At 42.2% G+C, this 144,179-nt stretch overlaps 1 protein-coding gene and 1 pseudogene across 3 annotated transcripts; both read right to left on the bottom strand.

The window, feature by feature from the left end:
• Positions 1–26,108: 26,108 nt before the first annotated feature.
• LOC148022065 (Pyridoxal-5'-phosphate-dependent enzyme family protein) lies at positions 26,109–112,457 on the bottom strand. 3 transcript variants are annotated; one of them, XM_087696692.1, is made up of 7 exons: positions 112,129–112,451; positions 111,877–111,951; positions 87,180–87,323; positions 57,843–58,002; positions 57,523–57,761; positions 57,171–57,430; positions 26,113–26,619 (listed from the first exon to the last, which is right to left on the bottom strand). In XM_087696692.1, the coding sequence occupies exons 1-7, from the start codon at positions 112,324–112,326 to the stop codon at positions 26,397–26,399; spliced, it is 1,299 nt and encodes a 432-aa protein (XP_087552818.1). In that variant the 5' UTR covers positions 112,327–112,451; the 3' UTR covers positions 26,113–26,396. The 3 variants fall into 3 exon arrangements, with proteins under 3 accessions (XP_087552820.1, XP_087552818.1, XP_087552819.1); XM_087696693.1 differs by having other exon boundaries at positions 26,117–26,619; positions 57,195–57,430; positions 112,129–112,430; XM_087696694.1 differs by lacking the exon at positions 111,877–111,951 and having other exon boundaries at positions 26,109–26,619; positions 112,129–112,457.
• On the bottom strand, positions 98,519–103,982 carry LOC148022066 (uncharacterized; annotated as a pseudogene).
• Positions 112,458–144,179: the final 31,722 nt, after the last annotated feature.

Here is a 144,179-nt window from a genome sequence, read left to right as displayed (position 1 = left end):
CCTCCATGGCTCGACTTCTTACATCATGAACCCAAGGAAGGTTTTCGTGGACGACCTCCAACACGTATGAACGCTGCAAGCTGGTACGAGCTGAAAATGGTAAACCCCGAATCACATCCAAATGGAATGCGATGGTTCTCAGTTTTCTACGAGTTGCCATATTGGACCCACTTACAGGTCAACCACTTGTTGGATTCCATGCATATTTTCAAGAATGTGGGCAGCTTGCTATGGGACCACATCACAGGAAAGAGAGACACTATAGGGTCACGAATGGATTTGAAGGAGGTAGGTAAGATGGAGGCGCTTTGGCCGCAGTCGAGTGCTGAAGGGGGAGTGCAGCTTCCTCGCGCTCCTTGGGCTTTGTCCACCAAAGAAGAGCGCATTGTGAAGCAAGTAATCAAGTCTATCCGCACTCCGACGGGTATGATGCGTTCTCTCAGGTCCGCATTTTCTAAAGATGACCAATTGTCGGGGCTAAAATCCCATGATTGGCATAAGATATGTCAAGTTTGTGAGCAGAATGGATTGTAATTAGCGTGGGCATTTTGCAATTTGAAAAGTGGCCATTATTCATAATGCTTTCTCATTTGTGGCAGTTTGTCCTACCGATCGCGATCGCAGGATGCCTTACTCGAGAAATTCGCGGGGCCATTTACAAGTTGTCGACTTTGGTGCAGTGGATCTCATAGAAAGAGATTAAGACGTTCTCTATTGAATCCGCAAGGTGGGGAGCAATGGAGACGGTCAGTCTCTTTGAGAAATACATGCCCACTAGCATGCTCACGATACAAGTTCACCTTCTTGTGCATCTTGTGGATGAAGTGGAGATTGCTGGACCTATCCATACGCGATGGATGTTCATCTTGGAGCGCTTCATGAAAACCCTGAAAGGCTTTGTGCGACAACGAGCTCGTCCAGAAGGTAACATGGCGGAAGGTTGGTTGGTGTCAGAGGCGTTAGTGCATATCTCACAATGGCTACCAACGGTGGAACCAGACAATGAAATGCTATGGACGCTGAAGGACGATGATAGACTGACTGGAGATGTGGTGGTTGGAAATGGGGTAGGAAAGAGGTGGAGGAGAAGGGAATGGAAGAGAGGTGGAGATGGAGGGGAGGAGGAGACACACAGAGCGGGAGGGAAGGGAGAGAGGGAGGGAGATGGTTGGGGGACGGGGAGAGAGAAAGGAGGGTAGGGGGGAGATAGGGGAGGGTGCCCAAGGGGGGAGGATGGGCAGGGACAAGGGGGGTGGGTAGGGGAATAGGGGTGGGCAGGGACAAGGGGGGTGGGGGGTACCCAAGAAAAGGGTAAGGGGGGAGGGGAAATGGGCACGTACCCCCGTCCCGCGCACATGCGCGGGGCGGGGTAAAAAAAATTTGACGTGACGGAATCGAAATGGCACCGGGATGACGATACGGGTCATGCGAACACGACCAGGACACGTGGAGACTCGTAAAATCCAAAAAAGAATGAATGCCTCAATGGAAGAGAAGGTGAATCGCTTTTGTATGTTGCACCATGCCTCCATGGAGACGTGGCTCGCCAAGTACCAGATTGCAAGGCAAGATCAAGAGGAAGCGCGAGCTGAATTCCGATGTTGTACGCGTCATCGATCGATTTGATATCCCGAAGGCATGGAGGAGATGCCGCGGTTTATGTCAACATGATGGTTGCATGGAGCCTTGACCACAGCATCCAGCAGAGAGACAGAGGTCTCAATGGAGGAGTGGGAGTTCTCGAGGGGATGTAGTCCAAAGGTGATGAGGGGTTTAGAATATGTCATATCTAAATTTTATATGTAACATCTAATTTGAGTGTTTCAATGTACAGTACAAAATATATAGTGCAACGTGGTCGCGCGGACGGCATTTTCGCGTGGAGCATATTAACAAAATGCGCTCCACAATGGACTGTAGTGTCATGGCAAGGTTTGAGTAAGAGAGCCCGCGACGAGCAACGGATCCGAACACGGTTGTGGATGAGATGGAGTATTTTGGGAACTTGCAAAGTATTATTACGGTGGATTACCGTAGCTTCTCCATGATACTATTCGATGTGCAGTGGTTCAAAGTGGTACTTGGAGAAGCTGGAGCAATAGTTCGACGAGGTCCATCTGTATTTCTCGAAATAGATTCCGAAAAAAAATGGACGGATTTGCGCGACACCTTTGTGTTGCCGGCCCATTGTGAACAGGTGCATAGAGTCATTTGCTTGCTAATTGTAATACGACATGGTTTATGTCACAATGGTTTGAACTCACTTTGTACGTGTTTGTGAACATGTAATCTTCTATCCAATCCCCCGACAACCTCGATGGTGGTATGTTATACCTTCAACTCCTCGAAGTGCGAGAGTATATGATCAAAGCGATGTTCCGGGCATAGATAAAGATAATATCCAAATAGAGGGGTCGATATTACAAGGGGTGGAGGCCACCACAAGCTTGGAGCCCGCATCGGCTAACAATGATGGAAATACAGTAGTCCAAGAATTTTTTGAGAACGAGGCAGACTCGTTCTTTTGTGGTGATATGTCTATCGACCTTCTAGTGTATGCAGAGTTGTGTCAAGAGATTAACATGGGACCATAGAATACTTCATTCTTGGAGAATTGTATTACTCAATTCGTTGTTTAGATCTTCCATAAAGGTACATAAGATATGCATTTTAAGAGGGATTTTTCAAAAATGATTTATATTACTGTGCTTTGTATAGTTCAAATTGATTATTCTAACACAATTTTTTATCTGTGCAGGTGACATTTTCAGGATGAGTCGAGGGATGAGCGATGAGGAGTTTCAGGACATGATGGCACGCATGTCTCCAGACCAGCTCGCGAGATTCAGAGAGATGGCAGACCAGGAGCTGTCTCGTTCTTCGTCAGGGTACTCTGCTAGATCTGCTTTAGTGCGATCAAATGCTTCAGCTTCAAGCAGACGATCTCAACGCTCACGACTTGGGCCAGAGGGAGGGACTGCATCGGGATCAGGGGGTACTGCTGTGGAGATACGGATGTGGTGTCTCCGTCTCGTCGTTCAACTAGAGCTGTGTCACCTCCAGGATTTATCACACCTGTGGGGACGTCTACTCCAGTTACTCCGGCTTTTGCGCAGCCGTCAACAGGTGGCACCCCTTTTGGTGGCACCCCTTTTGGTGGCACCCCCTTTGGTGGCACACCTTTGAGTGCCACTCCGAGAGAGGTTACCCCCGTCGGTACACCGGATGTAGAGGGGTCTCCTGGATATGCCCAGGAGCGTGGACAGAGATGGGAGAGGACCCATCTTAGGCAGACTCCTAGGGGTTATGGATACCTGGTTGATAGTAGGTTAGGAGCCATCATCATGAATTATGAGGGGAGGAGGGTGATGGCTCGCATGAGAGAGTTGTGCCAACAAGTTTTTCGGCACAACGTCCTGGATCATTGGAAGAACATACCGGAGGGAAGCAAGGACTACATAGTAGCATCTTTGCACGAGGAGTTTCCGGTGCCAACCGCAGTAGATAGATTCTCTACGGGCTAGATGATGGATTGCATGCATGCATACATGTCACATAGACGATCCGATGCACGCAAGGAAATCAAGAGTGGGGCTGCAAAGCCCGAGTGGTTAGATGCAGATGACTGGCGCCGACTAAGGGAGGAGGCTACAGATTCGCCAGGACGTTGGAGTCAGCAGCGAGAGGCGGCGAGGGTACGACTCGAGGCCGGAGTGGTCCATCATCTTGGGAGTGGTGGCCATAGGACATATTTGGAGGACTTTGTAAGTTTCTCTTTTGTTTTGCTTGTTTGTTTTTTTGAAATATTCTTTGTACTGACAATCATGTTTCTAACAGTTAGCATTTTGTTTTCTTTGCAGCACTCCATTACAAATCGCGATCCGCAAGGCCTTGAGACTCGATATATGCAGAGAGGTACGGTCTCAATGCATTGATCGACCGATTGTATAGACGCAACAGCCTTGTAAGTCACTCATATTTCTTGTCCGTAGTTACATGAGATATTTGAATGCATTATTATATGGTGGATTGATATGTTGTTTCTTTTTCTGCAGAATCCGTTCGATGCTCCTTTGTGGCGGGACGAGCTTTCGGGGGACGAGGATTTATAGCTCGCCCTTGGATCCTTGGAGCTCACACACCTTTAGTTTTTAGTCGCCTGCTCTATGTAGACATTTTCTATGTATTAGTGATATCCTTTCATGATTGTACCAATCGCATTTTATGCGATCATGTATTTATTTCATGTATCAGTTTTATGATTTCAGTATACATTCTTTTTGTTTGCAAGCGCTTTGTATGCAGTAGTGCAGAAACTATTTTGTATGGCTCTCATACAGCACACAGTGCTATCTGCCCTGCCACAATTTTTTTTCCCTGTTACCATCGCTATTTGCGTCGCAAATTTACTGCTCGCGTTGCTATTGGCCTCGCTATGTGCGTCGCAAATTTATTGGTTGCGTCACTATTTGTGTCGCTATATGCATCGCAAATGCGATGCATATAGCGACGTTTCTATGGCGTCGTCAATAACGACGCTTTTTGTGACGACGGGGGCAAATTTTGTTGTTTGTATTTTCGTCGCTTTAAATGTCAGTATAAGGTCTATATCTTGTAGTGTTTAAGTCTAACATTCCCCGTTTTCTTAGCAAAATTAAAAAGTCCACTTATAGAGCCCATAAGGCTATGCTCACCTTTATGAGATAAATAGCTCGCTTAATAACATAAGATAATATGAAAAGTACAAATAGAATATATTTGTTCTAGAAGGTTATGGAGAAACCAAAACTCATTATTAGTAATCTAGTAGGCATTAGTTTCAATTTTTGGAAAATTCTAATAGATATTTATAGAGAGATCCTATGTGTTCTTGAATTACTGTATGTAAAGCATACAGTAGTTTAGCTATGAGAGATGCTAATAAGGTAAAGAGGCAACTATATTGCATTAGTAGTCCATCTAAATTTTTTCTTATGGATTTTGGGCATACTCGTAATGTATGGAAGTTCTATTAATGTAGGATTACGAAGATTAAACTCTTTGAAGGTGGGGACCAAAGAAATAAATATGTCTTCTTCACTAATGCTAGTTTTCTCAAATTTTCTTCTATTCATCCATTTGCAAAACATCCATAATAATCAACTTAATAAATACAAATTAGGATATTGTGCTATTTTATCTAGTCCTGAAATGAATACATGTTTAGTGACAAAGTTTAATGAATCTAGCAAATTTTTAACTAAAACCATGGTTTTTTATTTTGAACATGTCTAGGACATGTTTTGTTAGAAATGAAAAGGACAATATATTTCAAGGTGGTTTGCTGCTCTACATGAAAAGTGGTATTACTAATTTGACATAAAATTTTCCAATCATAATAGGGTTTAAATGAGTAATCTAGATGTGATTAAGGCCACTTCTAAAACTAGGTAGACACATGCAGTCACATTTATTTAAATTGTATTCTTGACCGAAAAAGAATGTTGTGTTCTATCGCGGGGACAACTTAGGTATATTACATGTTTGTGGTTTAGGTGTATTAAAGGTCATGACCCAACATGATTCAACCCTTAAATAGAGCTCATCAGTATAGTATACTCTCTTAGCATAGGAAACAATACCTTTATTTGTCACACAAATGTGATTATACGATTGTCTCTCTATATAGTGAGTACATTCCTCTCTTGAACAATTTTCATAAGTAAACATGACACATATATTGTGAAGTAGATGGTCTCAAATATTTTTATTAAATTTCAAATAATGTTCCTATGCTTGCTTAAAGTAATCTAGCCACATTGAATGTACATTTTTGGACAGTGCATTGGATGAAAAGCACTTACATGCATATGAAGAAAATAAGGTTTGACAATGAGTCTCTCGTAGCCTATGATGTTCTCTCAATGAATAATATGTTGCAAAAGATAAGACATGCAACAAATACTTGGTCAAAGCTCATAGAATGGAATGGCTTCACATTACAATTTTGTACAAGTATAGACATACCAGTAACAAATATAATTACATGACCATGCCATCCAAGTAGCATGTCAAAGAGTTGGCACAAGTCTCTTCATTGTTACAAAATTATGGGAAAAAGTTTCATTCTCCTTATACATTTAGGAAGGACATGTACTTTTATGTATTGTTATTGTCTACTCAATATTGCAAAATTTTAGGGAGAATGGTCTTACAATCTAGATTCTAATCTTTGATTGAAATCACATTTTTAAAGTTTGTGCTCATGTTTGGTAGAGTATAGCATGTAATCATGACACTAAATCAACTTGCCATGCTACATATATATGTGTTATAGGAAACCATTACAATAAGTAAAGTATAATTTCTAACTATATTAATTCAATCTAGGCTTAGCCACGATTTGGCTAGCCTACATAAATGATGACTAATTATGTAAGAAGCTAGGAAGACATATTATTTGAGAGAATTTATTAATAATATCTTATCACATTGACACATGTATAAAAGATGTGAGACACATAATTTTCAATGCTTTTGAAAATTATACAATTACTATATCTCATCTCACCTTCTTCATAGCTTTCATGGCTTCTCTAACTTCTCTTCTATCTTTCTGGTATTTCTCTCTCCTCATCACTCATTGTGTCTCTTCTTCACTCCTTTCTCTTATCTCTCTTAGTCTTCTTATGGACAAGTGGTATTAGAGCATTGATCTTTGATCCATTTGGTTACAATTTTTCTGTAGATTTCCTTCTCAGACTAGTTACATTCCAATTTCTCAAGGTGTCAGCCTTGAAGTGAACACATGTGCAGAGATGGAGGAGCTTTCCAACCTAGTCAGAGCTAAATGGAGTACATGGAGATGAAATTAGAGGCATCATGGAAAAAATGGCAGTTCGTGGACAAGATATAGGCTATTCTTGAGGTAAAATTGTTAAAGAAAGGGGAAATAAAGTTAGTCAAGGGTAGAAGTGTAGGTACTTTTTCAAAAAAAACTTTCTCTTTCCTCTTCTTTTCAAGATTTTGTGGAAGTTTTCATGGTGACTACAAAAAAAACCTTCCTCCTATTGACTATATCTCTTCAAGAAACCTACGGGCGGCAACTAATCAATGAGTTGTGAGTAGCTTACCAACACTTGAGCCAAGATTGATTAAGCTTAATCATCAGCCAAGCTAGTGCACCTCAATGCATTTTGTGTTGATTTTTGTAGGTCAAGTCTCCATTCATAATAGGCATCATCCACTTTTATGGTGATCATTGGTTAAGTTGAGCATCTTGGACAAGCAAGGCCATATCTCCTTCAATCTTTTGAGCTCTTTTTTCCACCTTCTCAAACCCTAGCTATGGTAGGAACATGGTAGTAGCTTTCATGGTGAAGAATCTTGAAGAATATGACGGGATTACTCATCTTCTTGTTCCTAAGGCTTGCTTATTATCCATGGACTATCAATGGTGTCAAGATTGAGCCCTTTCTTCTTCCCTACAAGCTTTGTTATTCTTCCATTGTTCATAAACAACAAGGTATTGTTGAATTTCTTTTAAAGCCTTCAAGAATCATCAAGAAAGCTTGCATACATAGAAATATCTCCTTCAATCTTTTGAGCTCTTTTTTCCACCTTCTCAAACCCTACCTATGGTATAAACAAGGTGCTAGCTTTCACGGTGAAGAATCTTGAAGAATATGATGGTATTACTCATCTTCTTGCTCCCAAGGCTTGCTTATTAACCACTGACTATCAATGGTGTCAAGATTGGGCCCTTTCTTCTTCCCTCTACAAGCTTTCTTCTTCTTTCATTGTTCATAGACAACAAGGTATTGTTGAATTTCTTTTAAAGCCTTTGAGAATCATCAATAAAGCTTGCATAGATAGACAAATGACATTTTTCAAGAAAGCATTGAGGTGAATACAATAAAGATTGAAAACATGGAATATATTTCAACCTATCAAGCATAATAGAGTTCTATTTTGGGAATTTTCGTCAAAGAGCTTAAATTTCTTGTATTCGAGCATTCAAGGAAGTTCACAGAATTTAATCTTCAAAAGCCCAATGTTCTTTAACCAATGGATGGGCTGATTTCACACGGATTATGGAGCGTGGAGCTTATGGATTGAATTGGGATATTTTCTTCTACTAATGACTAAAGCTTGATTCTAATAGAATCTTTCATCTTTTTCAAGCTTATAAGAGGTATTTCATTCAATTTTAATCTTTGAAATATATTTTAATCTACTTGCTCAAGATTATCCAGATTGTTGATGAGAGATATTGGTTATTTGATCATTTGAATGAATCTTAGATCAGAGATTAAATACCTCTTTAGGCAAATTAGACCTTCAAAGCTGAAGTTCAGCATTGATTCTATTCCCATCCGATCACGGTTTCATTTTTACATGCTTGTATGCATAACTTGGATTTGATTTTTTTAATTCTCTTGCACCCAAGAAGTAAATTATAAAGGTTAAGTATTGTAATCAATAAGCCACTGATTTATAGGTGGTAAGACCCTTCATATCATTGAAGGTTGAAAGAACCATTTCAACAATGTAAATCATCCTTTTTGAACCTTATCATTGAAGGCTTTATTTTGAATAAAGAATTCTAAATTCTGATATCGTGGTGAAAAGTTATAGCCATTTTCGTGATAGGAGGTCTACTTGGACTACACTATGATAGTGAATAAAAATGGCTAGAAACAAGGGAAAGAATAAAACTAATGATGATGTCCAATAATAAATCAAGGAAGCACATGAAGCAATACTTGAGCCACATCATGATGAAGAAGAATCTCAAAAATATGGTGCATATGATACTCTAAATGCTACACTTTATAACCATGAAACTAGACATTCCATCTAGCATATGGAGTTACTTACTAAGGACTCCTTGGAAAATTTTACCTCTTTCACTAAAGAATCTTTGAAAAATCTTAGTTCTCATATTTCCATGCTTGTGGTAGCACAAATGGAAAATAAAGAGAATAGAATCAAGCAATCATATCAACGCTTGAATAATAATTCTCAACTTGGTATCATTGGGAAGAAGGGTGTAACACATTTGGGGAGAAAACTTATAGGGGTGATGAGCCAATTTTGTGCATTCATATGTCCAATCCTCCTCCAAGAGATACAAATTAACCACATATTCCTCTAGGCACATTTCAAACCAACTATCATATGAGTGCTTCTAATCTATCAGCTCCCATTGTTAGCTATATGGACATCCATCCCCAAGCATCAAATGGGTAAGGTAGCAAGGCTTTGTAGAGAGGGAGCTCTGTGATAAAATTGTGATGACAAAATATAGTATCCATTCATGATCACCAATTGACCTGGAGGAGTGGATCTCAAAGTTAGAGTCTTACTTTGATGTTTTTCCTAAGTCTAACAACCGAAAGATTTAATTTCCTATTCTTCACCATGAGGGCTTTGCTCATACATGGTGGAGTTACATAAAGATGAAAACTTGGTTGGTTGATAGTCAGAAATATTTCAAAGCAAAGATGGCTTAAGTATTCATCTCTCCCATTGAGAAAGAGAAATTGGCCAGGAGATGGTATTAGTTGGACCAAAGAAGCCTGTCTAGAGTATACCAATTAGTTCTTGAATCTTACCATGGATGTAGAGAGTGTGACTCTCAGAGAGCGATGAAGTAAATTTGCATAAGTACATTTATGGATTGGAGCCTCATTTGTTAGCTGATGTTATGGCCCATAAATCCACTACACTATTCTAGGCTATTGATTCAGCTGGGAGGTATGCATTAAGTGTCACCTTGCGAGGGCTTGGTAGGTTCTTGGGTACCAAGATAGGACCTGAGGCCAATGCCCTGTTCTCCTTGGGTCACTATGCTCAGCTCTCTCCTTTTTACATGCTCGAGTATGGAAAAAAGGACAACATGCTAAAAGACAATATTTCTTGATCAGGCTATAGGAGTCCTTGCCTAGAAGGAGCTCCTAGTTGAGTTTTCCTCAATTAGGTAGAACCACCACTTAGGATGACCTCATTGATATTTCTTTTCAACTTGGCCGTGTTGGAGTAGTCAGTTAGTGGAATCTCTCTCTCTCTCTCCTGCTCCCTCCACCATAGCTCTTGCTCCTACTCGTGCTTCCACTTCAAGGCTCACCTCCCTTTAGATTTATTACCAACTAGTTTACACTATTAGTTGTAGTTGTAAGTAGTAGAAACCATGCTTATCTTCATAGTCATCTTCCATCTCGGTGGCCGCACTTGGTCAGCCAAGGAGTGGGGCAACGATTCCTAAGCAAGAGGATAAGGGGACGCAAGTCCAGAATCCTGGCATGGAAGGTGGACCTCTAAGGCCTGTTGACAAAAAAAACAAGTATCCAATTCCTAAACTGGATGATTTGCTTAGTGAGCTCAAGGGGGCTAATCTCTCAACCAAGATTGGCTTGAGATCAGGATATCATTCAATCTACATGTGAGGGTTATGAGGTTAAAATAGCCTTTAGGACCAATCGTGGGTTATACCATTTTTTGGTGATACCATTTGGATTTACCAATACCCTAGCTACCCTCTAGAGTCTAATGAACAAGATTTTTTCCTCTTTAAGTTTATTTTTGTGTCCTTCAATGACATACTAATTTACATCAAGACATTGGAGAACCATTTTTCCCATATGAGGAAGGTTTTGATGTGTTGAGGCACCATAAACTCTTTGCTAAGGAGAAAAAGTGTTCATTCATGTAGACAGAGGTAGATTACTTAGGCTACATTCTTTGTGGGAAGAGATATGAGTTGCTCCTAGAAAGATGCAATGTGTCAAAGATTGGCCAACACCTACCACTACTACTTCTCTTTGAGGATTTCTTTGTCTATAGTCCTTCTACTATAGGTTTATAAAGCATTATGCGACTATAGTGGCTCCTTTGACTGACAGGTTTTAAAAATGAATCTTTCTTTTGGAATTCTCTTGAAGATAGTAGCTTAACCAGTTAAATGAAGTTTTTACTTCTACCCTTATTTTGGTATGCCCAGATTTCTCTAGAGAGTTTACCATAAAGTATGATGCTAGTGGTCATGGCATAGAGGCTATATTATTATAGGAGCATGGAGTCATTGCCTTTGAGAGTCGTAAGCTCACAAATAAAGAGATAGTTATGAATGTCTATGACCATGAGATATTGGCTATTCTTCATGTGATAAAGAAGTGGCACGGTTATTTGTATAGTAGTCGATTTAGAGTTTAAAGTAATCATAAGGTCCCAAAGTACTTCCATATGTAGTCAAATCTCACTCCTAAGTAGCATAGGTGGGTGGATACCCTACAAAATTATGATATGGACATCACTCATACACAAGGAAGGATAATATAGTAGCTGATTCTCTTTGAAGGATGTGGGCATGTAAGGTTTCTGCTATGCGTAAGCTACATAGTGATTGGATTAAAGAGCTAGAGGGGATGCCTATCTTTTGAATTATGAGCTCAGCCGTATTTTTTAGAAATTATAGCAAGCCTTAATGGAGGAAAACTCACATTTTTAGCCTAGCTTAATGGTAGTATTGTCATTCTCTCTACTTCTCTCTTTAGGTTGAAAATTATAAAGAAGTTACATTCTTTGTCTACAATTGGACATTTTAGAGTATTTAAGATCTACGATAGAAGATGTGAAGGATCATATCATGAAGTGAATGCCATGCCAACAAAATAAGGATATCACTCTCATAAGCCAAGTGGTTTATCATAGCCATTACTTGACCCTGAGGGAAAATGGTATATATGTGGTGGTGGATAGACTCACCAAGGCAACCCATTTTATTCCCACAAAGACACATTTTAGTGCCTCATAAGTCATGGAGCATGTCTTTATACTACATGGATTACCATATGTGATTATGCATGACAAGGATACAAAGTTCACGAGTAGCCTTTGGTAGGTGGTATTCAGCTCCATGGATACTAAGTTGGCTCCTTCTATACCCTATCATCTACAAACTAATGACCAAACATAAAGGATAAATAAGTAGTTAGAGACTTCTCTTCACCATTTCTATCATAATGTGTAGCATGCATGGGATTCTTAGTCGCATTTGCCTGGGTTTGCTTATAACAACTCTACCCATGCTAGTATTGGGGTTTCACCCTTTGAGGCAATGTATGGTTAAAAAGTGCACTTATCCATAGTCATTTTCTATGAGAAGATAAATACTTGTAGGAAAGAGAAATTGGAAAGAATATTGACCCTTTTTCATCAGTAGTGTAAGTTGAATCTTAAGAAATCCCAAGACCAAATGAAGATATATGTTGATGAGAAGAGGTGCCCCTTGGAGCTCCAGGAAGGTGAGTTATTTTTTCCAAAAGTACCCAAGGATCATTGCTCTACATTGAAAGATGCTTCTAGTAACAAACTTGCTCACAATTTTTATGGACCCTATAGGATCTTGAAGCATATTGGAGACTTGACATATAGATCGGAACTACCCTCTTACACTAGGATTCATAATGACTTTTATTTTAGTCAGCTCAAACCATTTTATAGCACCCAAGTGTATAGAGTTGGTGAGCTACCTCCTATTGATGAAGAAGGTCTTCTTTAGTACATCCCTAAGGAGGTCATAAGCTAGCATGAGAAAAAGCTTCTCTCCCAATCTACCATTTAGTACTTGATTAAATGGAGAGCTTGGCCACTAGAGAAATCTTCTTGGAGGTTTGATTCTATTTTGTATGAGTTTCCATACTTACAGGATGCAATAGTGGCTAAAGCATAGCTGTAGATGAGCCAGTTATGGTACAAGCAGGGCTTGGGCAGTAGACTATCTTAGAACAATTTTTATTGTGCCTAATATTTGGAAAATTTCTACTAACATAGGGTCAAAGTACTCTTCAATATCTATGTTTCAACATATGGCACACTGCATTTGGATTATTCTATCAAGAGTTATGATAGTTTCCTTTTTGCAAGGCCTGGGCAATAGTCTATTTTAGAACAATTTTTATTGTGCCTGATTTTCAAAAAAAATCCACTTACATAGGGTCAAAGTACTATTCAATAGCTATGTTTCAACATATGGCACAAACCATTTTGATTATTCTATAAAGAGTTATGATATTCTCAATTTTTTTGCAAGGCCTATTCTTCCAGCAACCTGTCTATTCACTACATGACTTTTTCTTGAAGATCTAAAGGCTCAAAATCTCTCCTGAAGACATCCAAATTGTGTATATGGTAGAGCTTTATCTTTATTTCTTCATTTCCATCAAGAGATTTCAATTTCTTCATTTATTTTCTATCATTTGGATAGTTGAAATCATAGTAGTACTCTGTTCTATTCATCCTTTTCAACCATTGTAATTTTGTTTTTGTGGGCAAAAGCCTTCAGGAAGGGATGGATTATAAGAAGCTAGGAAGACATATTATTTGAGAGAGTTTATTAATAATATATTGTCATACTAATACATGTATAAAAGTTGTGAGAAATAAAATTTTCAACACTTTTGTAAATAATACAATTATTGTCTCTCATCTCACCTTCTTGTTCATAGCTTTCATGGCTTATCTCACTTCTCTTCTCTATTGATTTGGAAATTATGAAGTCTAATTAAGCATGAGTTGCACTTGGGACACTTGAACTACAATTCAATGGATTGATTAAGAAGAGAAAAGGTCTAGTTCGTCTACACAAGAATTTGGGGAAAAGAACTATGAACACGACATATCTTGTAAGAGAAACCATTACAACAAGCACATGAGCAAAGAAATTGTGAGTGCTTCAAACAAAAATGATGAAGCAACATAAGAATCACACTTGCAGAATAGTGACAAGGAAACAATGAGCCACATCACAATAGATATAGACAAAGGAAAGACTAGCACTCCGCTAAACATTGTCAAAGAGAAACAAACGAAATTGAGAATTGGTAGGAGACAAGGCTAGGGAGCAACTAAACCCAAGCAATAGATTTCAATAGCTTAACAAAATTACAAAAAAACAAACAAGGGAAACCCATACTCCAATGAAAGAAAAATAAAGACCATAGCACTGTAATGGACCAAGCTAGCCATCAAGGGCAACTAGCCCATACAGAAACACCTACACATTGCATTTAGGTTGCACTCAATCTGAATAGAATGCAACACCATTAGAAGACCAACACGAAGATGAATTAGATCAATAGCCCTAACCTTGAATGCACTAGGACCAACATTACACAAGTGATCCATGATTCCAATATGCAAACTATATCTGACAATGTAGCTAAAAGTACAAACATTTGCACTTAAAAAGTTGGGTTTTGGACTTAAACCCGAAAGATGATAAACTAACACCTCCTGCCTATCTTAAGGTTAAACTTACTACAAAAAGAGAGCATGTTATCGACACTCTTATGGACGAGGAAGTGGACTTCTATATTCTAACGTATGAAGCATGGACTAGAATAGGCCAACTAGAGCTTACACAACCAATGCAATCCTTAATCCCTATGGGAAAAACCATATTCTCTCCTAAGAGATAATGTAGAATCCTACTAAAATCTTGCCCATCGTATTCCATTTAATTTCAAACCATGAGTACGTGGGAAAATTAGTATTTCTTAGTAGAGCTTTCGAGTGAGTAACAAAATGCAAGGTGATTATGTAATGCAAAGGATACCTCTAATGCTTATAAGTATGAGGATAATTACAACCTTCAACAATGATAATTTTGTTGGTCCTCAAAATAAATGCAAGTAGCAAATCCTTGAATTAAAAGAGATACTAATCAATGATAGAATTAGGGAAACGCTTGAGGAGTTGCTTTGAGGGCACACCACGAAGAGAGACAATATGTCATTAACACAACCATTCTTCAAACAAAAGATTTGAGGAACCATGCCAAGGATAAAAGATGGACTTAGAAAACTTGTAGAAATTCGCAAAAAATACCCTAAACTCATAGACAAAGATGTCGGTAGAGAGTTAGCATGTTGCGATGGGTCTCAAGGTAATATGCAACAAATTGTTGGTTGTGGTTGTCCAAACCACCTACAAGGCTGCCTCCGTGTGTCACGCTACACACAAGTGCCTCCTCAATGAAAGAAAAAAAATTAAACATAAAATACAACATAAAAAGGAATATTCAAGGGATGCAACATTGACCAAAAGATTTTCGAGAGGGCAAGCCATATATAATTAGATAGGATAAAGCCCTAGAGCCAACAACTAAGAAATAACAAATGCCGATATCCATAGTTAATATACCTAATGAAGAAGAGATAGTTGAAAGACTTGGATCTTCACAACAAAAGGCAATTGAATTATTGCATCCTAACAATATTCCTCAACATGACCTAGGGAAGCACCATGAGGAGACAAAAGCAAAGGAGAAACACATGAGCAGCCTAGTGACATAATTGCCTAACCATTTGTAGGCATAGAATTCCCTAAGTTTGCATTTTCATTATCTAAGAGAAAGAAAAGGAAGCAAAGAAAATAGCAACAATAGCAAATAATTGTGTAGAAACCACAATAACAGAGCCGAAGGAGAAGAGTGAGAAGTCGATAGCCTTAACGCACAATTAATCCATATATATCTCCATTCCTAATTCTCTCAAAAGTACACTTCAAGAAAAAACCCTCTTTATTTCTCGAATTCCAAACTTATCCTCCTTGTGCCACATAGTCTTGGGAGCCTTCTGGTTGGTTTGCGATCCCCAAGGAAAATCTCTAAATAATATATAAAATAGCTAGTATCTAGAGAAAAATGAAAACAAGCTCCACCATCTCTATTCCATTGATAATGGTCCAATGTAATGGAAGCATTAGGATCAAGGAAGATTTTATACATAAAAGAAATATCCAAGTAAATTTTTGTACATAAGACCAAGCAATCACTCACCCTTAAAGTGGGGAATACACAATTATTAACAAGTTACTAGGTCAAGCAACCAATGAACAACAATATTGTATTGAGATGTCAAGCTCTACATGAGCTGGTATCCACTATGCATCTTGGTGATGCGGTGGATATCACTCAGTATTATGTTAGGTGATTGACACAAGGATATGCCAATGATTCTACAATTGGACTACCCACCTAATCCACCCTTGGTTACGGCACATTTATTGTGCCACCTCTTCTTTTGCATAACTCGAGAGGAAGAAAAAATGGTTGCCATGAAACTTTGATATGAAAGATGGCAAAGCAAGAAAGTAAGAGAGAGATATAGAAAGACCGTATGTGGGATCTCTAATAGTCATAATGTGTAACTGATCTTCACTTACTCAATAGTCACTAAAATAATAAATAATGAAGTGACAATGATGAGTGCCCACACCCTACAATGTGTAGGTGTGTGAATACAATGTACAATGTAAATGTGGGTGGTTAAACATAGGTGCCTTTACCCCCAACATGAACCTTGGAAAAATGAAGGCTCTTTCTTTCCACACATCAGCTCAGATTTACAAGAGATCATCTTTCACTTTGGATGGGCATCCAAGATGTGGAAAGCTCATATGCTTACTTAGGAGTCACTTTTATTGCCACATCAAGATATTTTTCCATAGCATAGGTAGCATGGGACCCCAACTCACCAAAGGATATGTATCATTAGTGCTTTTAGAGAGACAACACCACCAGACATACCTACAGGAGCTAAATACCAAGTAGTGACTATTTGATATTGTGGTCATTCTAATTCTTATGTACTTAATAGCAATCTAGGCCCTAGGCCTGCTGGCCACATCAATTAGATGGAGAAGCCCAAATTATTTCGTTGTCACAGATAATATGCAACAAACCCTCGATGCCACATGAGATTCTTAGAGAAGGATTGGTTGCACCACTCATGGAGCTAGAGGCTCTCTTCCAAATCATGACTTTCATACAAAGAGTGCAAAGCATGACACCTAATAGATTACCATGGAGAGCATTGACAAATGGCCCCCCTTGAGGGGTGTAAGAGCTCACAATACTTCCAAATGGAGCAACTACTTGCCAAATATAATATCAACATGATGATCCTCCCCCCTTCCAATGACCCCAACTCACCTTTTGTCCAACTCCCATAGACAAAGAGGAGCATGATCATCAAGGAAAGACCTATGTTATTGACACACATATAAGACTTTGGTGGCACCCTCAACCTCTCTTCCCACAAAGATGCAATCATATATACATCTTTTCATGGGCCTCACCAAGGATAGATTCATTATCAAACCCTTGTACATCGATTATTACATGCAACGAGCTATGCAGTTGCAATAGGCTAACTGAGAGTTTCATCACACAAGTTGGTTGACATAGGTAGAGCTTCACAAGTTCCCAGTAGGAGAGGATATGCAAACTATGTCGTGAGGTAGAGATGGAGGAGCATTTCTTATGCTAATGTAGTGATGCATAGTCTGAAACATAAGAGAGATATCACATATTCTAAGAGGGTCTTCATGGTATTAGGAAAATGAAGAGTGAAAAATCTTATCTAATGTGTAACGAGTGTGTGCCTCATCATCATGTAGGCAAGCCATCAGTGTGAACAATTATGTCCATTTGGGGACATGATACTATATGTGTGATGTACAACAATACCATGCAATTCTTACTTCATCTAGTAAGGATGGGGGGATGTAAGATGTGATAGTATGAGGGATCCTGGAACAGGCTCATGAGTATCTCTTGGGTACAATAGCTAGCATAGTGGGCCAAGTACATCTCATGATGTGGTGGTCAAATATGGGTGACCTTTCTCTAGTGTGAGTAGAGCTGTGTCTAGGGCTAAAGGTATCGGGCCATTGTGCAACTCTCATCTCTTATTTTCTCTACAGCAACACCCCTCAATCTCATGGTCCACGTTTCTATATGTCCCGGAATAGGTGCTACCTCCTAATAAAACTCTATTAAGGCTGTCTGTCACATACTCTCTTGCTGCTAATAGGGATGTTGTGTGAGTGTGTGTGCGTGTGTGTTAACAAGAGAGTTTGCCTCTTATCTTTGCTATCACCATCAAAGATGCAATTGAGTAAAGTTAATGCAAATGACTCATTAAATTAATAACTCTTAGAAGACCAAGATAGAGTAAATTGAAAAAGTGCAAGTCGTTAAATTAATCAGTCATGGTAGAGCAATCATAGAAGCATGGTGCAAGTGGAGAGGTACAATGAGGTATGACTAGTGGTTTTAAGAAATTTGTAATGTGCACGACTTACATAGGTATGTCTACATGACATCATTTTCTTAAAGGTTTTTGTTGCAGTAGCTATAGGACTTAATTTTCATAAGGATTCTTCTATAATAAAGTGCAAGACTTACATGTGCACTTTATCTAATGTGCAAAACTTATGTTACATAGATTTATATAAAATTTGATTGTATGGTGGCAATTAAGGGTTTTTCTCAACTAAAAACATGTAAGGATGGCACCTTGCACATTATTTATTTACCCTATTTCTATAAATGTTTAATATTGATGATTCTACATGTTTAATTACAAGGTCCACCATTATACAGTGGCATCATTTTAGGCTAAGTATTATTCTTAAGGAACAAATGATCTCTTGCTAGTGACATTATTAGTGGCTTAACTTTGTTATAATGCAAACAAACAATCTATCTTATATATTTATGCAACAGATAACTCTTATGTGCAATGCATATGGACATGGTCGAAATTGGAGAGTTTACTATTTACAACTTATGAATGAGTCCATGTTGAAGTAGCATTGTCTAAAACAGCATAGTGCATACCTCACTTATAATTCATGAAAATGATTGTAACTAATGTTGTTATTTTGTTTTGCTTGTATTCCAGAACTATAAAGGCATAGCTTTTGAAGAGTGAAATGAGAATAGTAACTATTAGGGTAAAACACCCTAGAAGTCTAGTTTCAAAGACTTTCAATATCATATCATATACCATGAAGGATGTGACAACATCTATCACATTATTTTATCTTCATAGCACATATCGCATCATGTTTTAATGCATTTTTTAATGTCTTTTGATGATATTCACTTGAAGTTGCAACATTGCAAAGCCTCCCAATTATGGATTTCAAACCTTTGACATCCCATAACTCATACAATGTAGACCAATTGGGCTACCAACATATTATATCACATTGTTTTGTCATGATGTTATGTGAATGTGTTTGAATATCTTCTTAGGTGCTTGGTCAATTTCGAAGGACTTTAACTAAAAATGTAACATCATATTTTGTGAAAGTTATTAGCATTCAACTTTTTTTGTGACTATTTACCATGAAAACATGCTATAAAAGGGAGTTTTCATATTCTATTCATAGATGATTGTTTGAAACTTTGCCTTTGTGAAGGATCCAAAAGAATCCTATATAGTGGTTAGACCTATTCAATTAAAAAATATATATATCTTCCCACTATTTTTTGAAGTACTACCACTATATGTAATGAATTTAGATGCATAAAGAAAACAATCCCTAGTTTTTCTCATATTTTAACACAAGGAGCGAGATGCATTAGATCACATCACTTCCTCTTTTTTTTGTCTTTATTGGTGACTTAATCTTTATATCATCAATTTTATCATGGCAATTCTTCAACTATGATTATCCTAAACAATGCTTGCAATGAAATGACCTTCTCTTTGTTTCTAATCCCCATTAGCTAGTTTGTTTTGCATTGCCTTTTCACATGTACTTTTTCACACATTATTTGTTGCCCAGTCTCTAACTTTAGGACATTCACCAACTATTTGCATATCACATGAGCTCAAAATTAGGTTTTTCAATTGACAAACATTACCAAAATATTTATAGAACAAATTACTTTTGGAATTTTGAAAAAAAGTTATCAACTCGTGAAGAAAAAGGGTGTGCTATCTAAAATTTATGCATAGTAAACCTCTCTCTCTCTCTCTCTCTCTCTCTCTCTCTCTCTCTCTCTCTCTCTCTCTCTCTCTCTCTCTCTCTCTCTCTCTCTCTCTCTCTCTCTTTATCCGACATAGCTCTTCCTTTGCTCTTGCTTTCGCTTGTGTGCTTCCACTTAGGCTCTATCTTTCAACTGGCATCAAAGTAGGCATTTAAGGAGCTTCTTCATTTTTTTCTTGAGCCTGAATTCAAAGCTTCAGCTCAAGGTTTCATGGCAACCATGGCTTCTTCTCCCTAAGGTGTGCATTGAGTTCTTTCATCTTCGAGCTTGCTCCCGGCTTGTTAAAAAGCTTCTCAGGGCTAAGTTGAGCTTTGTTGAGTGCTTGTTGAGCTAAGAAGCAACCATAACTTTTGGCCATAACTTGACAACACTTTCATATTTTGGCCATAACTTTTACATATGCTATCAAATTCAAATGTTGTATAGCTAAAAATAAAGAGCACAATGACAAGTATAGATTTAGGCACTCACATGAGCTCTTAGTTCTCTGTTTGATATAGAACAAAATAGTTCTGGTTTGGACAGTAAGCATTTAATTATTTTATGTTCTACTTATGCTTATGGGGAATATTTACAATGCTTAGATGATGCATCGATGCTCCAATATAGATTTTGGGCTAGTTAGAGATTGATTAGCTTAGTCATTGAACTGTTAATTGCTATAATAATAGTTTGGACAACAAGCATACAACAATGAGCTTCATACTTTGAATGTCTATTGTGCCTATATGGTATTTCGGGTATGCTACATGTCTACAATGATTTCTAGCATTGATATATGAGCTTGATATAGTTATGACATGCTTTGGCTCGTAGATTTGAGCTACATTTGATGTACTCGGGATTTGGTCAGTTTCTTTGAGCTTCTATGCTTACTCACATATAGGTATTAAAGCTTCATTTGACACTTATGCTCCCAAATATATTTGTAATGCACTTGGGCTTCCTAAATGCCTTGATGTATATGTCTTAGCTTTGATTTCTCACTACATTCCAAATTTGCTTCCATTGGGAGACACTTGTACTTGGCAGAGCTCGGTTCTTTGAGACGATGGGTCTCTTGGTTCATGTATATGCTCTCTTGTATGCTATTAGATATACCCTCGACTTGTGGGCTGATTTGATTTCGCATGATTTGGACATCGACACTTATCTTTGTCAATAATTTGCTAGTGATGTATACATACATATTGGTTATGTACTGAGTGCCATTGCTCTTTGCTCAATCAGCTAATGTACATTCTGATCTCTACAATTGCTCTTGAGATTGTCTAATTCATGATGTATATGCTTATGGGATGTATGGTCTACTAACACTTTGAGTTTGTGACAATCTTTGGTGCCAATGGTCTATCCTCAGCCATTGCTAGTTGCATTCTTTGTATCTAGGTTGCCCAAATATTCTTGGCAGTGAGAGCTTGATTTCTTAGCTATTTGCCCACAAATGGATTGATATATACTGCTATCTTTATTTCAGCATTGTTGTAATTATAATTTTGAGTTTTTTTTTGGAGAGTAGACACTTTGCTTTGGCATTCTATTGATTACAATTTGTGGAAAAATATACCCTCTTTTGTTCCCGCCCTTTTGCTCCCTCTTTTGGATCTGACTTGGGGGATGTTTGGCTAAATTTGTAGCAACTCGTATTCTTGTCATTTGCACACACTTGCAATCATTATGGAAAATTCATTAGTTGATAGTGCTATTTTCAATATTGAAAAGCTTGATGGCAATAACTTCCAATATTGGAAGTTGCAAATATGGGGAGTCTTGGTGCAAAAAAGGAAAGCCAAACCATTGAAGTTAGAGAGCATAAAATCTAGGTTTTATGATGAAGAGGATTGGGAAAAACTTGATGAGCTATACAAATCTACTATCATCCTATCATTATGAAAGCATGTGTATTTTAATGTCATTGACACTAAGGGTAGTGCTTATGCATCATAGAAAAAGATTTGTGATCCTTATGACAAGCAAAGTCCCATGTCTCACTTGTACTGATTAAAGAAGCTTGTGGAGCTTCACATGAAGGAGGGTATAACTATGTGTACTCATTTGAATGAGTTTCATTCCATTTTTAGTCAATTGTATTGCAAGGCATTTAGCTTGAAGATAATATCAAGGATTTGTTTTTGCTTGTTACACTACTTGAGTCATGGGACACCTTTCGTACTGCTATGAGTGCTCATCCCCCTAAGGGTGATCTTAAATGTATTGATATATAGAGTGCTTCATTGATTGATGCAATTTGCACTTCTCATGCATTGACTATTAGAGATATAAATGGTGGTAATGGCAATAATAACTGTGGTAGAGATTAACAGACTGGGGGCAAGTCTCAATCTCGTAGGCAATCTCACGGTAAGTCCTATGGACATAAGTCCTCTTTGACATGTCATTATTGTAAGAAAGAGGGTCATATTAGGCATATTGACATAAAATGCAGCAGGATAGGTGCAATGAGAAAGGTAAAGAAAAGTGTAAGATAATGCAAAGTTTGATGATCATAGCATTGTCCCTAGTAAGTCCAATGTGAAGATTGAAAAGATAAATGTAGTATAGACTAAGTCTAATGATGACTATATCTTAGTTTCTTTGTCTCTTGATGTTACTCAATTGACCACTACTTTATCTACTTATTCTTAGTGTCAGTTGCTTGATTCGAGGGCTTCTTTTCATGTTATCCTACATCGAGATTGGTTTCATATCTATTGCAATATTATAGGTTTTGTAAGACTGGAAAATGATACTACATTGGATACCATTTGCATTAAGGATGTTAGATTGTAGTTTGCTTCAGAAAACTCTTTTATTTTGCATAATGTACATCATGTACTGACTTTGACCAAAAGCCTACTCTCTGTTGGATAGTTAGATGATGTAGGTTATCATGTCTCTTTTGGTGATTCTGCATAGAAGATTACCTATGGTTGCCTTGTTTTTTCTCAAGGTGCCAAGGTTGGGGGCCTCTATCCTTTGTTTATATCTAGGTCTGTTGACAATGTATTGGTTGTGACCGACTTACCACATGTATCTTTATGGCATCGTTGCGTTGGGCACGTCTTTGAAAGGAATGAAATTCTAAACTCATTTGCAGTATCTTCCGCCTCTTGATTACTTGCATTTTGATTCATGTGATCATTGTCTTTATGGTAGGTAAACTCATAACTCACATAAGAAGTTTGGATCCATAGCCATGATGTTGTTTTTCTTGAAGAGAGAGGATGCATAAGTATCTTGAGTAGGTAGTTGAGGTATGAAAGGCGGTCTTTTAGGAGGAGCCTCCTATTACTCTACAGCCCTAGTGAGACAGCCTGTTACAGTTGTTAATAATGTAGTGGCCCATGATATGCTCGTTGTGCAAGAGCTTGATGTTAGACAAAGAGGGCATACTATATAAGCCCCACAGCCAGCTTCCAAGCACTCTCTAGAACTTCTTTCACATCCCCCTTATCACTATGAGCCCTCTATGTTTTATGTCATGATGATAGACTTTGCTGAGTCACTTACCTATGAGGAGGCACCTAGGGAGTGCTACCATAAGTTCGATGCTTTAGTAGCACTATTGAAGTAAAAAAACGTTGCCCACTCTCACCCACTTTGGTTTGGACTCTACATAAATGAGGTCCGAAATTATATTAATAGAGAGGCAAAGACAAAGGAGCATTACATCTATTTGTGTACAATATATTGTGATATTTGATGTAGATACCACTATCTATTTTGAGAGGGTTTTTTATAGTTGTAGTTTAAGAATCAAAGGTGTTTGAGATTCTTTTCCTTTAGAGCTTCAAAGGTGCAGAGCTACTATTCTAAGGGATAGGAGTCCCCCACCCCCCCCCACCCCCAAAACTAGGTACATTTAAACAGAGGGTTGTTATTAACCTTTCATACCACACAATTGAGCATGAGATTGATAACAAATATCAATAGACAGCCAATAGGGTTGCGGAGCTTTGCATTCACGTAGTATCTCCTTAGATAGAGCACGATACTTGGTCAAGTGAGATGCCCCCATCCACCTACAAGACAAGACCTAGACATCCTTATTATAAATTGATTACAGCTATCATTGAGCACCACAAGAGAAAGATGCCAAGATGCCTTAGCAATAGAGAGCTACATTTCCACCTAAGGGAGATACTTGAGTAAGCAAAAGAGCATTTTCTATCCTTCTTTTTATTCTCTTTTTTACCTAGTAGTATTATTTACATATTTTTATTTTGTGAGTCCAATAGGCACGCCTGCGTCGTGCAAACGCTATCACAAAGCCGAACTGTGAAGCCTCTAGTTTCGTTAGACTATGCTACTTATTTCCACTCCCTTTGGTTGATTGCTTTATGGAGACCAACATTACACTGACCTAGGATAGGCACCAAGCACCCTATTTAGGGGCCCATGTAACTCAAGACTTGAGAAAGGATCACCCCAACCCTCACTCCCTAAAACACCCCATCCCAACAAGTTCTTGCAAAGGAGTGCTATGCCCATCTTGGACGTTGGCTTGTAGACACCTACATATTCTATCGCCTAATGTCTAATCTCATAGAGATGTCTTTTATCGTATGTATTGATGCAATCTCATAGACCGCATTGGCCTTTTAGAGGCATCAATATACTCTTTCTTTCTTTTGCATGATAGACCACATTGGCCTTTTAGAGGCATTAATATACTCTTTCTTTATATCTCTTCCTATATAACAAGCAATAGTAGCAACAAACAAGTTCCCTCCATCTTTCTAATCAATAATCAACATTACAATCATCGTGTGTAATTAAGTACCAAAGTTCTAAGCTAGCTTAAGTTGTGGGCTTCCCAAGTGTTGTTCACCCACAATGCAAGGGGCTTTACTAGGGTGTGCCTCTTAAGTGTTTCACTAATTTGTTTTCTCGCAAATTTTCAATTGCTAATTCACCTTAGCAACCACATCTACCAAATTTATTTTCTTTGGCATTAAAAAAACTTTACAACTTTAATATTTGTGACATATCTCACCCACACAAATTTAATTATGAGGGATCCCAATCAAACCCAACCTTTGACCAAAGCAACTAAGGGGTTATGCCTTTCTTGCCACCCAAGCAAATAGGAATTACATCTCTCTTTTTGAAATGAATTTCCATAAACCCAAGAAAGTGGACATGAGTGAACCTAAAACCCCCACGTTTGATTTTTGTATGCTCATATTAGAGTCTGTGCATCATCTTTCACAAATATTAATAACATTGTCTCTTGTAGTATGCCTACTTACATATATGGTTATTTAACATTACTTTAGTAATGCACATATATACACATTGTCTTATTGATCGATACCTTTAAATCACAAATTGTAGACATGTATCCACACACTTATGCATGCAAATGTATATACATTACTTGTGCGTAGGTGTATCAAATACATTTCTATCCTAACCATTTAAGAGCTTTTGTGTTTTATGATAATTTTCAATCTACTTATTATACTTGACATTCAATTTTCTAGGGTCACATGATTCCTTTTTTGTTTCAGTTAGTGTTTGAACCTAGCCTCTACTACTTTTCATTGCTATAATATCATGCTATGCAATAGCAACTTTAGTCATTTCAACTAAAAACATGGACAAGGCACTAATATTTGATTGTTTAAAGCCTTTTGGCTTTTCTACAAATCTGAATCATGCCTTTCTAGCTTGTTTTTGGACATTTTCCAAAAAAACGTCCATAATTGATTTAGGAAATGGACATGTAAACCATACAAAAATATTATTCATGAAAATAGAATTCATAACTAATTGATGCAATCCATAAAGATGGAATCTATCAAAGATACAATAGAGATTCATGATTGGCTGGCTTTGTGAATAGCTATATAAACTTGTATATGCTATAGTATAACTAAACTATCTAGAATTTCATGTGCCATCAATCCTTTAAAGCAATTCTACATCTTTGAAGAATGTGGAATGGAATTCTATTTGGATGGGTGTTAAAAGCATACTTCAAAGCATTTCTATATCTTAACTTGGCCAACCATTGTGATAACATCACCTTGTTGAAATAACAAATGGTGATCTAATGAGTATCCAAGTATGCATGTACGTATTGCAATTATGATTCCACAAAAACGTGTGCATGGATGTATATGCATGTAACTCAATTCTAACTGAGTATTATAATTTTAAATGCCACAACTTCACCTTAGCAGTAACTTCTATCTGCCAAATATAGAAACATTTCCTAGAGTTGAAAGATTTGAAATCCATGCTTGATATTGAGAAATATTGCTTTTGAAATCCCTTGGGAGGTCAAACAAGCACATTAAGTAGAGCTTCAATTGTGATAGTACTAGTACTAGTTTTTAATAATCATAGCTGTTCAAATTCAGCCGTATATAAGTTAATACTTTTAACTTTTTCATACAATTATTCAGGAAGACAATTTTGATTATTGAGCCAATCAAAAGACTTTATCAATTTGAGAACCCAATGATTGCATGTTTACTGATTGAGGGGGAGGGGGATCTTTCCAGGAACATACCCCAAAGAAAGGCTAACAATAAACCTTGGAGACATTTGGCTCAGTGTGCTACTTTTTGTATAGAAATTCCAGGTCATGAGCACTTGGTGTGAGGTTTAGCCTAGCTAAATAATCACAATTATAAAACTTGCTCAAGTGTCGTAATCCACTATCACAAAGAATTGTCACAATTGTGTGCCCCGGTCCGAGGAGCTGAGCAACACGAACTGCACCAACACAGTTCATGGCAGAAGAACTTCCAAGGAACAGGCCCTCATTCTTGACTAAATATCTGAAAGCATACATAAAAGTAATGTGCCTATCAGACACCTAATGAGAATTGATAAGTGGGGTTTTAGTTTAAACAATTTTCAAAATCGAGTTTAACCTTATATTCAAATCATATTTCACTGTCAACATAACCATGCATATATAACAGGAAAATCAGAACAATTTGTTTCGAGCATGCTTTGAATGTTCCCTACAGTTTACATGAGAGCCAATCAGCTACAAAACTCAATGTGCTCATTTGCAGTAAAAGACTAAATAGCAAGTGCACTTTAGAACTAAAATTGCACTTCACATAAGAGCTAATCAGCTAGAAACCTGATGTGATCATAAACAGTGAAGATTTAGCAGCAATTGGAATATTTCATAAACCAATAGCATGGAATAGTCTCGTGACATTCATGTTAAGAGAAGTTTTCAAATGCCCACAAACACACTGGCAGAAGGGAAAATTAAATCACGCTAGGACAAGTTTTCAATAGCAGGAGAGGGGAACTCCAAATCATGCTTCTTGTTTCCTGAATAGGAATCTTTCATTAGTTGAAGTGAATACTGTAGAATGTACACAAGAGCCTCAAATTACACATTGTAATCAACTGGGAGTCATGATTTATTACTCACTCGTTCTTATCTCACCATTGCTCTCTCTTCCCACCTCTCGCTACAGCCTCACTTAAATTCACAGTCTTTGCCCTTTCTTGTTAGTAGTTACCTTCTTCCTCAGCTCCTTTTCTTATTGAGTATGTCTCACAAGGCTGTTCAATTCCAAGTATCAGTCGCTGGTCTGCCTATCTCTTACATGTGTCTTCTTCCCAGCTCACATATTCCATCAGTGTCCTCTTATATGTGTCTTTTTCACAGCTCTTGTATTGCATTTTCGTCCCTCTGGTATATTAAGGCAATCAGACAATTGCTATACCTTGTCACTCCAATGCTCTTTACAAGGTAACCCTTGATGGCATAGTAGCAAGGAACATGCAGGACATACTTAATATTTTAGATATATGAGAGCCACGAGCTCTTGCACAGATAGAAGTTTCTTTCTTGTTTATTTATTTATCCATGGCAAGACATACCATGAATTGCTCGCTATCATCATTTTGGTCTCATAGCTCATTTTGACCTTCAGTAGACATCATATGACTCAACACACACATGCACGCACGCACGCATGCGCGCGCGCACACACACACACACTCTCTCTCTCTCTCTCTCTCTCTCTCTCTCTCTCTCTCTCTCTCATGAGGATAATTGAATTCAGTAGAAAATATTTACATCAGACCATCAGGTCAGCAAAGAAAAAGCACAAATACAACTGAAAGTCTACCACGGTCCACAACTCTAACACAGAAATGTCACTCAGAAAGGACAGCTGGTGTAGAGCGAACAATATCTAGCTAGGGAGCAGCAATATCAAGAAGAACCAGATCAGCTAACACCATGGAGGAGATCTGCCATAACACTAAACCACGAACACGGGCCACATGACCATGGATGCCGGATACTGAATCAAAAATGAAGGCATTCTGAGTACACCAAATATGCCACAAGGCTGTCCATCTAAGGAAATGGAAAAAGCAAGAATAATCCAAGTGCAAAAAGGATGTAGAAGTCATCTTTCCCATAATCCACGAATGAACTGATATCCAGTGCTCAGTTGCCGCGGACCACACACGGGAAACAAAACTCCCAATTTGTCTAGCAACAGGGCAAGAGACAAAGAGATGAAGCATTGTTTCATCACATGTAGTGCAAAATACACAACCAACAGAGATATTGCAGGCACATAGCACATCGCCAGTTGGAAGACCCCCAATAAGCAGCCTCCACATAAATACTTCACCTTGATATGGAACCTTAGACTTCCAGCGTTGGATGAATCTTTCCTACCACTTCTTTTTGCTATCCCGAATATGCCATAATTTATTAGCCTTTCTCGTGACCCATCTCTTGGCCTCCACCATTTGATGATAAATCTGGTTAGTTGACATTTTCTCAATACACCAAAAAGGCTAAAGACGGGCCTGTCCAGGAATGACACCATCAAGGACTGTCTACAACCCCAAACGAGCCATCCGATTAAACTTGTCTCTGTGCAAATCTTAATCAGACCAATCCAACAACCTGGAAGTAGCTAGCACTTCACCTTGGATCGAATTCTCCTCCTTAACAAAATTAGGAGGGTGCCAAACTGCAAAACATATCATCGCCGGCCAAGATGCGATCTAATGAGAAAGGAGACAAGACTAGGAGGTCTTGTGGAATTAAGCACATGCCACCAAGAAGCATGAATAACCGTACTGCCATGAGAGATTCAAGTCTTTTCTATTAAAAAAAATTGCAATATCTAACCAGGGATGACTCTATACATAGTGCTTGCAAAAGAGCTAGCCTCAAGGGTGCCATATGCAAGTTAACATCCAACAAAGTTGCTCCCCCCATCCTTTTAGAAGTAGTAATATACTGCCATGAAATCCACACCTGGCCCAAGCAATTCCCTTTCTTTTTCCACAACATGAATCAGATAGGCTGAACCAATTCCAAAAGAGATTTCTTAGTCCAAGGAAGCAGTGGCACGAAAAACGAAATCATGTTTATCATAATGCATTGAGAAACCTTAGGTCTCACATGAAGAGGCCAACCTTGAGATTTCCAGTACATGAACCAATCATGAATACAGAATGACATCCAATCCAGCAATGCATGGGGAACTACATCTACGCCAATAGGATAATCCAAGTGTCTGGTTATATTTCCCTTACATATCACAATTCCATGCCAGCCCAAGGCTTGCAAATCATTCTTCGTGCAAGAAAGTAGTATAGATTTCTGAGTGTTAATATGAAGTCCTAATACCATAGCAAAAATATTCCATGCAACCATTGCTCAATTGACATTCGAGCGATCAGCCTTAAGAAACATAAAGGAATCATCTGCCAAAGATTGACCCAAAAGTTGGGCCCCACTAGGAAGAGACAAACCAACAATCTCACCTTCTTCGGCCAACTTGTCCAACAATGAAAGCATCGGGTGAGTGACTAAAGCAAACAGCAAAGGGCTGAGGGGGCAGCCTTGCCGAAGAGACCGCGATAAAGCAATTTCATCTGTGACCCCTCAATTAAGTGCGATGCGGGCCACAACACCCTGACTAATGGTATCCACGAGAGAAATCATACAAGACCCAAATCCCATGGTGGTCATTAGCTACCGCAAAAAAGACCAGCTAACATGATCAAATGCCTTTTAAATATCAAGCTGAAGCATAACAATCTGCTGGGTTGAAGCTTTAGCATAGTCAATCCCTAGTTGAACATTCAAAATGTTGTGCATTAAATTCCGGCCCTTAATGAAACCGTATTGGCATGGATGAACCAAATGCAGAAATACTTTCTACAATTTGTTGGCGATGGTTTTAGAAAAGATTTTATATAAAGAACCTATAACAAAAATGGATCTCCATTGTTTCAAGGAGGTTGGAGAGGGAACCTTAGGCAATAACCGAATGACGGAAATCTTCCAATCTAAAGGCATCTCACCAAAATTCCACACTTGCTGACATAGAGGAGTCAATGGGTCCTTGAGTTGCTCCACATGGGCCGAAAACAACTCATTAGAAAGCCCATCCACAACAAGGGCTTTTCCTTCAAGGCAAATGAGACTGCACCTCTTCCACTTCCTCCTCCAAAATATCGATCTCCATCAAATCAATCCATTCTGGCTTAACCTGATTACCAACCAAATTGCAAATGTATTGGTGAGCAGAGTGAACCGCATCTAAAAGAATCTCCTGTGGGCCCAACAATGATTTATAGAAGTCAACACACATTTGAATAATAGGAGCAAGGTCAGTCACCATAACACCTTGCTCATCCATCAAACGCACAATATTTTCTCGTACATATTTCTGGTGTAATCGAGCAACAAATTGATAGGATCATAGTTATTGTCATGTAAAGCTTCCGCTCTAGCCAGCACTTTGTATTTAGCATATTCTTCTTCCTGTAAAGATTAAACTCTGCCCTTCAACCATTCAATGCATGTGAGCAAGTCATCAATGGAGTCCCCCAATTGACACAAAGACAACAAGTGGGCCAACAATGATTGCGCATGTTGCAATTCAGCACGTAAAGAGTAAGCATGTTGAATACCATACTATCGGGATAATGATCGGGCATTATCCCTCAAACCAGCCCATGCTTCCATCCCTTCAGAGAGGACTCTAGAGCTAAAAGAAGCAATCAGTGTGCTGAGAATACATTCCAAAAACCGATTTGCAGCAGAAAGGATTGATTGAAACGAAGAGGCAAACGGGCAAGGACAGTCTTAAAGGCATGGACTTAAGCGATAGATACACATGCATTAAAGTCACCCAAAACAAAGCCTCAAACTTCAGCATGTACGACATATATCTCAGCTCAAGAAGAGCTTGATTAGCACAGGGCAGCTAGATGACGATGGATTTCATACCGCCTTTGGTGATGGGAAATGGAAGATCTGTAAGGGATCTAGAGTGATTGCCAAAGGTTGAAAAAGTGATACCTTGTATCCTCTCCATATATCTAGTGTGTGTGACCATGTTGTTGCCGTGACCGAGCAATCAAGTGTTTCTTTGTGGCACAGCCGGTTGGGACACACGAGTCAAATTGGAATGAAAGTGCTTTCTCGTTTGGGCTACTTGCCTTGTCTTCATTATGCTAATTTTGAGCATTGTGATCATTGTGTTTATGGTAAACATGCACAGACGTCTCATAAGAGATCTCTTTCGCTGAACTCTTCTCCTCTAGCGTTAGTACATTCCAATGTATGTCAGATGCCAAGGTTATCTTTAGGGGGGAAGAAATACTTTGTCACCTTGGTTGATGATGCTACACAGAAGCTATGGATTTACCCTATTTGTAGCAAGGACAAAGTGCTTGACAAGTTTCAAAAATTCTTGGCATTGGTTGAAAATCAGAATGATAAGACACTTAAGTGTCTTCGCTCTAACAATGGTGGATAATATGTGTCCAAGGCCTTTCAGGCATTTTGTGATAGCAAAGGGACAAAGAGGAAGTTCACTGCCCCTCATAATCCACCCCAAAATGAAGTTGCAAAGCGTATGAATCGGACCATATAGGATAAAATCCGTACTATGCTATCTCATGCTACATTACCCCATGGTTTTTGGGCAAAGGCTGTTATCACAGCCGTACACTTGATTAATCGGTCACCAAACATGTCTTTGGGAGAGGGAGTTCCCCAAGAAGTGTGGTGGAGCAAGCTACTTTCGTATGCACACTTGAAAGTGTTTGGCTGCGAACCATTTGTGCACATACGTAAGGAAAAACGCAGCAAACTTGAGCCAAAGTCATGTAAATGTATTTTCCTAGGATATGGTGATGAAGGTGAAATGGGATATAGATTACGAAATCCCAAGAAAAGAAAACAGAGAGCTCTTCAGGCTCTGACTCCAACTCTAAGAAGCCTAAATGCCCATATTGTGGAAAGGGGACACATCCAAAGGAGAAATGTTGGAAGAAGTACCCTCACCTTCATCTAGGAGCAAAGGATGGAGCTAAAACATCCCAACCTTCTACCTCTACTCCAGCGGTTACACGAGTTAGTATTCCTTCATATTGTTGACTTAGAGGAGCCTGCTTCAGTGATTGCCCCATCTTCTGAGAGGCCTTGGCTGGTTGTGATAGTGGGGCTTCTAGTCATATGACTCCACAAGGTGATTTGTTGCAAGATCTATGCCCTTCTGAGGGTTTGGTCACTAATAGTGACATTATTCCAGTGCCTATTTGTGGTGTTGGCACTTTGCCTTTATTTCTCGACTGCGTGTCAAGCTCCCTTTCACATACTCTTTATGTTTCGAACTTGGGCTTTCCACTCCTCTCAGTTTATGGCCTTATAAGGCTTGGTAACCAGGTTGTCTTCACCAAGCACGCCGTTTGTAGTGATCATTCTTCTACTTGGGCTGTTATCGCGATAGGTTGGCAAGAGAGCGGCCTTTACATGCTCCATTCTCCTTCTCTATGCAAGGTCCTCCGAGGCAATTGTCTATTGTTACACCCGTTTTCGCTTGTGCACCCTCTTTTCGACAGGTTTCTTTCCATCCCCCACCATCTCCTCCGGTGGTTCCTTCATATCCCCCATCCCTTTCAAAAGAGAACGATCTCGGTAATGCAACTCTTGATTTTCTGACCCCTATTGTTTTAAAGGGGGTTTCCCACGATCGCGAGGAGCTTCTTCATTGGCAATCTTCATCAACGGAGTTCATCAACGTTGGCATTTCCCTTGCCACCCCAGGATCCGTTTCTCCCTTGGCCTTCCGCCACATCCAGGATCTGAGAGGGGGTGTTAACAATCATGTTTGCCATGCCTTCTCATCTCCTACTTGTGAGCCTCAGTCTAAGTTAAATGAGGACTTTAGGAGCTCTGACCTGTCTATCACTTATTTTAACGGAGGAGATAGATCATTCTAGAACACTCACTTTATTGCATTTTAGTGCATTTTCTTCTCCAGTCGAGATTTGATGAGCATTTCCCAAGGTAGATTCTACATTCTTTAGCCTACCTTACCTGCCGGAAATTGTCCACCCTTTCCAGGATTTTTCTAAGCATTTTTGACATTTTTACCAGCATTAAATGCTGATCGGACATTTTTTGGCCCCAAATTTTAAGTCGGCCAGTTTTTGGGATTTTGGGCTATTTATAGCCATTTTCCACCTGACAGTTAGTCAAATTATCATCTTTCCTCTCCTTCCTTGGCAAGTGCACACTCTGACTCCGTCATCTTTCTCCATCTTAAATGCTGTCATCATCATCAACCACATTTGGTGGCTCATTAACGCTTGGACTATGTGCAAGGACTAATCAGTCCTTCTATATTCAGTATTTGTTCCTTGTTCAGTGTAAGTTTCTTTTCTTCTTCTCTTGCAGATTGTCTCTCTCTTCCTCTGTCTTCGAGTTCCTTTTTCTGCTATACACTCTCACAAAACCATTTAGCATCTGAGTACATTGGATAAGCATCAAACTGCCATATTTAACATGCCCCATGCAAGCATGCCATAACTCTGCCTATAACATAGCAGAAGTAATAGTAGATTGAGCAGTTGGCAGGTACCACACTATCCGATCACTGCCCGGTTCTCTTGGCACTTGATCCCCCAACATCCGCCCTAGATACACGATCCTGTCAGATCCCTGACTCGATCTATAGGAGGGAGGAGGTATCGAGACAGATAGAGCAGATCTGGACCAAAGAGTGGGTGAGGAGGGACAGGATAGCAGAGGAGGTCGCAGAGGTCCTAGCCGAGTTAAGTAGAATTTGCCAAGAGGCAGCCCTACAGGCCAGGCAGCAATGCTGGGAGGAGGAGAAAGCACTCCAACGGGACTTGGCAGCTACGCAGAGATTGTTGCAGGAGGCACCAGGGGACCCCATCCTCCACTCACAGGAGGTGTGCGCGCATGCAACCATTGCTGGCCTAGAGGACAGGCGCTTGGAGTTCTCTTTCTGCAATTCAGTAGCCTTTTGGGCACGGAAGGGAGACACGATGTGCAAGGAATTCTTCCAGGTGCACCAGCCCCGCACCGTGGGAGAGCAGATACGCAGCCTTAGGGATCAGTATGGGAGGACCCGTTCTAGCCCTGATAAGGTGATGGAGATTGCCACCGACTACTACACACGACTCTTCCAGCAGGAGACAGCTTCAATTAGAGGAAAGAGATGCAGACAACAAGTATGGGATCACATCCCGTCCCTCGTCACAGAGGAGATAGGACACGCCCTCCTAGTCCCCTTCACAGAGAAGGAACTAGAGGAGGCGTTTCATACACAGCATGGGCAAAAATGCCCAGGGGAGGATGGCCTCTCTAAGGCCTTCTTCACTACATACTGGGAGGTGGTGAAGAATCCCCTACTGAGGACTTTCTAGGAGATATTCTCCTCAGGACAGATGCCACGGAGGCTATCGGCAGGCCTTATCAATCTCCTCCCAAAAGGGGGAGACCAGTTGGAGCTATCCCAGTGGAGACTGATCACCTTATTGTCAGTGGCCGATAAGGCTCTGGCAAAGATGATTGGTAGACGATTACGCCGTGTGCATTCATGACACACAGACAGGCTTTGTCCAGGATAGGAGCATCCTAGACAATGTATTTACATTCTTTGAGGCGACAGAGTGGGCTCAGCACAGTGGGCAAAGACTGGCAATACTACTATTGGACTTCGAGAAATCCTACGACAAGGTGGACTGGGATTTCCTAGAGGATACCATGGTGAAGTTAGAATTTCCCCACGCTTGGATTCGCGGGGTCTCCGGCCTGTACAAATCAGCCACCAGCAGGGTTCTCATAGGCGGAAGGCGAGGGGAGGATGTCCGAATGGAGAGATCGGTTCGACAAGGCTGCCCCCTGGCCCCATACCTGTTCCTATTTGTCGCAGAGGCGATATCCCACTTCCTAAGGTCACGTCTGAGTGGACTACGCGGCCTGCGACTTCCAATGAGAGAGGAGACTGAGTTGTTAGACTCAGAATACGCAGATGACACAGGACTCTACATAGAGGAGGATGAGGTGATGCTGGAAAGAATGAGGTTAGCTCTTGAGGTGTTCTGTGTTGCAGCGCGTGCGAAAATCAACTGGCGAAAGTCGGTTGGCTTCCTCACAGACCCGGAATCCAGCACAGTTGGGAAGTCCACTTGGGATTTAGATGGGTGAGCAGAGGGCAGACCGTCCGATACCTAGGGTTCCAGGTGGGACTTGATATCACTCCTGCCCAGCAATTTCTTCCGGTTCTACAGTCTATTAGGAGGAAACTGACCTATTGGAGCACGGCTCACCTGTCACTAGCTGGTCAAGCCCTGGTGGTTAACCAGGTCCTCCTAGCGACGGCCTGGTACATCGCCTCATGTTGGTGTTTCTCCTCATCATGCGCAGGGCAGCTTCGCCGCCTGGTGCGGAACTTCCTTTGGTCAAGGTCTGATGGCTCCAGAGACTCCAGGGCCAAGGTGGCGTGGGCGACCATCATACGACATCGATTAGAGGGAGGACTTGGGATTATAGACCCAGAATTTCAGAGTAGGGCCCTCTTAGGCAAGTTAGTTGTCCGCGGTCTCACACCAAGTAGGCAAACCTGGAAGGTCTTACTGAAGGAGGGCCTTCAGGATTGTAAACCGAGGCTTGGCGAGGAATGGAGGCCGTCCCTGAGATGGATCTTCACTTCAGCCCAGATTACCCCGCCCAGATCACCTTTCCTGTGGAGCCTACTCCGCGTGTGGCAGGGCCTCCGTAAGGCCCTAATCCAGAGCCCCCCGGGTTGCCAGGAGGAAATAGACCATCAGCCGGTGATCTGGAACCTCCAGGTCAAAGACAAGGAAGGGGCACAGTTAGGTGAGCGCCCCCACATCCAGTGGGCTGGGTGGGAGACCGGGTGGAAGGCCGGCCCGGCTCGCTGCATCAGGACATGGCGGGAGGTGTACAAGATGGCAGACAAGGAGGTGCTACAGCGAGTATCAGGGTGCTTGAGAGGACTGGAGTTGAGGAGAAGAGAGATAGAAGCAGCAATACCTCCGGAGTGGCTTGCTCCCCTGATACGAGAACCGATAGAGACCGGGGAGGTATGGGCAGCCAGGTTCTCTCCAGCAAGCATCCCTCTTCAGGTGGCAAGTAGAGTGGGCCGCGCTCCCCAAGGGACCTTCTTTACCGTTCAGGAGGGGGGACGTCTGGCCCTTGATAGAGGGCAACAGGATGAGGGGATTGCCACACTTTCATGGAGGAGGATTCGGATGGTGGGTCTTCAAGGGAAGACCTAGCGACTGGACCCCTATGTCTTCTGGATGGAGCTCAAGGAGTGGCGCCTTTGGATCTGGGAGGGTAGACCACTTGATGAGCTGGAATGGGACCCAAGAGAGTGGCTATGGCTGGCCTCTGCAGTTGCAAAAAAGCCACCCAGGCTCCTAGAATACACTGCCAGGATTGGCAGACATGTATTGATGCAAGAGGATATGGATTGGGCGCCGTCACACAGCAGACACTGGGCGGAGCACAACATCACGGAGCCCTTCCGACGAACCTTCTAGCGCCGCCTGTGGGATAGCTGGAGGCCGAGGAGGGTGTCGTATTTTTTATGGCTGGTGGCACATGGAGGTTTGGCGGTGGGAAGCTGGCTTGCCTAGATGCAGAAGGAAGGAGGGTGTAAGCGCTGCACACAGCAGCCTCTAGAAACCCCAAAGCATTGCCTTTGGTCTTGTGAGGAGACACAGCTTGTATGGAGAGGAGCATGCCGTATCCTTCGACGTATAGCCCCCAGCCTTGGGTGTATTTCATGGGGAGGTTTCTGTTGGCAATCAATTAGCCAGGGCCGTTACCTTTTGTATGAGGCTGGGATGCAGGACACGATTTTCATGATCGAGGCAGGGTCATGTGCAATGGTTGGTCTGGAGGCTTTACCCATCTGCCAGGTACTAGAGCCCACAGCAGACCGCTCAGAGATATGGGAGATCATAGGGAGTCTTACTAGATGGCATATTTGAAAGGCGCGATGCCAGGTGGCTTTCGGCGGAGAGAGGCTTTCAGCACTTGCGACCATGGCAGAGCTATGGACCTCCATCATTCACTCCCTCCGCGGCCGATGCGAGCATGTGCAGGGTGACTCCAGGGCTCGTGAGGAGCTCCGTGGTCACTTCATGCGTACCTGGGGCGGCCAGGGCCTATTCTTTGTGCTGCAGGCAGGCAGTCCCGTTTGGCGATATACCCCTCCCCCATGGCTTCTTGCCCCCATCCCCCCTAGAGCGCCCTGAGAGGCTTGTATACATGATATAGTGGTGACTTTGCATCAATTCCAGTTTATTCTGTTGAGCTTGAGCACTTCGTTGTAATCAGCTTTTTGAGTAATATAATCAGCCACATTTTCTTGGAAAAAAAAAAAGATGCCAAATATACTGACTAATCAATCGAATGAGCATCTAACTCATAGAGTCCATGACATAATGTACCAGTAAGTACCAATGTCAATAATTTTTTATCCCTAACCATGCATTTGTCATCATGAAATATGGCCTACATACCACACTTTGCTAATGAAGAAATAGACAACAAATTCTCTTTTATCCCTCATACATATAATGCATCCTGTAAACAGAGAGTAGAGCCATCAATGGCTTTCAAGACAATCTCCCCAACACCTCTAACAAGGTAAGAAGCATTCTTCGCACATTACACAGATTTGCCAACAAGAGCTGCAATAACAAATGAAAACTAATCCTTGCGGAAATGTAATGTACTTAGAAGGACCACTATCAAATAACCAAGTGCTAGCATCTTCAGTAGAGCTAAATGTTGTATTAGCCCAACAAAAATCATAACTACAAGTGTAAAAACAATAGTCACGATGAACAACAAAAGATGCAGACTCTGTAGCAGTAGAAGGTGTATCAGAAACAGACATCTCTAACTCCTCCTTGGCAATGCAATTCTTACATTCTGTGATGTAGTGACCTAGCTTCTTACAATAATGGCACTTGCCCTTCTTGGCTTGCATGCCCCTCTACTTCTTGTTGCTATGTAAAGTAGTTGGATTTCCAGAACTCTGCGAAGCATTTCTAGACCGGCTGCCCTTGCCCTTCTATCTCGCCATAAAAGCCAATTTAGAGGCTATAATATCCACTCCCCTATTCCTTCTTGTTTACTCTTCTTCTAGGAACAAACTAACCAACTGAAAAAAGGTAAGTGGCTGTAGAGAAATTCTCATGGTGACATTCAAGGCCATGTGAAAGGCCAAATAAGAGGGTTGCAAGGAATTCAAAGTAGTAGAGATCGTTTGTGCATCAGAATAATACTCATCTACATTCATTAATTTCTCACACGAATCCTGAATTTTGTTAAGATGATATTGCATGGCATCACCTTCATCCATCTTCACATTCTCAACCTCCTTTTTCAAGAATGTAACGTGTCCACTTATATCTTCAGAACACGTCTTAGCAGTCCATCGGAAAGGATGTCTAGAAAGCTCCGCCCGGCACTCCCATGGAATGTTACAGGGTTTGCGATCTAGGGCTTTCCGCGTCTGCCACGTAGCGGAAGTATTCCGGCCGTTCCCACTTAGGATCGACCTGAATTAGGGTTTTTCCTTATTGGTCATTTCCTAACGGCAACTAGCGTCGGACCCAAGAGAACTACTTTATGCAAAAACGCCGAGTTCGAAGCGGATTCACGCTGCACTTGGCTGAAGGAGAATGGGAAACGAGAGGGATACAAAGCTCAACCTCTCTGCCATAAGGCATAGTCCCATTCCGTTCCCCTAAAACGACGTAAATCGGGATAATCATAACTCTAGGTCAATGCTTTTGTTGTTCGTGTTCTTTGACGATCTTCCTGCGGTCCATCGTGATTTTGAGAAAAGTTCCCCGCCCAACCGGGACCACCCATCCGTAGGACGGACCTATAGCTCATCCTCCGTACTTTCCTCGGGTTGTTTTAGTTATTTAATTACCTAACACATTATTGTAACAATCAGCTTCTTTAATTAACCCTTTGGACACTAGTTCTTTCACATAATCATATCACTTGACATAAAAAAACAATATCAGACAAGTTCCTTATTAACAGGTTATCATATTTATCTTTGAAATACAAAAAGTCCAGCCCGTAGGCTTATCCACAATCCGCCCGAAGGCTATCCAGCAATCCACAGGGATCACTAATCCAAGTTTCCGCCCGTAGACTAGTATATGGGCCTCGAGATCCAATCCCGAGTCACGTTAGCCTCTTGTGCAAGGCCCGGAAGGCGAGGGATTTACGGCCAGAGCCCCCTCTAGCACCCAAGTGTCCTTCTGCTCCAAGTAGCGCTCAACGGAGAGACCTCTCGCGGCGAGTTCGGTCCACTTTCTCGGGGCGGTTAACAACCCCCTTGGTTAGAGTCAGGCAGGCAGTCAGGGGTAACTGAAGCTACCTCTCCCTTCAGACCTTCAACCTGAAGTATAGATATCCATTTATATTTTAATTCATTGATCAAAACAAAGCCAAACAGTGCTCTTAAATCTATAACAAGCACAAACATTTTCATTGGTCGTTTTTGTTAGCAAACTGCTAAGAAATAAATCCTTCCTTTCGAATGCGTCCAGCACTCGATCCGGGATGACTTGCGACTTGGCAAGATCCCCTATACCCTGGGTTAGGGCGTACCTTATTAACTCGACTTGGTCAAACCTTAAGTTCATAGGTTATTTCAGTTTATCGGCTGGTCTATTGCTTCCCAGCAATCTTCTTTACTCAAGAAAGATACTAAATTAGGATGATTATTTATCCTCTTGCAAGATAACTTGCGTAAGGACATGCCAACCTCATTGCGAGAATTTGGTCATTCCCTTGTGATCCAATTACAAGATCATATAACTCCGCACTTGCTGCGTAAGTGCCGCATCGACTATGAGACTTATTCTACTCATTGAACGGAGTCACGAAACAATCTATTCCTGGTCACATTAGCCTGACATCGTTAGTCCTAGGATTCCAAATTCCATCTTATAAGATTCTTAGGGACAAACCCTAGCTCACTTTCCAATTACGTTTCATTGTCCCTACATTCGGTGAATGCGGGCAAGTATTTAAGGTATAGGAGTTTCAGTTTTAGCCATACATACGATTAGGTCACGTATTAATTCCTAGTGAATTTCTTGGAATTTAACTCATTCTAAACGAGTATTCCGCGGTTTAGGTATTTTAGGTTTATGCCAATTTGTTTAACTCTAGAAGATAATTACGTTATCATTTCCACATGACTCGTTGTCGATGCGTAAATTGATTTTTTCAACCCTAACTTATCAGTTTAAGATCAGGTATAGGTTAGGTTAATTCCAACTAATCTTCCTATAACTTGCGAACAAAATTCATGCTCAACAAGCAACCTTTTTCTTGATAATTTATGCAGTTGACAAACGATAATTTCCTAGAGTTATGCATCGTAAGAACCATTTCATGCCTTGCACTTTCCATGATGATTCCTTGCGAAGAGGATATGGGTCAATAGTGCGATATGCAGTTTATACTTCCAGGTTTAAACGAAGTATACTATTTTAATGGACATTAATCTAATTTTTAATTCATTTCAATGCATAAAGCTATTTGCTAGAAATGCATTTATGCTCCCTTTATTTTGCTTGTTTTATTGAAAATATTAATGACTAAGTTCCTCCATCGTGAGCATTTAGGACAAAAATATATCCTATTTCCAACAATTAACCTTGCATGATTGAATTACCAAACAAAAATTAGGAAGGAAAACCTGGGCTTAGGGTGAGATGTCCACGTGGATGCTGGGAGACGACCCTCCTGCGGCTACGCCTTGGGCTTTCTTAGCAGGCATTGCGAGAGTAGTCTTTCCGTCGTAAATGCTGCTTTCCAAATTTCCTTCTTAAGTTCCACCGTCCTTTACAAGTTTCTTTTGCTTCCCTTCTTGGAGACTCTTTGAAGGGATGGGTGTGTGGAGAAGGGAAGAACCACGGAAAGGGGTCTAAAATCCGGAAAGGGGGTATTGTGAAAACCCTCCGTGAGTAGGGATCATTTTAACACAGGAAAAAGGGCCTAATGGGGACCCTTAGGGGGGGATTGAAAAAAAAAAGACTATAAGATAAAAGCTTTTTAAGGGGGTGGGAAAAGGGCCTAAGGGGGGGTTCAAGGGGGAAATTTGAGGAGGGGAAAGAAAAAGGGCTAAGGGGGGTTTTAAAGGGGGGGGGGGGGAAATTTGAGGAGGGGAAAGAAAAAGGGCTAAGGGGGGTTTTAAAGGGGGGGGGGGGGAGGAGAGGAGGCGGGGGGAGGAGTAAAACCTTTAAGATCAACTTTTAATGGGGGGAAAAGGGGGCTTTATAAAGCCCTAAGGAGGGAAATTTTAAGGGGGGGGAAAAAAAGTGTCTTTAAAGGCTAGAGGACAGGGGCTCAAGGCCTTTAGGAAACAAAAGTTGGAGGGAGAGGGTAGTCCAAAGGCCCACAGGAAGGAGGCCTAAGGTAGCACAACCTTGGAAGTTCCCAAGGCTTGCTGGAAAGCCGTGTGTGTGTGTGTGTGTGTGTGTGTGTAGGGGGGGGGGGGGGGGGGGGGGGTGTAAGAGCTATAGCCGACGGGCTTCGTGGCCAGCTGGCGGCTATGGTCGAATGGGGAACGCGGCGGCAGACGGCGTACTCCTGATCGCAGGGAAAGAGAGAGACGGCGCTCTGCCTAGCAGCAGCCGCTCAAATTAACAGCTCCTTCTTCCTCAAGCTTTATGGCATCATAGAGCTTCACTCTCTACGCAGAGCCTCCTTTTTTTTTCTGGGCTACCATAGCCACCAGCAGCATGGTTTATATAGGGGGAAGGGATAGGATCCTCCCTCCCCCACGCGTCGACGGGCATGCCTCCTTGCCTAGGCAAGCTCCAGCAAGGAGCTTGCCTTTCTTGCTATTCCCCTCCTCCTCTAGCTCGACAGTCGGCTAGAGGAGAGGGGAAAAATTTTTGCCTTCATTTAATTAAAAAAATTTATCCCTATGTCCTATAGAAGTAGTTCACGCGTGAAAGAAAGAAAATAAATTAGAACGTTACATTCTCTCCCCCTTGGAGGAATCGAGATGTCCTCATCTCGAGATAAACTAGGGATATTGATGGTTGAGAGTGCCTGCATCTATCCAAGTAGCATCCTCTTCGGGATAATCTTTCCACTGGACGAGGCATTCTCTCAAGGTTCTGGATCTCAATTGTCTCTCCCTAACATCTAGGATCCTGTCAGGTCTTAGTTCAAGGACTCCTTGACTAGGCATTACAACTTGTTGGTCGTCAAGTACATGGTTAGGATTAGGTACATACTTCTTTAACAGGCTGATATGGAATACATTTTGAACCTTTAGGTTCTCAGGGAGTTGCAGTTTATAAGCATTAGGTCCTAGGCATTTGAGGATCTTGTAAGGTCCACAATACCTGGGACTTAGCTTCTTGCAATCTCCTAAGGATAGGGAACTCTTCTTAGGGCGTACGCGAATGAAGACCATGTCTCCTTCTTTGAAGATTCTATCTTGACGCTTCAAATCCACGTATGCCTTCTGTCTATCCTTGGCCGCTTGGATGTCCTGTCTTATTGACTTTATTTGGTCATCCAACTCTTCCAACATCTGCCTTGAAGCTTCAACCCTTAAGGTTGGATCTGAGAAGTTTAGGGGACTTCGACAGTCATGACCATACAATGCTTGGAAAGGGGTCATCTGAATGCTTTGTTGGTAAGAAGCATTGTAGGCAAATTCAACCAAAGGTAAGTATTGAATCCACCTCTTCGGCTCACAACAGCAGTATGCCCTAAGCATATCCTCGATGACTTGATTTACTCGCTCTGTTTGGCCATCCGTTTGGGGATGGTAAGCGGTGCTAAAGGAGAGTTGAGTCCCAATGGCTTCAAAGATAGCTCTCCAGAAGTGTAATGTGAAGAGAGAATCACGATCACTAATGATTCTTCTGGGTAACCCATGTATCTTGAATATCTCCTTGATAAACAGTCTTGCAATGTTTGAGGCTTTATAGTTTGTCTTTACTGGAATAAGGTGTGCAACCTTAGTAAGCATGTCAACCACAACCATGATGGAGTTGTATCCTCCCTGGACTTGGGGTAGGCCTACAACAAAATCCATACTGATGAATTCCCATTTCATTTGGGGAATGTCAAGCGGTTGCAGCTTCCCTAGCATCTTGACATGTTCGGCTTTGATACGTTGACAAGACAAACACTCGGTGACATATTTGAGAACGTCACCTTTAAGCCTCTCCCAATGGTAGCTCTTCCTAAGTGCATTAAGAGTCTTGGCATAGCCAGGATGTCCTGAGAAAGGGGAATCATGAGCTTCCCACAATATCTTCCGCTTAAGTGTCTGACTTGCCGGTATACACAGCCTCGCTCTATAATAGACAAGTCCGCTATGGACAGAGAATTCATGATATTTAGCATGCAGCTTTTAATCCTGATCTTTGATAGAGATTTCCCTTAGCATCTTTTGATAGGCTGGATCATGGCATGCATCCTCTCTAGCTAACTCAAGTATTGGATTGTTTGGCATAGATACTTTTGTGGCTAGAGATCTAGCTGTTGATGGATTCTGCAAGATTAGGGAATTAAGGAATGCCTTGCGACTAAGTGCATCGGCAACTATATTTTCTTTCCCTCGTCGGTACTTGATTTCAAAGTCATACTCCTCCAGTACTTCTATCCACCGACGTTGCCTCATGTTGAGCTCGTTCTGGGTAAAGATCCACTTGAGACTCTTATGGTCAATTACTAGAGTAAACTTGTTACCCAACAGGTAGTGTCTCCAAAGCTTTAGAGCGTGGATGACAGCTAGCAATTCCAGATCGTGTGTAGCATAATTCTTCTCGTGACTCTTCAATTTCCTTGAAGAGTATGCTACAGGATGACCTTCCTGCATGAGTACACATCCCAAGGCAAGTATGCTATCATCAGTTACTACCTCGAACTCTTTATTGAGGTCTGGAAGTTTTAGAATAGGTACTGATACCAAACTTTGCTTCAATCTGTCGAAGCTATTTTGTTCGGGAGTTGACAATGCAATGGCTGTTTGCTTCTTTAGTAAGTCCGTCAGAGGTGCTGCAATCAAAGCATAGTTTTTTATGAAGACCCTATACCATCCTGTCAATCCAAGAAAGCTGTGTATTTCTTTGACAGATGTTGGTATTGGTCATTCTAGCACATCTCTGACCTTGGTTGGGTTCACTGAGATTCCATCTGCTGATACTATGAATCCCAGATATTCAATCTGACACTTGGAGAATGCACACTTCTTCATCTTAGCATATAGCTTATGCGCCCTCATTGTCTCAAGGACAATCCGAAGTTAGGATTCATGATCTTCTCCATGTTTAGAATAGACTAAAGTGTCGTCGAAGAAGACGAGCACGAAGTCATCAAGATATGGCCTAAAGATATCATGCATTAATCTGTTGAAGGTGGCAGGTGCATTCGTAAGTCCGAATGACATAACTAGGAACTCAAAGTGCCCATATCTTGTATTAAAGGCCGTCTTGGGGATATCTTCTTCCTTGATCCTTATCTGATAGTAACCCGACCTGAGATCAATCTTGGAGAAGATCTTTGCACCCTGAAGACGATCAAGAAGCTCATCTATTCTAGGAATAGGGTACTTGTTCTTGACCGTTGATTGATTCAACCCTCGGTAATCAATACATAGTCGAAGTGTTCCATCTTTCTTTTTCTGGAATAGTACTGGAGCTCCCCATGGTGAACTGCTAGGCCGGATGTAGCCCTAACCTAGTAGTTGCTTGAGTTGTTCCTTCAGCTCAATTGCTTCTGGTATGGACATTCTATAAGGTCTCTTTGCAATTGGCGCAGCTCCTGGCACTAGCTTAATCTCATGATCCACTTCTCTTTGAGGCGGGAGTTCAGTCAGCTCTTCAGGAAATACATCCGCGTATTCCTTTAGCCAATAAGGTCCTTCACTAGACTCCTGCTTCTGATCTAACTTGTTGAGCTTGATCAAGTAGACAGGTAATCCTTTCCTGACTCCTTTCATGATCCGAGATGCTTTGGCTAATTGGATTTTTGGCACTCCAGCCTCACCTTGAGTTGTGACTAATTCCATTTCAGAGTTTCGAAAGGAAACTTGACCCTTTCCACAATGAATGTGGGCGTCATTAGGCTTAAGCCAATCCATTCCAAGTAGGCACTCATGGATACCTAAATTCATGACTCTAAATTTGACCGAAGTCTTCTTTTCTCCCAGAAAGAATTCCACCTTAGCACCTTGCCTAGTACAAGTAACCTCTATTAGGTATTTCACTCACGCCTCACTTACGCCTACGCTCATATGGGAGTGTCGGTGATCAGTAGGACACTGGGGCACTTTTTACTCTCGGTAGGAGAGGTTTTTTTCCCCAGACTTATGGTCTTATTATCGTATGTACTTATGTGCTTATGTTACACACATTTGGGCACTTAGTGTGTGTCGCGTGTGAACACCCCCTACAACCCTAAGGTTTAAGGGTTGTACTTTGTACTTTCTGGTTACACTCATTCAGTCTGTTCTCTTGGGTGTCGTGCTTCAACTCTGTCTCTCACTCTCACACTGTCTACTGAATCTAAGCTGCACCTCGATCCTTCCATCTCACAACCTCACGACCATTTATCAATTCCACAAGCAAGGTAGGTGCTTCTACTGTGGCTATTCCTAATCTTTTTGCACATGCTGGTGAGATAAAGGAATGTGTACTGCCACAATCAATCAAGGTCTTGAAACTTTTACCTTGATAGTCCGACAGTGTCTGAATCACTGAGAATTGGCGATTCGGGTCTTTCTTGTGTAGAGCGGCATGGACTGTCGCCCTTTCGAACTCTGCTTCCATAGTCGGATCTTCTTCTTCTTCTTCTTCTTCTTACAATTGTCTATTGGCAACGCAGGCGGTTCTTCCTCTACCTCGGGTAGCGGCTCCTTGACCACGGCCCGTTCCTTGGAAAGGTGCTTGGCGATGTCCTCCTCCAAGTTTCGGACATTGCCTTTTAAAATGACCGGGCTCGTTGCAGTGGAAACAACGGAGGTTTCAGCCATTGCTTCGAGTAGGAACAAAGTTGTTGACGTTATTAGTCCTTGCTTTCTTTCTTTGTCCCTAATTATGACCTTGAACTCTCTTCATCTGAGGTCTGAATGCTCCTCTGTTCGGTTTATTATAAGGCCAAGTTTTGTTACCCCTTGGTCTAGACTGCACCTCCTGAATTATAGGCGCAGCTCGAATGAGTGCGTCCTGAAGATCTGATGGACGCATAGATTCGAGACGGGTATTTACTAGTGGATTTAAACCAGCACAAAATTTGGACACATGCTGTGTCATGTCCATCTGTGGCGCATACTTAAGAGTAAACCAGCACAAAATTTGGACACCTACTGTGTCATGTCCATCTGCAACGCATACTTAAGAAGTGAGACAAATTTGGAATAGTATGCGTCAAGAGTGAGTCCCAGTTGTTTTAGCTCGTAGAACTCATTCATTATCTGCATGCGATATGCAAGTGGTAAGTATCTTCCCTGCACAGCTTTCTTCAGCTTCTCCCAGGTAACGGATACTTCCGCGATCCCTTGATCCCTGCACCATTCCTTCCACCAAAGCCTGGCTTCGCCGGTGAGCTTTAGCTTGGCGAGCATAGCCTGATTGGCGGGTGCCTACTTGGACGGACCTGCCTCTCCCGTCAAACTCGGGTGGCTTAATCTGCTTGAGAAGAAACTTCTTCTCCTGGATTACAACAGTACTTGATGTAGGAGGCGAACTAGAAACCTGTACCTGGGGTTGTGCCTGGATAAAGGTTTCCTAACGTTATTATACGATAATCGTTATTGATTTATATTACATCTTCAATTCTGCTATCACCCAAGCAATCTAACCACTTAAATTTTTATCAATTCTCATGCACAATCAGACATTGATAAAAAGAAGTCTTGTTTGTATTTATATGGACATAGCCCTTTCGGAATACAACATTTCTTGTGATGATAAGCCAACTTTTACATTTAATTTGGAGAGAACAATGTTGTATTACATTTACCTACAGGAACTGTATAATAGTATGGTTTCGAGTCATGGATCTTCAGGAATCGGTAAGTCATTGGAAGTTCAGGGTATCCTTTCCTTTGGAACCCATTCTTCTCATGGCGCCCCAACACTTTAATCTTGTCGGCGGGGATCACACGGGTTACTTCCTCACACATATGAGTTCATCTCAACCCTTCGACCTCGGATATGTAAAGTTCAGTTTACGTGAGCTTCCACAAAAAGGAAAAGCTTCACGACTTTCAAGTCTTCCAACCACTTGATCCTTTTTAGGTTGGTTTGTAGGTAAGCAAACCGGTGGGCGGCTATATAGTAGATTCCTGAGGCACCCGTCCATCTTCGTTCCATATACAAAGGTGATGGATTATAGATTTGCTATAGGATGTTCATCATCTCAACCCTTTGTCGATAATGCGGAGAATGCATTGAAGTCATAAACATGACACGGAATACCAAGAACTTGTTCCACGCTTCGTAATTCTCCAAGACAGCATTGGAAGTAAGGAGATGTTTGGACAGCAACATTTGCTTTACTTTATCTTATTAAGATTTCATTTTAAAAAAAATTCCGTTGTTGATTGGCTCTGATATCAACCGTAATGTGTCCACTTGTATCTTCAGGACACGTCTTAGCAGTCCATCGGAAAGGATGTCTAGAAAGCTCCGCCCGGCACTCCCATGGAATGTTACGGAATTTGCGATCTAGGGCTTTCCACGTCTGCCACGTAGCGGAAGTATTCCGGCCGTTCCCACTTAGGATCGACCTGAATTAGGGTTTTTCCTTATTGGTCATTTCCTAACGGCAACTAGCGTCGGACCCAAGCGAACTACTTTACGCAGAAACGCCAGGTCCGAAGCGGATTCACGCTACACTTGGTTCAAGGAGAATGGGAAACGAGAGGGATGCAAAGCTCAACCTCTCTGCCATAAGGCATAGTTCCATTCCGTTCCCCTAAAACGGCGTAAATCGGGATCAATCATAACTCTAGGTCAACGCTTTTGTTGTTCGTGTTCTTTTACGGTCTTCCTGCGGTCCATCGTGATTATGAGAAAAATTCCCAGTCAACCGGGACCACCCATCCGTAGGACGGACCTATGGCCCATCCTCCGCACTTTCCTCGGGTTGTTTTAGTTATTTAATTACCTAACACATTAGTTGGACATGTAACAATCAGCTTCTTTAATTAACCCGTTAGGCATTGGTTCTTTCACGTAATCATATCACTTGACATAGAAAAACAATATCAGACAAGTTCCTTATTAACAGGTTATCATATTTATCTTTGAAATACAAAAAGTCCAGCACATAGGCTTATCCACAATCTGCCCGAAGGCTATCCAGCAATCCACAGGGATCACTAATCCAAGTTTCCGCTCGTAGACTAGTATCCAATCTCAAGTCACGTTAGCCTCTTGTGCAGGGCCAAGAAGGCGAGGGATTTACGAGCAGAGCCCCCTCTGGCACCCAAGTGTCCTCCTGCTCTAAGTAGCGCTCAACGGAGAGACCTCTCGCGGCGGGTTCGGTCCACTTTCCCGGCACGGTTAACAACCCCCTTGGTTAGGGTCAAGCAAGCAGTCGGGGGTAACTGAAGCTACTTCTCCCTTCAGACCTTCAACTTGAAGTATAGATATCCATTTATCTTTTAATTCATTGATCAAAACAAAGGCAAACAGTACTCTTAAATCTATAACAAGCACAAACATTTTCATTGGTCGTTTTTGTTGGCAAACTGCTAAGAAATAAATCCTTCCTTTCGAATGCGTCCAGCACTCGATCTGGGATGACTTGCGACTTGGCAAGATCCCCTATATCCCGGGTTAGGGCGTACCTTATTAACTCGACTTGGTCAAACCTTAAGTTCATAGGTTATTTCAGTTTATCGGCTGGTCTATTGCTTCCCAGCAATCTTCTTTACTCAAGAAAGATACTAAATTAGGATGATTATTTATCCTCTTGCAAGATAACTTGCGTAAGGACCTGCCAACCTCATTGCGAGAATTCGGCCATTCCCTTGTGATCCAATCACAAGATCATATAACTCCGCACTTGCTGCGCAAGTGTCGCATCGACTATGAGACTTATTCTACTCATTAAACGGAGTCACGAAACAATCTGTTCCTGGTCACATTAGCCTGACGTCGTTAGTCCTAGGGTTCCAAGTTCCATCCTTGTAAGATTCTTAGGGACAAACCCTAGCTCACTTTCCAATTACGTTTCATTGTCCCTACATTCGGTGAATGTGGACATGTATTTAAGGTATAGGAGTTTCAAATTTAGCCATACGTACGATTAGGCCACGTATTAATTCCTAGTGAATTTCTCGGAATTTAACTCAGTTACATTCTAATTTTATTTTCTTCCTTTCACACGTGAACTACTTCTATAGGACATAGGGATACTTTTTTTTATTAAATGAAGGCAAAAAATTTTCCCCTCTCCTCCAGCTGACTATCGAGTTGGAGGAAGAGGGGAATAGCAAGAGAGACAAGCTCCTTGCTGGAGCTTGCCTAGGCAAGGAGGCATGCCCATCGACGTGTGAGGGAGGGAGGATCCTATCCCCTCCCCCTGTATAAACCATGCTGCTGGTGGCTATGGTAGCCCGGAAAAAAAAAGGAGGCTCTGCGCAGAGAGTGAAGCTCTATGATGCTATAAATCTTGAGGAAGGAGGAGCCGTTAATTTGAGCGGTTGCTACCAGGCAGAGCGCCGCCTCTCTCTCTCCCTGCGATCAGGAGTACGCCGTCTGCTGCCGCATTCCCCATTCGACCATAGCCGCCAGCTGGCCACAAAGATCGTTTACCCCCTCCCCCCCATGTGGCTTTCCAGCAAGCCTTGGAAACTTCCAAGGTTGTGCTACCTTAGGCCCCCTTCCTGTGGGCCTTTGGACTACCCCCTCCCTCCAACTTTTGTTTCCTAAAGGCCTTGAGCCCCTGTCCTATAGCCTTTAAGGACACTTTTTTTCCCCCCCCTTAAAATTCCCCTCCTTAGGGCTTTATAAAGCCCCCTTTTCCCCCCATTAAAAGTTTAACTTAAAGGTCTTACTCCCCGAACCCCCGTGTCTTAAAACCCCCCTTATCCCTTTTTCTTTCCCCTCCTCGAATTTCCCCCTTGAACCCCCCTTTAGGCCCTTTTCCCACCCCCTTAAAAAGCTTTTATCTTATAGCCTTTTTTTTTCAATCCCCCCCTAAGGGTCCCCATTAGGCCCTTTTTCCCGTGTTAAAATGAGCCCTACTCGCGGAGGTTTTTCACAATACCCCCTTTCCGAATTTTAGACCCCTTTCCGTGGTTCTTCCCTCCTCCACACACCCATCCCTTCAAAGAGTCTCCACGAAGGGAAGCAAAAGAAACTTGTAAAGGACGGTGGAACTTAAGAAGCAAATTCGCAAAGCAACATCTACGACGGAAAGGCTACTCTCGCAATGCCTCCTAAGAAAGCCCAAGGCGTAGCCGCAGGAGGGTCGTCTCCCAGCATCCACGTGGACATCTCACCCCAAGCCCAGGTTTTCCTTCCTAATTTTTATTTGGTATTGTTGTAATTCAATCATGCAAGGTTAATTGTTGGAAATAGCATATATTTTTGTCCTAAATACTCACGACGGAGGAACTTAGTCATTAATACTTTCAATAAAACAAGCAAAATAAAGGGAGCATAAATACATTTCTAGCAAATAGCTTTATACATTGAAATGAATTAAAAATTAGATTAATGTCCATTAAAATAGTATACTTCGTTTAAACCTGGAAGTATAAACTGCATATCGCACTATTGACCCATATCCTCTTCGCAAGGAATCATCATGGAAAGTGCAAGGCATGAAATGATTCTTACGATGTTATCGTTTGTTAACTGCATAAATTATCAAGAAAAAGATTACTTGTTTAGCATAAATTTTTTTCGCAAGTTATAGGAAGATTAGTTGGAATTAACCTAACCTGTGCCTGACCTTAAATCGATAAGTTAGGGTTGAAAAAATCAATTTACGCAGAGACAACGAGTCATGTGGAAATGATAACGTAATTATCTTCTAGAGCTAAACAAATCGGCATAAACCTAAAACACCTAAACCGCGGAATACTCGTTTAGAATGAGTTAAATTCCAAGAAATTCACTAGGAATTAATACGTGACTTAATCGTACGTATGGCTAAAACTGAAACTCCTATACCTTAAATACTTGCCCACATTCACCGAATGTAGGGACAATGAAACGTAATTGGAAAGTGAGCTAGGGTTTGTCCCTAAGAATCTTACAAGGATGGAACTTGGAACCCTAGGACTAACGACGTCAGGCTAATGTGACCAGGAACAGATTGTTTCGTGACTCCGTTCAATGAGTAGAATAAGTCTCATAGTCGATGAGACACTTGCGCAGCAAGTGTGGAGTAATATGATCTTGTGATTGGATCACAAGAGAATGGCCAAATTCTCGCAATGAGATTGGCACGTCCTTACGCAAGTTATCTTGCAAGAGGATAAATAATCATCCTAATTTAGTATCTTTCTTGAGTAAAGAAGATTGCTGGGAAGCAATAGACCAGCCGATAAACTGAAATAACCTATGAACTTAAGGTTTGACCAAGTCGGGTTAATAAGGTACGCCCTAACCTGGGATATAGGGAATCTATCCAAGTCGCAAGTCATCCCGGATCGAGTGTTGGACGCATTCGAAAGGAAGGATTTATTCCTTAGCAGTTTGCCAACAAAAACGACCAATGAAAATATTTGTGCTTGTTACAGATGTAAGAGCACTGTTTGGCTTTGTTTTAATCAATGAATTAAAAGATAAATGGATATCTATACTTCAAGTTGAAGGCCTGAAGAAAGAGGCAGCTTCAGTTACCCCCGACTGCCTGCCTGACCCTAACCAAGGGGGTTGTTAACCGCGCAAGGAAAGTGGACCAAACCCGCCGCGAGAGGTCTCTCCGTTGAGTGCTACTTGAAGCAGGAGAACGCTTGGGTGCCAGAGGGGACTCTGGCCGTAAATCCCTCACCTTTCGGACCCTGCACAAGAGGCTAACGTGACTTGGGATTGGATCTCAAGGCCCGCATACTAGTCTATGGGCGGAAACTTGGATTAGTGATCCCTGTGGATTGTTGGATGGCCTTCGGACGGATTGTGGATAAGCCTACGGGCTCGACTTTTTGTATTTGAAAGATAAATATGATAACCTGTTAATAAGGAACTTGTCTGATATTGTTTTTCTATGTCAAGTGATATGATTACGTGAAAGAACCAGTGCCTAACGGGTTAATTAAAGAAGCCGATTGTTACATGTCCAACTAATGTGTTAGGTAATTAAATAACTAAAACAACCCGAGGAAAATGCGGAGGATGGGCCATAGATCCGTCCTACGGATGGGTGGTCCCGGTTGGCTGGGAACTTTTCTCAGAATCACGATGGACGCAAGAAGACCGTCAAAGAACACGAACAACAAAAGCGTTGACCTAGAGTTATGCAGAGGATGGGCCATAGATCCGTCCTACGGATGGGTGGTCCCAGTTGGCCGGGAACTTTTCTCAAAATCACGATGGGCGCAAGAAGACCGTCAAAGAACACGAACAACAAAAGCGTTGACCTAGAGTTATGATTGATCCCGATTTATGCCGTTTTAGAGGAACGGAATGGGACTATGCCTTATGGCAGAGAGGTTGAGCTTTGCATCCCTCTCGTTTCCCATTCTCCTTGAACCAAGTGCAGCATGAATCCGCTTCGGACCCAGCGTTTCTGCGTAAAGTAGTTCACTTGGATCCGACGCTAGTTGCCGTTAGGAAATGACCAATAAGGAAAAACCCTAATTCAGGTAGATCCTAAGTGGGAACGGCCGGAATACTTCCGCTACGTGGCAAACGCGGAAAGCCCTAGATCGCAAACCCCGTAACATTCCATGGAAGTGCCGGGCGGAGCTTTCTAGACATACTTTCCGATGGACTGCTAAGACGTGTCCTAAAGATACAAGTGGACACGTTAGAAAGAAAGAGATACGTATCTCATTTTCTCCAACAGGCATTTGCTCTAGTGTGAGCCATGCTTCTCGTGAAGAAGCAACAGACCGTATATACGGAATTATGAACCGTTAAACTACCAATGCTATCAATGACAATGTTTGGGCATTCCCATGTGTCCCAAGCATTCTGTACAGTTGATCTTTGGAAAAGTGGCTGAGCTGTCCTTTGACCACATCCTCCTTGGGGAGGGGTTGCAGAAGCTACAACTCCACGATGGACTTTTTCACCACTAACATACTCCAAAGATTTTTTGCAATCAGCACATTCTTCATCATGAAGGACCAAAGAGAATAGTTATTGCCGTTCAATCTATCCTCTTTGTATACATAGGTGAATACATCACTTTGTCCTTGATTAGCCATCATAAATTTCACTGTTTGAAAAAAAACACGAGCAAGAACCAAAGCTCGAACAAACTGGAAATCTGCAAATTTCCAGAAATTACAGCATACACCAAGCTGTAATTAGCAAAATTGTGTCACACTTGATCACAACTGTCCAATGTACATGCTGCCCAATGCACAAATAGTGCTCAGCAGCACAACAAATGCAAAAGCCCCAAAATTTGGCTGTCCAAAATACACAATTTCAGTCTATTTCAGAGTGAGTCTTCAGTACATGTGCCAATGTCTACTAGACATCCAAAAGCCCCACTTTTCTGACCAGAATCCCAAGAAATTTCTGCAATGTGTGTCCAAAAACACTTCTAGGAGCAGAAATGCACTCCTCAGGCAAAAGCCCCTCTCTGTAGTTCAGATTTCTGAATAAAACATAATTAAATGTCTTTTTTACCTTCAATACTAGTGGCCTAGGTTGGCAGGAGGATGCTGACAGCCTAGTGGAGTGGGAGGATGCTGGTGGCGCAGCCGTCAAGTGGTGGAGGAAGGGGCAGGCAGCGCTGTAGGAGCAAGGGGCAGGCAGCGCTACAGGTGCATGTGCTATTGGAGGTAGCGCAGGGCGGTACTGGCTGCACTGGCGACCTAAGGACCAAGAGGCGGCGTTCTAAACAATGCCTTGGTGGCGCTACAAGACCAAATGGTAGCAGCTGCACGGGTGGCACAGCAGTAGAACTAGAGTAGGGAGCAACAATGCTAGCAAACGTGGCAAGCTTGCAAGGTGGTGACTAGAGTCAAGGGCAACCGAACTACTGGACACGTGTGTAACTGATGAGCTTGGGGCTGACAGAGCATAAGCTCTGCTACCAAATGTGAGATTAGAGATGGAAGCTCTCAGCTGAAAGTACACAATAGACAGTAGAGAGAGTGAAAGTGAAGACACAGCTCGACACACGATGCAATTCCCAAGTTTGTGAGTGAAAGTACAAAGTACAACCCTTACACCTTAGGGTTGTTAAGATGCATTCACACCCAAAAGGTGTAAAGTATGGTAAGAGACCAAACTGTGTTACATAAACACACAAATAGAGAATAATGTGATTGCAGGAAAAAACCTCTCTTACGGAGAGTAAAAGGTGCCCCACTATCCTACTACGGATCACCAACATTGCTCTCTAAGCATAGACGTGAGTCAAACCCAATACTTTGCTGGTCATTTGTCTTTATGTGAATGATCTTTTGCTCACAAGGACACATGCGGATCAGATTTCAACATTCAATAAAATTTTGCAAAACAAACTTTTGAAATGTCAAATTTGGGGACTTTGCATCACTATTTGGGCATTCAATTAATTCATGATACTAGAGGTATTGGATTGTCACTGTCCAGATATATGGGTAAACTCCTAGGGAGATTTGGCTTCCATGATTGCAAGCTAGTTAGCACACAGATGGAGACTAGACTTAAGCTGTCTTTGCATGATAACAATGACCTGTTTGACATTCATACATATGCTCCAGCAGTTGGATGCCTCATTTATTTATACAACACAAGGCCAGATATTCAGTTTGCAATTTCAGCCCTGAGCAAATATATCCACAGCCCACGGTCACATTGGCAAGCTATAAAGCGTATTTTTCATTACTTGCAGGGCACCACGGTTCTTGGATTACTTTTTTTTCTTTTTTTTTTGGGGGGGGTGGGGGGTGTCATGCTTACAATGATTCCGATTAGGCTAGTGAGTTTGATTCACGTCACTCTATAAGTGGAAATTGTTTCTTTCTTGTCTCATCTTGCACTTCTTGGCTTAGCAAGAAACAATCCATTGTTGCCACATCGTCTTATGAAGTTGAATACAATGTATCTTTCACTACTATAGTTGAATGTGTATGGCTGAGACATTTGTTGGCTGATCTTGATGTATCTATCATGGAGCCTACTCCTTTGTTTACTAACAATCAGAGTGCCATTGCAGCAGCACGGAACCCAGTGTTTCATGCACATACGAAACACATAGAGATACATTATCACTTTGTCAAAGAGAGGCTATATGCAGGGGATATTAGCCTTGTCTACTGTCCTACCAACAACAATTTGGCAAACATCTTCACCAAAGCTCTTCCTCGCGACAAATTTGAAGCATTTCACAATATTTTAAATTTGATCTCCTTTGGTGGGTAATCCTTGTATGCTAATCACTTTTCACTCCAAGGGGGTTTGTTTGGTTTGTGACTCGCGCCTACGCTCATATAGGAGTGTCAGTGATCTTCAATAGGACATTGGGACACTTTTTGCTCTCCATAAGAGAGGCTTTCCCCCCAATTACATTATTCTCCATTTGTATGTTAAGTTACACAATTCAGTCACTTACTACACTTTCAAGTGTGAACGCACCTTAAGGCACTTACACAACCCTAAGGTCTAAGGGTTGTACTTTGGACTTGTCTTACACACTTGTGAATGAATCCTATCTTGAGCTATGTCTACACTTTCACTCTCTTTCTACGGTTCACACTGTGTACTGAGCTTGGAGCTGCCATCTCCATCATCAACAATGATGGCTGAATTGAAGAACCAGGTGCTGCATACAATCGAAAAACTAATCTTGCTGCAGGTAAGTTTGATAAAAGTGTGATGGAAAACACCCCAAGAGAGCTTTGAAAGCCTCAACCAGCTGATGCAAGATTTCCAGCACTGGTGCTAAGACAGTTGTTTCTGCACATTTGGATTTACTGAATTTATGCACCAGGGATGGCAATCCACGGTGGTACTACCATACTTACATGGAATAAGGGCTAGGAACAAGACAGAGACCAAGGGGAATGGCTAAGGTTAGGGAATGGGAATGAAGGGAATGTGATAAATGCATATATGCATACATACACACACCTATATATGTATGTATGGGTGTATATGTGTGTCTGTGCATGTGTAATATATACATATATACCTGTGTGTGCACGCACGCATGCTTTGGTTTTTTCTGGTTGGGGGGCTGAGGTGGTGGTGTGTTGGTTGGGATGGTACATGGGGTGTTGGTTGTTGGGGTTGGAAATGCATTCCATGAATTTTCACCCATTTCTAGGGGCTGGAACAGCCATTCCCTGTTTCATTAAGTAATACACACCCCTGCCTTGGCTTCTTTCACTCATTACCCCACAACCACCTTCCGAGACCTTAAGGCTTACACTCATGGTGTGGACACTGGCTATGCTGTTGAACCTTGTATTTCTTTGATGTTCTCTAAGTTATATAATTAGCAACATTTTATTTTTCCAAAAACGAAATTATTGTGTCTGAAGCTATGAGTAGCAAATATGTGCTTTAGGGACATAATTTGTCGAGTATTATGTGTCCTAAATCACACAGATTCTAGTGACATCAGTATTCTTGATCAACACCCGTTGCGTTCCCCATTATTCTCTTCTAAGCCTGCCAACATGTGGGTACCAAATAAATTTGTTTGGAGAAAAACAAGAAAAGCACATCCATGTGTAAAGTAAATGCATTCTGACTAGTTATGATGATGGATCTTTTAAGGGTATCAACAGCATATATAGATGGAACATTGAAGCAGCCTGAAAATGGACTTATGTCTGGCACCCGATTTTCAGTATGAAACATTTCTTTACAGAACAAATCTAACCTCTTCACCATGGTTACAAAATACCTTGCCATCTCCACAGCCTCCCTATCAGTGCCTTGGAAAGCTCCATCAATTCGAGACAGCTTGAAGTTTTGGGTCAATCGGTTGATTCCAATGCCTTCAGTGATGGTATCAAAGGGATTCTTTAGCCTTTTCCCCTCTGCCTCTTCCGGAGTATACAAAACACCCCTTGTTACACGGTAGAATAATGAAGATCCAGGTGGGTCAATCAAGAAGCATTTGATGTCTTGATCTTTCTCCTGTTCCCACAAAGTTCAGTCCTACTTTCAGATACCTGTGCAGAGGGAAACGCACATGGACATGATGGATAAAAGATGTTCAAAATTTTGACCTTCAAGAAACATGAGACACCTGCAATGGTGCCACCTGTGCCGGCAGCGCTAACAAACGCATGCAGCTTGCCACCTGTCTGAGACCATATCTCAGGGCCAGTTCCTTCATAGTGAGCTCTGAAGTTTGCAAGGTTTTCGAACTGGTCAGCAAAAAATCCCCCTTCATACTCTTCTTGTTCTCCACCAATAGAAGGTTTCAATTGTTTTGCATTATGGTCTGTCCCATCCACCTTTTTTTCTAGTCAAATGCACCAAGATTAACTTGAGAATAATTGTACAAGACCAAACTCTAAGATTTTATTTTTTTTCCTTTGATTACCATTTCTATCAGAAGCATTCTGCTGCAATATTCTTTCTTGATATGAGGCTTGGACTGCTTCTGCTTTGCGCCTAGCAATGTTCACAAAATGATCTTTGTGGGATATTGAGACAGGCCGAACCCTCTCTACAACTGCACCAAGTGCCTCCAAGATTTGGGCCTGTCCATTAAGGAGTCGTATAGATTATAAGTGTAACATTTTGACAATATCACAGGGGTTAGTTTTGATGATATACTGAAATTAACAGAAAGTTCAAACCTCAGGTAACCAGTTTTCACTTAAGGTTGAACATTTATGCATTTCAAACCACGATCAAATCATATCATGCACTCAAAGGGACTTGTAAATGTATGCGCTCTCTTACTATCCTAAAATATCCACTATATAAGATAAAATAAAATTAGGTGAGGCCTTCAAAAAAATGGTTTGGAAGATTATGACCTGGATCCCAGTGTACTCGGTGCTAGGGGACAGGATCCCTTAGCCCTGAAAATCTTTATGGCTGTGTTAACGGTCACACACTGTGATCCTGTGCTAGCTACTTGTGCATCTCCCGTGAGAGTTTGTAAAGCTGGTGCTTGAAGTGGAACTCTGAAAGAGTTTGTGGCAGTCCAGTGCTTTCTGCCTAATGCATCAATTCTGCCCTGCTTGGAGAATGCCATGATCCAACTCAAAGGGAATGAAACCCCCTCAAACCACAGGCTCAAAGTGCAGGCTCAAAGCGCGCAGCGTAACATAACAGCAGAATGTGGAAAACACAGAGAGAGAAGAGAAGAACGACGATAGCAGAAGACCAGAGTGCTAGAGAGCAAGCAACATGAAATTGCAAAATGCTGAGTGTATGGCTAAGATTTCTCTTTGATATGAGGGATAATTCTTCTGCATGGATGAGAAGACTCCAGAGGCCAGAGTGCTAGAGAGTGCTAGAGAGCAAGCAACATGAAATTGCAAAATGCTGAGTGTATGGCTAAGATTTCTCTTTGATATGAGGGATAATTCTTCTGCATGGATGAGAAGACTCCAGAGGCATACCGACAAATCTGCAAGTTTTGGATTTGGGTTGGTGGAGTTGATGGAGAAGTATTTTCACATAGGATAGCACCCCAGCCTAGGTCAGAAGCATCTATCCAAAAGGCAAGTGTGGGGGAGGTAGCTTTTGTACAATGGATTTGATTTGCTGAATAGTAGTTGTGTGCAGATCTTTCCAAATAAAGTGATTTTTCTTAATAGAGGATAAAGATCTTGGGTGTATAAAGCTAGGTTAGGGGTAGAGGAATTTATCCAATTAAGGCATCCTAAGAGTTGTTGTAACATTTTTACACTGGGGTGTTGGTTTGTAAAACTTAAAATATTTTTGAATACATGATCCTGGAGTTCGACCATACCATGATGGATATTAAGACCTAAGAACTCAACCTTTGTTACAAACATAATAGACTTAGTAGGGGAAAGTACCATGCCACCTTGTTCTACTGCAAGCATGAACTGAGTGACATGATCTAAGTGTTCTTTAATGGTTTTGAAAAATACTAAAATATCATCTATATACACCAAACAAAATGGAAATTTTACAAGGACTTCATTAGTCCAACCCTGGAAATAAGTTGGAGCAGTTTTGATACCAAAGGGAAGAACTGTCCATTGGTAGTGGCCGTGTAGCACACAAAAAGCAGTTCAATAGGTTTAATTGGTGGTTGCCAAAAACTAGACTTGAGATCAAACTTGCTAAACACCTTCGCCTTTTTAATCCATTTGATCAAGAGGTCCTTGAGTGGTATGGGATGACCATGTCCAATCAGATACTTGTTTAAAGGCTTGTAGTTGATTACGAGCCTCTTTTTACCTCTTTTTTGTTCAGAATGTTTATTCACATAAAATGCTTGGTACGCCCATTGTGAAGTAATTAGTTCAATCAATTTCTTTTGGAGGAGGTCTGCAATTTCAGCTTTGCAGAGAGCAAGATCGTCCTCTTTCATCCCTTTATGATAACTTTTGATAACTTTTAAAGGAATAGCATATCAAACTTTTTATACGTACTACGTATCTACCTGCAATATAAACAATGATCACAAGACTCAAAGCACTTATAATCAAGGGATGGAAGATACTACAAACCGATAACAATTTTTATTCCTTTCAAAAACATGTTCCCGAGGTGGCGATGCCAAAGAGATATATATGGAACTGCATCCGCTACCAAAACATAGTCAATTGATCCAAATATAAGTAAGGGGTAGAGAGTATTGAACTTAGCACCACGTGCAATGACAAGATTCCCACGGATAATCTTCCATGACAAATCACCAAAAGAAACAACATGGCCTGCATCATCCAAAGTGCCAGCAAAGATAAAGCTCTTCGTGAGAGCCGATACATGACGCACATCATGAAGAGTGAACGCACTACCTGAACTGAATTGCAGCTAGACATCACTAATACCAACGATCTCTAATGCCAATTCATTACCAAAATAGACAAATCCAACCATACTACAATAGGAGTGAAACCACTCTCTATGAGGGGTCACATGATCCCTAAATCTATTAGCCAACACTGAGTAGATCCTAACAAAGCATTAGTCAGCTGTGAAGTATCAAGAGAATAAGCTGCAAGTATGAAATCATCATCGTAATCACTCTCTACACAACATTAATCTCTTCAATCTTAATGTTGAACTTACTAGGGATAATGCTACGATCATCATTTTTGTCTTGTACTTTACCCTTGCCTTTTCCTTGCTACCACCTCTACCATTATTGTCTCATAACTGTCAAAGCATGAGAGGTGCAGGAAGCATCAACATTTTTTCTATTAACCTCTTCATTCAAGAGTGCACCCTCTACATCTTGCAACTTAGAAGCAATGTCTGATCAGCCCACTAAGCATCAACTATGTACATAAAGTATGACGAGAGCATGTACATATCACCAAGTCCCATGGTCTCACTATAAGACCCGCAAGCTCAATTGTATAACCAAAATGCTCAAAGTAACATCAAAGTGTCAATTGGGCTCAATACATAAAGCCCAATAGCTCCCACTGTGACAAAATTCGTTATGCTAGATGAGGAAACAAGGCTCAAAGCATCAAGTGGAAGGCATCCATAGATCCAAGATCCAAGTAACATATATCCGGAAGCATCCAACCCAAGTAACTTGTAAAGCTCTTACTGTAGCATCCAATGACCATACATAACAGTGAATGATAACCAATGTCAAGAGTCAAAGCTCCAATCTCACCTCAAGACCATGTAAAGAGCATAACCAAGCATGTAAGATCAATGGTATACCCCAGTGTAGCATCTAAAGTGTTCAAGAAGCATCCAATGACAACAAGCATACAAGATCCCTAATAAAATAGTATTAAGCCCTCTGTATTCCAGCAAGTAAAACCTTTGTGAAAACTGTGCAAATGGAGACTCAAACTAGGGCCAAAATCATCTCACATCAATAGCATAGCATCCCCAAACGCGATAGTATCATATAGGCATGAATAGGCATCATATGACCATCACCAATCAGTATGAAGCATGAAGACAGGGGGCTGCCCTGTTGCTCACAGCCTGTGGACTGCTATTCGCAATCAATGATGTTGGAAGTATGAGCTCAACCTCAATGCCAAGTATCAATACTCGAGTGTTGGCGAGGCCTCCAATGTAGAGTCAAGCTTCCAATGAAGGAGGAGATACTAAAGAAGGTGTGTCCTGCCCCAGCCTGAAAACAGGCGCAAATTGGCGTGATGTTGCTACTGTGACTGAGGGCCCACGTGCGGCTGCTTGATGAGTGGGGAGGATAGAGGGGACACTAGGAGTACCCAAGGAAGCCTTCAAGTAAGCTCAATCAAGCTTGGAGCAAGCCAAGACTTCAAGGTGAAGCATAGGTGATAGCTACTCCTGTAAATGACCTGCTGAGCTGAAAATGAGCTTTGAATGTCAAGCAATGGCTGCCAATGGTGAAACCCTGTTGTAGCTAACTCGAATGAAAGTTGAAGCAATGCCGGATTAGGCTCGAGTTCTCGAGAAAGATGGCTCTGATACCAGTTGAAGGGAGTGAGCCTTGAAGTGGAAGTACGAAGTGGAAGCAAGAGCGAAGAGAGAGAGACACACATAAGATGTGGTAATTCCAACAATAACAATGTGACCGGCCTTCCCTTTATTCAAATGTCACTGAAAGAATAAAGAATAAAGTGATAGTGATGGGCGGCCGCCACCTATAGTGTACATGCGTGCAGGTAACTAATACACGATGTGGATACTATCTGTGTAACTAATACATGGGCAGCTAGGCACACGCACCTTTATCCCCAACACTCTGCAGTTAGAAACTCCATGAACCAAACATCTCGATTGGTATAGACCTCCCAAAAACCAAGATCATAAAGCTTGCATCCACCGAACTCCAAGCTATAACCTGCACACGTCTTTTGGAAGTTGGCTCAAACTTATCCCTCTATTTCTTTGGGATGTGAACATAAGCATCACATGCGACGCCTTGAAACACAAGACATCTAGCTTTGGACCAAAATGTACCTCAAAATGTAGCATAACAACCATGGCCAATGTAGATGACCGATTAAGCATATGGACAATGGTGGGCACTGCTTCAGCCCACAAACACCAAGGTGTCTCGCGCCGATACTCCATCATAGTTCATGCCATCTCAATCACATCACGATTCTTCTGCTCCAATATGCCCTTTTCCTAAGGTGTGTTCGTGTTGGCAAACCCCTCGTGAATGCCATGATCTACACAAAACCTGACTAGCTTATTAAAAACAAACTCCCATCCTTTGTCGAAATGCAAGGTCTTGAGTTTCCTGCCAGACTTGTTCTCCTCAAAAATCACCCAACCCTTAAAGTGTGAGAATGCTTCTGACTTCAGCTCCAAGAAATATGCCCAAGTCATCCTACTAAAATCATCAACATTTAGCATAAAAGGGCCTCCATCCACATTAGTCCACATAAGTCTGTCGAAACAAGCTCTAAGGGCTACTTAGCCCTACGCAAAGCCTTGCTAGAAATCGCATCTCTATGTTGCTTGCCACAAATGCAAGACACACATGGCCGATGGCTTACCCCAATCTCTAGCAATCCACACATAAGCTGCCTTTTGGAGGTACTCATAATTGAGATGGCCAAACTGAGGATGCTATAGCTTATGAAGTCTACATATTGTAGACTCCATTCCCCTCATGACCTACACAAAGAACTTGCAAGAGAGTACAAATCTTGCTCACTGAAAGAAGAAGATATCCAAACCCGACACATAGAGAACTTATGATGTGTGGATACCACTCTACCCGTCCGGAATCAACTACATATCACCTTTGCCTTTGATAGGGACCAAAGAGCTATCATCTATGAGAATTTATCCATGAACCACATGCATAGGGGCAATACCCTATGTAGGAGTCATGTGGCAAGAAGCCCCACCACCCACAATCTACACAAGACTGAGGGGCTAACATTGCTACATCAAAGGCCATTCGAGAAGCATTCTCAATCACCTCTAAATGGAGGAAGGTGGCAAATGAAGGAGTAGCCACCACACCTTAGTCCATAGTTTTCTTCTTCTTGGTATCCTTATTGTCCTTGTCGGGAAAATCCTTCTTCCAATGCCCTATTTTTCCACAAATGTGATAAGACAACTCTTTGGCTTTATCTTGCTTGATATTCTCATGCTTCTTCTTCTTCTTCTTTCCCTTCTGTTGGAAAGACTATCTTGTCAATGTCTCTGAATTTGAAGTGTTCTAGCATTTGAGACCTTTCTCTTAGTCCAAGACCATTAGAACCAACTCCTCCCATTTAAGGGTATTTGTCCACCCTGAAGCAATCAAGGCGGAATAGTATGCACTAAATCACAGCCATAACTGCGAAAGAAGAGTTATCACTATGTCCTCCAAGGTAATCATGTTTATCAGTCTGTGCTTTGACATACAATTGGTTTCATGTTTTTTGCATTTAGAGCATTTCTTCACATGGTATCAGAGCTAGCTACTCTCTCACAAACCTTGGCCTTTGATCATAAAGCTCATTCATGAAAGCAAGAATAACATAAGGGTCAAATGACTTCAAGCACATTCACAACACCGCTTCAATCTTCACAACCAAACATGACCAGAAACAATCAAGAGTGGGCCTCCAAGCTTGCCCAATCTAACATAGGAGCAAAATCATCGAACTACCATGGAGTCCACAAACCATATTAAATTTCTACTGTTGAGTATGATCTCATCCTTGTGCATAGGGCTTAACAGGAGTTTGAAGGTAAGCCTGAGTTTTCTCCTTTAGATTCAGTGCACAGAACTAATGATCTTGCAAGACCTTGGGAATCTCCACTACGAACTAGCCATCCACAAAAAGTGGAACCTAACTCCAATTACACATCACTTCCACAATACTACTTTTCTCGAAGGTCAAAACAAACCTTGTTATTTCAAATTCTATGACAACTGATTTTATATTTTCTGTTGGATCGAGAGATGCTCATCAAGAAGAGACTCTTCAAAATAAGCTTTGGTTTGTGAGTAATGAGGAAGACATGTATTTTTTCATGAACTCAAAATTAGGTAAAAAGCTCAAAGAAGAACTTGTAAGTATTCTTACCCTTCCTTTTCCTTCAAATGATTTTATTTCTCATGGTTAATATGGACTCATTGGACATCAGTAGCCTATTTCTACCTATCCATCTTTACCCCCTCCTACTTCTTATCCACCACCACCATCTTATCCTCTATCTTATTCCATCTATTCATCTTCCTAGACGCCTCATGGTTTTGGTTTCTTATTTGCTAAGTATGCATTTAATGACAAGACTCATTTCAACAAGTCAAACTACACCACTTGGTCAAATTTGATGAGGCATATCTTAGACTTCTAGAACCTATGGGATTTAGTGCAAGGGTTGAAACCCTAACCTAATCTTGACCTTGTTCTATACAAGAACATCTACTCATGAAAGGTTCATAATGCCTTCCCTATTGTCGAGCTTATGCAAGACTTGTTGCCTAAGTTTCACTCTCAACTTCAGCATTTCGACTTAGCATCCAAGTGTTGGGCACACTTGACTGACCACTATGCGACTCGAGATAGCACCCCTCGCATCAATTTGGATCATGAGGTCCAAAATTTCAAAATCACAGACAAGGATGTCTTGAAAGTCAAGTTGGCTGAGTATCGGCGTCTGCTCGCCGAGTTCTCGACCACTGGGGCTCCTACGTCCTCTAACAATTAAGTTATTATGTTCCTTAACAAGTTGCCAAGAAAATATTTCCATTTTGTACAGTAGGTGATTTCACAGCCTGAGATGCCCACATTTTATGAGTTTGAGTGTCAATTGTTGCGTTACACATGGTTGTTTGATCAATTTCATAACACGTTGCCATTGAAAAAGGCAATTGTTGCCAAAGGCCCTATAGCTGTAGGCAACAGCAAGAGAAGGGTTGTTTCAACCAGGCATTAGTTTACTGGAAGCAAGCAATTTTAGGATTTGCTAATTCTATGGGAAGTGCCTAACATTTTAGTTATTTGGTTTGTAGTGTGAACACAACTACATTAATAAGTTGTGTCACCACTTCTAGAGTTAGTTCTAGAGTTAAATTAACTCTAGTTGAGTTAGGGATAGGTCTAACTTACTTAAGACCTATTGTACTTTCATTCTATCATCCTTGAACTTGCATCTTTTGAGTGTGGAATTGCTGCCTACTCCTACTCATTGTCTTGTGTTCACTCTTATCTCTCTCTCTTCCTCCATTTCCAACATTTGGTATCAAAGTAGCTTCTACACGTAGATTCTAAACAGCCACCGTTAGCTGGTGTCACTCCACCAAGGTCCTATTGCAGCTAGCCAACATTCAGCCCGAGGAAGAGAGGTTGCTGTTTTGGAGGAGGTACTGCCACTGTTTTCAGCTTGCATGCAGTCCCATATACAATCTTGTATGCAATTATGCACACATAGCCTCTCTCAGTCATGTTCGTAATATTCTCAGCCTTGCCCACCATTTTCTTAGCCTAGTTCACTATTTTCTCAACCCCGCCCACCATTTTTTGCACATCTGAGAAAAAACGCAAAAACCCTAATTTTCCAAATTTGGGGATTTTCCAAAATTTCTGCAACTTCTCATCTGTCTTGCTCATCTCATGCCCAATATCAAAGAAATTTTCAATTTCTCACACCCCATGCTGAGAAATGTGGGGATTTTCGGCCGACTTTCCCAATTTCTAAAATTTCTCAAAATTTCTTCGACGAAAGTTGGGGCTTTTGCCCGATTTGAGTTCTCGTGCATCTCCATCAAAAATACCAACATTACGTAATTTCTTTGACATTGGTGCAAGAAATTTGGGGCTTTTCAGTTTTCTGTCTCCAACACACATCATGAGGTAGATCCCAGCTACTCATCACTGTTGGCATGTGTCTCAAGGCAACATTTTTGCAAAATTTTGGACTATTAAGTTGAAAATTTTTCAATTTCAATGAAATTAAAGGAAGAAATTTGGGGTTTTTGCCCTGCTCGCATCGTAACATAGGAAATCAGTCGTACAACAACATTTAATTGCTGCTATAGTAAGATTGAACAATAAGTTTGGGGGAAATTCAAAAGATTTGGTGAGATTCAGCATTAAATTGCTGTAAACTGTTTTCTTTTGGGCACGCATTTCGAGGCAAGTGCAGTACAGAAGTGCATTGTTGTAATCTGCAGGCTGACTGCTGATTTTTGTGACATTGGGCACTTTTGGCAAGATTTGTGACAATTTGGTACTTGCATTCTAATCCCATGAGGATTTTGGTACTTTGAGGAGTACACACATATATACTTCGGCATCGAAGTATTTGGCTGCACATTATTGTCATTCATGACAGCATGGCACGTCAGCAAAACAATGATCAAAGTAGCATCCTTGGTGTCCTCACTCAGGAGGACAAGCTTGATGGCTCCGACTACCCATTGTGGAGTTTTATGATCCGCAACCTTTTTCTTGTGAAGGATTTGCGAGACTATGCTACAAGTGACTTGCAACAACTAGAAGGTCTTGCACCTCAAACACCTTAGCATCATGCTCAAGGACAAGTTGCAGGTATTGTTGCTACTACCCCTCCCCCTCCTATGAAGGATCAAAGGAAATGGGACTTGAAGGATGTACGGGCACTTTCCTTGATTGTCTTGTCAATGAAAACGGATTATTCCGCACATTCGGTCTTGTAAGACCTCAAAATCAGCATGGGACATACTTGAGCATATGTTTGCTACCCGGCATGAGGCTAGGATCTCCTATCTTTATAGAGAGTTGGTGAATCTAAACATGGACGAGGGTGATAGCATGACGAATCACCTTACTCATATACAAGATTTGTGTGAGCAACTGCTTAATGTTGATGAGATTATTCAGGATGTCGAATTGGTGAACATCACATCGAACTCTCTTCCAGAGTCATCTTGGTTTTCGCACCTCTTTGATATTGCCATTTGGAAAGGGGGGTGGGGGTGTGCACGCGGCAGCCCCTTACGTTTGTGGAGTTGGAAGACTTCTTGCTGCAAGACAAATACACTCAAAAGAATGTTGCATTGGGTTTAGGTGATGTGTGGCTATGCTTTCCAAGTTTAAAGACAAGGGTAAAGCTATTCAAAATGCACAAAATCGGTAAAGGGTGATGTTAAACAACTATCAAACAAGGCTCTCCAAGACTCAAATAAGTCTAATCTATAAGAAAAAAGAAATGAACGTGCAAGAAGAACTACAAAAAGAGAAAGAGGCTTTGAAGGCATGTGAAAGGGAGGTTCACTCATGGGCAGAAGTGGAAAAGACAACATAGAAGCATATAGAAGAAGCCAGCCCATGGATTGAGGTAGTGAAAAAGAATAAGGGAACATCACTAAACAAGAGTGAAGTAAGAAATGCTATCTTGGAAGAAGAGGCTAGGAGATGGGCTAGGGTTCCACATGTACGGGTAGTAGGATGGGCACTCTTGCATAGGAGATAATACTAAATTGGCCCTAAAGGTGAGCGCCCCTTACAGTATTTCTTTATTATTGAAGATGGGCCTTTACATGAACCACTTGTGACCCCCCCCCCCCCCCCCCAGTGTGATCAAACCAACTCTCATAAACCAGCACTCTTTGCAAATGATTCCTCGCATGCCTAGCTCTTCAATGGACCGAATTTGATTCAAGTCCTATGTCCTTAGTTGCTCTTACTAACCTTAACCAATGAGCTTTGAATCTGTCTCAATTACACACTCATAACTAGTGTGTCTTCAAGCATGCACAGCTGCAATAACTCCAATGTTGACCAACATCACATTAAGAAATGCATCCATGGTCACTTGCTACTGTCACACTGCAATCAATCAAGAATTTGCACAAAACTCAAGTCCCAAACTGATCCAATTTGTCAAATGGCACCTCAACCCCAATTGTCGAACAATCTTAGAGCTTTTCCCTAACCAATGCACCTTCAATTCACTATTAATTTGAAGTATTTTATACCTGCAAACTTGTTCAGAAACCCTAATCTCTAGCATGCATTTGCCCTTCAAATTGGATGCTGATTTTAATGCTTTCAAATCAGACCTCCATGCCTAAATATTATAAAACGCTTTATTTTCTTTAATGGAGTTTCATCTTGCTCAAAGGGTTCTTTAGATATAGCATTTGCTTGAGGTGACTTTGGGATTGGTTTTCCTTCTTAAATTTTTTGGGGGGGAATTAACCGGCTATGTGTCTTTCTTCACTCCTTTCCTTGTGTATTATGCTAATTGATGGTATGTTAGCTTTATCCTAGAAGACATAGGTGCCAAGTAGTGTACCACTATTCTTACGCTTTAGACCATTCAATCTAATTTCTTTTCGCCAAACATCTTAGACTTCTTTCCTTTTATGGTTATTCTTTGGAGGATTTTTCAAGCATCCATGGCATGTGTACTCCTTTAGCATTTAGGGCCGTATCTTGGGCTACTACCAAAGTATTTAGTTCTGTCATCTTGATAACTCATCGTACCATTGGATGTAAACCCATAGATAAACTTTCTCATCCCAATACAGAAAGGAATTTCACTTAAAGATTTAAATTAAAGAGACATAGCTGCAAACCTGTTGATATATGTTTTTCTATGTTCTCCTTAACTTTGCTTTAATTCATCCCCTTTTTGCTACACGTGGGCTTGGAAGGATAAGGGCAGAAACTTCTTGTTGAACATCTCCTTAAACTCCTTCCAAGACTTGGATTCCTTTTCTTCTTAGATGACCTTAAGCCACCAATTTAAAGCAATGCCCTTCAAATGCAAATTAGATATCTTAAACTTTGCTTTTTCTATATAATCTTCACCATCAAAAGCAACATCTATTAGAGTGAGCAACAGAAGAGAAACACAAACGCAAAGAAAAGCTCATAGAGAGAGAGAGAGAGGAAGTAGAATATGAATGAAGAATACTGCACTAACTAAAGAAGAATGCTAATACAATGAAGATGAACTAATAAGTCCTTACACGTACCCCAAAGCATCAATGAGGACACCAAATCAATGTGATGATGCTGGAGCACCAAGCACAAAGAGTCAAAGTGTTGGAGTGTGCATCTACAAAGGAAAGACTGAAGACTAAAGACTCAATAGTGTGTGGAACAGGTCTATGACTCACATAAAGTGGTAATTCCTTCAATTAACACCTGGTCTTTACACTCACACACATAAGCAAAGACCTCACTCCCTCGCTCAACACCAGATTGGCCCTGAAGACTGCCACCCCTCTCAGTATTTTTTAATCAATTAAAAGATGGAAAACTACAAAAATGATAATGTTCCAAAATACATAACCTATGAACAGTTGGTTTTCATCTCTTCTAAGTAAATCCTAGCTGCATAAGAACAGTACAACATATCCAGATCAACATCCGTTTTAGGAAAGCATTTTCTATGACCAAAACTCAATGATTCCTATGCAGAATTGCAATCTGCAGATCTCTGAATTCACTGTTCTTACCGTCCAGAGTTCACTATTTTTACTGTCCAGCAGTGCAAAATTCACTATTCTTACTGTCCAGCACACTGTTCTTACTGTCCAACATGTGCAGAATTCATTGTTCTTACTGTTCAACATGTGACCAAAACTAAATGATTCGTATGCAGAATTACAGTCTGCAGATCTTTGAATTCACTGATCTTACTATCCAGCATGTCCTGCAATTTCTGTGACCAATACTCAACAATTCATGTACAGAATCTCGGAGAAAACACATAATTGTACCTTTGATGGAATCAACCCATCATGCGAAGCATTTCCTCTAAGAATACAAAGAGAGTTGATCACAGGGAGCAAGCTCTACCTCCGTACTTGAGTCAGAGATGGAGAAGTACTCTCCATGGCTGATTTTCTTGCAACAATCTGCCCTCAGCTCCAAACATCATTCTCCCATCTACCCCTTATGCCTATTACGTTTTTTTAAAATGCTCTCTCTCTCTCTTTTGGGAATTTGTGCCACATGGCATACATTTCTGTTTGAACCTTCTTGTCTAAAATTCTCCATGACCGGTGCAAAATTTGACCTCGACACAGACAAGACAATTAATCCTCGTGCAAAAATGAAGATAATGACGCAAACAAATTCTGGGGTCCAAATATAGTAACTCCCTAAATTTTAGGGATCGTGACCCCTGCATTCCTCAAGTTGTTCTGAGCAACTTTTATCATTATGACCACATCAAAAAGTGTAATGTGGCTCAGTTACGGTGACCTTTATTCCGTGAGCATTCTCACATGTGCATCTTCTGTCTTGGCCAGGCTCATTGTCTTGCACCATCTCCAGTGACTAAGCACACAATCCCAAACCACTGGCATTCTATTCTTCGGTGCCCATTCAATATGGAACCGGTCCTAAGGCTCAAACAAACCATTAGTCTAATTCATTCCAATGGCTGCTTATTCTGGTCATGCAAAGATCCCGACTTATTCCAAGAGAACTCTAGGGAAAAGAAGCAACAGCAACAAAAGAAAACAAAAATAAAATATTTATATAAGTAAATAAGAAAAACAACTGTAAAAAGTATCACCGCCTGGTGACATACTCCCCTCTTGAAAGAAGCAAGCGACCTCGATTGCATGCCACACATACTAACGGATAACACACGGCAATAACAAGATTCTCCATGTTATTAGTGCCATCGCATGTATCACTTGCTAACAGATGACACGGGGCGATGGTAGAAATTTCCCCACTACCATTTGTATCATTGCAAGTTAAAGTCTCACATAGGTGGAGGATTGCATCCTGTATCCAACTATGATTACTAGGAGCCTTTCTAATATACATGTTTGCGGATGCAACACGGGGCAATAGTACGTATGCGCGAACTATTAGTGTCACAACATGCATATTCATTCAACTGAAGTGTAACAAATACAACTTCAAAGCACTGAGATTTCATTCAATGATACACATGTTAATGCTAAATGTAAACCATACATTGTGCATTATTCAATGAGATGCGGTATTCAACTATACAATAGAGAATGTACATTGCTTCAAACAGCATTCTAAGTCACTGTAGATTCCAGTAAGAAAGCTTCTCGGTAAAGTTGTAATAATTGAGGCGAATCTGCCAATTCAGTCTCTTCCATTCATTTGGCATCCATTGGTGAATAGTTCTTGAACTTCACCAAAAATCTTCTTATAACTCTACCTTTCACTTTCCTATCCTTATGTAGAAAGATCTGCTTAGCAACTAGAATCTCATCTAATTCCTCTACTTCAGGCTGTTCCTCTTGAACCATATATTCTGGCACTTCACTAATAAAAGGCCTCAATAGGCTCACATGGAATGCATTATGAATTTTCCAATTCTCTAGCAATTTTAGCCTATATGCTACGTCATTGATCTTCTTTGAGACTTGAAAAGGGCCATAGTAACGCATACTCAACTTTGGAAACAAACGTTCCTTGCCCTTCCGTTTTCTCAAACGTGCATTTTTCAAAATGCAATAAGACCCAATCATCCTTTTTTAACAAGAGCTCCCGACAATGACTATCAGCAGCTCTTTTCTGTTTAGCTTGTGACTTTTCTAGGGTATACTTGACCTTTTTATATGCTTCTTCCCAATCATTTACATAACGATCTACTTCAAAGATGTTATCTTTTGTCGGCAAAATGGGAGGCAATTTCTTTCCACCTTCCACAATCTCAAAAGGTGCTTTGCCAATAGATGAGTGCACGGTATTATTGTATGCATACTCAACCAATGGCAAGTAGTGTTCCCAAGAAGTCTTATGATCTGAAACATAACACTTCAGTAGATCTAAAACAGTCGAATTTGCTTCTTCAGACTGTCCATCACTTTGTGGATGGAAAAAAGATGAAAATTTCAGCATAGTGCCCATGTTTTCAAACAATGCTTTCCAAAACAAGCTAGTCATTATTGGGTCTCTATCACTCACAATTGACTGTGGCATTCCATGGTACTTGAAGCTATTTTGCATAAATATCTTTACCATGTGTTCAGACTTAATCTCTTTCCTTATAGGAATGAAATGTGCATGTTTGCTAAATCTGCAAATGATAGTCCAGATTCCATCATTCCCTGAAGAAGTTCTTGGAAGATCAAAAATGAAATCCATGGCAATACTTTCCTATGGCCTTTTTGGAATAGGCAGTTGTTGCAATAACCCTGGTGCCTTCTGTCTATCAAATTTGACCTTTTGGAATACAAGGCAAGATCTGACATTGATCTCAAGGCTGGGCAATAGAAGAAAGTCTCTACCGCTTTGACTATAGCATCTATACCACGATGTCCTGCATACGGTGGAGCATGACTTTCCAATAAAACTTTTGGCCTTAACTGTTTTGTACCACATAGTCTTCCATACATCAAGATGAACATCTTTGAACACATAATGATCATGGTGTTGGGCATTGATCAACTGTTCATAGATTTCAGAGAAATCTTCGTCATCAGCATACTGCTCTTTCATATCATAAAATTCATGGTGATAAGGAATTGAAACAGCTGACACCTATGGTTTGCGAAATACATATCTGCAACTACATTCTTATTGCCTTCCACATGCACTATCTGAAAATGAAACATAGATAGGAAATTTGCCCAACGCATGTGTTTCTCTGACAATTTAGCCTGTGTGAGAAAGTATCTAAGCGTTTAATGATCTCTTTGTACCACAAAATCAGCACCAAACAAATAGTGCTTCCAACTAGAGAGTGCATGGATCACAGCCAATAATTCTTTCTCATAAATTTGGTAAGTCCTTTCAATGACAGAAAGTACTCTACTCTCGTATGTCACAACTTGGCCATTCTACATTAATACAGCACCAATGTTGTTTCCACATCCATCACACTGACTACAAATGGCTTAGACAGATCTTGCAAAATAAGTATTGGATTTGTAGTCATTTTCCCCTTCAAACATCTAAATGCTGATTTCTCTTTGTCAGTCCATTGCCATTTGACATCCTTCCTTTCAAGCGCATGTCAAGGAGAAGCAATCTCTGCAAAGTGTCTTACAAATCTTCTGTAGTAAGACCATAGGCCAAGAAAACTGCAGACATCATGAACCGTTTTCAACTCTGGCCAAGAGACAATTGCTTCTATCTTTACAGGATCTATCTTCACACCATCTTTAGAAACTATGCGCCCAAGGAAGTAAATCTCTTCCAAAAAGAATTCACTCTTATTACCATTAATGAGAAATCTATTACGCTTACGCTCATTAAAGACTGCAACTAGGCGTTTTCTATGCTCCTCTTTATTCTTTGAAAAGATAATCATATCATCAAAGAATGTGCCAACGAAACTTGATAAGGGCGGAAAATTCTATCCATCATCCTGTTAAATGTAGCAGGAGCATTGGTCAATCCAAACAGCATGACTAAAAATTCATAGAGACCAAATGTCGTTCTAAAAGCAATCTTATGGATATCCTCTAGCTTGATTCTGATTTGATGGAACCCACTCTTCAAATCTATCCTACTAAACATTCATGTTTCCTGTAATCGATCAAGAATGTCATCTATCCTCGGAATCGAAAACCTATTCTTGATCGTGTTCTTATTCAAGGCTCTGTAGTCAATACACATTCGACAAGAGCCGTTCTTTTTCTGAACTAACAACACAAGTGAACAAAACGGAGAACTATTAGGCTGAATTAGTCCCTTCTCTAAAAGCTCATTAATGTGTGTCATAATCTCTTTCTATTGCGCCGCACTGACCCTGTACGGTGGCCTATGGGGCGGACTAGTCCCTGGAATAAGATCTATGGTATGATCTTCAAGCCTCTCAGGGGGTAACTGTCCTGGTAATGAATCTGAGAAACAATCACTGAATTTATCCAAGAAAGTCCATCTACTTTCATCTAGTACAGACACATTACTGTCAACTTCATTAACTTGCTTTGCAAAAACCAAGTACACAGAAATATGATTTTTCATTACAAAAGTAATTGCAGAAGTAAAAACAACGGGGACAAACTCTCCTTTAAGCTTCACATATAACACATGAGTCTTGCTCCTATGTACAAGAGTAATCGTTCTATTGTAAGTATCCAAGATAGCGTGCTTCCTGTGGCACCATGGGATACCCAACAGAACATCACAACCCTCTAAAGGCATAATATGGAACTCCTCTGTGTCCACATAGCTCTGAATATGCATACGAAGTTTGCCAAGAATGGGGGTGACAGATTCAGTATGACCTGGGCATGCCAAATCAACTTGTCCAACTAATCCCATTTCCTCGGGACGTATACCCAGCTTAGCTACCAATACCGGTGAGATAAAGTTTGCACGAGCTCCAGGATCAAAGAAAATCAGCACTGTGGAATCTCTGATCTTTCCCCAAGCTCTGCACAATTCTGTAGCATCATCAATTGATTGATCTCCCACCATATCCGGCACTAAGCCAATGATGGGCTTCTTTTTACTTGGCGCATCTCTATCGCCCGCATCTTTAGAAGATTGCTGTGGGAACTTAGAAGCAATATGGTCTTTCTGTTCACATATAAAGCATTTACCAGCCATCATTAAAGCCTTTCTTTCTTCAAATGATTTGCCAAAAAGTGGCCTCTTCTGTCCTTTACCCTGTTTAAAAGAAGTCTGAGGTTGCTGCCGAAATCTTTTCTTCCAAAAAGACTTCTTTGTAAAGCTAGTCTTTTCTGCAAATGGCTTCTTCTTCCTGCCACGATCCTGCTTAAACTGAGAATCCTTCTTTTCAATGCCTTTAAAGCTGTCAGCTTTTCCTTTCAACAATACATTTGCCACACCAGCATTTTCAATTAACTGTACCATATTTGAAACCCTAGTCTTGGTACAATAATCCCTGATGGCTTCGGCCAAGCCGCAATAGTACTTTTCAATTTGTTCTAACAGGGGCTCTGTCCTGTAAGAACTCACGAGCAAAAGTGCTTCCCAAAATTTCTTATTGTACTCTTCTAAATCCGTACAATTTGCCGCTTCCAATTTATGCTATGCAGTCATGATATCTACTTCAAACGTGTTCATTATCCATAAGGCTGCAAACAGCTGTTTAAAATAGACCCAAGTGGCAGGTGCATATCCTTGCATCAACAATTGTTTCCACCACTACAAAGCATTACCTTTCAAAAAAGTTTCAGCCTTCCGCACCTTAGAAGTCTCAGTAAAATTCCCTCTTGTGTAAGTTGCATCAAACTGTTGTATAAAAGTCAAAGATTTCAGCTTATCTTGCATACCACTGAAGGTTTCAAACTTTAATGCTTGACCACCCTCTTTATAGTCTTTATGCTTTGCACTTTTTGGTATTAGGTTGTCATAGGCAGGTGGCTGTAAAAAGGGGAGTCCCTTACGCGCATTATCAACATTCATTTCACCTCTCTTAGCTGCCATATGTCCACTAGGCTAAAAAAAACCAGCGGCTGCATTTTGTACCCTAGGCATCAAATAAGGACTCTGCAGAGTCTGAGAACCGGGCTATAGACCAATATTAGCGTAAAGTGGTTTCACTGCCTCAATAGGCATCATTCCTGGTGGCCCTCTAGGCAAGTATCCCTGATAACTCATGGGTAATCCAGCCATTGCTTGAAAAACTGACCCACCACCAAAGTAACCAAGATAGATAGCAAACTGAGGAGGAATAGTCTACTGTGTCACTTGTGCATTACTGCCTTGACCATTCAGTCCATGGTCTTGTGCTCGTGCTTCTTGTTGCATTGGACCTGTCTCCATGTTTGGTGTCTTTTCCACGTGCCCACACACATTAGAAGTTTGCCTTTTTGAGCGCTCCATGGTATGATGTGATGACTTAGCCTAAGAATCCTCATTATGTGACTTCAAAAAATTTTGCATCCGAGGATTCTTTACAATCTATTCGAAAGAGCCAACCATACTGAGAAGTTGTGCCATAAACAAGTCCTCCTATTCTTGCTCCTCATCCTATGGTTCAATGTCGGTTCTAGAAGGTGCTGACACCTCTGCACCAATACTCTCTCTTCAGTGTCTGCAACCAGAAGAAGAACTCTCTTCTTCATGAGGGAGTTCTCCTTTGCCTCTATCCATGTCTGTCATCTCTCTAGTCCTGTAATCTCTGTAAAACCTATGTGTATGGCCTTTTCACTCAAAACTGTCCAAGCTTAAATTCTTACAAAAAAGAATTCAAATCCCGAGGATGGAATCATGGAACCGGTCTATGACTCACATAAAGCGGTACTTCCTTCAATTAACACCTTGTCTTTACACTCACACACATAACCAGAGCCCTCACTCCCTCGCTCAACACCAAATTGGCCCCAAAGACCACCGCCCCTCTCGGTATTTCTTTATCAATTAAAAGATTGAAATTTACAAAAATGATAATGTTCCAAAATACATAACCTGTGAACATTTGGTTTTCATCTCTTCTGAGTAAATCCCAGCTGCATAAGAACAGTACAGCATGTCCAGATCAACATCCCTTTTAGGAAAGCATTTTTTGTGACCAAAACTCAATGATTCCTGTGCAGAATTGCAGTCTGCATATCTCTGAATTCACTGTTCTTACTGTCCAGCATGACCTGAATTCACTGTTCTTATTGTCCAACGCACTGTTCTTACTATCCAACATGTGCAAAATTCATTGTTCTTACTGTTCAGCATATGACCAAAACTCAATGATTCATGTGCAGAATTACGGTCTGCAGATCTCTGAATTCATTGTTCTTACTGTCCAGCATGTCCTGCATTTTCTGTGACCAATACTCAATGATTCATGTGCAAAATTTCGGAGAAAACACAGAATTGTACCTTCGATGGAATCAGCCCATCATGCGAAGCATTTCCTCTCAGAATAGAGAGAGAGTTGATCACAGGGAGCACGCTTTATCTCTGTACTTGAGTCAGAGATGTAGAAGTACTCTCCATGGCTGATTTTCTTGCAGCACTGCCCTTAGCTCCTCAAAACTTCATTCTCCCATCTGCCCCTTCTGCCTATTACGTTTTTTTTTAATGCTCTCTCTCTCTCTCTCTCTTTTGAGAATTTGTGCCACATGGCATACATGTAACAATTTTCCATTTAAACCTTCTGGTCTCAAATTCTCCATGATCAGTGCAAAATTTGACCTCGGCATAGACAAGAGAATTAATCCTCGTACAAAAATGAAGATAATGATGTGAACACATTCTGGGGTCCAAAAATAGTAACTCCCTAAATTTTAGGGATGGTGACCCCTGCATTCCTCAAGTTGTTCTGAGCAACTTTCATCATTGTGACCACATCAAAAAGTATAATGTGGCTCAATTACAGTGACTTTTATTTCATGAGCATTCTCACATATGCATCTTCTGTCTTGACCAGGCTCATTATCCTACACCATCTCCAATGGCTAAGCACACAATCCCAAACCACTAGCATTCTATTCTTCAGTGCCCATTTAATATGGAACCGGTCCTAAGGCTAAGACAAACCATTAGTCCAATTTGTCCCAATGGCTGCCTCTTCTGGCCATGCAAAGATCCTGGCTTATTCCAAGAGAACTCTGGGGGTAAGAAGCAACAGCAACAAAAAAAAAGAAAAATAAAATATTTATATAAGTAAATAAGAAAAGCAAATGTAAAAAGTGTCACCACCTAGTAATAGTGTGTGTGTCTACCAAGTGAGGGAGCTAGCTATAAAGCCATAAATGCCCAAATTTGACCGACCTGCACCAATAGATGCCAAAAAAGTTGGCCAACTAGCATCTAATACTGGTCACTAAAAAAATGCCACAAAAAATAAGAAAGACTCTAGAAAAATCCCAAATGACAATGACAATCTCCGACACATGTAGGCAATTGTGGAAAGTAAGAACTGGCCTAGGAATGCACACAAGAAGCCAACAAATAAAGAAAAATGCATCTAAACTATCAAAGCTCCTTTATCTCCATCATACTCTGACAAGAGCTCACAACCATGAGATAACAAACTGACCTAAGTAATATAGGCAGGCTAACACTTCCTCTAAGATCCTAGGAGTATTTGAAGACCCAACAACCACATGTAATGAAGCATAGAAGCCTTAAGACAAAGGCTTTGTGAAGTGATCTGCCACATTGTCCTCCATGGGACAATAGGTTGTAGCTAACTCAGAATCCACAATTGGCTCTCGAACATAGTGATATTGAACCTCCATGTGCTTCGCACGGGCATGAAACACAAGGTTCTTTACTAAAGCTAGAGTACTTTGGTTGTCCACACATAGCTTTGTAGGTTCAAGTTGAGAAAAGTCAATCTTTGCCAACATGTGGCAAAGCCAAATTGCCTCCATAGCTATAGAATATAAGGCACAATACTTTGCCTCTATAGAAGAAAGGACCACAATAAGCTACTTACTACTCCATGAGATAGCTCCCCATCCAAGGGAGAAGAGAGAACTTGTAGTGGACCAGCACAAATCCAAATCACTTGCCTAATCAGAATCACTTTGACCAGAGAGAGCAATACCCTCTCCATACATGATCCCGTAGCATCGAGTCCCCTATAAATAATGAAGAACAAGCAGAACTGCTCTCCAATGCTCCTGAGTGGGAGTTTTCATAAAATAAGAACACAATGCCACAACAAAAGAAACATCTGGCTAAGTGTGAATAAGCCACATGAGGGAGTCAACAAGATACTTATAACAGATGGCCTCTATAAAGGGATCTCAAGCTGCCAAAATCTTGGACTCTAGGTCCAGGGGCAACAAATAGACTGACAAATGGCCATACCAAACTCCGAGAGAAGTTCCGTAATGTACTTGTGCTGCAAAATGAAAATGCCTTGTACCATCTAAGAGATCTCCAACCCAAGAAAGAAGTGTAGGCTCCCAAGATCCATCATGTCAAACTCTTGTCGCAAAATCTCCCCAATACAATCAACCTCCTAAGTAGAGCTCCTTTTAATGATAAGATCATCCACCTACAAGGTGAGCAAAATAGACCTGTCACCGTCAACCTTGAAGTACAGTTTAGAGTCATGAGCACACCGATGGAAGTCACTCTATAGAAAGAATCGATCAATCCTTGAGTACCAACCACGAGGAGCCTACTTCATGCCACAGAGAGCCTTCCACAATCTGTAGACATGGTCCTCCTTTCTCTGCACAAGAAAACCTAGAGGCTGTGAAACATAAATTTTCTCTTGAAGGATACCATTCAAGAAGATAGACTTTACGTCCCTCTGATAAATAGGCCAACTGTGGTGGACTGCAAGAGCCAAGATATCCCAAATAATAGACATCCCAACTATAGGTGCAAAAGTCTCAAAATAGTCCAAACCTGGCCTCTGAGCAAAACTCTTGGCTACAAGTCTAGCTTTATGCTTGTCCAAGGAAACCATCTGCAAGGTAACTTGGTCTTATGTTATAGATCCACTTTACAACTATCACCTTCTGCTTCGAGGGACGCGGAACCAACTCCCAAGTGTGATTACGCTTGATAGAATCGACCTCCTCCTGCATGGCCTGACGCCAAATATCCTATGCAAGAGCCTCCTTAACCCTAGTAGGCTCATTGCCATAAAGAATCTATGATATGAGAGCATATTTTATACAAAAGTGAACTATTCCATTGGGCATGTAAGCGAGTTGACTCCTCGGCAACGCGGACACGTAGGAGAAGCAAAAAAGTGAGAAACAGCTAAATCTTGCATGAGCTGTCGATACCAACGAGGAATCTGAATGAGCTTATCCTACTACGAGGAAGATTGAGTAGTCTCCCCTACCTACAATGCACCAGTCTGGGAAGAAAACTCTCCCTTGCCAAGGGAAGGTGAATCCTTCTCATCTCAAGAAGGCTCCCCCTCCGACGGTTGATCAGCCCAAGAAGACTCTGGAGGGGAGGCTGAAGGGGTGAAAGTAGGCGATGAAGAAGTAGTACTTGCATCCGTCAAAGCTGGTAGGGAATCCACAGTAGAGAGTGGAGAAGGAGAAGAGGGAGGAGCCGAACACGAAAAAGGGGCGCTAAGAGGCAACCTGGAAGTACGCAGAGGAACTAAGGGTGGAGGAGAGTCTATCAATGATAAAGAATCACCTACAATAAAACCATCAATAGGATCCTTGGAGGCTGAAGCCTCGTCAAAGATCACATCTCTTCTCACCCCAAGCTTCCATATCATTGGGTCATAGAGTCAATAGCCCTTCGTGGTAGTGCTGTAGCCCACAAAGATGAGCTTCCTAGACTTCGAGTCAAGTTTTGTTTTTCCCTTCTTCTTGTCTACATGGACAAATGCATCACATCCAAAGATGCCAAAGTGAGACATAAAGGGCTTTCAACCAAAGAAAGCCTCATAGAGAGTCATTTTCTATAATACAAAAGTTGAGAAAGAGTTGCAGATGTGAACCGCAATATCCACCGCCTCATTCCGAAGGGTATAAGAAAGACCCTGATGCTCCAGCTTCGATCAGGCAATCTCTAGCATGGTTCGTGGTTCGATTCGCATGCTCCACCACACCATTCTTCAAAGGTGTGTTCAAATGGGTATACTCCACCCGAATGTTGTGATCCCTGTAAAGTTGAGAAAAGAGGTTAGAAGCAAGCTCTCCATGATTGGCTTGTACGCCACAAACTTTAAAGGTGGTTTGTCTCCACAAACACCTTACACTCACAAAAACAAGAGTACGCCTTGCTCTTGTACTCCAGAAAATAAGGCCATAAATAACAACTAAAGTCATCTATAACATCAAATACTTGGCCTTCCTAAGGGAGTCCATGTCCCTAGATCTGCAAAGATCAGTGAGAACCAACTTGAGCGGAGTAGAATCTCTTTGAATGGCAACGTAGGGATGAGGCTGCCTCTGTTGCTTACCCCGCAAACAGCTAGGACACAAAGTGTGAATAGGAGGCAAATCAGGAAGTCCCTCCATCTTCTTCCCAGAAGCCCATCGTATAGCATCAAAATGTAGATGACCATAATGAGCATGCTAAAGCAGTCTAAGCTATGGAAAGACCTCGCATCTAAGGCTATGAGCGTTTAAAGCCCACCCTCCTTGAATCTTGTCCAAACAATGGCAATTGTAGAAGCATCGTCTACTGTCACCGCATCCTATGTAAATACCATGCAAATACCAAGTGATGTAAGACCATGAGTAAACAATAGGTTAAAAGCTAAAACACGTACATAGAGAACTTTGGCCAAAGAAGACTGCCTATCTGGAAATAAAGAAATAGTCCCCACTCCTCAAATGGGAACGATAGAGTTGTCACCAATGGTAATTGTGCCCCCTCTAGCACTCAAATCTTGAAATCAATCCTATTTGTAGGTCATATGAAAAGAGGCCCCACTATCAACAAGCCAAGGCTTCTCCTGAACGAAAGAAGCAAGGGCCGTATCCTCCTCAACAAATACATGCACAAAGACAAACTCTGTCGTCGCCAAGGCAGCCTTTGTATCCTTTGAATCATTCTCCTTTAGCTTCAACTGGGGGTACTTTTGTCAACACTTCTCTTCGAAATGAGTGCCCTTCCCATAGTGTGGGTACTTGGGCTTCTTCTCCTTCTTCTCATTCTTCTTGTCCTCGGTCTGCGCCTTTTTCTTCTTTCCTCCACCTATATCTATAGTAAATGTCTTCGTGGAGCCATAAACACTCGTTGCAACCTCTCTAAGGTCGCTCGCCATGCTCTAAGACAAGTGGTGAAAGCTCCTCCCATAAGAGTGTCTTGCGGACCCTTGATGTGATAAGGCTGGTATAGAAGACATTAAACCAAGGAGATAGGAGCCGAGAGCTAGAAGGACCATAGCCATGTCTTTAGAGAATAACATCCGACCAAGAGAGGCAACTCACCTCTCATGTCCTCCATCTTCATGATGTGCTCCTTCATAGAAGAGGAATCATCAAGACTGAGCATCTGCAACTTCTTCTCAAGTAAAATCTTGTGAGCAAACGTCTTGTGCTAATACAAAGACGCAACCTTCTTCCACACTTCCGCCATAATCTTTGACATGCAAACATGTATAAGGATAGAATCATGCAAACTTATAAAGAGAAAGGATCAGGCTTGAGAGTTGAGTCGATCCCACAAAGATACTTGGTCCATAGAAGTCCCATCTGCTAGATTCTCTTCAGGACGAGAGATGGAATCTAAAAACAAGCATCCAAAGATCAAAGCTGTTGAGTATGCACTCCACCTTTCATGACCACAACGAATAGTTGAAACCATCGAGTTTTTCTTTGGGTAATGAAGGTAAGACAGGCGTCTGCACCGAGGGTATCAAGGATGGCATCTTCACTTCGGACGGAGCCTTCTGTGATAGATAAATAAAAGGAGAATGAGTGTGTAAAGAAATACTCTAAGCGCAAAAAGCACAAAACCAATTGTATGATAAAGCACAAACTAATAAACTCAGAACACAGTTAGGGTTAGGGTAACTCAGAGACAATGAACACAATGAATAATAAAGTGAATGAATAATGAATATACAGTGCTCATGCAGCAAACACACTATGCAATGAATATTAAACCTCAAACTCTCGTATCTCTGGGATGAAGACAGAGGTTATGAGCTGTAGAGTATGTCGTACTCCAAATGGATCATGAATCACAGCCAAATGCAGCCTCCGAGTATCGAACACCAACAAACATAGTCAAGGAAGGCTGGAGTTGATAATATAGATGGCAATGCAAGAGAGAGACACTAAAAACGCAAGTACCTGAGGAGAACGAAAATCTAAATGACAACTGTTAGTTGCAAATGCAGGAGACAGAGGTGAGAGAATGTCAGGGCGGCAGCTAGAAACTAGAAACACAGCATTTAGAGAAGAGAGAAGATCAGGGCAACAATTCCAAGCTAATGGCGACAACACCAAATGTTGACCTCAGTATCAAACGCGGTAGCAAGCTGTAGGCAACAGCTCTAGGGTACCAGGCGACAGCTGCAAACAAGTGGTGAAGGCTGGAATTAGATGTCAAATGGTAGCAAATGGTTGAGAGAAGCTTTGACTGCAATGTCCTCCGCGAATGCAGTCTGGACAGCAAAGATACGGCTCCTAAAGCCAACAAAATGAGATTAAGGGAGAGTGATGGGCTACATGCCTATTCATAAAAAGTTTGAAACACCCAAATTAGGATTTTGCATGTGGAACACAGTACTCTCTAGGATCGCGTTTCTTTTTATAAGAGGTTTTCTTCATTAATTAAGCATGTTTTGGGGCTGTTTAGGTCAAGCTAATGCTTTTTTAGCTCCACCCCTCCTCTCAAGCCCAAAACTGAGCCGTGAGAAATAAACCCTTGATATGGATTTTTCTTTTACCCCAAGGTGTTCCACTCCAAAGCAGCCAAGGTAAAGGCTGCATGTTGGCTACCCAATGATCTACCAAGACTACAGAGGCGACAGTAATCTTATCAAGGAAGCCCAAGTAATCACCCCAAAGAGGCCAAGGCATCGGACCAAGGATGCGTATAAGAATAATGCACTAACTGAAAAAGAATGTTAATACAGTGAAGATGGACTGATCAGTCCCTGCACACAGCCCAAAGTGTCAATGAGGACACCAAATCAAGCTAATGACAATGGCAATACCAAGCACGGAGAGTCGGAGTGTCAGAGTGTGCACCTGCAAAGGGAAAAATGAAGAGTGTGTGTGTCTGCCAACTGAGAGCTCTGGCTATAAATAGCAAATCTGGCCAACCTACACCAGTAGGTACCAAAAAAGCTTGTTGACTAGCATTTAATGCTGGCCACTAAAGAAAATGCCAGAAAAAATAGAGGAGACTACGAAAAAATCCCAAATGACAATGACAATGTCCAACAGGTATAGGCACACTGTGAAAAACAAAAACTAGCCCAAAAATGCACAGCGAAAGCCAACAAATAAAGAAAAATACACCTAAACTACCAAAACTGCTATGTCTATGTCAGAGTTTCATAGAAGCTCACAACGAGGAGATGACAAATTGACATAACTGGCATAAGTAAGCTAACAAGATCAAATTGTCTAATAAAAGACATAGCTTTTTGAGAATCTATCTTACCATAGAAAACATCAAATTTCATACTCTCTCTCCAAGCTTAAAGTCTCGTTTAGCATTGTCTACTTTTATTAAAGTATCTTTGGAGATTCAACTACCATAGATATAGCCAATTCTTTGACTTTCTTCTTATCCTTCTTCACAAAGGGCCTTTTGGGACAAGAAGGCAACTTGGGTACGATGAAACTTTGAAGTTACAACTTGGGCGGATCCTCAAATGATAGGTGATGCATTATCCTTCATAGACTTTGATACATAAATAACATCAATATCCTTTATGCTAAGGTAGGCCTTTGCAACAATAATAGCATCTCTCTCAAGAGCCTTCTCTATAAGAAAATCTTCAAAGACCTTTGCTTCAACCTTCACTTTTGCCCTTCTCCATCAAGGCATAAATTTCTATAATTGTTTCCAACTCCTTGTATCTTTGTATCTTTTCATAATCAAAGAATCATGGAAATACAAAGTGTCGAGAGTCTTTCGATTGTCGGCCACAATTCTCCTCTCTGCCTCTTGAGATAGTGAACTGCAATAAGAATGCTAAGCTCCAAGACGTCGTCACCCCAAAAAAGTTCTTACAAGGAAAAAGCCCTTGCTTTGATACCTATGTAAGCATTGAGAAGAATATAAAAATGACAACATTTTGAGCTTGATCAATTGTCACCATGAAATTAAAGGATAGAAAGATCAATACACACACACACACACACACACACACACACATAGAGAGAGAGAGAGAGAGAGAGAGAGAGAGAGAGAGGATACTACAATGATAGGAAAATCAACCCCTCCCCCTTTACAGGATTTGATTGAAATAAACTGCATGCAAAAAGGGTATCCTATTCTAGATGCTAGATGTCAATTTTCTAGAGATAGAAGCCTCCAAACCTTCTACTTCAAAAGTATCTTAACAAGTTGAGATTTTGAAATAGTTATTGGATAAAAAATTGTTCCTAACAAAATTCCGAAGCTTTTTACACAAATGAAATTTCCATCGGAATAACTTCCAAAACTAATAACCTCCTAAAATTCAAAAGTTGTGAAATTTGGATTTAAGAGAGCTTCATTGTAAAGGTTCACTAGTTCATGGTTTTTTTTTTAATCGTGAGCACTCGGTTTCGTCTATTGAAACCACTCATTATGCGGGCTTCTAGTCAATGTGACCACTTCAGTGAAAAAGCCTTAATCATTTGGGTTTTCTAGTCAATCTAACCACTCAACTAAACTTTTACTCCTCTTGGGCGTCTCATCCATCACGACCCAATTGTAATACAAAGCATTCTCACCATTGGCTACCCTTGAATGAAAAGATGAGAATTTAACCGTATTTTAAATACTTAAATAATACACAAACCATATTTCCAGCTCTATGAGCATCAAATTAATGTGAATCATTGAGCCAATATATCTTGACAATAGTTTATATATAAAAGGTAAGTTACAATCAGTCCCTTAAGCCTTTGTTTGCTCCCATACCACGCCATGAGACTTATGCACATTTGTCAAATGCTTCAAACAAGATCTGGCAAAATGTGCAACAATGCATCATATAAACTTCATATATCAAGGTGCCTCTATATAGGCCTTGTGAACATGGCCATAATCAATTCATAAGCCTCCTTATCAGTCCCTTGAGCCTTTGCCCTTGTCATTCAACTTAAAATAAAACTAGCAAAGTGTGAAAAAAGAAGCACCATGGGTTCACACCTCTCTAATAAAATGTCTGTAGCTTGGCTTTCCCCTCAATGATCATAATACTTGCTATAAAGTTTTCCCGTGCACAATTCCACTATGTTTGACTTTCCACAAGGCTTTTCCCAAGACCCCTAACCATCTCCACTTCTTGTGTAAACAGAGGCTATGGCACTCAAATCTTTCTAATTTCTCAAAGATTATGTCTTGGAAGTTGGAGCCTTCAGTTCTATGGCTTTTTCATGCTCCATCTTGCTACTGTTGCTCGTCAGCATCACTTCCAAAATAGCTGTACATGAGCTGTCACTGCTCCTGATAGCTATGTCTCATCTTCTTTCCTGCACCTTCAATCTTATTTAGTTACAGATGCTTGGCAAGTCCACTTTGAACCGAGGCTTAGATACCTGATACCTCATGCTGTAAGCCTTCTTTGGTGGTGCTCATGATGGTCAATAATGATGCATAAAGGAAAGGTTGGTGGAGCCAAGCAAAGGTAGATGAACCATGTACATCCAACTGCTGTATCCACAACTTGTGTTCAGCTTCAAGCGTCATCTAGTGTGAGCAAGAACTTGAATGGTACAAGTTTCTTTCTCCTTAATCACAATCCAGCAATGTATCAAAGTGCTGACCTGATGTCACAGCTCAAGTAAGAGGTGGCTTCTTTGCAGCCCCATCCTTTTTAACTTTTGTGTAAACACAAACTGCAATCCTTGAGCAACAAACCAAAAATAAGAAGCTTTTAGTTAGAAGATCTTTACCAGGCAAATTTTGGAAAACCTCTCGCTAAAGTCAGCTGACAAATTACTTTGGCAGAGATTGAAAGTCGATCCTCTAACTCCACTCACAGACATGCCAATATTTGATCTCTCAGCTATGCATGTTGTATAAAACCACACCTTACAGATCAAAAATTGTTGTACTGACCCTGACGCAAAGTTTCATGCTAAGGGGATGAGCTATCGTTTAGACAAATTCAAAACATACATCAAGAATCTGAGACTGAAAGAATGGCAATAGGAATACAACAAACTAGTTAAGCTTTAAGAGAAAAAACAATGATTTCGATTTTCCAGTGCACTGAATATTAAACCGATACAGAAATTCATTGGATTCAAAATGCCAAAAACCATCAACTCTATGCATAACGTGGATTGATGGACAAAAGATCCATCCCCCATCCCCTCTCTCTAGAAGAAGTTAAAACAGAAAACCTTTTCAATAGCTGCATCGTCCGGAATCACCACATGGCATTTGCATCCATATGCTGAAGCAACCATAGCAAGACTTATTGCAGTACTTCCAGCACTGCCCTCTGTCACCAAGCCTCCAACTTGAAGCTGGCCTGATTGCAATGCCTAAACAAAAACCAAAAAAACACTCCATTTTGAAAAGGCAAATATGCATACAAAAGAAAAAAGGAAACATTTGTGAGCACCTCCAAAATTATTAGCAACACAGTTATTTCAGAAACATATCATACTCAAATGTGCTGCTAAGCTACATTCCTTCACCTCTCCAGTTCCATGAATGTGTACAAATGACCAACTTTAGCTGAAGCCTGAGATGATCATATGCTACATGAGACTATCCATGCAGCTATGTAGATGCAACGCCCCTGACGCTCTGAAATGTTATCTTCAGGGTGCTGATTAACATAAAACAGACATCCATAGTCTAAAATCATTCATTCTCCTGGTACAATTCATGGTAGATGAAGAAGACAATTTTCTGGCTTTCACTTTCATTTCATTACCCTCCAAGCAAGTAGTTGTTAGAGATTTATTCATCCCCAGGACTGGCATTGTCAATTTGTCAGGCTACTGTTGTACAGTTACTTCTCTCAGGCACAGTTACACATTTCCTGTCAGTTTGGGCATTTTCCAGTGGTCACCAGGTGCAGGCGCTTTATTCCGGCCAAGTCGATGGGGGCAGGCAGCAGAGCAACATGGCAGATCACAAATTTTCTGCATATCTTATTGTGCAGTCAGCCAGATCAGCAACTGGTTGGCCAGCAATCATTTTTGTTGGGAATAGAGGGCCATCGTGCCTTTTATATGTGCACGGGTGTGAGCACACCCTTAGCACATTTGTACTTTCATATATATATATCTATCTAAAAACCTAAAGAGGTACACTCGTTGTTGTTCCATGAAAGTGCTTTCTTGTTTGGTTTACTTGCCTTGTCTTCCTTATGCTGATTTTGAGTATTGTGATCATTGTATTTATGGCAAACATGCACAGACGTCTCACAAAAAGTTTCTTTCTTTGAAATCTTCTCCTCTAGAGTTAGTACATTCGGATGTATGTCATATACCGAGATTATCTTTAGGGGGAAAGAAATATTTTGTCACCTTTGTCGATGATGCTACATGGAAAGTATGGGTTTACCCTATTCGTAGCAAGGATGAAGTGCTTGACAAGTTTAAAAAATTCTTGGCATTGGCTAAAAATCAGACACATAAGACACTTAAGTGTCTTTGCTCTGACAATGGTAGAGAATATGTGTCCAAGGCCTTTCAGGCATTTTGTGACAGCAAAGGGATAAAGAGGGAGCTCACTGCCCCTCATAATCCGCTCCAAAATGGAGTTGCAGAGCATATGAATCGGACCATACAAGATAAGTTCCATACGATGCTGTCTCATGCTGCATTACCCCATGGTTTTTGGGCAGATGCTGTTATGACAGCCGTTCACTTGATTAATCGGTCACCAAACAGGTGTTTTTTTTTTTGGGGGGGGGGGAAGGGGGAAAAGGGGAGTTCCCAAAGAAGCGAGGTCGGGCAAGCCACCTTCATATGCTCATTTGAAAGTATTTGGCTGTGAGGCTTTTGTGCACATTCGTAAAGAAAAACGCAACAAACTTGAGTCAAAGTCCTGTAAATGCATTTTCCTAGAATATGGTGACGAGGGTGAAATGGAGTATAGATTGTGGGATCACGAGAAACGGAAATTAGTACACAACAATAACATTATCTTCTGGGAAGATCACATGCACAAACAGCCCGAAAAGACTGAGGAGGTCCATAGAGTTGTATTCCGGGAAGAAATACCTTTTGGACAGCAAAATGTGCCCATTGTACAGCAGTAAATACCTGCTGTAAATGAATTTGTAAATGCAAGAAATGATCAACCACGTATTGCCCATGAAAATGAGCCATTACATGTGCAGGAACAGCCAGGAGAGCAAGCTGTTAATGCTGATTTGCAGGCTGAATTGCTAGAACAGCATGCTGAAAATGGAAATTTGCAAGAACAGCCAGCAAACAATGACCATTGGGTTAGGAGATCATCTAGGGCTACTAGACAACTTGACAGGTTTTTTCCTGATGCAATTAATGTGGCTGATTATGTCATGTTGACAGACTGTGGTGAACCGTCTTTGCTTCAAGGAAGCAATGGACAGACAAGACAGCAAGAAATGGTATAAAGCCATGTTGTCAGAGATGGAATCTCTTGAAAAAAATGGCACTTGGGACTTGGTGCAGTTGCCTAAAGGGCAGAAAACCTTTCCATGCAAACGGGTTTACAAGATGAAGATTGGTTGCAAAGGGGTACAAGCAGGAGCATGGAATTGACTTTGATGAGATTTTTTCTCCTATAGTCAAGATGACTACATTGAGAACCATTTTGGGCTTGGTTGCAATTGAGGATATGGAGCTCATACAGATGGATGTAAAGACTGTGTTTTTACATGGTGATCTGCATGAAGACATATATATGCAACAGCCTGAAGGGTTTGTTGAACAAGGGAAGGAAAAAATGGTATGTACACTGAAAACGAGTTTGTATGGGCTGAAACAAGCACTAAGAGAATGGTATCATAAGTTTGATACATTCATGCAGTCCCAAGGCTTTCATAGAAGTCAAGTGGATCACTGCTTGTACACCAAGAAAGCAGCAGATGATAGCCTAATTATCTTGGTTTTGTATGTTGATGACATGCTGATTGCTGGCAGGGATACTCATGCCTTGGATCCATTGAAGCAAAGTCTTCATGGCAGCTTTGACATGAAGGATCTTGGTGATGCAAATCACATTCTTGGCATGCGAATACTCAGAGATAGATCGAAAGGCTTACTCTATCTATCTCAACAGGAGTATATCTCCAAAGTTTTGCAGCGTTTCAATATGGAGGGGGGGAAAACAATTGGGGTTTCATTGCCTCCATATGTGAAACTTAGTGCAGAGAACAGCCCTACATCTGATGATGAGAAGGCTGAAATGGCCAAGATACCATATGCTTCAGCTATTGGCAATTTGATGTATGCTATGGTTGCTACACGTCCTAACATTGCCTTTGCAGTGGGAGTGGTTAGCAGATACATGGCAACCCCTGGCAAGAAGCATTGGGATGCAGTGAAAGGTATTATGAGATACCTCAAAGGCACAAAGGAGTTGTGCATCTGCTTTGGAAAGCAAAAGGCATCTGTTGTTGGCTTTACAAATGCAAACTATGCTGGTCATGCAAACTGCAAAAAGTCCACTTCTGGGTATATGTTTACTTTCACAGGAGGAGCAATCTCTTAGATCTCTAGGCTGCAAAAGTGCGTTGCATTGTCTACTACAGAGGTAGAGTATGTGGCTGCCACTGAGGCACGCAAGGAGGCTTTATGGCTTTCACGTCTGGTGGGAGAGCTTGGCATCACAGAGTTACCTGTTCTTCATTGTGATAGTCAAAGTGCTATCATGCTAACGCGGAATCCTGTCTTTCATGCAAAGACAAAGCACATACAGGTGAAGTACCACTTCATTAGACATGTACTTGACAGCAAGAGCATTGAGCTTCTCAAAGTGCATACAGATAATAACCCTGCAGACCTTCTCACGAAGGGTCTTCTAACAAAGCGGTTTGCTCATTGCCGATAGATGATGGGAGTTGGATAGATATATGTATTTCAACTTTGTACATACCTAGACTTAGCTCATTCTTTTCTCCTCTTAAGGCACATTGCCTTTAAGTGGGAGGCACCTAAAGGCTGTTGGGAATAAAGGCCTCGTGCCTTTTAAATGTGCTCAGGTGTGAACACACCCTTAGCACTTGTACTTACACATATATATCTATCTAAAAACCTAAAGGTACACACTCGTCATTGTACCTACATACGTGCTCACTCTTTACTCTGCTCTCTCTCACTCTCTCTAGCTCTCACTGTGCGTAGGACAATCTATCTCGATCTCCGTGCCTAACCGGTCCCTACAAGTGGGAGAGGTGCATAGGAAATAAAGTGCCGCCAATAAACTCCTCAGGTAGATGGCCTCGGTGCTGCCATCGAAGAAAGCCCGATACTCAACCTCGGTCGTGGAAGCCGCCACCGTCTCGTGCTTACGGCTAGACCAAGAAATGGAAGTCATGCCCAAGGTAAAGAGGTAGCCACCATGAGAACGCCGGGTGTCATGATCTCCTACCCAATTAGAATCAATGTACCCTTGCAAACATAAACTAGAACCATATATCAAGCCATAAGAAAAAGTACACCGTAAATAACACAACACACGAAGACATGCAATCCAATGTGACATCCTAGGTGCTGTGAAATACTGACTGAATATGCTAGCTGAGTAAGCTAAAACTAGCCTAATATGAATTAACCAAAGAAGTTTTCCTACAATAGAACGATAAGTATGTGCATCGAAGGGATGTCCTAGGGTATCCTTTGACAAGTGGACAGTAGGATCAAGAGGCATGGCCATTGGCCGTGTTGATCCAAAGTGTGTTTTTCCACTAGCTGAAGTGTGTACTTCTGCTGTGACGCAGAAATGCATCCCCCAAAACGAACTACCTCCATCCCCAAAAAATAAGACAACAAACCAAGGTCTGTCATCTCAAAAGTAGCACTAAGCTTTGCCTTGATGTTTACTATGGCAGCAGAATCTGAGCCTGTGATGAGTAAGTTGTCAACGTATAGCAAGATATAGCTAACCCCCTCTACAATAGATCAAACGTATAAGTTCGAGTCATAAGGGGTAGAATGGTATCCATGAGTCCGTAAGAACTCATCCATCCTATGGAACCAAGATCACGGTGCATGCGTCAACCCATAAAGAGCTTTCTGCAAGAGAAATGCCTTATCCCTCGGGTTCCCTAAAGAAAAGCCTGATGGCTGCTCCACATAGACTTCCTCCTCCAAATAACTATTTAGGAAGGCACTCTTGACATCCATCTGATATATCGGCCAATCGTGGTGAGCGGCTAGTACGAGAAACAATCGGAAAGATGTCAAACCCGAAAAGTAGAAGCAAAGGTCTCTTCATAATCAATGCCATGCTTCTGTCAAAGCCCTTGCACGACAAGGCAAGCCTTGTACTTATCTAAAGTCCCATCAACTTTTAGCTTGGTCCTAAAAATCCGCTTTGTTCCGATGACTTTCTTGTGGCTCGGACGATCCACCAATGTCCAAGTCTCATTTCGATCAATACTCTCTAGCTCCTTCTCCATGGCCTCTCACCATTGAGGGTGTTGAAGAGCCTCCTACCATGTATCCGGCTCAGAATGCGCTATGTAATCGGTTGTAAACAACGACGCAAATGAAGCCTGAGGAGCAAACCGAGTAGATCCTCTAGGTCCCTCCAAAGTGGAATCCAAGGGTAGCATCCCCGAATCCTACATGGTCTGCTGGTACCAGCAAGGTAACAAGTCTCGCGGAGGAGGCCTGGGAGATGAAGAATCTGCAGGAATGTCAAGAGCGGGAAGTAGACCAGGCTCAGTAGGCACAATCTCCAATGATGTGGAAGGAGGAATAGAATCAAAATCCTGTGCAGAGGATTGCACAATATCTCTCTCGTAAAAAACGACGTCCCTCCTAACAATCACCTTGTTTGTCTAAGGATCGCGAACAAACAATAACCTTTCACTTTGGAGAAATATCTGACCAAAAATAAGGAGATCAGCTTGAGAATTGAGCTTTTTTATCTTATCATCAAGAGAGAGAGAGAGAGAGAGAGAGAGAGTGTGTGTGTGTGTGTAGACACGATACCCGAAGACTTGGAAGTGGGAAATGACAAGCCAAGAGCCAAAAAATGCCTCATACAGTGTCTTTTGAAGAAGAGCCGCAGTCGGGCACCGGTTGAGGATGTACACCGAAGTGTTAACAGCCTCAACCCAAAGACGCTCAGAAAGCTTTGCTGCAAACAACATAGAGCGTGCCATTTCCATGACTGTCCAGTTCCTATGCTCTACGACTCCATTCTAAGAGGGGGAGTTAGTAGAGATGAGCTGGAGTGAAATGCCATGCTTCAGTAGAAACTCGGAAAACTCTTGGGAGTTAAACTCGCTACTGCTATCACTCCTCATGCAACCAACACGACGTCCAGTTTGGTTATGAACTAGTAGCACCCAAGCAAAAAAATATGTGAAAGCATCGAACTTATGCTTGAGAAAGTACACCCACATTTATCGAGAATGATCATCCACTATCAAAAAGAAGTACAGCGCGCCATTCAAGGCAGCAATGGATGTCGGCCCACAAAGATCAACATGAATCAATCTAAGAGGCTCCTCAGCACGATGTGTGGACTGCTGAGGGAATGGGATATGGTGTTGCTTTCCGAGCTAACAAGCTTTACAAACATCATGAGCTAGTTTTAGACGGGAAAGGCCCTCAACCAATTGACGACGGGATAACTCATAAAGAGAGTCATAACCAATATACCCTAAGCGAAAGTGCCAAAGACGCTCATTTGTTCGTAGGCTCCTGAGATGTGGCTAATGCTTGGAAGCTATGAAACACGGAATCCTCAACTGTCTACTTGGTCAAAAAGTGAGTCATATGGTAAAGGCCATTAGGCTGTGCCTCACCGTCGCGAGCAATAACTAAACCAATCTGAGAGTCAAGGATCTCGATTGTGGTTGATGTAAAGAAAACTACTCGCCCCAACTAGCAAAGCTGCTGAACAGATAATAAGTTCATCCCAAGCTGGGGAACATGGTATATATTGTCCAGCGAAGCCAAATCCAGACCCTTGTCAGTGGGGCAAAACTGACGCTACCTTGAGCCTGAATCTTGACAGAGGAGTTTCCTACGCAGACCCACCTGGCTGCATGGGCTCGGGTACGGAAAATGTCCTCTATAGGAGTCATATGATGTGTAGCTCCACTGTCCACAATCCAAACAGGAGCTGAAGTGCTTGGCTGTGACGAGTGAGCCTCTACGGTAACCTCATCAGGAGGCAACTCACAAATGTGGACGAGATCACATCTATTGTCTCTGTGGAGACGATGTAGGCCTCTGCAGACCACTCAAACAAGCCCTCTGGAGTTAAGAACATTGTCAACTGAGATGGCTGAGCAGTGGCAGTATGAGTCTAACCTTTAAACTGCCCCTTGCAATCACCCTGCCTCCCCTGCTTGGGGCTGCCCGACTGAGGGGCAGGGGTCTGAGACTTAGATTTGGATACTGTGCCTCTGGCCTTTGAGCAACACTCGTCATCAAAATGACCAGCCTTTTGACAATGTTGACAATATCTATTCTTTTTAGGTACATTCTTCCTGGGAGTTTCCTTGGGATTCCCCAAATTAAGTTTGTTTTTAATTTTGAGCGGAGGTTTGATTTTGTTTACCCTTCCCTTGTTGCCCCTTCTGAGAATGAGCAACAAGAGCCCCCTCTAAGGAAGAGTTCATATGAAATTGATCGAACAACCATGCGTAACGCAACAACTGACACTCAAATTCATAGAAACTAGGCATGGTAGGCTTTGAAACTATACATTTCACAAAATTGAAGTATTTCCTTGGAAGTTTATTCAAAAACAATGTGACTTGATCGTTAGAGAACTTGGAAGTCCCCATAGTGGAGAATTCGGTAAGAAGTCATCGGTACTCAGCCAAAGCATCTCAAAATTTCACGTCCGCGTGACAAACCTCCCCCTTGAAAACCTTGCAATCGTCCTCGATTGCACTGCATTGGGCCAAAGCAAAAATATATAGCACTGGAATTTTAATTTGGTATGACAGTCACCACAACATTGGCCACTGTTGTCGAGCCGTTGCATATGCGCAAAACTTATTGAAAATTTCCAGCCAGCAAAACATAATAAAAAACTGAAAAACAGTCCAAAACTGTTGCTAGAAACCATTGGATGCATCCATAACTCATGTTTCTCAACCGTTCTGACTTCAAAACCACAGTAAACCATATTCTCAGCATAAACCATGGCTGAAACTGTCAATGACATTCCTTTACATGCGGCTGTCCATGGAATCAGCTGTAAACCATTAAAAACTGAGCATGACCTGATCATAAACTGATCACGGACTGATATGAGAACCGATCACAAATGGCTGCAAATGTGACTCAAAACTTATCACAAGCTGATGGTAAAAAAAACTGATCAGAAACTGATGCAAAACTGATCCCAAAGTGATCATAAACGGTTCTCAAACTAATCAAAAACTGAGCTGAAACTAATCAGAAATTGATCTCAAAACTAAGGCAAAAACTCATACCAACTCGTCCAAAAACTCATGCATAAGTATAGTCTCAGAGCCGCGGTGACAACCATACTCATATACATGTATCTCACAGTGACTAGTACACCGAGTAGTGATCTCATGGCAGACATACTGTCAGCACAATACCTTGGATGCATGCTGAATACATCCAAGATCCACCACATATGAGAGCTGTCCAAAACCGGTGGAGTGGAAGTGCTACCTCCCCCTTGAGCATCACGCAATGCTCCGAACCCCCGCTCTGCTGAACCTGATTAAGCCCGATCCAAAGTCGGCTCTAACCGAAAGGCATCGAGATAAAGTTGCAACAACTGAGGATGCTCTGCCAAGTCATCCTCTTCCATCCATTTTGCATCCATTGGTGAATAGTTTTGAAACTTCACCAAATATCTTCTGAAAACTTTACCTCTGACCTTCCTTTCCTTATGTGCCAAAATTTGCTCGGGTATCAACATCTCATCTAGTTCCTCAACCTCTGGCTGAATTTCAGCAGATACATCTTCTGGCACATCACCACGAAAAGGTCTCAACAAACTGACATGAAAGGCATTGTGTATCCGCCAATGTGGAGGTAATTTCAGCCGATATGCAACATTGTTGATTCTTTCCAACACTTGAAAGGGCCCATAGTATCTCATGCTTAGCTTAGGATACAACCTCTCTCTTCCCTTCATCTTTTTCAGCCTTGCCTTTTCGAAACGCAGCAATACATAATCGCCCTTTGCAAACTGCAAAAACACGTCTATGGCGATCAACTATCTGCTTTTGCTTGTCCTGTGATCTCTAAAGTGCATACTTTATCTTTGCATAGGCTACATCCAAGCTTTCCACAAAGCGATCAGCCTCAAAGATCTTATCTATAGTGTGCAAAATAGGTGGAACCTTCTTGCCACCCTCAACCACCTCAAATGGAGCCTTGCCAGTGGAACTATGCACCATATTGTTGTATGCAAACTCAAACAATGGCAAATACTGCTCCCACTGTGTCTTGTGGTTTGAAACATAGCACCTCAAAAGATCCAACACTCTGGAATTTGCTTCCTCAGACTGACCATCTGTCTACGGATGAAAGGATGATGAGAATTTCAACATGGTACCCATATTCTCAAACAACCCCTTCCAGAATAGACTGGTCATCCGAGGGTCTCGATCACTAATGATCGACTCAGGCATACCATGATACTTGAAAATGTGCTGCATAAATAATCGTGCCATATGATCAACCTTTATCTTCTTCTTCACCGGAATGAAATGGGCTTGTTTGCTAAACCTGCAAATAATAGTCAATATCCCATCATTCCCTGTAGGTGTCCTAGGAAGCTCAAAGATAAAGTCCATAACAATGCTCTGCCAAGGCCTATCTAGAATAGGCAAGGGCTGCAACAAGCCCGGCATCTTTTGCCTGTCATGCTTTACCTTCTGACATATGATACATGCCCTAACATACTGCTCTACATCATGCCTCAAAGCTGGCCAATAAAAGAAATGCTCCACTGCCTTGACTGTGGCATCAATACCTCTGTGTCCTGCATACGTAGGAGCATGACTTTCAATGATTACTCTAGGCCTCAACTACTTTGTGACACACAGTCGTCCATGCATCATCAAAAATCCATCTCTTAACATGAAATACTCATGCCTTTGGCCATTGCAAAGCTGATCATAAACATTACAAAAGTTCGAATCAGCAGCATATTGCTTTTTCATAGCATCCAACTCAGTGTGATAAACCATAATGACGGCTGAAATTTGTGGCTTACGTAACAATGCATCAACCACAACATTCTTTTTACCATCAATGTGTACAATCTGAAAATGAAACATAGAGAGAAAATTTGCCCATCTCATATGCTTCTCTGACAACTTTGTTTGCATCAGAAAGTACCTCAAAGTCTGATGGTCTGTCCGCACTGTAAAATCAGCCCCCAACAAATAATGTTTCCACGTAGACAGTGCATGAATTACAGCCAAGAGCCCTTTCTCATAAACCTGTAAATTCCTCTCTGCACCGTGGAGAATTCGGCTCTCATAAGCCATAACTCGGCTATCTTGCATAAGGACAACCCTAATGCTGTTACCACATGCATCACACTGAACCACAAATGAATTCCTTAGATCAAGCAACACAAGCACAGGATCTGAAATCATCTTTTCTTTCAACTTTTCAAATGCTGAAATTTCCACTGCTGTCTATCTAAATGGCACATCTTTCTTTTGCAAAGCATGCAATGGAGATGCAATTTCAGCAAACCCGCGTATATACTTCCTATAGTAAGAACATAAACCCAAGAAGCTGCGAATCTCATGAACATTCTTCAAAGCTAGCCATGAACGTATTGCTTCAACCTTAGCAAGGTCCATACAAATACCAACAGCCGATACAATATGTCCCAAGAAGTGGATTTCATGCAAAAAGAATTCACTCTTCTTGTCATTAATAACCAGTCTATGCTTACGTAGCTCATTGAAAAAAATGTCCAAGTGCTTTCTATGCTCCGTCTCATTCTTTGAATAGACAATCATGTCATCAAAGAGAGTACCCACAAATGCTCTATGTGGCCGAAAGATGCGATCCATCATCCGATTAAAAGTGATAGGAGCATTTGTAAGTCCAAAAGGCATGACAAGAAATTCATATAACCCAAAAGATGTCCTAAAAGTTGTCTTAGGCATATCCTCCAGTCTAATGCATATCTGATGATATCCACTTTTCAAATCTATACAGCTGAATATTGCTGCCCCCTGCAATCTATCCATAACATCATCAATCCGAGGGATCGGAAAGCGATTCTTTATCGTGATCTTGTTCAGGTACGATAGTCAATGCACATACGCCATGAACCATTCTTTTTATGCACCAAAAGCACTAGAGAACAGAAAGGAGATGAGTTGGGCTGAATCAGTCCTTTTTCTAACAGCTCATTTACCTGACTCACAATCTCCTCCTGTTGGGCTGCACCGACTCTATAGGGTGGTTTATTAGGAGGGTACTTCCAGGGATAAGGTCTATGCCATGATCTTCGGGTCTTTCACGTAGTAGCTGCCCTAGAAGTGACTAAGAGAAGCAATCAGCATACAATTTCAGAAATGACATGCGATCTTCTATAATTTAGACATATTCCCAACATTCTCACTATCATCCTTATCCTTAGCAAAAACTAAATATGTTGAAAGATGATTTTTCATTACTTTAGAAATAGCAGCTGCAGATACAACAGGGACAGATTCCCCTTTCAACTTTACATCAAGTGTGAGTGTCTTTCACTTATGTTGAATAGTGATCTCTTTTGCATATAAATCAATCATTGCATGCATACGGTGGCACCATGGCATACCAAGCAACACATCACAACCCTCAAGTGGAGCAATGTAGAACTCTTCGTTGTCCACATATCCCTGTATGTGCAACCGAAGCTTTCCAATGAGTGGTGTGACAGGTTCTGCATAACCCTTACATGCCATTCCAACTTCCCCCATGGCTCCCATCTCATCCTCTTTGATGCCTAGACGGGCTGCCATATCAATAGAGATTAAGTTGGCTCGTGCACCATTATCAAAGAAGATCAACGCATGCTGATCCCAAATTTTGCCCCATGCTCTGCACAATTCAGTAGCATCATCATTGGGTTGATCACTAACAACATCGGGCACCAATCCCACTAATGTTTTGGGCCTTTTACCCTTAGGATCTCCCTGATTTTCTGATTTTGCAGCTTGCTGCCTATTGGGACAGTTCTTGGCAATATGACCCTCCTGTTCACAAATAAAGCATTTATTTGCAGCCATCAATTCCCTACGTTGTGCCAATGTTTTCGAGCCCTTTCTTTGCTGTTTTGGCCTCTTTTCAGGCTGGTTTTCAGATATGGCCATTTTCTCAGCCTTAAACAACCTTTTATTCGGCTTCTCCCCGCTCTCTTGGAAGCCCGAATCCTTTCCACACAGCAAAGCATTGGCTGTAGCAGCAGTCTCTATGAGCTGAGACATGCTAGACATGGTGGATTTTATGCCAAAATCCCTGAATCCTTTGGGCAGCCCACGTATATATTTTTCCACTTGCTCATGAAGGGGTACAGCACAATAAGAAGTGACGGGCAGCAATGTATCCCAAAACTTCTTATTGTATTGCTTGCTCTAAATTCTTGCATTCCTTTGCATCAAGCTTGTTTCAAGCTATCATGATGTCCACCTCAAAGGTACTAGTCAACCAATTCGATGCAAACATTTGCTTGAATTGTTACCATGTTGACGGTGCTCTACCTTGCATCAAGAGCGTGGACCACCACTGCAATGCATTCCCCTTCAAGAAAGTGGCTGCCTTTCGAATCTTAGAGGATTTGGTGAAGTTTCCCCCTGAATAGGCTGCATCAAACTGCTGAATAAAGGTCAAAGCCTTTAGCCTATCTTGTCCACCACTGAAGAACTCAAACTTCACTGTTTTTCCACCCTCATCATAGTCTTTTGCTTCCCCTTTGGGAGTCAAGTTGTCATACACTGGCTACTGCAAAAAGGGTGCATTTGCTGTATTTACATCATGACCAAGCCCAAATGAAGCATTTGGATGACCAGCAGTCATTCCTTGAGCCCCATAAGCATTCGGGGATGCAGATGCATTGCCAAACATTCCACTTTGTGCCCCAGGCATCAAGCCAATGCTACCATACATAGGGTTTTGCACATTTCCAGCCATACCCGAATACAATGAGCCTTGCACACCATGCATTGGCTGCTACATACCATAGGGATTTGTACCATGCATTCCCGTATGCGGCCCTTGGCCAACCATTGCATGAAAAATCGTGCAACCACCAAAGTATCCTGGCTGCCCCATCATAGCATGCATGCCCGACTGTCCAAAATCCATTGGATTGGCACTTCCATAATGGCCTTGCATTTGCATTCCTTACCCCATAGGTACCAACTGTTTAGCTTCATTGGTCTCTTTAGGAGCTTCAATTGAAGGATTTGGCACTACCTTCGGTGCACCTTGCTGTCCCGAAGGTGTAGAAGTTGACTTCTTCTTCTTGCCCTTGTTGTCCTTCTTCGGAACATTCAAAAAGCGGGTGAACTGAGGATCCTTTGCCAATTCAGCAAAGAGATTTGCTGTTGTCCTCATCTGATTCTTGAACTGGTCATCAAATTCCTCTTCACTTTGCTGGTCCTCTACCTCATGACGGCTTGAAGGCCCTGCATCTTGCCCAACAACAACATTTTCAGCTTGTTGTCCATCATGAGAGTCTTATCCAAGATTAGGCATTGCATTCCCTTCATTCCCATGAGAATGTCCATATTGAGAAGCATCATCAGTGCTTGATTCCATCTCACTGTATGAAGACATGTTGCTGTAATTTCTCAGCTGAGCACAAAAATCAGCACTAGCACAAAGCTTTGGCTTGCAATCAGGTACCTCGAGCTCACCAAATCAAGAGATTGAGTGCTTGTCCCGGCAATGGAACCATGAAACCAGCCTTCCTTCTCGGATAGGGTGGTTTAACCTGATTAAGCACTTAATTACAGCAATCAGCAAATGAACATAAACTGAAATGCTCACTTTACCTTCATAAACTTGGACAGTGGACACCTTGTTGGCCCCAAAACTAGCGCCCCTTCTGGTATTTCTTTAATTTCAATTGCTAATGGATAAATTACAAGCCGAGATTTCACGATCTCCTTGGTTGATTCAAAAGCCACTTGCTGTTCCAATAATCAGCAAAGCATTCGGGCAAATTGCCCCTTGATTTTCACCCAAGACTTGCTCTAATGGAACCCCAACTGGTCAAATGCTACCCCAAGTTCACAATAGATGGGCTGGCATCTGAAATCCTCACAATTCCACGAATTTCCGGTGCTGATTTCAGTGTACAATGCCTTTGACTGATGGCACGGGTCCCAAGGTGGCTGCTAAACCCTAAATAGTGCTGTAATTTAGGGTTTACAACAGTAAACTCTCTCTTGTCCACCAAATTTGGTTGTACTCTGCTACCAATGGTGGCTGAGAATGCTTGAGCATAGACTAGAGGAGATGAGAGAATGCTGTAGAAAGAGAGAAAATCAACTGAAATATATATTTTGATTCGTAGCTCTGATGACAAATCTAATGGCATCAACAACTTCAAAAGGGAAGTAAAACACCAGCTCAGCTATACCGAGCCCTCCTCTTCTACCGCCGCCTCTCTTGAGGTGGAAGAGAAAACCTGCTACCCCCTATCCTGTCGCGGCGCACGATCAATCATCGTCGCCTCTCAGAGCCAAATCTGATCACCTCCTCTCCCTCTACCAAGCTCCGAACGGCTGCAATTCAGCTTCCACCACCCTCCAACAGCCTTCTCCATAGTTGCATGGGAAAGTTTTGCCAAGTGGCAGCCTTCCTAATGCATTTTCAGCCATTAAATTAATTTTTTAGAATTAATTAATTTCAACCCTTTTGACCCTGCCCAAAACTAAACATGCCCATCTGTAATGAAATTGGCTAGGCCATTTGCAACTTGGAGTGGTTCCCAACCTCTGTTGACCCTTAGACTAGCATTAATTAATTAATTAATGCTAGTCCCTAGTGTCACCACTGACACTTAATGGCCAAACAATTGTCCTAGGGTCGAACCTGGCACCAACTGACCACCAAAATCCACTTGGCATAACTTAACACAACTTTTGCCTTTAACACCCACTGCATCCTCGAGGTCCTTGGCCCGTTCCCATGAAATAATTGCCATGTGCATCACATGTGCTAAACAACCTTGCACATTTGATTAATAACCTAATCAAATGTTACTAGCAAGATTAAAGCATCTCAAAATTTCACGTCCCTGTGACACACTGGCTATGTGGGCTCCGGCATTGGCTCCTCTCTCCAAGAAGTCTCCAAACATGTGATGGTAGATGAGTGACTGAGTCAAAAGGATGAGCCTGAATCTATAGGACAAAAATATGACCTCAATATGATCAGGTCAGCCGGCAATAAATGCTGAATATGACCAACATGAAGACCATACAAAAGCCTAAAATATCCTAAATAATGTGCCTAGCCCTAAATCATGCACAAACTCACACATAAGCTGACATATCTGCTAACACCCTCTCTCAAATCATGGGTGATCTAATACAATACAATGGTAAAATGAGAATGAATCATAAACCATACAACATAGAACCACCAAGTAGAACCATAGATACCCAAGCAATGGGTGATCAAGCCACCACCAAAGTCTCTCCAAGAGAACCTAATGTCGTTGTCAAGTGTACCAACTCCTGAAAAATAGATAAGATCATAGAATATCTCTATATTTGTCCCAATGTCTCTCAGTAGCATACATGACTAGCCTACCAAAAATGCCTTTGAAACATATGTGACCATGGATTCCCCGCCTTTGGTCAAACTGCCAAAGCGTCCCCTCATGTGAGCTCATGACTAGGAACCAATCTCACTATCTGTCTAATAAACAGCCCATCATGAACCTGGATGTCAATCCTAGCTCCAGGATTTGAACCTACCAAACTTCAATCGATGCGTCAGGGAAGTCTCTCTCTAGATCCTATGCACCTATATAGATATATAGATGAGGTACGGAGGCCCCATCTCACCACCCTCTCACACTCCCTCTCTTGCACTAGAGAGTCGTGAGGGATACCATCATCACCACCACTAGAAAGCAACTGAGGAAGGGACCATCAATCCCTTCCTGAGATCTAAAAAAGCTAACCCTTTTCACGCCTTGGACATCTCCTTGGTCAAAGGATCGGAGTCTGAGTCGAAGGCCGATTATAACTCATCGGAGGAGTCCACATCCCGCTTCGTCTTCATCTCCTTCTTCTTCCTGGAAGCCACTAACTCTTCGCAGTCCTTCCGTAAATGACCTTTCTTCCCACAGTGGTAACACTAGGTCTTCAACTTCTTCTTCTTCGAACCCCTCTCTGAAGCTGCAAGAGCCTCACTAGAACCTGACGAAAGCCTCCCCTGTAACTACAATGATACCTCATGCTCAAGCAGCATCAAGGTCATATGTGTAAAACTAATAGGAGTTGATAATATCTATGCCCTCAAAGCATTCGTCACTCCATCAAACATTGAAGGGCATTTGAAGAGTACGAGTCTAATAAGATGAGCCTCTGGAAGAGCTGTCTGCATTTGCCGAAGCTAATCTTGGATTTAGGTCACACGAAGTAGAAAAGATTGGATAGTATCTTTGGCCTCAAACAAAATTTGTTGGAGTTGTCCATAAAGAGTAATTGCCCATATGGTGGAAGGTGTCACGTACATCAGCTGCAACTTCGTCTATACTTTAGAAGTTGTCTTGTAGGAGGTAACCGCCGGTAGAACTTCTTTGGAAATACACCAAAGCAAGGCCGAGTAAGCACATGCATCATCCGAATCCCATGTAAACACCGCTTCCTCATGGTTGTCTTCATCGAAATTGGCTAGAACAAGAGAAGGCCGCTGAGGACGTTCAATAGCTCCACAAATCACATACCATAACCGCTTCTGTATAAACGAAGCCTTCATCACATCACTCCATGTAAGATAACCACATCCATATAACTTAACATCAGTGAACGTGCATGGAGGAGCCATCTGTAGATGATTTAGAAGAGAAGTAGAGAAAAGGAGGTATTTGAAGAGGGAACACAGCCAAACCACAAGCTCAAACTGCAAAAAATGAGAGTTCGCATGCAGTATTCACCAAAATTTGATCAAACCAAGAAGAAATCTGCTGTGAAAAGTCAAAAAATCAGCCAAAAACTACTTGAAACAGCAAAAACGGCCCGATAACGCAATCACCCAGTCATGAGGAGATGCAAACACACCAAAACGAAGACTAGAACTAACATGAAGGCAGAAGAGGGACTGGCAGAAGCTGTACGGATACTCATGTCAATAAAAAACGTAAGAAAAACAGGTCGCCTAGTTGGAGTAGCAACCGCCTGATCAGCAATGGTCAAAACAATCCTAAAATCAACAAAGAAAACACAGCTGGAGCATAAAACCTGAAATCCGATACCATGTCAGAAGTGGAGCAGCAATGGAAGCGTAAACATCTATTGTAGTAAACTACTAAAACACAAGACAAAAGAGAAAGGGAAAGAAAGAACACAATACAGATGAGAACTCAGATGCATGCTCGGAAAATGAAATCCATATATCCAAAACGAGACAGTCGCATACAACAATTAGTCACTAGCTGCATGGGCACTGGCATTGGCTCCTCTCTCCACAGAGTCTCCACACATGTGATGGCAAATGAGTAACTGAGTGAGGAGGAGGAGTCTAAATATATAGGACAAAAAAATGTCCTTAATATGATCAGGTCGGCCAGCAATAAATGCTGAATATGACCAATATGAAGACCATACAAAATGCCTAAAATATCCTAAATAATGTGCCCAACCCTAAATCATGCACAGACTCACACATAAGCTGACATATTTACTAACATAATTGTTAGCGATCAGACCCTGTCGGACTGCAGTCGGCCACGTGGCTGCCACGTGGCAGTCCGACCTGTTTCTGGACAGTCGGCTGGGCGCCTATTTTGTGGCTATTTATAGCCAATATTCCAGCAGTCTTCTCCCACTTTTGATCGCAGATTCAGGCCGGAGATTCGTGCAGAATTCATCTCTATCTGCAGATTTCAGGTTGGAGATCGTGCAGACTGCAGCGGACTTCGAGGTGAACAGCAGGTTACACCGTCGAGGTGGAGACATGCAGTCCCGCGCACTGCGCCCATGTACATATCTGCATATCTTTGTATACAGCACAGATCTTCATCTTCCACTATCTCTTTCTCTCTTCTCTCTGCGTTCTCTCTCTCTCAGTCTTGGTCCCACGCTTCCGCATCGCTGCACTCTGACATGGTATCAGAGTAGTGTAGAAGGGCTGACTAAGTGAAGAACCAACCTGAAGAGGAGTTCCATCGCGACACAAGGCTGCGTTTCCAGCGTTTGAGGGCGAGCGGGAGGGCTGCGCCTCGGAACAAGGCTGAAGCGAGCGTGGGCGTGGGGGAAAGGAGTCCAGTTGGTGGATTTGCTGTTGTTTGCTGCTGAAGAGGAGGAAGGCTGAGTTTTCAGTCTTTAAGTGCAGGTTTTGCTTTTTCATCGCCTCCGGCGGGTGAAGAAGGTTCGGGATGCGGAAGAAAGAGCCCTAGCAAGCTGCGTTTTCACAGTCAAAGGGGCTGCTTTTGCATTTGTGAAGGCATTACAGGTGAAGATGTCTACAGAGATTGACTTGGAGTTCCAGATGATCATGGATCGGAAGGTGCATGTCTTACCAGCTCTTCCCGCAGATCAAAAGCTCGATGGCGACAATTACCGCATCTGGCATGTGATGATGTTGGCCATCCTTGAGTCTTACGATTTGGCAGAGCTTGTACAGGAGGAGATCGACCGGCCCTCGGTGAGAGATGAGTCCAAACTCTCTTCCGATGCTCGTGCGGAGTTGGCCAAGGCACAGTCTCACTAGGACAAACTGAATGCCCGGATTCGTTCTTTTCTTTTTCTGTCTTGTACTACAGCCGTGATAGCCCACATCGAGCACTTGACAGTGGCTCGGGAGATATGGCTGGAGCTTGATCACATGTATAACCGGATGACCCTTATGAAGCGGGTTTCTTTGGAGGTGCAGATGCGGACCCTCTCCGTGAACAAGTCTTCTTCGTTGCGGGAGCACATCAACAAGCTTAGACAGCTTCAGATGCAGGTTTAGAATGCGGGGAAGCCGATTTCCTCCGAAGACATGGCGATCACACTTTTGTCCAAGTTGCCGCCACGATTCGGTGCTTTCTACTCCGCCCTTATTGCTTCGGGGCGTGAGTCTACTCTTCGGTGGGAAGAGTTGGTTCCTATGGTCTTGGACCAAGAGGAATAACTGAAGGGACAGCATGCTTCCAAGTCGGAAGCCTTGACAGGTCAAGCCTCTCAAAAGAAGGGGAAGGACCAAAAGAAGAAGAAGGAGGACAACAAGTCAAAGAAGGACAAGGACAAAGATTCCACATGCCATATTTGTGGAAAGACTGGCCATTGGAAGAAGGATTGCCCTGACAAAGACAAGAAGGACACCAACAAGAAGGACACGAAGGATTCTGGAGCGGTGGCTGCACCCTCATCAGCTGTGTTTCTTCATCTAGCTGTCATTGAGGACTCTACACCGAATGCTTCTGATGCTGCGATGACAGCTCCCCAGGCTCGAGAGTGGATCGTTGACAGTGGTGCCTCCTGGCACATGACTCCTTCATCAGTTGGTGTTGCCCAGTTGCGACCTTCGCGTGGGCAGATTCTCATCAGAGATAGCTCTTCGGTGTCTATTGCAGGACGGGGTGAGATGCAGCTTACTCCCGATGGACGTGGTGGTACCCATACCTCAGAGGTCTTGCATATGCCAGGTTTAGGGTATCATCTACTTTCGGTTCATAAGATTTGTTCCCTTGGACTTTTGGTGGAGTTTGACAGTGATTCGGTGCGAGTCCTTGATCGTGCGTCAAGGAAGATTCTCTCATCAGGATATGAGGAGAACGGCATCTACAAATTGACGTCTTCTAATGCCCTCCCTACTCTTCTTCTTACCTCTCAGACACAGTCAGAGCTATGGCATGCTCGGTTTGGTCACCTCAACTATGATTATCTTCGGAGGGCGTCACGTGGACAGCTTGTTCGAGGGTTGCCGGACATAGTGGTGAGCCAGCAGCCATGCGTCTCCTGCATTCGTGGGAAGCAGCATAGGGATGCCATTCCCAACAAAGCTTCGCGACGGTCTTCTTCACCGATGGAGCTTGTATCTACGGATCTTTGTGGCCCTATGAGGAACGAGTCCTTGAGAGGCAACTCGTACTTCAGGTTAATCGTAGATGACTACAACAGGATGACTTGGGCCTATTTCTTGGCGTTGAAGTTGGAGGCCTTCTCCCACTTCAAGGATTGGCTTCTCTTTGAGGAGAACCAATCGGGCCGACGATTGAAGACCTTGCGATCCGACAACGGTGGTGAATTTGTTTCTAATGAGTTTGCTCGTTTCTGTGCAGATAAAGGTATTCACTAGGAGTTTGCTAATACCAACACTCCTCAAGAAAATGGCATTCTTGAACGGAAGAACCGAAGTGTGATCGAGATGGCGCGCACCATGATGGAGCACCGACAGACACCTTAGTTTCTGTGGGCCGAGGCTGTGGCTACAGCAGTCCACATCCTTAACCGATCCTCCAATTCGGTCGTTGATGGGATGACACCTTTTGAGGCTTACTTTGGGACTAAGCCCGATGTTTCTTTTTTTAGGGTTTTTGGGTGCGATGCCTATGTTCACATTCCCAAGGCTCATCGTGATAAATTTGAAGCAGCTTCCCAAAGACAGGTGTTTGTTGGCTACAGCTCTCAGTCCCAAGGCTATCGTTTGTATGATCCCGTCAAGCGGGATGTGTACACCAGTCGAGATATGCGGTTCGTGGAGGTTCCGGCCATAGCAGAGGATGAGGAGCATCCCGTTCTTGGAGATCCAGGGGAGAGTTGGGCTCCCGAGACAGTTCCTTTGGAGCCCGCGCCTTTTGATTCCGATTCTGTTTTCGATACAGAGTCTACTGTTCCACCAGTCACCCCCGAGGAGTTACCACCGGTGGATATCCCAGAGTCTTCAGCTGATGGAGAGAGACGAGGAGAGGTCCGGCCTCCTCCTCATTGGGCCGGTGACACACTCCGTGATTCAGGGATTGAGGGGGTCCCTAAGGAGTGGGGACCGCAGGATGGTCTGCGGTAGTCGCGGAGGCACCAGGTACATTCTACGGAGCTTGTTTGCTCTAACTATTGTTTGATGACCCGTGTTATGCAGGATCGAGAGCCCACCTCCGTGAAGGAGGCTTTACAGCCCGCACCATGGAAGAAAGCTATGGAAGCCGAGTTGGAGGCTATTGAGAGGAATGGCACTAGGTCACTCGTGCCTCGCCCCCCGAATAAAAAGGTGATTGGCGTCAAATGGGTCTTCAAGACCAAGTACCTTAGCGATGGTTCTTTGGACAAGCACAAGGCTCGCCTTGTTGCTAAAGGTTTTGCACAGCGCCCAGGGATTGATTGTCATGATACTTTTGCCCCCACTGCTCGTATGGCGACTATTCGAGCTGTTCTTGCCTTGGCTGGCCATAGGAGATAGCGTGTCTACCAGTTGGATGTGAAGTCGGCCTTCCTCAATGGTGATTTGAAGGAGGAGATCTATGTAGAGCAGCCTCCTGGCTTTGGATCTTCAAATGGGAAAGTCTACAGGTTGAAGAAGGCTTTGTATGGCCTCAAGCAGGCTCCGCGTGCATGAAATGAGAAGATTGATTCGTTCCTTCAGTCACAATTGGGATATCGGCGTTCCAAGGCCGATCCGCAGCTTTATATATATACTTCCGAGGCTGGTTGTGTGCTTTTTGTGTTGTATGTTGATGATTTGATTGTCACAGGTGATCATACACAGAAGGTCAAAGAGACGAAGGCAGCTTTACATCAGACATTCGAGATGACGGATTTGGGTCTACTCCATTTTTTCTTGGGCCATGAGATTTATCAGTCTCAGAGGGGGATTTTCATCTCTCAGCAGAGATATGTACAGCTCTTGGTTTCTTTTGCGATGGAGGATTGTCGGACCATTTCTACTCCTATGGATCCGAACTAGAAGGCCACTTCACATTCAGCTTCTCCCATGGTGGATGCTTCCCGCTACCGTCAGTTGATTGGATCATTGATTTGGCTCCTCAACACTCGTGTTGATCTTTGTTTTGCTGTTGGTCTCTTGGCGGGGTTCATGAGTGAACCTCAGACGGTGCATTGGTAGGCTGCCCAACTGATACTTCGGTATTTGAGGGGGACATCTGACTTAGGGATTCATTATCCAGCAGGCACAGGTGGTTCAGATCTTGTACTTGCAGGTTGGAGCGACTCGGATTCGGCTGGTGATGTGGCTCTAAGAGGGGGTGTTAGCGATCAGACCCTGTCGGACTGCAGTCGGACTACACAGTCGGACTGCCACGTGGCAATCCGACCTGTTTCTGGACAGTCGGCTGCATTTGATGCAGCCGACCTGCATTTACTGGGCGCCTATTTTGTGGCTATTTATAGCCGATATTCCAGCAGTCTTCTCCCACTTCTGATCGCAGATTCAGGCTAAAGATTCGTGCAGATTTCATCTCTGTCTGCAGATTTCAAGTTGGAGATCGTGCAGACTGCAACGGACTTCGAGGTGAACAGCAGGTTGCACCGTCGAGGTGGAGACACACAGTCCCGCGCACTGCGCCCCTGAACATATCTGCATATCTTTGTATACAGCACACTTTATACAGCAGATCTTCATCTTCCACTGTCTCTTTCTCTCTCCTCTCTGCGTTCTCTCTCTCTCGGTCTTGGTCCCACGCTTCCGCATCGCTGCACTCTGACAACAATGCCCTCCAAGAGTACCTCCGAGAGAACTGACTGCACCAATGGTAACCTGAGAAATGCTAGTCCAAGGAATGAATAATCTCTAACAAACGCCACAATAGAATAGAATGCCACATTAGAACACCGCAATAGAATGCCACAATAGAACATAGTAGTAGAATACCGTAGTAGAACACGACAGTAAAACGTGGCAATACAATGCTGCAGTAAAATGTCAAGTGGAGATGGATACAAAAGCCACGAACTATAATGTCTTTCTTGCGCAGTGTGAACGGCAATGGAGAGAATGGAGAAAGGAGAGAAGAATGTGGAAGAAAGTGACAAGAGTGTCAGAAGGAATGAATGTGGGATGGTGGTGTGGTGTGGGATAGGTGGCCTATATATAGACCTCAGTGAGTCTAGGGTGGTGCACCATTGTGTGGGCATCCACTGAAAATATGCCTAGAATGAGGGCACCAACCCTTTTTGGGGCTATTAGTGTGAAACCCTAACCAAGGTGAAACCCTTTTTGGGGCTATTATGTGAAACCCTAACCAAGGTGAATAAATTGAAGAAGTGATTTCTCATTAGGCCTTACAATTGAGTTTAATAAGAACTCCTTCCGAGTTCTTGATGGAGCTTTTCAACAAGTTCTTTGTGTAGGTCATGAGGAGAATGGAGTCTAAGATGCAAACTTCATCAGCCTTTTCTTCTATTCTTCTTTCTTCTCAAACTTAGAATGAGTTATGGCGTGCTCAGTTTGACCATCTCAACTTTGAGTACCTTTGGAAGGCCACAATTTGTCATCACCTATGTGTGCATTGCCCGAGATTGGCGTGAGCCACCCGCCATGTGTTTCTTGCATTCAAAGGACAATTTGGCAGATTTGTTTATGAAGGTGCTTCCTCTTACATTGACATTGTCAGCCTACTATTGTACAATTAGTTCTCTCAGGCATAATTATGCATTTCCTATCAATTTGGACATTTTCCAGCAGTTGCCAAGTGTAGGTGCTTCAGTCCAGGTGGGTCAGACATTTAATGGGCAGGTGGGGTAGATCATAGATTTTCTGCATATTTTTTTGTACAGTCACCCAGATCAGCAGCTGATCAGCCACATTTTGCTGGCTGACCTGGTCATTTTATTGGCCTATTTTCTGCTTTTTTTTTTGTACAGCCACCCAGATCAGCAGCTGGTTGGCCACATTTTGCTGGCCGACCTAGTCATTTTATTGGCCTATTTTTTCTTTTTTATAGACAGCCTCCAGCCAGCCTACTTCACTTGTCTCTTTTCAGGTGGAGAGAGATCGGCCCACAGAGATACTTTGACAGCCCATTTGGACATCTGCCTTCTTCATTTCAGCATTCGTAGAAGCAAGTTCCGCTTTTTTGACTCTCAGCACCTCCCTTTTGCCTCCTCACACTTATTAGTATGTGGTCACTGGTCATGCCTGCATTTAGTGGTGCAAATCCTAATTCTTGCATGATCAAGATTCAAGCCCTGCTGCCTGCACAGCCTAGCAACTGCCTGGCACCATTAAAGTAGTGGAACTGCATATTTTCTGCAGCACCTGTGCATGATCATAGAACCTTGTGTTTTCAGCTGTGTAGGTGTGATGTAGCTGCATTTTGATCCTTGATAACGTTGCTTTAACACCATGAGGGTCCTCTTTGTTCTGAAATGCAAATCCTTGTGCCAGACTCTTCTATGACTGACAAGTATGAGGGAAAAAAGGGTATGTCAAACATGTGACTTCAAGAGCCACCTTAGTTCAGAGGGATAGATTTGTCAAGATTTTTCTCATCCATTCTGAAGTGGTTGGTTTTCCCCATAAAACATTTTATTATTTGATGAACACTGAGCTTGCCGTATCTGATAGCGACTGTTCAATGAACATGATTGCAGCTAAAACATGGATTCTACTGTAAACTTTTCTGTGGCAAATCTTCTGCCATGAGTTGTATGGACGTCAAGCTACGCTTTGACGTTTTCTTTTTAACAGCCTCGCATAGCGACATGCACTTGTCGTGTTATACAATAAGTATGCGTCTACTAAAGTATACACTATACAATTCATTTGCATGAGAACACCTCACCTCTTCAATTATTTGTACAGCTACCCTGTCTTTAACACTTCCCCCGGGGCTAAGAAACTCTGCTTTTCCCAGAATCTGTCAAAACCAAAATAATGCGTACAATGTAGCAAAACTCTCTCTCTCTCTCTCTCTCTCTCTCTCTCTCTCTCTCTCTCTCTCTCTCTCTCTCTCTCTCTCTCTCTCTCTCTCTCTCTCTCTCTCTCTGTGTGTGTGTATGCGCGTGCATGCGCGCACGGCCGAGAGAGGACTTACCTCACAACCTGTAGCCTGGGATAAGCTACGGATTCTGATGAGCGGCGTGTTGCCAATAGCATCGAGAACTCCACCTCTTCTTCTTTCTCTTCGTCCCCTTGCGCGGCGCTCATGGCGTCGAATGTAAGCGTAGATGAAAACCAGGGTGAGAGACGCTACGGCAGCGGCCAAGCCTGCTGCACCTCTCGGGTTCTTCATTGAGCATGGCGATGGCAGACGTGTAGAATGGAAAGTTCATCAAATTAGTTTACTTTTGACTGCGTGTAACTTTTGTATATTTTTGTGAAAACGTTCATAGTCGATTGATAATAGTGGAAGTTCAAATCACTTGGGCATCCCCATAGGTGTGCAGGAGGAAGGGAAATTTCTCAAATTCTCAAAGATGCCATTAATGCCATGGGGTCTTTCCATTTTTCATAGTTTTCCGAGCATAATCTAGTTCACAACTAGAGAGAAGGGGGCATCCAATCGATCCGATTGAGCTTTGGAAAGATTTGATATAAATCCATCAAAGAGGCTTTGAACCTTGCTTTCATAGTCCCGGGGCTTACGATTCTGTTATCCTATAATGTTTGCTAAATGCCATCTAAAGTCAATTAGATTCATTGTCCACCAACCTTTCACCTTCTCGATCTTTTCTATAGCCGATCAATTCTTGTTTACCTTTTTTGTTTAAAGTGCCAAAGTAAAAGGAAGATGGAGTATCACCTTTAGCCTCCCACTTTGCTCTGAGTTTGACTTTTTGTAGTAGCCAGAATTTTATGGGCTTCGTAAGTGTTAATAGATAGCTTAGTCTGTGTTACCATGTTTTGGTACTAACATATGTAAACACATTTAGGACCACCTAGGCACATCTTTCCCTCATTAGGAGGTTTCTTTCCCTCAACCTTATATACACATTTATTTACTTTCAGGGCATACTTAGTCTTATAAATTCTCTTTATAAATACTTCTCAACACTTTTTGAGTTGTGCTCTCTCAAGCTATATACTTAAATTCATGTATTCATAAATCCAACAATTGATATCAGAGCAGGCTTCAACCTCTCGAGCAGAGTTGTCAATATCTTTCACTTGGTTTCCTTACATTGAGACAAGATTTAATGAGTATTCACAAGTCGATAAACACTGTAACTAAGCCCATAAGGGCTTAGCATTGTCAATTTTTTTATTGGGTTTTGTTTTTGGCCTCCATTTGCATGATTGCTAGTGCTATGCAAGCTATTTCTTCTCTTTGTGTTGAATTTTTTACAATCATTCTATATATAAGAGCCCTTACAGTCTTCTTTATATTGTGCTATATAGCAAAGGTTGGTTTTTTGCATATTATCCTCTATACTTCAAGTATAATCAATGGACATGGTTGGTAACAATGACGTATTCCCTATGTTAGCTATTTGAATATAAGTTGGATGGAACCAACTATCCATTATGGGTTTATATGATGCATCATGTATTGGTTGGAAAGGGGCCTTGGAACATTGTACATGGAATGTAAAGATGTTCTGTTAATGTTTTAAAAGCTACAAGTGGAGCAAAAGGAACAAAAGCAAGTGTTGTTGAGGATGTTGTAGGTTTCACTTCTACTCTAGTTAATACTAGAGCACCGCCACTACCTACTCCTAAGCAACTTGATTGGGATGGCAAAGATGCAAAGGCTCATGCTTTGATTGCATCATTTGTCAAACATATCATGATCCCACATATTCACCCATGAAAGACAACTAAGGATTCTTGGGATACTCTTGCATGCTTGTATCCAATAAGAAGCCGAAGCAAGCTCTGTGTGAAAAAGAAAAAAATGCCTCTAAGAAGCAAGGCCCATGTTACTTATTTGTGTAAGTTGTTAAAAAGTGAATATATAGAGAAAGATGGCTCCATATATAGTTTTTTGACAAAGGTCTTAAGAAGCAATTAATTACTTCAAATGAGATTTTGCAAGACAATTTGCTTATTGTTTTCAAAGGTCTTCCTAATTCTTATTAGAGTTTTGCATCCACTCTTCATTTGATAATGAAAGGCAATTCGAATGCTTTGTCATTTGATGAGTTAGTTTCTATTTTGCTACAAGAAGAACAATCTAGGCAAGACAAGTTCATTATCCGTATTGCAAACCAAGCATTTGAAGCTAGTTAAAAAGATAAAGCTAAAACTTCCTCTTGAGTTGGTAAGCAAAAACTACAAAGATTGCTCAAACAAAGTAGGCTCACAAGGATGACAATACAAGAGAGAGTTAAATGTTCTGTAGGTATTATAAGACAAAAGATCGTGTCATTAAGGATTGTTCTAAATCGGTTTCGAAAGAGGCTAGTATGGATGTTTGCAGATGCCTCTTCTTCAAAGTTAGAATTTGCAAATGTTGTGTATGATACAAAATGGCCAATTAATACGTAATGCAATTATGACCCTTCTTTATGTGCTTCTTGCATGTCTGTTGTGGCTTAAAATGGATGATACTTTGATAGTAATATCATAAAGCATGTTACTTCTACACAGTTTTTTGTTACCTACTCTTTATATATGTAGAAAACACATATCTGAAGGGTACATATTATGCAGAATGTAGCATGCTTCATTTCCAAAAGATGGTTCGATGAGAGTTGTTCACAACTTGTACACAATGATGTTTATGGTCCCATGCAAACACATTTTTTTGTGACTATTTATACTTTGTGACTTTTATTCATCGCTACTTTATATGTAGCCTATGTACTTAATAGATATCTTGCTAAGGCTCTGTAATCATCACTCTATATGACGCTTGGTATGATAAAAAACCATATGTGGCTCACTTACATGTTATTGGTTGCTTTGCTTATGCTTTGGTACCAATGCCACAATGGAAGAAGTTGGATGACAAGGTTGTAAAATGCTTTTTCTTTTTAGGTACACTAATAAAATCAAAGGCTATAAGTTACACCATTCACAAAGTAAGCATATCTTGATTAGCCACAATGTTGTCTTTATGGAATATGTTTTTAGCCTTTACTTTCATGTAGAAAAGAGAAAGATGTATGCTTACAAGATATATGACATCCTTTGTTGCCTATTTTTAGTGGTGTGCAATCATATGCAGTGCGAAATGAGGTAAATTTTCAACACACATAGGTTTCTCATGATAACACGGATCATCCTATTTTCGATGCAAATGTGAGAAAAACACTTATTGATGAGAGAGTATAGATTGAGCAATCTATTTCTCATGGTAACACAAATCAAACTATTTTTTATGTAGTTGTGAATCTTGACGATGAGGAAGTAGAGATTGAGTAGTCTAGGACTATGCCAAAATGACTGGTGCAAATATGTGACAATAAGTTTGATGCATCATTGACTAGTTCTACTTATTCAGGCTCTCATGGTACCTCTTATGCATTTGATTATTATGCATTAAGTATTTCTATTTAGTGTGATGAGGATGAGATTATATGTTTTGAACATGCAAAAAAGTTAGAAAATCGAATGGTTACTATGTAATTTGTAGCAGAGTTTATACGACAATCATATCATAATAAAGCTTTATGTCTTCTATGCTTACATGCTATTTGGGTCTTGTACATGTATGTGTTGATGCTTGGCATTGATGCCCTTGGGGCACCCTCAAGGCATTCACACAGAGATATTGCTTCACTCTTTACAGGGTTTACCTCGGTTTTCAGCCCTCTTGAAACAAGGCAGTAATTACACTCCCAGCTCTCATTTCATATGTGGGTTGCTCTCCCCTTTGCTGGAGCTTGTTTGAGGCCTTCCTTGGCTTTAACCGGACCCCTTTGAAGCTTGGCCACCATTTTTTGCAGCCCCAGGACCAGCATTTACAGTTGGCACAATCACGCAGCCCTCCCATGTGTCTTCAGCATTGACAGTCACAACAGTAGCTCTCCCCCTCCTTTGGCACTTGATTTTGGCTCATTTGGAGCCCTTGGGCACTTGGCATTGAGCATTGACACTTGCATTTGACTTGGGTTATGTTTTGGGTCTGATTTGCACAGTCCCAGGACTATTTACAGTAGCTCACAGACATTACACAGCAGTGTTACACTGACATTTGATGCTACAGCTTTTTTGGCATTGTCATTTGATGCCCGGTTGGTCCCGTTTGATGCCCAGATGTGAGGGGAATGTATGCCTATTGTTTGGCAACCATTTGGAGCTGATTTTGGTGTAGAAATTCTCTATTTTGAATAGTAAATCACTATTGTACACAGTTGGGCTGAAGTCATTTTACTCATGTATGCTTATGCCTATGCTTTTCGGGCTATGTTTCGGGCATATATGGTGATGTATTGACACTTGGGGCTCGACATAGAGCTTGGTTTTGATTCAGGATCATTGGTTGAGCTTGAGCTCACTTTGCAAAGCATTTGGATGCTCCGTCTTGGATGTACTTGTGGCATGTATGTTGCTTATGTTTGACCGGTCTTGACATGCTTAGCCTATGCCATTACTACATGCTAGTTACATTGTTTGGAGCCTATTGCTACTGGAACTTGGTCTTGGCTTGACCTTGGATTCCTGGAGCTTATTTGAGCTATTTATTAGCTTGCCAGAGTTGTATCTTGGGATGTACTTGATGTCTTACATGCTTATGGATGCTACATACGGATGCTCTACCACCTACATGTTCGGGATGTGCCATTGATGCTTGATCTTGGACACTTGTCACTAGTGCTTGTACATGCTTTGTTTGAGATTTATTACTTGATATTTACGGCTTTTGTGCCAGTGGGAGCGTCTTTGGATGCTTGACAGCCATTGAGCAGGCGGTCTATGCTCTTTGAGCTTTTGAGACTATTTGGGATCTTTTACCCTTCAGGATAATGCATGGTTCATATGTCTTGGTTCCTCTAATTCTTATGAGCTGACTCTTCGCTTTGGGTCCCTCTCTTTGTGAGCCGATGCCTCCTTGTGTCAAGTCTTGGTAGTGGCAGGAACTCTTTGCCCCGTTGATTGGGGGTTGTGCCTACTCACTAGCAGATATTTGTATGACATGTTTGGGTGTTGGATTCATGCTTATTGATTGTCATATGCCTATGCTATGCCCGCATGATGCCGGCTTTGGTCTTGGCAGTATTTGATTGACTTGGGATCCGATTTTGGCAATGTTAGCTCTCATTTATTGAAATTTGTAATTTATTACAGCAAGCATATATGTATGGATTGACATGAATTTTTCATGCTGAAATATTCTGGAATGATGTACTTTCACTAGTACTTGGTGGGCAGTAGCTTTGGTTACACTTTTCTCACCATTTTCTCTCGATTTTGGTGATTTTTTAGTCATTTTCTACAGTAAACAGCAAGCAATTTTGAACTGTCTATAGTCTTCTAGCCTGCATTATGGCGAGTTCGTCCACTGAACATGCCATTTTCAACATCATTAAGCTTGATGGTACGAATTACTCTTATTGGAAGAGCCAAATTTGGCAGGCGTTAGTGCAGAAATCGCGGATCAAACCTTTGAGGTTGAGCGGGCATCCACCTGCAACTATGCCAGATGAGGAATGGCTTGAGCTTGATGAGTTACGCAAGTCCACTATTGTATTATCTCTCATAGAACAGGTTCATTACAATGTCTTTGAGGAAGAACAAAGTGCATGGCAGTTGTGGGATAAAATCAAGAATCTCTATGACAAGAAACGTCCAGCGAGTCATATGTATTGGCTGAAGCAGCTTATGGATCTATGCATGAAGGAGAATGTGACTATGTTTGCTCACTTGAGCCAGTTCCATGCTATACTCAAGAACTTGACTTCGCAGGACATCACTGTTGCAAAGGATGTCACTCCTCTTTTCTTGCTTGGTACTCTTAATGAGTCATGGGATGTATTCTGCGCTACATTATGTGCCTCTACTGCTACCTTGAAATTATCTGATGTTGCTTTGGAGACTCTGCATGGAAGATCACTCGTGGTGGCAGACTTGTGATTGCAAGAGGTGCCAAGGCTGGCAGCCTCTATCCCTTGATTGTATAAGCTTCTTCCATTGATCATGTTTTGTCTGTGGATTCTATCCCACATGTATCTCTTTGGCATGCCCGTTTGGGGCATATGTCTTTGAAGGGAATGAAAATGCTTTCTGGTTACTGCCCCTTGATTACGCATGTTTTGATTCATGTGAGCATTGTCTTTATGGCAGGCAGACTAGGTCTATGCATAAAAAGTCTGGTAGGCCATGCATGAGTGAGCCCTTGGCATTGGTACATTCGGATGTCTGTGGGCCCAGGCCTTATCAGTCTATGGGTGGTGCCAAGTATTTTGTTACTTTCATAGATTATTTTTCACGGAAAGTTTGGGCTTATCCCATTAAGCTGAAATCCGATGTCTTGGCTGTGTTTCAGAGATGGCTTGCATTGGTTGAGAACTAGTCTGGGTATAGACTAAAATGCTTAAGGATAGATAATGGGGGTGAGTATGTCTCACGTGCTTTTGAGCAGTTATGTGATGAGAGGGGTATTAAGCGTCAGTTGACCGCCCCCTACACCCCCCTCCCCCAGAATGGTTTGGCTGAGCGAATGAATAGAACCATCCAGGAGCGTGTACGTAGTATGCTTAGCCACGCAGGCCTACCACATAGCTTTTGGGCTGAGGCAGTTAGTACAGCTGTGCATATCATAAACAGATCACTTTCTAGTGGTTTGGATTTCCAGGTTGCTGAGGAGGTATGGACTGGAAAACCTCCCTCTTATGCGTATCTTCGTGTCTTTGGATGTGAGGCATTTTGCCATGTGCCCAGGGACAAGAGAAGTAAGCTAGATCCTAAGAGTGTTAAATGCATTTTCCTTGGTTATGGGGATGCAGGCGAGATGGGTTATCATCTCTGGGATCTGCAGGCGCAGAAAGTCATCCGCAGTCATGATGTAGTCTTCCATGAAGAGAAGATGCATAGGTAGCTTGAGAGAGTTGTTGAGATCCATAGGGTCATATTTCAGGAGGAGCCGAGAGCTCCCGTATAGCCAGTTGGACAACCTACAACTGCAGTAGATGCTCATGGTCAGGGTGTTGGATGGCAGCTGGCAGTAGAGCCTGCCATGAGATGGTCTACTAGAGATAGACGTCCACCTGATAGATTTCATCCCTCGATGCATTATGTCTTGGTTAGAGATGCATGAGAGCCTTTCACTTATGATGAGGCTATGCGCAGGGGTGACAGTCACTCCTGGGAGAGGGCTATGCAGTCTGAGATAAACTCCTTGCATAAGAATGAGACTTGGGATTTGGTTTCCTTGCCTAAGGGCAAGAAGGCTTTGCCATGCAAGTGGGTGTACAAGCTGAAAAGTACCCCTAGACACCCCAAGCCGGCATACAAGGCTAGATTGGTAGCAAAGGTTTTTAAGCTAGAGCATGGTGTGGACTTTGATGAGGTCTTTTCTCTTGTGGTTAAGATGACCACCATGTGCTTAGTCTTGGCTTTAGTTGCCCAGCTTGACTTGGATTTATACTAGATGGATGTCAAGACGACTTTCTTACATGGGGACTTGCATGATGAGATCTATATGGAGCAGCCTAAGGGCTTTGCAGAACCTGGCAGGGAGCACCTAGTGTGCAAATTGAAGAAAAGTCTTTATGGCTTGAAACATGCACCTAGGGAGTGGTATCATAATTTTGATGCCTTTATGTAGTCACAAGGCTACAGCATGAGTGCTATGGATCCGTGTCTTTACACGAAGAAAGCCCATGATGGTTCTTTATTGATTTTGGTTCTCTATGTGGATGATATGCTGATAGCAAGGAAAGCTCATGATGAGCTAGATGCTCTTAAGGCTCAGCTTAAGAAGAGCTTTGAGATGAAAGATCCGGGATAGGCTGCTCACATACTTGGTATGCACATTAGACACGACAAGCATCAAGGACTCCTCTACTTGTCACAGAGGGAGTACATTCTTAAAGTCCTTGAGCGCTTCCGCATGCAGGACGTAAAGCCTATTGGCTGTCCATTTCCTTCTTATGTGAAGGTATCACAGGCTGATTGTCCACATACAAATGAGCAGAGGGCCGAGATGGCCAAGATTCCCTATGCATCTGCAGTGGGCAGTCTTATGTATGCCATGATAGCCACTCGTCCAGATATTGCCTTTGCAGTTGGTGTTGTGGCACTCTATATGGCTACACCTGGCAAGAAGCATTGGGATGCCGTGAAGGGTATCATGAGGTACCTGAAGGGCACTGCAGATATGTGCATATGCTATGGTAGCTAGGATACATGAGTCATGGGGTACACTGACTCTGATTATGCAGGACATGCAGATAGTAGGAAGTCCACTTTCGGATATGTATTCACATACGTTGAAGGTGCTATTTCTTGGATGTCCAGGGTGCAGAAATGCACAGCCCTTTCTACTATAGACGCCGAGTATGTTGCAGCCACTAAGGCTTCCAAGGAGGCCATTTGGTTGGGTCGTTTGGTTGCTGACCTTGATATTAATGCTATCCCTACATTGCATTCGGATTCTATGAGTGCTATTCAGTTAGCTAAGAATCCGGTCTTCCATGCGAAGACGAAACACATTGAGGTGAGGTATCACTTCATACGTGGGGTCGTTGAGGACAAGTCTGTTGATCTTGTCAAGATCTCGATTGACCAGAATCCTGCAGATGTGCTCACGAAAAGCCTCTCTACAAAGCGTTTTTCCTTTCTCAGGAGGTTGATGGGCGTGGGATGAGATGACGTCTTTCCTCATCCTATTGTACATGTGTACATGTTGTACTGTCTTTTTTCTTTTTCTTTTTACTCCTCATTAGGGCAGATTTGCCTTTAAGTGGGAGGTTGTTGGGGGTAAAGGCGCCTCCGCCTAGCCGCCCGTGTATTACTACACTTACAGTCACCGCCACTGCACATTGCAGGTGGTGGGCATCCATCACCATCACTTTATTCTTTATTCTTTTAGTGACAGTTTGAATAAATGAAGGCCCAATCACACATTGTGACTGTTGGAGTTCCCATTTCTTGTCTCTCTCTTTCTTGCTCTTGCTCTCCCGCCATAGCTCTCGAGTGCAAGCTTCGATCCTTCTCACCTTTCACTGCTGTGGGAGTTGTGTTGTGCCAGTCGGGTGAATACAATTTAGACTATCCAGTGAGCTTTGCTAGCAGACAACTCACAGATATCGAGATGAACTATTCCACCACAGAGAGGGATGGTTTAGCCATGGTGTTTGTTGTAAAGAAATTTTGACATTACCTTTTGGTCACACCTTTCATCTTCTTTGTTGACCATCAAGCCTTCCTTTATCTTATTAACAAACCTTGCGCTACAGGATGCATTGCTCAATGGTTACTTCTACTTCTCGTGTTTGACTTCTCTATGGTTGTACGCAATGGGAAGCAACACTACATGGCCGACCATATGTCTCACATACCCACAGGAGAAGCCGCTAGACAGGGCATCACAGATGACTTGTTGGACACACACCTATTCAATCTGTCCAACGAAAGGGACTTGCTTAGAGTTGACTTAGTGCCATACTGGGTAGACAACATAGTCCGAGTGCTTGAGTACGAACTACCTGAAAGACCTATCGAGAAGGCCTGACTTAGGTGACTCATCCTTAAAATACAAACCTATTAGTTAATGGAAGGACAACTATATAGGTTAGGGCACAACATACTTGCTACATAGATGCATATACAAACATGAGATGTATGATGCACTTACAGAAGCACACGACGGAATTGCTGGAGGACACTTCAATGGAGACACGACAGCCTGCAAGGTACTGTAGTCTCAACTGTGGAGTGTGACAATGTGAGGGAGTGAGTGTGTGAGGGTAAGGAACCATGGTGGAGAAGCTTTCCACCTTCTCCTCTCTTCTTCTCTTCTCTTCTGTTCTCTTGTCTTGTGCATGCAACTAAGGAGTATGGAGATTGAAGGTAGAGGCTTGAGCTTGCTTGAGCTTGCATCTTTGATCGTGGAGCAACTAGAGCCCTCAAGGGAGGAGGCTACTCATTCGGCATCAAGGTAAGCTCACTACATTCATAGCCTTGAGAGCACGTAGTATGGCTATGTGAGAGGTAGTCATTAGCATTCAGCTTGAAACGCTTGAGCAATAAGGGGTCCGTGGGTCTTGGTGATCGAGTGAGGGCTCCCACAGGAAGTGGCACTAGTTCTTCTCCAATTGTCTTCTAGCCCTACTACAAACTTATATTTTTTTAGAAAATAACCATTGAACATGAAGGGTGGGGAATCGTGGTTAAAAGCACCCTACCCCATGAAAGAAACAACCTAGTGTACATGCCATATCCAAGAAGGGTAGGGATGGACTTCAATTTCGACATCCATGGTCTCTACGACTTCCCAAAGATCTACAACGTAAATGCTACTACGTCAAAGGTAGCTCTTGTATTCTCTGAAATTGACTTAGGACCCTCAATCACCCACTTCCTTAGTGACTTTTCCTCCTGCCATGATCCTACATTTATCACAGCATGTATTTACCTTAGGTTATGTAGGGTTTTGCTCAAGCAATCACCTACTTCTCATGAATACTGCCTTGTGTCCCTATTCTTGATCTAAATGTCGGCATAGATAGCTGCGCCATGGCTAGGTTAATGATGCGAGCCGTTCTCTTCCCATTCTTTTGCATGGCCTTATTAGAGGACATGAATAACAACCAATTCACTAAGTGTAGTCACCCATTGTTGTCCACAACTTCTTTTAATGTACGAATAAACTTAAAAGACTATATGCAAAGTAGGAACTTTCTTAGTTGATCCCTTAAGCCCCCAGCCTCCTCCTCTCACGACCATGAATCCGAGGACTAGTTCCTCATGCATATTTATAACAAAAAAGGGAAAGAAAAAGGAAACAAAAAAAAGAAAAAGAAAAGAGAAAAAGGAAAGAAAAGAATATCAAATAGAAAGTGGAAAAACACACCTCACTTAATGAGTGCCACAATCACTACATTTAAGGGTCCTTAAGTTAGGCACATCCAATGGCCTTGGCCAGTTGGCTTCATTCCTAAACCCCTAGCCCTTTTGCCCCCACTTCACGCTTAGGGCACATCAAGGGCAGGACACACCTAAGGAGGTCACACTTTCCTAACCTGTCTCCCTAAGCTACACTTACCACACTTTTTCCCATATAGGAAGTGGGTCTTCAAGTGTGGGACAACACCCTAGGCTTACCTACGATTCAACCCAACTCCCAGTTCCATTAGCACGGACACAATATACGGCACGGTGAGATAGGCACATCCCCAGTTAGCGCACTCTTTTTTCTTTTTCAAGAGAATCTTAGAACCTACGCCTAGCCACTGACTTCAGAGGCCCCCCATCACCTACTTAATATACTCTCAGTCTCCATAACCTCGACCATTTTGACATGCTTCTCTCCCATGCCAAATCCCCACAAAAGCCCCATCATTGACTCACACAACCACCCTTCAATCCTTGGAGCCCTCATCGATAAAGTCCCACAAGTGGCATGGGACTAGCAACACTCGACTAGGAGGGGGGTAATTAACCCCATCACAAGACAAAGAAAGGAAGCAAAATAAAATGTGAAGTAAGGAGGTCTCAACTAAAGAACAAGAGAAGAAGAGGCCAAAAGAGCAAGGGCAACCTTGAAAGTCAAGGCGAAGGCAAAGGTGCATTTTGAAATATGAAAGCACCCCCAAACTTTTGTAAAAGAGCTTCAAACTCCCTTCTGTGCAAGTTGTAAAGAGTAGACAAAGATCAAGACATAATGTAAGGACAGGGGAATAGGAAAAAAAGACCTTAGAAGGATGCCCGGTCATGTAAAAAAGGGGATGGATGCCCAAGGGGATGAGGGCATGTATAAAAGCCAAAAAGTGAATAAAGAAGCTTATTCTTGGTGTGTGGCTAAAGTGACTCTCTTATTCTCTTCTTCTCTTCTCCTTGCTTGAGCTTGTGCTTGTGTTTGAGAAAGGGATGTGAGTGTAAGGGAGTGAGTGTATGAGGGTAAGGAACTATGGTGGAGAAACTCTCCATCTTTTCCTCTCTTCTTCTCTTCTTTCTGTTCTCTTGTCTTTGCGCACGTGACAATGGAGGATGGAGCTTTAAGGTAGAGGCTTGGCTCACATCTTTGATCGTGGAGCAACTAAAGCTCTCAAGGGAGGAGGCTACTCATTGAGGCATCAAGGTAAGCTCACTATGTTCATAGGCTTGAGAGCATGTATGGCTATGTGAGAGGTAGCCATTAGCATTCGGCTTGAAACGCTTGAGTAATAAGGGGTCCGTGGGTCTCGGAGGTTGAGCCAAGGCTCCCACAGCAAGTGGCACTGTCTCTTTTCCAATTGTCTTCTAGCCCTACTACAAAGCTATAGTTTTTTTTTGAAAATAACTATTGAACATGAAGGGTGGGGGACCATGTTTAAAAGCACCCTACCCCATGAAAGAAACAACCCAATATGCATGCCATATCCAAGAAGGGTAGGGGTGGACTTCAATTCTGACATCCATGGTCTCTACAACTTCCCAAAGATCTACAACGTAAAGGCTGCTACGTCAGAGGTAGATATTTTATTCTCTGAAACCGACCTAGGAACCTCAATTGCCCACTTCCTTAGCAAAATTTCCTCCTGCCATGATCCTATATTTATCACAACCTATAATTACCTTAGGTTACTTAGGGTTTTGCTCAAGCAATCGCCTACTTCTCACAAATACCGCATTTTGTCCCTATTCTTTGATCTAAATGTTTGCATAGATAGCTGTGCCATGGCTAGGTTAATGATGCGAGCCACCCTCTTCCCATCCTTTTGCATGGCCTTACTAGAGGACACGAATAACAACCAATTCACTAGGTGTAGTCACCCATTTTTGTCCACAACTCCTCTAAATGTACAAATGAACCTAAAAGGCTATATGCAAAGTAGGAACTCCCTTAGTTAATCCCTTAAGCCCCTAGCCTCCTCCTCTCATAACCATGAATCCGAGGACTAGTTCCTCATGCATATTTATTTATAAAAAAAGAAAAAGAAAAAGGGAATAAGAAAAAGAAAAAGAAAAAGGAAAGGAAACAAGAGCAAGGAAAGAAAAGAAGATCAAATAGAAAGCCAGAAAGCACACCTCACTTGATGAGTGCCACAATCACTACACCTAGAGGTCCTCAAGTTAGGCACATTCAATGGCCTTGGTCGACCGGCTCCGTTCCTAACCCCCTAGCCTTTTTTCCTCCATTTCATGCTTAGGACACATCAAGGGCAGGGCACACCTAAGGAGGTCACACTCGGCTATGGTTATATATGTCTCCCTAAGCTACACTCACTACACTTTCCCCATGCACAAACTAGGTCCTCAAGTGTGGGACAACACCCCACCAACCCAACTCCTAGTTCCACTAGCATGGACATGATATACGGCACAGTGAGGTAGGCATACCTCTAGATAGCACAACCTCTTTTCTTTTTAAGGAGAATCTGATAACCTGTGCCTAACCATCGACTTCAGAGACTCCCCATCACCCACTCAATATACCCTTGGCCTCCACAACCTCAACCATTTTGACATGCTTCTCTCCCATGCCAAATCCCCACAAAAGCCCCATCATTGCCTCACATGACCACCCTTCAATCCCTGGAGCCCTCATCAACAAAGTCCCACAAGTTCCATGGGATTGACACTCGACTAGGAGGGGGTAATGTTAACCCCAGCGCAAGACTGAGAAAGGAAGCAAAAGAAAATTCAAGAAAACTACAAAATGCAAAGCAAGATGAAAAAATGCGGCTCGACTAAAGAATAAGAGAAGAAGAGGCCAAAAGAGCAAGGGCAGTCTTGAAAGTTGAGGTAAAGGAAAATGTGCATTTTGAAATGTAAAAGTGCCCCCAAACTTTTGTAAAAGAGCACTAGGCTCCCTTCTGAGTAAGTTGTAAAGAGTAGATGAGCATAGGTGAAGGCATAATGTAAGTAGAGGGGAATAGGAAAAGAGGACCTTGGTAAGATGGCTGGTCATGTAAAAAAGGGGATGGATGCCCAAGGGGATGAGTGCATGTAAAAAACCCAAAAAGTGAATAGAGAAGCTCATTCTTGGTGTGTGGATAAAGTGGCTCTCTTCTTCTCTTCTTCTCTTCTCTTGCTTGTGCTTGTGTTTGTGTTTGAGAGAGGGAGTGTGAGAGTGTGAGAGAGTGAGTGTGTGAGGGTGAGAAATCGTGGTGGAGAATCTCTCCATCTTCTTCTCTTCTCTTCTCCTCTATTGTCTTGTACGCACGACTATGGAGAATGGAGCTTGAAGGTAGAGGCTTGAGCTTGCTTGAGCTCACATCTCGGGTCGTGGAGCTATTAGAGCCCTCAAGGGAGGAGGCTACTCATTCAGGCATCAAGGTAAGCTCACTACATTCGTAGGCTTGAGAGCACGTACGGCAATGTGAGAGGTAGCCATTAGCATTCGGCTTGAAACACTTGAGCAATAAGCGATCTATGGGTCTTGGTGGTCGAGCGAAGGCTCCCACATTTTGGTTTCATTGTTGGACAAATGAAATCGAGCCTTGAGTGCTTGCACGCTTTGAATCAAGCATTGTAGGGTGTCTTTTCCTAAAATCGGTGCTTGAGGTAGATAGGTAGGAAGAAAGGGCATTTGATCTTCGATGCAAGTAGTGTTTTGGATTTTTGAAGTCTGAATGAGTTGATTGGATTAGCATGAGTGTTTGTTTGTGATTCGTAGGGATTTGTAGGCACTTAGGTAGGAAAAAATAAGAGAAAATGAAGAAAACCATAGTAAGGTTTTGTGTAATAGCAGGCCTAAATCGAATGAAAGCGGGGTTATAATCCAGAAAAGAAGAGGGAAAGGCATCCAAGGAGTGTTGAAGAGGGGGTCTATAACCTTGAGGAAGGGGGAAGTGAGCTCATTTTTAGTTTGTGAGCTTGTGTGTGTGTGTGTGTGTGTGTGTGTGAGAGAGAGAGAGAGAGAGAGAGAGAGAGAGAGAGAGAGAGAGAGAGAGAGAGAGAGAGAGAGAGAGAGAGAGAGAGAGAGAGAGAGAGAGAGAGAGAGAGAGAGAGAGAGAGTGTGTGTGTGTGTGTGTGCGTGCGTGTGTGTGTGTGTGGAAAGGCCGACCTTAGATGCCCAAAGTGTAGAATCACCCACCTATTCGCCGATTGTCTTAGACAAAAGCCACTCTCTAGTTCAAGGATCATGCCATTAGTCCCATTGGGACTGTTCAGAGTTGAAACACTTGACTGAGAGACTACGCCTATCTTGTTGCATGTTATGACCCGAGCACAAATGAAGCATGCCGTCATATCACTGCCTGGGCCTAGTAACCTAGATGTAGCCTCAATCAGAAAAAGAAGCCGTAATAGGCGAAGGAGAAAGAGAATTGAAGTGAAGGCCATGCTCAAAATGAACACCGCAACCATGCCAACGAGAGGGAAGCAGGTGGCAAATGCAGAGGTCGATACTTCGACTCCTAAGATTGCAAAGAAGGGGATTGCCAAGGTTGGGGAGTACCTTGACTCAAAGCACCAATTGGAAATAATGGACAAGGTTAAGGAGTGGGTGAGAAAAGCCCAAGAGCATCTAAAGAATGCTAAGCCCATTTTAATGCACCCACACTTCATGCAAAACCACAAAAACAAGGCTTAGGCATCAACGATAGGTAGGTTACTCAAGACCAGTGGCAAACTAGTGTAGGGCGAAACGAGGAACAAGAGCCAATGGCTGGCTTATGACGTTGCTATCAGCCCCTGTAATGTTATTAATGGGGGATTTGCTTAGGCAAGGCCGTTCATTATGGCAAGAATTAAAGCAATGGGTAGAGGGATCTAGTGGGCATGAAGTAGCTGACTTGCACGAAAAGGATGCAACCACAGAGATACCCAGCCTTGCATTGCACTCGGTGCCTAAGTCTTTGCATCTAAATACTTTCTGGGAAGGCATGGAGATACATGCAGTTCTACCAATTGGAACTTCATTGTCATGAAGGGAGTAGACTATGACATCTTGCTAGGCTGATCGTGGATTAGGAACGTGCGAATGATCGAGGATTGGGAAAATGGCCTCATATTCCTATGCAACAAATCGGAGGTATTGAGAGTTGAGATAGACACTTAGATGACCACAGGGGTCGACTTAGACGCCATCTCCTCTATCTTGAAAGCAGACACCCAAGCCAGGAACTTGGGTGGGACCATTGATGAAGTACATTCCTTGCTCCAAAGATGAGAGGGGTTGGATGCACGTACTAGCCACCATTGACCTGCCATTTTCGGATGAGGATTAAGATTGTAAGCAAGTTGCAAGAAAATCCAGTGAGTCCCATAGAGCCACTGCATCTTAGACTCCAAGGAGTGAGACTCTACCACCAATACCACTCTGTATAATGGCTAAAAACCCTAACACGCAATAAATACACACCCCTTTCCTCGTCCCATTTAACAGACTTGAGGTCTAGGGGATTCTTGAGTATCTAACAAGGGAGCTAGCTGGTCACCCAATTGCTAATCTCAAGCCACTCCAAGATCTCATGGATGAACCAAAATGGCAATGGACCAGAGTTCACAACCTCAACCTTAGGTACAATTGGGGATTGATAATCATGGACAAAAAGTGAGTCGAGAATAGAGACCTAGAGGACGATGAGTAGTTAGGAAGCAGTAATCGAGACGACAAGTAGAGGACTACTACTCCTCAATTGAAGGCAGTAAAGAAGAGATAGAGAGGACAATAGAGTACGATATTGATGACCCAATGATCGAATAAATACAAGTAGACTCCAAGCCGTAGAGAGCCAATGCATTTATAGCTGGAAAAGGAGTATTTAGAACTAAGTGTGATTGCTGGATCAGTTAGGTGTAATGGACTATGAACAAGTAGAGCTAGTCCAGTCAAATGTCATGCCGCTCCTTAGGACGGAGTCGAACTCAGAGTTGCAGCCACCAAGGGAAACTACATCCTCTAGCAAGGGTTGTGAGTTCAACTTGGAATTAGATGTAAGCTCAGAGAGTAATCCAGAGTTACCCTAACCACCAAAGACCAGACGTGCCAAAGGGGACTTGCCAGTCCACCTCAAGTGCAGATGATTGAAGGAGGAAAAAGGAGGGAAACCAAGAGGGACAACAACAAAAGAAACCCAAAGACATACCAAAGCGTTTCACTAAATTCAAGAAAGAGGACAAGGTAGTGATCTTGTTGGGTGCAAAAAGACAAGGAGAGACGAGTGAACCGATTGAAGGACTTGCCAAAGTCAAGGAAGTCGACTTGGCTAGGGAAGGGGAGAAACCTCGACCAGTGTCCATAGTGGACAACTTGACTAAGCAAGAAGAGACAGACCTTATTGCTCTCTTGTGAGAGTACATAGATGTGTTCTCCTAGTCCTTAGATGAACTCAAAGGAGTTGATCAGAGGGTGAAAGCCTGCCCATAATTTTCTATGTGCTACCTAATGCCAAAACTGCAGGTAAGGAATCACTGCTAGGACATGCTTTCAAGAAGCAAACACATTATTGCAATGTCGACTACGACTCAGAGCGCATTCACCTTGTCATTGGCACTATGAAGATAGTAATAGCTTTCAGCAAGGGCCAAGTGGCTCCACCCAAGCTTGTAGCACCATCGATAGTACTATCTAGCATGAGGTCTAAGGAGGGGGGTCATGACTTGTCTCGCCCTACCAAGACCGACAACTTACAACCCCAGGGAGATACAACCAAGACTTCTAAGCAACAACTAAAATGGGTACATGAATACCAAACACCATCATCCAGGAACTCACCTGTAAGGACCCATTACTTTTGAACACCATATCTTAAATGTAGGAGACCCAGTTGAGCCCTAGAACTTAATGAATAGTCAAGCTGCGATGGGTACTCCCCACCCTATTGAGTGCAGAAGGCTACTATGAAGGCAACAACTAGATTTGGGCGCCTAAGACCAAGAGTAGCACACGCACCCCTCAACCATCTGCTACTAGCCCATCTCCAAAACTTGATGAGCCACCCAAACCTACTAAATTGCTTGAGTCAAAGACCAAACCCATCAAGCAACCAATGAGTGGCGGAACATCTGAGTCCCAAACCAAGCTCCTCACACAAGCGGCTCACCCACACCCTAAGGATCAGTCGAAGAGGCAAACACCACTTGTTGCTGAGCTATCTAGCCCAATCAGACCCCAACCTCTCAAAGACCTTAAACCCTCTTATGAGTGGAGATCTATTCTCACAGTGGGAGCTTTCGCTCAACCACCAAGACCCACAGACCGCTCACTAATGGCTACCTCTCACATAGCCGACGCACCATCCATATCTACGGGTGTAGTGAGCTTACCTCCATGCCAATCGAGTTACCTCCTCTCTTGCGCACTTTGGTAGCTCCATGATCCAAGTGCAAGCTTGAAACAAGCTCCATCCTCAAGCTCCATGCTCCAAGCTCCATAGCAAAGAGCAAGAGAAGAGAAGAGAAGAAGAGAGGGGAAGATGGAGAGCTTCTCCTCCCTGGTCCCTCACCCTCACACACTCACTCCCTCACACTGTCACACTCCCTCTCTCAAGCACAAGCTCAAGCAAGCAAGAAGAAGAAGAAGAAGAGGAGACCCACTTTTGGCCACACACAAGAATGAGCTTCTCATTCACTTTTCAACTTTATATACAAAACCCTAAATCCCTTTTGGACGGTCATCCCCTTATCCCCTTTTTTACATGGCCAGCCGTGTCCTAGGCCTTTTTTCCCATTGTCTTTCTATCTTCCTAGCTTCCTTTCCACTGCTCGTTTACATTTACAAATTGCACGGGTGAGAGCTCGGTGCTCCTTAAATTAAATCATGATGTGCTTGCGCTCTTTTACAAAAGTATTGACTTGCGCTTTTCCTTGTACGCATTTTTCTCTTATTTAGGACTTTTATTGTGCTTATTGTGTTTCTACATTTTTTCTTAGCGCACCTTCGTCTTCCGCTTTAGCTTTTCCAGATTTTCTACCTTGTTTTTTTGACGGATTTTCCACCTTTTTCGTATGACGGTTAACATTACCCCCCTCCTAGACGAGTGCCAGAGTCCCATGGCACTCACCGTTGTAGGTAGCGGCTTTGGCATGCACTGAAGACGTGGGTGGAAGGGACATCGATGGTTGCAGTGGAGGAGTGTTGGTGGTGGTGTGGAGGAAGGTCGTTGGGGGCACGTTGGTGGCCTAGGTGGCTAGTGGTAGGGTTGTTGGAGTTAATGGTAGGGCTGTTCTTTGTTGGGGATTTCACTGATGGTTAGCACAAGTGTTGGTTTGTTGGGGATTTTCCATATGAAAATTGTTGGCAGGCTTGCACGACGATAAAGGATAAGAATTTAGAGTTGGGTGTCGATGAAGAGCAAACGACAGTTTCGTTGGAGTCTTCAATACCTGCAATTGAAAACCTCTCATAGGTGGTCTCTCCCTAGGGGTAGTGCTAGTCTTCTCTATCGTGCATAAGACATGGTTCAATTAGTTTGGGAGATATGTTGAACTCTAAGCAAGCTGAGAGTATTGTCCTGCACTTGGGGACCCAAACTGTGTATATATTTTGGTGCAGATATTATGTGAGTGCTCGTGCATACTTAGATATTACGTAGTTAGAAGACCGCGGGCTGGTTTCTCGTAACAATATGTGGATGAAGCAAAGTTGTCCATGTTGAGAAGAAGTACATGTGAAGGTGTATGAGACATCCTTTGTGTTGTGACTACACAACGTAGCATAATTGAACACAGGGGCATTGCACTTTCTGTAGCTGGGAGCTATTGGACTTGCTTGATGAGTACGGTGTACTTTTCATGGCCATTCGTGCGGTGCTTACCACAATTGATTGCAATGGTATTAAGGTAGAGTGCAAGAGGGAATCATGCAAATGGGTCAAGGTGACAGGTCTAACCATAGGCAAGACAAGCTCCCTAGGTATGTCCTGCCCTTGATATGCCCTGAACAATTGTGGGTGATGTTAAATGGCTAGGGGACTAGGGACAGAGCCAGCCGATCAAGGTCACTGGACGTACCTAATTTGAGGACCCCTAAGTGCTGTGTTGTGATCGTGGGTGCTTCGTATCTTTTCATTCTTTTCTTTTTTTTTTTCCCTTGTCCGTTTTCTTTTTCATTTCTTTTTCTTGTGCTTCTTTCTTTCTTTCTTTGTTTCTCTTCTCTTTTCTCTCTCTTTTTTTTTTTTGGGACTTGCCTGAGTACAACCATTGCAATATGTTGAGGCTATCAGCCTTTCAATGGGTTGGGAAATGTCAAGCTTCGAAGGCTCAGGAAATGGATATTACAGTGATGATTGTGTCCTAGCCTCGTTGTTAGAGAAGCAGTTGTTGAGATGGGGAGAGATACTTGAAATTTTTCAACCCTCTTTGGAACGTGCGATGTTGATACAATTGAGGTAACAACTGTCATGAGTGCTCGGCGTAGAGTGTAACCCAGAAAGAGGAAGTGGTTAAATTCATGCTTTGGGCCATGCAACGTGGGCACTCGCAAGGGTGATTTTCGCTTTTGGCAATGTGGCTTTGTCACGGTTCGTTGTAAGGTTGGTGGTCTTGTGGTGACTTGGGCATTGAATACGTTCACACGAAGACCTGTGTCGTTCTGCATCCACTTGTCACTTCATGAGAGCATATGCAAGTCGCATGCATCAAGTATAATGAACAGATGCAATCATGTCAAGATATTACTTTATCAAAATCCTATGATGCTTATTGCGATGCATATTCCGGTGCTTGTTAAAGACGTGGAATATATTAGCAATAGGTAAGGAAGGTGTATACAGGTGGGGAGCCTGCCCGTTTAACCATTTAAAGACAAAAAGTTATGGCAGGATGGCATTGTTAAGCTGCTTATATATCATAGGGGCTACTCTATTTGCATGAGGCGGGGCGAGTCCGGGTGGTCAGGCAACTGAGGCTCTGCTGGTGAGGGGCTCCTGTGAGGTTGGGCAAGGAAGATGTCGGCCGGGACCTGAATGGTGTAGTCCCTGGCCGCAACTGTTTCCAGAATGCTTTTGAACAATGCATTAAATTCTTGCTTGTCTCGAGCTGCCCTCTCCTCTTTTGACGAGCACTTGGTGCCCGAGTGTCTCGTGGGGGCCCACACAACCAATGTTGCCACGCCCCATGTGCTCCCTTGAGCTTCTATTCCCCTGGCCTAGGGATTTTTCGGCCTACATCCGGGGCGGTGTCGCTTGGGGCCTCGTTTCTTTGCATACCTTTTAAGGGTAGGTACATAGTGTTCCAGCGGAGGAGCTTGTGCTACATGCTCCCTTCGATGGTAGATAGCGTCCTTGCAAGCCAACTGTACCGAGTGCTCCATGTCGGCTACTGTAGGGGGACCTGTAAAATGCGAACCAAGGATTAGGCCTTGAGGTAGGATAAAATTATTCGCATGGAAGGGATTATATAGTGGGTTATCAAGTGCATATGATGAGGAGGGGAGAGGTGAGGCATGCAATGTTTGTTGTAGAGGGAGGGCCCCCATGATGATGTTCGTTTTGCCTCCAGCCATTAATAGATCTTGGCTTATGCTAAGTTGCGTGGACTGGTTGTCATGGAGTGGAGTAGGGCTCATCCTTGGAAGGCTAGACTGAAAAAGGGAAAAGGTGTATAGAAAGGGACGGTGCCCCATCTACACTATCAGAGAGGTTGGTCAGAGCTTCGTATGGTGATAATGAGGGTTGCATGCCCTCCTCCTAGAGAGGTGGGAATGGCTACACGACTTCTAAATGCGTGGTGAGAAGAGGACCTGAGGAGCTCAACCTGTCAAACCCAACTCTTCTCCTTGCGCTTGACTATCATTGCTTGTGTGTGTTGATCTTATCTATACATGGTCACAAAAGTCATTGTTTATTTATATACATATTTACGAATCCATGTCACTTCACGAGGATAAAAACCAATTGTAGAACTCGGGATTGTATTGGAGTGTGGCACATGCATCCAGTACTCGTGGTAGCCTTCTTAATAACATCAGGTATTCTGCAACGCCAAGTATCATGGTATCTTGTCCGAGTCTACTTGCAACATGTAGCTCCTCCTTAGTGAGAACCTTATCAACCAAAGAGTTCTCTTGGCTAGTTCCAACTAAGTCAGTACCTCGAATGGCAGTTAGCACTCGAAAGGAAGTTGGTGCCACATAGGTTGGGTCTCTTTGAGATTCCATTTGGCCAATCGCTCCTCTGAGACTATCATAATCTGAGCTCCTAGTTCGGCCATTGCAATGCGGCTTTCAAACCAATGTTTTTCAAATTGACTTCGATCCTCTGATTGTCCCTTTAGTTGCTCTATCTCTAAGAGATTTGGTTGGCAGAGCACATCATTGAATGTTACAGTTAAGCATAGTTCGTCGGCTTCCTCATCAGAGGTGAGTCGCATGCATTCATGCAGGAGCTCATCATATGCTCGTTAAGATGTTCTTGCTCTTCCTAGGATAGGGAAAATAACAAGTATTCTCCAAGCTGCTCCTTAGGGAATGCGCCCATATTCGCAAGGACGTATATACGTGCGAACACCTTGAGCTTAACATCCAACTCAGTTAAGCATTCTGCGACATTTCTATGTTCAACGAGGGCTTGCTCGGTTGCTATCTCATGCAAGGTTCTAGGAGTTTGCCTAGGCTTTAGCATAGTTGGGGGCTTAGGCATGAATGAGCAAGATTGGTAAATGCTAGGATTTCTTATGCTCTCGGGGTTTCCATGTTTCTCCTGAGGCTTTGTTATTACGTCATGGTTCTCCTTGGATGTGACTGGTATAAATTTGTCATCATGTTGTGACAGCGTCGTATCCACTCTTGATTGGTCAATGCGAGTTCTATTGTCAGTGGATTGAGTGTTGAAAGAAACCATTGATGGTAACCGACGCTTTGATTTTTCAGAGCACACGGATGTGTCTGAGGTTTCATTGCTATTAGGAGAGACATCAATGGGTTCATTGGTGGATGGTCTCGATGCTTTATTCCTCAGCTCTTTGGCACTCTTGGTTTCAATCTTGTTGGGGTTTTCAGCCACTTACAACTGCCGTTGTTGTTTTCTTTATTTTCTCTTCTTTTTCTTAGGCAATCGAGGTGTATCCCTTGAAGACTCGAGACCTTGAACTAGGTTAGTCGTTGATGTGCTTGGCTAGGCCTCATCATTCTCTTTCTCTAGTGTGTCCTCATGGGGCATAGCCGTGGCTTGCTGAATAGCCTCGCTAGGTTGTGAGGGTACAACTGCCTCTCTTTTTGGAGAGTCTAGCTCTTCAGCAAATTTTCTTCTGTTTAACTCCTCCAGCCTAGGCTTTAAGCACTTTAGAAGTGTTGGAGTTGTCAAGGATGCTGGTTGTGGCACCTCCTCCATAGGTGAACTGCTAAGGACACGTTGTGCAAGGGGCGTTGTCACGGCCAGGGATTGTGACTGTGGTGATCCCTGATTGGAAGTAGTAGCAGCTATTTCAGTGGACTGGCTACTATTAGTAGATTGCAGTGTCAAGTCCCTAGGGAAATCAAAAGTGGTCGTGTCTTTTGTTGCCCTTTGAGCATTCACTTGTGTAGATCGAGCATGAGTTGATCTAGTCACATTACGTTGCATAGGCATATCCTTGGACCGAGAGCTATGGATGATGTCATGTCCCACCTCTTGGACATTTGGAAGCTTAGATGGAGATAGAGATTGGGATTGAGTAGCTACACTTGATGACTGTTGTTGTGCTTCCTGTGTCCGTTTAGGGAAAGAGGGTGTAGGAGACTTGGGACTCCTAAGTGGCTGAAGATTTGCTTGTGGCTATTAGATGATTTTACCATTTGCTTTATTGAGCATTTAACCTTGCCATGAGCAATGTTGTGCCTACGATGCTTGTTATCCTCTTGGGGAATCAAAGGCTCCTTGGGCACTAGTGGCTTTTGCGTATCCTCAACGATTACATCTGATATCTGCTTGTCAAGCATGCTAGGCTGAGGATCTAGCCTCCGATTTGGTCCCATTTGGTTTCTTGATTTCGACCGTGAGGGGCTCGGTTACTCCAATGCTTTTGACTCGAGACTTAGTTTTTCGTTTAGATCTCCTCCTACACTTCCTTGCTCTTGATACAATCTGGCCTTTAGTTGACAAAGGAGGTTTAGCAGGGGGTTTTGGCATCCAAATCCATCGTTACCTGCATAATACCCTTGAGCACGTAGCAACGCTTTGGATATCCATTGTGGCGTTGTGCTGACCCTCCATTGATGCCTTCGTCTGTAAGGCTTGGGCTTGTTTTGGGGTCTTGTACGATATTTGTAAGTCCAAAGCCCATCCTTGGCATTGTCTCCCGACCTTCTTGTTTCAGACATGGCCTCACTCACTGGTTCTCATTGTTCGACTTGTGCTTGTATCAACTCTTCAAACAAGTCCTTGCCCTCGTTAGTAGGCTTGACTGTTATGTTAGCACCCTTCTTGCCTTTCCCTCGAGGTTCGATGAGGTCACCCTTGCTAAAGGTTGTGACTATCCTCACACCCGGTAGTGTCAGGTGTATCCTCCGCGCTACATAGTCGGCCTCACACTTGGGTCGCCTTTTGAAGAGTCTTCCTAGGAGGGTTTCCTTCCCGCAATTAGCACTATTTGGAGGAACATGAAATAGGATAGACAGGCTTTCAATTTCAATTCTCACAAGGATTTTGCACTTTCCTATGAGTGCTTGTGGGTGTCCCCTGTAAGGACTAAGAGTTGCATTAGTTGGTGTGAGCTTTGGTTAGCCTAGTAGGGTTCATGATTCATAGGTCAAGATATTAAAATCTGCCCCTTCATCAATTAGAGCATCGATAGTGTGCTCTCTTTTCGCGGTGAGTTTGACCCTAAAATAAGCAGGTGGTACTATGTCTTCATCTTTTGGGTCTTGGCTTGTAAATTTAAGCCTTCTGACAAATGCCCTTGAGTCCCCAACTGCATGACCAGATGTGGATTCTCCACTGAAGTCTTGGATCGTTAGTGCAGTGCTATTCAAGCAGTATTTATCGTCAGGACTGTTATATCTAGTCATTCTCGCAGTTGTAGCTTGATGTTGTTGCTTTCCGCTTTGACTAGATGTAGTCCAAATGCAACACGTATGTGTTTTTGCAATGTGGCCTTTTTGCCCTTGTTGGCTAGATTGGCCCAATGAGGTTCTAGGGTCTCTGTTTGTCTCTGTTTTTGCAAGTGAGAATCCATGCTCGTGTAGAGCCATTACTGCACTAGGGTCTAATTTGAAAGGAGAGAAAAAAAGAAAAAGAAAAAGAAAAAGAAAATATAGAGAAAAAGAAAAAAAAACAAAACAAAAAAACCGAAACCGTTATGGGAGAAAATGAAGAAATTCCCTGTCATGACAGGCCTCTTTCCAAGAAAAGGTGAAAATACCCTTGGGCGGGAAGCTGACTGTGGAAAAGGTGGTAACACCCTGCAGTTCAGGATAGCTGACTCACCATCAGACTCTTTCTAGCAAGTAATTTGAAGCCACCTCCCTTGGTGCGCTGTCTTTGCAATATCAGTCCCCGTCTGCCCTTCTTAACAAACGACTTTTCTTACCAATCATTGAAGTACGAGATTTGTTGGCTGCCTCCCTGGGTAGGCTCCTCCTCGAGATCTTGACGACAACAATAGCCGACATGATCTTTATCACCAACCCCTTGAGTGATGTGAGCTTTCATCCTAACAGGATGGGGACGTGAGTATGGGCTGCCCTTTTTGTATCTATTCGAGAGTGAGACAAAGGGTCCAGTCTTTCTCTTCAAATCAAATGACAGGTGAGATGTGTGAACAGAGTATTGCATGCAGGTTGGGCCTTTCAATGCACAATGCACGATTTGTTTATGTGCACTGCACTATAAGGCTCCCTGCCTTCCTTCTTGCACTGTATGCCGGCACAGGGTGGGATGCACAGTTGCACCATCAATTGCGCCCAAGGCATACAATCTCTACACAAGAGACCGTGAGGATTACATTAATGGGTTTCAGGAAAGGGCTGCCCTCTGTATCTTTCAACGGAGCGCGAGACAGAGGGTGGGCTGAGTGTGACTGATGTTTCTTCAATCAATTATCGAGAGGTGAGGATTGAGGGACGTTGCGACCATTGGAGTTAGGTACGTTTTTGTTTCCCTATGCACCCATGGGATGGGTCTTTGCCATTAGTATAGGACACATCACTCTATTTTGTACATTGCACTACAAGACTCCCTGGCCTTTCTTCTTGCACCTATGCCGGACGAGGTTGGACGCACTGATGCACCATAAATTGTGCACCCTGGCATACTCCCTCTGCACCATCCCTTTGTCGATTTCTAAACTGGGTGTGAGCTCTGAGTTTTCATCATTATTTCCTCGAGTGATGTTAGTTATGGGGCGAGTAACTGCTCTTTCAATCCATTTGAGTGCTCGTTAGTTAAGTGCAATATCCCTCGTCATCGACAAATTTTCTATGATTACTTCAACCAGCTACCTCCCTGGGTGCTGCTGTGTGGTCCCTGCCATAAAGGACATTGGTCGAGTGCTGTGAAGATACCTTGTTATCTCCTCCAGCCGACACAACGACACTAGACGCAACCTTGATAGTCGACATTCCTCCTCGGCAATATGGGCCAAGTTTTTCTAACCCTACACCTTATGTTTCTCAATGATGGCTGTGTCTTAAGCTCAATGTACCAGGTCCTTGATGTTTGGTTTACCCTTCCTGCTAAGGTCTTAAGTGTGGGGACGCGTCCCTGCGCGTCCATGTTGCATACCCCTATGCATATACCCTGTTCTGATCATGCATCTATGCCGTGATTTTATTTTACCCTGATGGGTTCCCTTTCCCACCCTTTCATTCTATTTTACCCTGTCCTTGGGGTTGTTTCTTGACCATTTGCCATTATTCTTTGTTTTGCAAATTTTCCATATGAACGGACCTTACGTTCACCAGAATCCCAACTCAACCTTACACCCCTATTCGTCCCTTCAAACTGCCTATTTTTTGTTTTTAACAACCCCTGTTCCGACATACAGCTCTCAAGTTATTAATTTTTGAAGCGATTCCCGTAAATTGAATAGTTTTCCATGTAAACGTGTCTTTATTGCTTCAGAACCTTGGTCTGATGCACCAGCCATGTCCTACCCATTCCTCCTGATATTTTTTCTTTTTATTCTGTATCCTTTCGATGCACAATTGATCCATTATTAATTTTTTCAGATTTTTGGATATTTTTCATGCTTATTTTTTATATTTTTCCATCTGAACCTGCCCTATTTTCACTGGAATTCCAGTTTGACTTGACAGTCGTGTCCTGCCAGCTTTTCCCCCACTTTTCCTTTTTCCTCCCCCCTCTTCTGGACTGCTAGATTTTTAGTTATTAAATTTTTCGAGTGTTTTCAGATGCATTTTTCGTGTTTTTTTCATGTGAAGCCCTCCTAATTTCCCCCAAACTGAGTTTTGATACACTAGCCCTGTGAATACCTTTCTTTAGAACATTTTTTCTTTTTGCCGCCCGCTATTCCGATGCACGGTTCTTCTCGTATTAAATTTTGAGTCCATTTTAGGCTTATTTTTTGGATTTTTCCCATGTGAACTCGTCCTATCTCAATTGAAACTATGTTTTGCCATGATAAGGTTGTACGACACATTGTTCTGCACACTTTTTCTTCTTTTTGCACTTCGTTCTGATGCGTGGATTTTCCGATATTAATACCCGTATGTGTTTTCGGGTTTATTTTTTTACTTTTTTTCCATGTGAACACCCTGATTTTTCCCCGGAACGTATGTTGCTTGTTTCCATCATTTTTCCCTCGTCTCTCGGCACATTTTTTCTTTTTATAGATTTTTGATCTGACGAACGGTTTGGATTTTATTAAAATTTCTTCCTTTTTCCTCTGTGACCGCGTTTCTCGCCTCACGTGTGAATGTGCCTGTTTTTGATTTTACACGCCTCGGGATGCCCTGTGGCATCCGTGGCTTGCGCGTCACGGTCCCTGCCCGTTTGACCCCGTCACTGTAAATTTTTTTACCCTTGCACGTGCATGCGCACGAGCCGGGGGTGTGTTTCTTGCCCCTCCATTTTTCATTTTTTATTTTATTTTTCTAGTTTCCCTTAAAAAAGAAAAACAAGAACAAAAAACAAAAACAACCACAGCCACAAGAAAAAAAACAAAAAAAGTAAAAACAAAATAAAAACAAGTAGAGAGAAAAACAAAAAAAAAAGAGAAAAAGAAGCAAAAAGAAGGTGTGTGTGTGTGTGTGTGTGTGTATATATATATATATAAAGAAAAAGAAGTAACCAAATGAAAGAGGAAAAAAAAACAAAAAAAACAGAGAGAACGAAAAGAGAAAAAATACAAAAACACCAAGAAAACAACAAAAAAAAAAACAAAAGAAGAAAAAGAAAGAAAGAAAGAAAAAAAACCCCTTACCTGTTGGCCGTTGCGTCACGTCCCTCCCTCCCTGCTCCTTCTTCCTCCTTCCTTCCTCTCTCCTCCTTCCTCCCTCCTTCTTCCCCTTTCTCTTCTCTTCTCCCCTCCTGCTCTTCTTTCTCCTCCTCCCTTTCTTCTTCCCCTTCCCCTTCTCTTCTTGCCCCTTTCTTCCTTCTCCTCCTCTCTCTCCCTCGGCTTATGCGTCTCCTCATCGCTATCTACCACCTCCTTAGCGCGTCACCACCTCCTCACCCTCTACCATCTCCTCCAGTCTCGGCCGTGCTCTCGCCCTGTAGCCGCATTTCCGCCGCTCGCCCTCGACGCTGTCGTCCACACACGCTGTGCCGTCGTCCACGCTTGCAGCCTCGCCGTCCGCCTCAGTCGTTCATACCGCCTGCGACGTCGCTGTCTTCTTCAGCTCCTACCACTTGCGACGCCGCCATCTCCTTGACCACCCATTGACCCTAGTTAGTTTAACCCCCTAACCTAGTTAACCTAGTTAGCTTTGACCTAACTAACCAATACTAACTAACCAAACCTGGTTAGACTTGACCTCACTAGACTAGCCTAACCCGACCCTGACTACCCTAACTAGACTAACCAAACTAGCCCCCTAACTTAACTAAACTAACTAGACTAGACTAACTAAGACTAACCTAACCAGACTAGACTTACTTGACTTTCCCCGACTTAGATGACCTCCCTAGACTAACTAGACTTAATTGACCTGACTTGCCCTCACTTAAGCAACTAACTTAATTTAACTCACTTAATTGATTTATTCAACTAAATTAACTTAATCGACTAAGCTAACCTAATTCACATAATCTACTCAGTTAGCCCCCGTTTCTGCCTTTCTCTTCCGTTCTTTTTCCTGCTGAGTACTAGTGTGCTAGCGGGTGTTCACGCACGAGGACGCGTTGTCGACTTGTCCGTGCGGTGGAGTATTGCAGACTCGCCGTTCACACGCAGTCATCCTTCGCTGTTCACACGTAGCCCGGGTACTGCCTTGTATTTTCCAACTTGCAAATAATATAAAAATACATAAAAATAAACAGAAAAATATAAAATTTCCAAAAAAATCATTTAAAATAAAAAAAATTGTAAATTTTTTTTGAAACTTTGCCAATATTTTTGAAATTATTTGGAATATTTTTAAGGTGTAATTTCAAACAAATAAAGTACAAAAAATTTAAAATCTAAAAATTACATCAAAATTGCATTAAAAATGAGTAAATTTCATTAAAAATTAGTAAACATTCAGCAATAAATTCAAAAAATTTCCACAAATCCCCTTGCCCCTTTTTCCACTAATTTTTCAATTAAAAAATATTTCTATAAAAGGTAAAAATATTATTTGAAGCCAAAAATCCTAATTTGAATACTACACTTTATAAAAATTCATTTTAAATCCTAAAAATTAGATGAAAATCATGGATGAATTAACATACATTGTTGACACTTGCTAAATGGCTAAAAATTTATTCTTACACTTTATAACATATCCATGTGTTATATATCGTGATTTAATTCTTAAAAAAACAAAATATAATAGGAAAAAATAAAAATAACAAAACAAATTAACCACACCAAACAATATACACAAAACAAATGCACCCAAAATACAAATGAATGAAAAAAACCACAAATAAAAAAAATTAAATAATAAAAATAAAAATCAAATTCAAATAAAACGAAAACACTAAGGTGCTTTATTTTTTTCAGTGAGTGGTCTTTGTTTTTGTTTGACTGGATTCATTGCTTTTGGGGGATTACTCCGTGCGCCTTCAGTCCATTGCATACACACCCCTACCAGATATTTATTTTGTGAGCTTTATTTATTTTCATTACCCCCTTAACCACAATTAATTGCTAAAATAAACTTTATTCACCCACCTTTTCCACGCGCATTCGCGCTAAACACATAATTTTTAATAATTTAAAATAAACCAGCCGTTCACTTCGCACGCGCTACGTGCGCTTAAGAGGCACCTTAATTTGTAATAAAAATAAACCAGCCGTCACAAAAAGTACGCGTTGGCAAAAAAGTACTCCACATCACTATTAATTTTTAATTAAGGAATTTGCATTTAGAAACCCAGTTTAGGAATTGTAGTCCGGGTTTCGATAAAGCACCGTTTCACCCTAACAATTTGTAATTAAGATTTTTAAGAAGGAACTGTCGTTTTTTTATTAAGGTTTATAACCTAATAAAATGTCACCCATTATTAATAATTTCTTAAAATGAACCCTTCATTAAAACAGTTCCCCCTCACTGCACTTTTTTTCCCCCTTTTTAATAAACAGGCTTCGTGGGATGGGTACGTAAAGTCCTCTTAGTTGAAATTGAGGTCAAGGTTATGGCCTGGTCTTGAGGTACATCTTTATGGTATTCTGGTTTGTCTATGTGTTACGATTACAGGTACGATTTGTAGTTTTCTTTCTTTCTTGCCTGATACGGGGATTTGGGTGCTTGTTTGTTGCATCACATGAAGTTTTCGGTCGCATATGTGTAGAGGTCATGCCAAATTTTTTCTAGGATGTGGATTGTTTGGGGTGGTAAATGGGTTAGTTATGTCTATGTATGTGTATCCTTCTTTTTGATTGATTTCTTTTTGATAGCCCTTTGGTTGTTTTGTAGGCATTCTTTGTGACTGTCTGTGTTGTGGTGTGTGTGTTTTCCATCTGAATGGCGCCTCACGCTCCTCCTCCTATCCAGTATGTCCCACTGGTCAGTAGGGATTACTCTTCACTACTAGCCTTTGAGCCTATAGCGAAAGCGAGACTTGCGACTTTCGTGGCTGCTTCATTTCCCTTGATTCCAGATGATCCATCCTTGTGCGATGAGTTTCTTGCATCATACAGCAAGAAGTCGGGATTGGTTCATGGTGCTTCCATGACGTTAACACCCCGAGGGTTAGGAAAGGCTTTGTCTCTTCTCTACAAAGGAGAGCCCTTTGTTATAGCTAGACAATTATTCTCCAACGATAAGATTTTCAAGCTGTTATAGAAGCAAACCAAGGAAATTCTGGATGCCAAGAAAGTAATCAACACTTTAGGAGTCTCTTTTTCCATGATCTCACTGATCCCCTTTGGAAGTTGGTCTGCCAATTCCTCCAAGACAGGTTTATGCCTGCCAAAACACCATCCCATTACTTGTCCAAAGAGCTCTTTACAGCTTCCAGGATGGTGTTAAAAGGAGTAGCTATTGATCGGGGCACTTACGTACTTACAAAGATGGATCAACATTTCGTCAAAGTAACTAGAGGAAATGTCACAAACGTCACATATGGATCCTACCTGTATGCTTTCTTGACATACTCAGGCTTAAAGAAGGATGTGCTTCCACTTTCTCCATTTGATCCAGTACCTCCCTCTCCACCTTCAGAAGAGTCAGAACCTATTGATATAGAGGATCTTGATTCTCCTCCTCCACTGGTCATTCAGCGAAAACGCTTGAAGCGTGTGGGAGATAAAACTCTTTCAGTTCTTCCTTCAGTTACAATTCCTACTACTTCTGGGAGTGACCTCCCTGCTTATCTCACATGTAACAATTTGTTCAGAGCACATAGAGAGGGTTCCTTGGACATATCAGTCCCTTCATTGAACAGTCTAGTGTCGAGAGATGCCATTCCATTCCTCTGTAAAGACATCCAGAGTTTGATTGAACTTTCAGTGATAGCCTGTGCTCAATAGTTGTATGCTTCTTTTTATGAAGATCTGATGCAGTCCAAAGACCAGTTGCATAAGGCAATATTAGAGTTAGCCTCTGCTAAAGACACACTTGCAGATCTGTTTAAGAAGATGGAG

This window comes from Lygodium microphyllum, chromosome 17 (assembly GCF_053477565.2).
Source record: "Lygodium microphyllum isolate KBCC chromosome 17, Lygodium_microphyllum_v1.1.10, whole genome shotgun sequence".
Classification (NCBI taxonomy): Eukaryota; Viridiplantae; Streptophyta; class Polypodiopsida; order Schizaeales; family Lygodiaceae; genus Lygodium; species Lygodium microphyllum.
Note: the sequence above shows the minus strand (reverse complement) of the source record. Positions and strands in the feature narration are given on the sequence as shown.

Bases quoted from the DNA above. Each gene is read 5' to 3' on its own strand.
- LOC148022065 (XM_087696692.1), bottom strand. From the start codon at position 112,326: ATGAAGAACCCGAGAGGTGCAGCAGGCTTGGCCGCTGCCGTAGCGTCT. The intron at 57,431-57,522 runs GTCAAAATTTTG...TTGTGGGAACAG, and splicing joins GTGTCTCATGTTTCTTGAAG to GAGAAAGATCAAGACATCAA. The intron at 26,620-57,170 runs GTTAGATTTGTT...GTATGCTTTCAG, and splicing joins TTTGTAACCATGGTGAAGAG to ATATTTAGTCAAGAATGAGG.